Raw genomic sequence first — 131,708 nt, 5'->3', positions numbered from 1 at the left:
CCACAGGAGACAGAGGACATGTCCACCAGTGACTGTCAGAACTTCTCCCACAGGAGACAGAGGACATGTCCACCAGTGACTGTCAGAACTTCTCCCACAGGAGACAGAGGACATGTGTACCAGTGACTGTCAGAACTTCTCCCACAGGAGACAGAGGACATGTCCACCAGTGACTGTCAGAACTTCTCCCACAGGAGACAGAGGACATGTCCACCAGTGACTGTCAGAACTTCTCCCACAGGAGACAGAGGACATGTCCACCAGTTACTGTCAGAACTTCTCCCACAGGAGACAGAGGACATGTGTACCAGTGACTGTCAGAATTTCTCCCACCGTAGACAAAGGACATGTCCATCAGTGACTGTCAGAACTTTTCCCACAGGAGACAGCGGACATGTCCACCAGTGACTGTCAGAACTTCTCCCACAGGAGACAGAGGACATGTCCACCAGTGACTGTCAGAGCTATACCATATTGTCAATGAATATCGGTGGTTTGAAAAAAGAGGTTTGAGCACCATAGCAGGATTACAGAACCAACGGGACATTCTGCCAGTGATGTATGTGGGTAAGTGCGGGTGTATGAGCGTTGTATGTTTGATATGGGTGATTGATGTATGTGGGTAAGTGCAGGTGTATGAGCGTTGTATGTTTGATATGGGTGATTGATGTATGTGGGTAAGTGCAGGTGTATGAGCGTTGTAAGTTTGATATCAGTGATTGATGTATGTGGGTAAGTGCAGGTGTATGAGCGTTGTATGTTTGATATGGGTGATTGATATGTGGGCAAGTGCAGGTGTATGAGCGTTGTATGTTTGATATGGGTGATTGATGTATGTGGGTAAGTGCAGGTGTATGGGCGTTGTATGTTTGATATGGGTGATTGATGTATGTGGGTAAGTGCAGGTGTATGGGCGTTGTATGTTTGATATCAGTGATTGATGTATGTGGGTAAGTGCAGGTGTATGGGCGTTGTATGTTTGATATCAGTGATTGATGTATGTGGGTAAGTGCAGGTGTATGAGCGTTGTATGTTTGATATGTGTGATTGATGTATGTGGGTAAGTGCAGGTGTATGAGCGTTGTATGTTTGATATGTGTGATTGATGTATGTGGGTAAGTGCAGGTGTATGAGCGTTGTATGTTTGATATGTGTGATTGATCGATGTGGGTAAGTGCAGGTGTATGAGCGTTGAATGTTTGATATGTGTGATTGATCGATGTGGGTTAGTGGAGGTGTGAGTTCGTTATGTTTGATAATAGTGGTTGTTGTAAATATATAATATACTCTTCAAAAAAGCAACTTGACACTGACTTTCAAAATGTAATATAATGTGATTGTTTCAAAATAGGCCACAGAAACCATAATTGAAACACTGTTTGAAGATCAATGTACACAATGTTCAAAACATTAATCGTGTCACATAGTCAGGCACACGTACACGATACAGTTAATGTCACAGGGGTACAGAAAATGTCAGTATCGGTTGTGCCCACTACGTGCATCAATCACCGCTTGACACCGACGACCCATAGATACAATCAAGTTGTCAATAACACGCTGTTGGATGTGCTGCCATTCATGCTGAAGTGCATCAAGAAGCGCCGGAAGTGTTTGGGGCGGTGGATTCCTTCTGCGAACGGGTCGATCCAACTCGTCCCACAGATGCTCAATCAAGGACAAATCTGGTGACCGGGATCAAGTCTTTGTAACGCACACCTGTCAATGCACCTGCCACATGCACGAGAGGCGTTCTACCACCGTGATGAATTCCGGCCCATACCATGACACTCCCGCCGCCAAATGGGACAACCTGCTGCACACAGTTGGGGGCGTAACGTTCACCCCGACGTCTGTAGACACGTGCGCGCCCATCAGCACGTGTGAGTAGGAAACGGGACTCGTCCGTAAACTGTATTTCTCCACCTTGCACGTGTCCATCTAACCCTCTGTTGGCACTAAAGCAGACGGTCCGCCAGATGACGTGGGGTCAATACATGACGTCGAACAGGTCTTCGTGCAAAAAGTCCAGCCTCCCTCAGTCTGTTGCGTACCGTTTGATCTGATATTCTGCGTACCCCAGGGATCTGTGTGGTTGTAGACGTGGCTGTGGTAGTGCGGTCTTCGTGAGTTATAGACACATCATCTTTCTGTTTGACTTATTTGGTTCTCATTTAATGTTATTATTTTACATCTATGTCAAGTTTCTTTTTTTGAAGAGTATATATAACATCAACCATTTGAACTCAGTTTCAACTTATAACTGTCAGAACCCTATCCCTAACCCTAACCCTTACTGTGCATGTAATACTTGCAGTTATTAGACATAATGCCTGATGAATTGAAGGTAGACATGTATGCTGTAAGGTTGTGAAATAATGTTTGTATTACATTACGAACTAACGAGAGAAAAATAAAATGTATTTTGTATGGCCCGCAGGTTCCACCTGTCGAGTTATGTAACATATGGGATATTTTATATGTTTAATGTAATGTGTCATCATGTATCATGTACTTCCTAAAGTTACATGTTGTTTTTTCTTTACCATGTTATTTGTATCCATGTATCTTGAGTTGTTGAAATGATACCTTTAACTAAATGGAAGTAATATACCATGTTATTTGTATCCATGTATCTTGAGTTGTTGAAATGATACCTTTAACTAAATGGAAGTAATATACCATGTTATTTGTATCCATGTATCTTGAGTTGTTGAAATGATACCTTTAACTAAATGGAAGTAATATACCATGTTATTTGTATCCATGTATCTTGAGTTGTTGAAATGATACCTTTAACTAAATGGAAGTAATATACCATGTTATTTGTATCCATGTATCTTGAGTTGTTGAAATGATACCTTTAACTAAATGGAAGTGATATACCATGTTATTTGTATCCATGTATCTTGAGTTGTTGAAATGATACCTTTAACTAAATGGAAGTAATATACCATGTTATTTGTATCCATGTATCTTGAGTTGTTGAAATGATACCTTTAACTAAATGGAAGTGATATACCATGTTATTTGTATCCATGTATCTTGAGTTGTTGAAATGATACCTTTAACTAAATGGAAGTAATATACCATGTTATTTGTATCCATGTATCTTGAGTTGTTGAAATGATACCTTTAACTAAATGGAAGTGATATACCATGTTATTTGTATCCATGTATCTTGAGTTGTTGAAATGATACCTTTAACTAAATGGAAGTAATATACCATGTTATTTGTATCCATGTATCTTGAGTTGTTGAAATGATACCTTTAACTAAATGGAAGTGATATACCATGTTATTTGTATCCATGTATCTTGAGTTGTTGAAATGATACCTTTAACTAAATGGAAGTAATATACCATGTTATTTGTATCCATGTATCTTGAGTTGTTGAAATGATACCTTTAACTAAATGGATGTGATATACCATGTTATTTGTATCCATGAATCTTGAGTTGTTGAAATGATACCTTTAACTAAATGGAAGTAATATACCATGTTATTTGTATCCATGTATCTTGAGTTGTTGAAATGATACCTTTAACTAAATGGATGTGATATACCATGTTATTTGTATCCATGTATCTTGAGTTGTTGAAATGATACCTTTATCTAAATGTAAGTGATATACCATGTTATTTGTATCCATGTATCTTGAGTTGTTGAAATGATACCTTTATCTAAATGTAAGTGATATACCATGTTCTTTGTATCCATGTATCTTGAGTTGTTGAAATGATACCTTAATTAAATGGAAGTAATATACCATGTTATTTGTATCCATGTATCTTGAGTTGTTGAAATTATACCTTTAACTAAATGGAAGTAATATACCATGTTATTTGTATCCATGTATCTTGAGTTGTTGAAATGATACCTTAATTAAATGGAAGTAATATACCATGTTATTTGTATCCATGTATCTTGAGTTGTTGAAATGATACCTTTAACTAAATGGAAGTGATATACCATGTTATTTGTATCCATGAATCTTGAGTTGTTGAAATGATACCTTTAATTAAATGGATGTGATATACCTTGTTATTTGTATCCATGTATCTTGAGCTGTTGAAATGATAACTTTTACGTAGTGGAAGTGATATATCATGTTATTTGAATCCATGTATCTTGAGTTGTTGAAATGATACCTTTAACTAATTGGAAGTGATATACCATGTTATTTTTATCAATGTATCTTGAGTTGTTGAAATGATACCTTTAACTAAATGGAAGTGATATACGATGTTCTTTGTATCCATGTATCTTGAGTTCTTGAAATGATACCTTTAACTAAATGGATGTGATATAAAGAGGTTATCACGCGAGTGTGTTTAGGTGGTAAATATCCTGCATTAGGAATAAACATTGTATTAGCGAGTCTTGGTAAATATTTACCATCCCCAAACACACAAGCGTGATGACCTTTTTATCATATAATGCCATTCTTTAATTCTGTGCTTCAAAATCGCTTTCCCTCTCTCACAAACATTACCGAAACATTGCGAGTTTTCCTCGAATGCGCGCATTAATATTTATTACGTCACAGGGTAAGTGATGTGTCAGTCGGACAGTGACAGTAGCCAATGTAGTTCCAACTGAAATATGTTTCTTATACAGTGGCAAAGCAACATATACGCAAGACAACAGTTGTTTTTAATTGCCTTTCGCGGCAATCAATCGGTCTGTCCGCTAGAGTAACTGCCCTTTGTCAAAGGGAAGCTACTCTAACCCTAGTCCAAGAGACGTCACGGCCACGGTCAGACGTTGTTGACAGTCGGTCGGTCCTGTCATAACGTTAAGAAGTGTAGTCAGATGTTCACACAGCGACTAAACGAAACAAGGTAACAATTCAAACATATTTCGGTCAAATCCAACTATTTTGATTTGTGGAGAAGGTTTCAAGCTGCAGAGGTCTACAAGCACAGATATGGCTACTGATCCCGCTTGGCTAGGCCTCGTGCCCTCGCAAAATTGTTTCGAAATTTATATCTCCAAAGTTGCCAAAACTTGTAAAATGCCTTAGCTACGTTACAGTTAGACACAGATTTTCAGTATATTAGACTGTTCTTTTGATAATGATAGCAATTATCCCTGTAGTTTATCCAGATTCCCGATGGTTAATTCTGACTCGATCGCCGAATGACGAGGGCGACGCCATGTTTGTATATAAACAGTGAAAGTAGTCCCTACTTGACCTTTGATATTTGCATCTCTATCCGCATATGACCCCAACGGATATCGTTTTCATCTGTTGGCTTTATCCTGCCGAGAAACCTACCCATTACATGATAAACCATGTTATTTGTATCCATGAATCTTCAGTTGTTGAAATGATACCTTTAACTAAATGGATGTGATATACCATGTTATTTGTATCCATGTATCTTGAGTTGTTGAAATGATACCTTTAACTAAATGGAAGTGATATACCATGTTCTTTGTATCCATGTATCTTGAGTTGTTGAAATGATACCTTTAACTAAATGGAAGTGATATACCTAGTTATTTGTATCCATGTATCTTGAGTTGTTGAAATTATACCTTAAACTAAATGGATGTGATATACCTTGTTATTTGTATCCATGTATCTTGAGTTGTTGAAATGATACCTTTAACTAAATGGAAGTGATATACCATGTTATTTGTATCCATGTATCTTGAGTTGTTGAAATGATAACTTTTACGTAGTGGAAGTGATATATCATGTTATTTGAATCCATGTATCTTGAGTTGTTGAAATGATACCTTTAACTAAATGGAAGTGATATACCATGTTATTTGTATCCATGTATCTTGAGTTGTTGAAATGATACCTTTAACTAAATGGAAGTGATATACCATGTTATTTGTATCCATGGAGCTTGAGTTGTTGAAATGATACCTTCAACTAAATGGATGTGATATACCTTGTTATTTGTATCCATGTATCTTGAGCTGTTGAAATGATAACTTTTACGTAGTGGAAGTGATATATCATGTTATTTGAATCCATGTATCTTGAGTTGTTGAAATGATACCTTTAACTAATTGGAAGTGATATACCATGTTATTTTTATCAATGTATCTTGAGTTGTTGAAATGATACCTTTAACTAAATGGAAGTGATATACCTAGTTATTTGTATCCATGTATCTTGAGTTGTTGAAATGATACCTTTAACTAAATGGAAGTGATATACCATGTTATTTGTATCTATGGAGCTTGAGTTGTTGAAATGATACCTTTAACTAAATGAATGTAATATACCATGTTATTTGTATCCATGTATCTTGAGTTGAGTCATTGGTGTTTGAGATCTACTATTACCGAGTAATGAGTGGCATATCACTTCCAACATGGTATATCACTTCCATTTAGTGAAAGGTGTCATTTCAACAACTCAAGATACAAGGATACAAATAACATGGTATATCACTTCCATTCAGTTAAAGGTATCTTTTCAACAACTCAAGATACATGGATACAAAGAACAAGGTATTTCACATCCATTTAGTTAAAGGTATCATTTCAACAACTCAAGATACATGGATACAAAGAAAATGGTATACCACATCCATTTAGTTAAAGGTATCATTTCAGCAACTCAAGATACATGGATACAAATAACATGGTATATCACATCCATTTAGTTAAAGGTATCATTTCAAGAACTCAAGATACATAGATACTGTTAGATACATACTTGAGCTGTTGAAATGATACCTTTAACTAAATGGATGTGATATACCATGTGATATAAATGAATTTATAACCTGTGTGGAAATTGATGTTGATAAAGCCGCAGAGAAGTTACAGCACATACTACAATACTGTGGAAGGAATATGAAAGTAAAGAGGTCCAAATATATAGGCTTTAAGAAACAACCAGAATGGCTTGATGAAGAGTGTGAACACTTGAAGAGGGAAAAGTATAAACTCTTGAATACATTCAGAAAGGTGTCTTCGGAAAACTATAATATATACAAGAACATTAGAAACAAATTTAAATCTTTATGTAAACAAAAACAGACTCATTTTAAGCAGAGTATTACAAAGGCATTAGTTAATGCTGCGAATGATAGCAACTGTACAACATTTTGGAGACTTGTTAAACGTTATATTACCGCACGCTCGCAGGACTCTAGCATCACACCCGCAACTTGGGTAGATTATTTTAAGGAATTACTTAATCCAGTGTCAATAGGGGATGAGAATTTCTCAACTGAAGTCAGTGAGTTTCTTCAACATCATAACGATAGCTTATGCCCAGACTGTCAAACTCAAGATGATATTTTATCGTGTGATTTTATCGAACAAGATGTTGTAAACGCTCTTCACCATTTAAAGTGTGGAAAATCACCTGGTGATGATGGACTCCCACCAGAATTTTACAAATCTGTTGAAAATGTATTAACTCCATATCTTGTCATTTTGTTTAATGCAGTGTTGACCAGTGGACATTACCCCAAATTATGGTCAACGGGAATAATAATGCCACTGCATAAAAAGGTAGTAAAAGTGATTCTAATAAATTTCATGGTATATCACTTCTCAATATAATGGGTAAAATGTTTTCTTATGTTCTGAATAAAAGACTACAATGTTTCCTAGACTACCAAGGCATAATTGGTGAATATCAAGGGGTGTTTAAGAAAGATCATTCAACTATTGATAACATTTTCATTTTGCAAGCTATTATACAAAAGTATTTCACTCGCAAAAAAGGAAATGTATATTGCGCTTCTATTGATTTTAGAAAAGCATTTGATATGGTTGAAAGGAGTAAGTTAATGTATATTTTATTGCAAAATGGTATTCATGGCAAGTTTTTATGTATTATCCAGAGTATGTATAATCATGTTAAAGCAACTGTAACATACGATTATAGCAAGAAAATTACTGAGAATTTTGATAGTTCATGTGGGGTAAGACAAGGTTGTCCTCTTAGTCCAGTACTGTTTTCTTTGTTTATCAACGAATTAGTTATATGTTTGGAAAATAAATTCCAGGATAGTGTTTTTATCTCAGAGGAAATGTTAAATATAATTGCCCTGTTGTTTGCCGACGATTTAATACTTGTTGCAGACAGTGTATTAAAATTACAAAAGCGTCTTGATGAATTATATTTATACTCGGATAAATGGGGTATGGATATTAATACTGAAAAGAGTAAAATTATTGCGTTTAAAATGGGAGGACCCGTGTCAAAAAATGAGAAATGGTATTATAACGGTGAACGTATGAATACGGTTAACGCCTATAAATATTTGGGACTTGTTTTCACTCCCAAATTAATTTGGACTAAGGGCCTGTAAAACTTTATGTGAGCAAGCAAGTAAAACACTTTGGTCAGTTAAATCGTTAATAAGACGTTATGACATTTCGGTTACGGAAGCATTCTTTATATTTGATAAAAAATTGTTCCGATATTAATGTATGGTGCTGAGATTTGGGGATACCAAAAATGGAATACGATTGAAATTGTTCACCGCAAATTTTGTAAATTTTTACTTCACACGGGCTACAGAACTGCAAATGCAGTAGCCTATGGTGAATGTGGTATTTATCCACTTCATACTATTTATTATGTAAAATGCATTAAATATTGGTTTAAGATTTTGCAAATGAGTTCAAACAGATACCCATACCAGTGTTATAAAATGTTATTATCCATTGCTGTTAGAAAACGTCCTAACTGGGCATCGCATATCAGACTTTTGCTAAGTCATTATGGTTTGGGGGATGTATGGGCTGCACAAGGCGTTGGCAATGCAGAATTATTTGTACATATGTTCAGCGAAAGAGTTAAAGATTGTCCGTTTTAAGATTGGCATGCATCTCTAGGTAGCAAGACCCTCTCATTCTATAAACTCCATGAATCTAATATCGTTTCTGAAAAATATTTATTAAATATTAAGCATTGTGAATATAGAAGGCAAACAACCAAATTTAGATGTGGACAGAATACTCTTGGTATTCAACTTATACGTAGGGGTGTTGCTAATATTGAGGAGGATGCCGTCTTATGTAAACACTGTCATGTAATTGAGGATGAACTTCATGTTATATACAACTGTCCTCTTTATGCAAGTAGGCGGGAAATGTATATCCCAAAGACAGTTAATCATGATTATTTTTGTTTAGAAAGACCCTGTCAAGTATCCAACAACGATGCAATGATAAATTTTACAAAATTTCTAATGTACGTGTTCTCAACACACACACACACACACACACACACACACACACACACACACACAAAAGTATCAATTAGGTAACTCTTAGATAAATAAAATGTAAATGTATTTTGTACAATGGGTCAAATGGCCTTATACAAATAAATCTGTCTGTCTGATATACCATGTTCTTTGTGTATACATGTATCTTGAGTTGTTGAAATGATACCTTTAACTAAATGAATGTGATATACCATTTTCTTTGTATCCATGTATCTTGACTTGTTGAAATGATAACTTTAACTAAATCGAAGTGACATAATTGTTTATAAATCCAACCAGTAACTGTAACTGAACATAATTATTAAGCTATATTTATGTTTCCTTATTTTTCCTTTTCACGCACCACTCATTACTCAGTAATAGTAGATCTCAAACACCAATGACTCGACAGTTATCAATGCAGTTTTTTTTACGAAACTTAGTGTATGCCATCTCTAGGAAGGGACCAAGGTTTGGTTTGCAAAAAGTCAATGTCAGCAGTAAGGTTGTTGTGCAACAAGGCTACATCATTGTCAGTTTACTTGCATACTTGCATGTATGTTACAAATCCTACCAGATCAATGTCATTATTGTGAAACATGGTGGTATCTTTCATTATCAGTTACTGTTAAATTATTTGATGAGCCCAGAGCATATATTTAATACAACTATCACCCACATTCCATTCTCGTTCCCAGCTTGAAGTGCGTGGGTTTGTTAAGATTTTAGCTGTAACTGGCGGTGAAGGGTCTGTTTCTGTTTTAGCAAGTACTTGCAAACACATGTACCTTATGTGCTAGTTCCTCGTTGTTTCGTTGTACTTATGAAATCTTATGTCTAGTTGTTGCTTTCTGTGTGTGTGTGTGTGGGGAGGGGGGGGGGGGGGGGGGGGGGGGGGGGGGAGTATAATCTTTTTGTTTGCTTCATTAGCATAAAGAAGAATGGTGAACTTGATCAGCCATAACATAGTAACTGAGTATATATCAAATATATCACTATATGATAGAAATTACCAATGCAAGAGAATAACCTGTCTAGATTATACACCGAAACAGATACCATTTGGCGTAAAGGGCAAAATAGCTGTGAAAGTTATGTGAATGGACCACTTAAAATCAGCGATGACACCAGGTGTTCGCAAAAGGGTAAGGCATGCCCTGCCCTATGAAGGGATGCTCGGAATGCTTGCTATAACTAATACTGCACACTGAACACAGTTTTTAGTAGAGAAAAATCTGTTTTCAGTAGAAAAAGCCCAACAACTTTGATCTGTGCATGATGAACTATATTTAGGCATTTGAGGCAGTCATATTGTTTCGAACGTTGATGAAATAAGTATGTCTAGATATGACAAGTCCTGGTATTGTACCAAAAATCAATGAAGATTTGTGTTTTAGCTTATGATGTTAATACCAGAACCAAAGTGATCACATGGTGATGTGATGACTCTCAACTATTTCCCACAGCAAACTAAAAGTTTGGTACCTAAGGATCATGAATAGCATCAGAATAGAATCGTGATAATAACAGATAAAATATAAAACAAATATTGAAAAAAACAAAACTTTGTGTGCTGGCGATAAGGTGCCTCTCTCTGGTGCAGCAGGTGCGAATCCCGGACGGGACTCAACCCCCAAAAAGTGCGAAAATCTGTACTTCACAAAGAATGTGTTATCCCAAACATTTGTTACATTTAACCACTTTCTAATATGACATTTGTGTTCACTGCTTTCGGCCGTGCCAATTTACACTTGTCAGAGGGGTATACAAAGTACGTGATCTAGACTACCAGTTGTTCGGACTTTCATTTTTTGTGGAAGCCTTGGTGGCTGAGTGTGTTAGATCGCTGACTTTGTGTGCTGGCGATAAGGTGCCTCACTCTGGCAGTGTGGGTTCAAATCCCGGACGGGACGCAACCCAATAAAGTACGAGAATGTGTTCATGTGAAAATTTGTTGTCTTGAAGTACATTCCCTAGAGATCTCCGCACTCAGAGGATACTTGTATTTAGTACTACAATGAAACATAATATTACTACAGCTGTCTGATAGACCTAGGTTAACATTATTTACTAGAAACTAAACAAGCACGAAAATATGCATCCGGATACCTTCATATTTCTTCAGTTTTCTTGATACAATCAAATATATATTTATGTGTCCTCATTAAACTGAACAAAGGGTGATACCAAATGTTTTACAAAGTTTGGGGAAGGTGTTCGGATTCAAAATGGGAAGGTATCTGGAGTGAGTGGCTTTCTGAAAGACAGTCGTGACACCGTCAGTCAACCGTCTTCATCTTTTGATTGCCTCTGATGACAACAACGGCGATAGCGATGAGAATCCCGACGACGAGGAGTCCAGCACCTCCAGCAGCAGCGACGATGACCACACGATCCTGGGACCAGTAGTTTAGAGTCTGTGGAGCAGGGCACAGAGAACCAAACATAACCGAAGAACATAAACAACAGATAAATAGTTATATTGACAAACGTATTTACATAGAAAATATTGACATGAACAAAGTACAATGTATTGATAAGAAGTATATATATATATATGTATCTCTCTCCATCAATAATGCATATGTTGATTCAGGAGGACAAAACTATTTTCTTTCTGTGAGTATGATACACCTCTTGGGTTTAGTTTGTTTATGCAAGGTTGACGAACCTGAGTCGTTGGCTTGCATGAGTCGACAGGCTTAGTCAGTCCAGGGGCGAGATCAAACACACACTGACCTGTGTTGCTGGCGAGGTCGACAACGGTGATGTAGGTTAGGGCCTTACAACAGTCACTCCTGTCAGAAAACACATTTTGCATCATGACCATTTATGTAAAATATTTATTTTAAAAGCGTCGTGTGACTTTACTGCAGGGAGTGGTTTACATTGACACGTGACATGCAATTACTACTGATAAAAGCGTTGTATTCCTGTGAAGAAATGTGAACAAAAATAGATCATATTGTCCCATATGACATAGACTTGCAATGATTAGGTTGTTGTCATGCTCACGTGATGGCAGCAGATAGGGTGCCGTTGTAACCCAAATTGAACGGGTCGTGTTGGAACGTTCCTGTTGTCTTGACAGAAGCGGTCACTAGGTAGAGTCCGAATCCATCGTCTTGAATCTCAGCAGTCCCTGACCACTTGTACTGGCTGCACACACAAGGGTCAAACATTGTGACGTCACAACTACCTGTCACCGCGGTGATGTTGCAGACAGGGATGGTGTTATCTTCTTCCTGTAAATAAACGTTTACCGTTTAGACAGGCAAAGCAGCTTTCTCTGATAACTGTTTCGACACAAGGTTCATTTATCTAAGTTGGTGCTAACATTGATAAACTAGCTCTGCAGCCCTTAGGTCACTGTTAAGTAAACTTACCCTGACTACACGCTCTTCTGTGGAGACAATCACAATGTCGTATTGGAGGTCGTCGCCAGTTGCGGCGGATGTAGACGCAGAAACCGTCACAGTGCTGTTGAAAATTTAAACAGTTGAAATATTATCTAAAATATCATTTTATATAATCAAACGTCATCTTTGTCTTGGAAGTGCGTAAATACTTCAAGCTGAACTAAAAGATGATTTTCATTTCATATTAATTATGAAACTCAACTAAATCTACAGAGTAAAGTAAATCAGTTCCGTCCGTACACAGTAATGAAACACCCCATGTATCTCCTCCGTTGTCATCTAAATAACAGAACTTTGCTAACGTCTATGAACAGCAAACCTCTGAAGGTCCCTTACTGATCCATTGCTACACCAAAGGTGGAAAGAAGAAAATAAAATAAGCTCCATAAAAAAGGTACTGTTCAAGAACCAAGACGTCGTGACATAGGGCAAGCATCCGGATGCTGTATTGATGTGGTTTGTTGTCAGCAATATTCCAGTTGTCAGATAAACCAGCGGTACATATGATGTGCAACGTCCCTCGCTCTCAAGTTACGATGACACGCAACCAACATTTCTGGCCATTTCATTTGCATCTTACAAGCAGCTGTGCCGGGGACCTATTTTAACCCATCATGGGTTGTCGTATTCTCCATTTGATATTGTCAAGTTATGAGGGAGGCAAGTACCTGGTCAACCCCACTGTCCCCCCAGCTTCCAGTGAAAACTCTCCCGATGCATTCTGGCCAGGCTGTAGCGTGTACTCCAGAGATGTGTTTGTTCTTGCAAAGTTCTGATCGTCGCTGATTGTGACAGTCACAGTGGACCCAGCTTCAGCCTTGTTGATTACCAGAAATGGTACTGCCAACTGCTCGTTGATGTAAAGACTACCTGTAAAAAGACGAAGCATAACGACAGTCACAGACAGTTTTATTCGGTAGCCATTTCCTTCTGAACTAACATAGCTGTAGATTTCACACTGAGGCTAAATAGTAATATTGTAAAGCACTCCCACCGACCTGCAGCATGACAGACACGACACGTGGCACCAGACACGCACCATACTGCCATGTGCTTGTGGCTGCCAAAACCACTACACTTCCAAGTGTCAAGTGTCACTCAATACAAACTGCATGCCTGAAGTAACAATGTGTGTAAACCATGTGCTTATAGGATTTCATGAAGCTAATGTCACTGCACAAACTTCTATCTTCTACTGGACAAGTTGTATTGTCACTAACAACGGCCCGAAGTTATATTAAAGGAATGTAGAAATACACGTGCCTTGCGCTTATGATTGGTAAAAGCGCCGACGAACATACCGTCGAAAGCGTACTTTCCTTTTACCCTTACCATTGAGCGGAAGCAGTTTCAGGTCGATGCTAACAGGCACAATTGCTTTTGGCCGTAGACGCAGAAATTGGTTTCCCCCCTTGTCAGTGCCAGCAGTTGCCATTTGGAATGCCTGTGTCAACACAAAAGAAACAGTACCACTATTTTGAACAAATGAAGCATTGTCGCTTATTTCCCTGAATACACACGCACATATTGCATACCACCAATAGCGCATAGGCCTTTTAACGTAGAAAATATATCCTACCGGTACCAGAAGATATGAAAGAATTTCAATCCAGCAATATTATTTAGGTGATACATATCGTCACTAATATATTTTAACATACTCGTCTGTAAAACAATCAAAATGTTTTATGGTAGACGCGTGGAGGTCACTTCCAAATCTGACAAAAAATATGTCCAGTACAATTCCTTATTTTGATAGAACCATGTTCCCGTGTTTTCGGGTGAACAAATGACTTGCCTTTGCATGTCTTTGTGGCGGGTGCTGACCTATTCGCGAACACCTGGTGTCATCACTATTTAATAGCTATTCAGAATATCTGTCAGGATATCTGTTCGGTATAATTCGATCGACTCTGCTTTAAGCCCAAATGCTTTTGTGGCCGAGGAAAGTGCTTTGTTGCTTTTGTTCCCTTTCAGTAAAGAGTCAAGAACCTCTGTTAGTAATCTCTGTGTTCTAAATGAAAATGCTTGCCTAATACGACTGTATATGATTCTCCTTTCTGAGATTTTTGGGAAAAAAAATCACTGTGATTGATTTGGTTTTGAAACCTTGACCTCATGATGAAGGTAAGCTCTCGTTAAATTGCTACAGTAGTAAATCACACAGTGTATCGTTAGTAAGTTGCAATCACGATTCGTTACAAATGTTATATGTGCAATTTTCTGATAATGTAGACTGAATATACCATTAACAAGACTTTTCAATGAATGACTACAAATACGATGGTACCATACTAGACTGGACTTCTAAGTAATGCCTATCAGACATTAGTTTTAGCTGATCTAGGTTTTTTACCTTCGCGGGAAGGGAGAACGTGATCCTGTAGACAAGTGAATCAGCTCGTGACGCCACCTGTGTCAGTCCGCCGTGTCTTGCCAGCTCAGATCCTTGAGGATCAGTTAAAACAAGGTTGTCTACTGTTCCAACATTATCTGACGAAGGAATGCGTACAATCACTGTGGCATTTTCACCTGTGAATAAGAAGAGTCTTCGACTAAGAATACAGATACAATTTAGCTACACATAAATGAAACAGGAAGACTACTGAAAAATACAAACATGCATGCTGTCAGCTTCTCTCACTGTTATACTTGTTGATCGAACAACATTGAATAATTGAGTGAGTGAGTGAATTAGTATGGTTTTACGCCACTTTTAGCAATATTTCAGCAATATCACGGCGGGGGACACCAGAAATGGGCTTCACACATTTTACCCATGTCGGGAATCGAACCCGGGTCTTCGGTGTGTTGAATAATTGAACATACAAAAGCATTGAATCACTGAATATACAACAGCATTGAATCATTGAATATACAACAGCATTGAATCATTGAACATACAACAGCATTGAATCACTGAATATACAACAGCATTGAATCATTGAATATACAACAGCATTGAATCATTGAATATACAATGTGAAATCGATTAATGACGTGTCATATCAACCTGGCCATGTTTTTATCATTTAATTGGCAGATTAACATTACGTGTTTTCAGATTTGCGGCTAATATTTGAAGTATTTGATGTGATACGTAATATGTATGTGGTATGCGTCAATGCCACACAGTGTGTAGGGGGACATTGGTACAGGGCGTGTGAGGGGACATTGGTACAGGGCGTGTGAGGGGACATTGGTGCAGGGATTGTGAGGGGACATTGGTACAGGGAGGGTGGGAGGACATTGGTACAGGGATTGTGGGGGGACATTGGTACAGGGAGAGTGTGGGGATATTGGTGCAGGGATTGTGAGGGGACATTGGTGCAGGGATTGTGGGGGGACATTGGTACAGGGAGGGTGGGAGGATATTGGTACAGGGAGAGTGTGGGGATATTGGTACAGGGAGAGTGGTGGGACATAGGTACAGGGATTGTGGGGGGACATTGGTACAGGGAGAGTGTGGGGATATTGGTACAGGGAGAGTGGTGGGACATAGGTACAGGGATTGTGGGGGGACATTGGAAAAGGGAGAGTGTGGGGACATTGGTACAGGGAGGGTGGGGGGACATTGGTACAGGGAGAGTGTGGGGATATTGGTGCAGGGATTGTGAGGGGACATTGGTACAGGGAGAGTGTGGGGATATTGGTGCAGGGATTGTGAGGGGACATTGGTGCAGGGATTGTGGGGGGACATTGGTACAGGGAGGGTGGGAGGATATTGGTACAGGGAGAGTGTGGGGATATTGGTACAGGGAGAGTGGTGGGACATAGGTACAGGGAAAGTGGTAGGACATTGGTACAGGGAGAGTGGTGGGACATTGGTACAGGGAGAGTGGTGGGACATTGGTACAGGGTACAGGGAGAGTGGTGGGACATTGGTACAGGGAGAGTGGTGGGACACTGGTAGAGGGAGAGTGGTGGGACATTGGTACAGGGAGAGTGGTGGGACATTGGTACAGGGTACAGGGAGCGTGAGGGGACATTGGTAGAGGGAGTGTGAGGGGACATTGGTAGAGGGAGCGTGAGGGAACATTGGTACAGGGAGTGTGAGGGGACATTGGTACAGGGAGTGTGAGGGGACATTGGTAGAGGGCGTGTGAGGGGACATTGGTGGAGGGAGTGTGAGGGGACATTGGTGGAGGGAGTGTGAGGGGACATTGGTACAGGGAGTGTAGGGGGACCCTTGTACAGGGATTGGTGGGGGGGGGGGGGGGTGTGTATTGGTACAGGGAGCACAGGGGAACATAGGTACAGGGAGTGTCGGGGGACATTGGTACAGGGAGAGTAGGGGAATATTGGTATAGATAGTGTGTGTGTCTGTGTTTGGGGGAGTTGGTACAGGCTGAGTAAAAAGATATTGGTACATGGAGCGTGTGGGGACATTGGTACATGAGAGTGATGGGATATAGGTACAGGGAGAGTAGCAGGACATTGGTACAGGGAGGGTAGGGGGACATTTTCACAGAGAGAGTGGTGTGACATTGGTACAAGGAGAGTGGTGGGACATAGGTACAGGGAGAGTGGTAGGACATTGGTACAGGGAGAGTGGTGGGACATTGGTACAGGGAGAGTGGTGGGACATTGGTACAGGGTACAGGGAGAGTGGTGGGACATTGGGACAGGGAGAGTGGTGGGACACTGGTAGAGGGAGAGTGGTGGGACATTGGTACAGGGAGAGTGGTGGGACACTGGTACAGGGAGAGTGGTGGGACACTGGTACAGGGAGAGTGGTGGGACATTAGTACAGGGTACAGGGAGAGTGGTAGGACATTGGTAGAGGGAGAGTGGTGAGACATTGGTACAGGGAGAGTGGTGGAACATTGGTACAGGGAGAGTGGTGGAACATTGGTACAGGGAGAGTGGTGGAACATTGGTACAGGGAGAGTGGTGGACATTGGTACAATGTACAGGGAGAGTGGTAGGACATTGGTACAGGGAGAGTGGTGGGACATTGGTACAGGGAGAGTGGTGGACATTGGTACAGGGTACAGGGAGAGTGGTGGGACATTGGTACAGGGAGAGTGGTGGGACACTGGTAGAGGGAGAGTGGTGGGACATTGGTACAGGGTACAGGGAGAGTGTGGGGATATTGGTACAGGGAGAGTGGTGGGACATAGGTACAGGGAGAGTGGTAGGACATTGGTACAGGGAGAGTGGTGGGACATTGGTACAGGGAGAGTGGTGGGACATTGGTACAGGGTACAGGGAGAGTGGTGGGACATTGGTACAGGGAGAGTGGTGGGACACTGGTAGAGGGAGAGTGGTGGGACATTGGTACAGGGAGAGTGGTGGGACATTGGTACAGGGTACAGGGAGCGTGAGGGGACATTGGTAGAGGGAGTGTGAGTGGACATTGGTAGAGGGAGCGTGAGGGGACATTGGTGGAGGGAGTGTGAGGGGACGTTGGTACAGGGAGTGTGAGGGGACATTGGTAGAGGGAGTGTGAGGGGACATTGGTGGAGGGAGTGTGAGGGGACATTGGTAGAGGGAGTGTGAGGGGACATTGGTAGAGGGCGTGTGAGGGGACATTGGTAGAGGGAGTGTGAGGGGACATTGGTACAGGGAGTGTAGGGGGACCCTTGTACAGGGATTGGTGGGGGGGGTATTGGTACAGGGAGCACAGGGGAACATAGGTACAGGGAGTGTCGGGGGACATTGGTACAGGGAGAGTAGGGGAATATTGGTATAGATAGTGTGTGTGTCTGTGTTTGGGGGAGTTGGTACAGGCTGAGTAGGGAGATATTGGTACATGGAGCGTGTGGGGACATTGGTACATGAGAGTGATGGGATATAGGTACAGGGAGAGTAGCAGGACATTGGTACAGGGAGGGTAGGGGGACATTTTTACAGAGAGAGTGGTGTGACATTGGTACAAGGAGAGTGGTGGGACATAGGTACAGGGAGAGTGGTAGGACATTGGTACAGGGAGAGTGGTGGGACATTGGTACAGGGAGAGTGGTGGGACATTGGTACAGGGTACAGGGAGAGTGGTGGGACATTGGTACAGGGAGAGTGGTGGGACACTGGTAGAGGGAGAGTGGTGGGACATTGGTACAGGGAGAGTGGTGGGACATTGGTACAGGGTACAGGGGGAGTGGTGGGACATTGGTACAGGGAGAGTGGTGGGACATTGGTACAGGGAGAGTGGTGGGACATTAGTACAGGGTACAGGGAGAGTGGTAGGACATTGGTAGAGGGAGAGTGGTGAGACATTGGTACAGGGAGAGTGGTGGAACATTGGTACAGGGAGAGTGGTGGAACATTGGTACAGGGAGAGTGGTGGAACATTGGTACAGGGAGAGTGGTGGACATTGGTACAATGTACAGGGAGAGTGGTAGGACATTGGTACAGGAAGAGTGGTGGGACATTGGTACAGGGAGAGTGGTGGACATTGGTACAGGGTACCGGGAGAGTGGTGGGACATTGGTAAAGGGAGAGTGGTGGGACATTGGTACAGGGATAGTGGTGGGACATAGGTACAGGGAGAGTGGTGGGACATTGGTATAGGGAGAGTGGTGGGACATTGGTACAGGGAGAGTGGTGGGACACTGGTACAGGGAGAGTGGTGGGACATAGGTACAGGGAAAGTGGTGGAACATAGGTACAGGGAGAGTGGTGGGACATTGGTACAGGGAAAGTGGTAGAACACAGGTACAGGGAGAGTGGTGGGACATTGGTACAGGAAGAGTGGTGGGACATTGGTACAGGGAGAGTGGTGGGACACTGGTACAGGGAGAGTGGTGGGACATAGGTACAGGGAGAGTGGTGGGACATTGGTACAGGGAGAGTGGTGGGACATAGGTACAGGGTACAGGGAGAGTGGTGGGACATAGGTACAGGCAGAGTGCTGGGACATTGGTACAGGGAGAGTTGTGGGACATTGGGCCCGGGAGAGTGGTGGGACATTGGTACAGGAAGAGTATGCCTGCATTGGTACAGAGAAAGTGGTAGGACATTGGTAAAGGGAAAGTGGTAGGACATTGGTACAGGGGGAGTGGTGGGATATTGGTACAGGGAGAGTGGTGGGACATTGGTACAGGGAGAGTGGTGGGACATTGGTACAGGGAGAGTGGTGGGACATTAGTACAGGGTACAGGGAGAGCGGTAGGACATTGGTAGAGGGAGAGTGGTGAGACATTGGTACAGGGAGAATGGTGGAACATTGGTACAGGGAGAGTAGTGGAACCTTGGTACAGGGAGAGTGGTGGAACATTGGTACAGGGAGAGTGGTGGAACATTGGTACAAGGTACAGGGAGAGTGGTAGGACATTGGTACAGGGAGAGTGGTGGGACATTGGTACAGGGAGAGTGGTGGGACATAGGTACAGGGAGACTGGTGGGACATTGGTACAGGGAAAGTGGTGGAACACAGGTACAGGGAGAGTGGTGGGACATTGGTACAGGGAGAGTGGTGGGACACTGGTACCGGGAGAGTGGTGGGACATTGGTACAGGGGGAGTGGTGGGACACTGGTACAGGGAGAGTGGTAGGACATAGGTACAGGGAGAGTGGTAGGACATTGGTACAGGGAGAGTGGTGGGACATTGGTACAGGAAGAGTATGCCTGCATTGGTACAGAGAAAGTGGTAGGACATTGGTAAAGGGAAAGTGGTAGGACATTGGTACAGGGGGAGTGGTGGGACATTGGTACGGGGTGTTTAGGGGGACATTGGTACAGGATGTTAAGGGGAACATTTGTACAGGGTATTTATGGCGACATTGGTACAAGGTGTTTAGGGGGACATTGGTACAAGGAGTTCAATGGGACATTGGTCCAGGGACTGTAGCGGGTCATTGGTACAAGGAGTTTATGGGGACATTGGTACAGGGAGTTTATGGGGACATTGGTACAAGGAGTTTATGGGGACATTGGTACAAGGAGTTTATGGGGACATTGGTACAGTGACCGTAGCGGGTCATTGGTACAGGGAGTTTATGGGAACATTGGTACAGGGAGTTTATGGGGACATTGGCACAGGGAGTTTATGGGGACATTGGTACAAGGAGTTTATGGGGACAATGGCACAGGGACCGTAGTGGGTCATTGGTACAAGGAGTTTATAGGGACATTGGTACAGGGACCGTAGTGGGTCATTGGTACAAGGAGTTTATGGGGACATTGGTACAGGGACCGTAGTGGGTCATTGGTACAAGGAGATTATGGGGACATTGGTACAGGGAGTTTATGGGGACATTGGTACGGGAAGTTTATGGGGACATTGGTACAGGGAGTTAATGGGGACATTGGTACAGGGAGTTTATGGGGACATTGGTGGAGCAACGTGATCAGTAACCATATACCACCTGCAACAGGTCGTCCTTTAATCTCATACTCAAAGCCAGTGTTGGGGTCCAGCTTCACAAAGGTTGTAGATATGTCCAGGGTACTCTGACCTTTCACCTCCACCTCCCAGAAGTTGGAACCCTGGCGGGCTAGTCTCCACACCCCAGGAGCTGGGTTCTGAAAACGTTAGTCTAATGACAGTTTACCTTGCTCAAAATGCACATGAAAAGATTGATTTAAATTCGCAGTTTTCTGTAAATTTAGATGTTTTCGTTTAATACATGTCTTATGATTTCAATTGATATCACAAAGGTTCCAAGAATAGTTTGAAACGCTCAAATAAGCCATTTTTACCTTTGTGTTTCACTCGCTTTCTGTCATATTACCATATGTCCTGGGAGTGTCCTACTGATCCTATAACACTCAACCGGTCCATATAATTTACTAAGACCATCTATCATTGTTTAGTCGTAAATGTGAGTGAGTGAGTGAGTGAGTGAGTGTGTGAGTGAGTGAGTGAGTGAGTGAGTGAGTGAGTGAGCTCAGTTTGACGTCGCTTTTAGCAGTGGTCAAGAATATATATCATACTGCTCACCTGAATCTTGACAAACTGTATTCCATCGCCAAGATCAGACACCGATACGTTTGAAGTTGCCTCGGTATCTGAAATCACATGGGGCGATACATGAACCAGTTCTAGTTCCGATGATGTGTGGTTGTATGCTGATACTGAGTGGGGCTTAATAAAGATTCAGGAGCATAATTTTATTTTTAAAAAGTATCGACGAGTAGACTGGACTATACGTGAATAGGGTGAGTTAACTATACTTACTGTCGGGTGTATACACTTTATATACAGGCGTCGTTCTGTCCAACGTTATAATCCTAAGTGTTGCTTGTAAAATGGTCTGATCCACAGGAAAGGTGACATTCACGTCAGATGATGATACTGATGATTTCACGATAGTGACAGAAGACGTCGTGACCAATTCCTGGAAAAATAGCTGAATTGCTGGAACAAGGTCGTATCGTGCCTCAACTTGACGTCAATTACGATAGACCAAGTCATCTGTGAGTTCTTTTCCAGATAGAGTCAATATTACATAATGCCTGGTATAGTCCATGCGAGTGTGTTATACAGACATTCCATGTTCACATCATTACAAGGGCAAATAAGGGAACTGCCATCGTCTCTGTTTCGCATTTAGATGTTAATGTAGTTACTTCGCCCAATGTATCCTGACGTTGTTTGAGAAACCAGTTTGTGACATGATAGACTTACTAAACAATTTACTTGCCTTTGTATGAGTGATGATAGGTCGCACCGATGGGACAGGTGCTTATGATGTAGTCGGAACAGTGAAATGTACTTTGCCTTCGGCAGATATTTCTTGTGATTATGGAAAGGGTTTAGTAACTTATATTTGTATTTAATTCCACATATTCCGTCCCCACATTCATCCTCAACCATGCTGCTATTTCCTCGTCTGATTGCTAAAGCTGGTAGACAAGACAGTCGGATATCTTAAAGCAGGGGCTTTTACCTTTATTATTTCAGCAACCTTTGCGATGCCTGCCTTGCTAGTGACATATACAGAGCCTCCCGTGGCTGTGGCCAGTTTTCTGTATAACTCCTCACCGTTCGTGGAACGTCTGTTTCGGCGCATGTTGTTGTCACCACCTTCTGTAAGATGCAAGTTTCAGCTTGATATATCCAACCTCATCTCTAGTGCAGTATGCCTCAACATATTGGGAATAGATTGCAATTGAACTGATGCATCGGAGACAAAACATATGTCCGATGCAATTCCCTATTGTGACTTGCCTTTGCATGTGTTTGTGACATGTGCCACCTTTTCGTGAACACCAGGGTCGACTTGCACAGATCAATCTTAGCCAACAATTATTGTCAATCCTTGATATCGCGATCTTAGGCTTCGGCTACAATCGCCATCCACTTGCACAAAGCAATCATTGTGAGCTACAATCGAAACTTACAATTGGTCCGGACCAATCTTAAGAAGCTAAGGTCGTTGTAGTCACTGAAAAACACTTGTCAAAATGGCGTGAAAGACAGGGCTTGTTTCACATAAATAATCTGCTTTACGTGGAACAGGTTCCACCTATGGTATGCGCAGCAAGCTATGCGCGTTTGCCGACAACTGTAGGCAGGAATCGAGTTAAAGATAATCGTACCCCCACCGTTGAAGATTTCGATCTTAGTTAAGATCGCGATCGTAAATTCAAGCCGTTTTACAATCGCGCTAAGATCGGTTTGTCCAAGTGGAACAGGACAATTGTATGGTAATTGTATCTAAGATTGTATGTGCAAGTGGACCCTGGTTGCATCACTATTAGATAGTCATCATGTAGTCAGAATCGTACAATGGCTTTTGGCGGAGATTTCTTATGATTACGGAAGGAGTTTTTCGCTTTTTGTTAAACACACTTTTGTAAAATTTATGTTTAACGTTCAGTATTAAAGTAAAAAGTATCTAACGATAAAATTAAACTTAAACAACTAAGGACACTGAAAAAGATAAATATGGAGTACCTGTCGACCTTTTCCTCCGAGCACAATCACCGGTTAATACAAACCGCAGCTGGACATTTTTCAGTGCCGCCAGTGACAGTACCGTGACGTCTAAAGTTGCGTCTTTAGCCGAGGCATCGGAGAAGAAGAATAGGTCGGAGTTGTAACTACAAACAGCCAGAGCTGAAAACATAATTGACTTGCTTGAAATACCTGGATACGGATTGTGAATGTATGTTGCCTTTGAGTGCCAGGTTGCAGTTTTAAACACAAGTGTTAAATCATGCCGTCAGCATTTATATCTGACAATCTCGCAATAATACAAAATTCAAGTTTAAGGTTAAAAAGGATAAATTAGGTACTTTTGCAGTCCTTGGTTGGAAATACAAGCAACTCTACTAGATGTAGCTCAAAGCAAGTTACAAAATGTGCCAACAGGTGAGATCAGTTCTTCCTCTGACTTGGGGACAGCTACAGAAACAGTCGTGGACACATCGTACATGACATAAGCCTCACACGATGTCCCTGAGTTGCGTTGAGACGCCTGATAGAACTAAAACTATTCAACTCTAAATCTCGACCATTTTGCATCGGGGTGACAGGCATTTATATAAGAAAATATGTTGACAGTGGATGCCAGGGTTTAGAGTGTACAGTTGTCGGCGGAGCGAAACAATGTGGGACAGACACTGACAGACCTTAGAGTGTACAGTTGTCGGCAGAGTGAAACATTGTGAGACAGACACTGACAGACCTAAGAGTGTACAGTTGTCGACAGAGTGAAACATTGTGGGACAGACACTGACAGACCTTAGAGTGTACAGTTGTCGGCAGAGTGAAACACAGTGGGACAGACACTGACATACCTTAGAGTGTACAGTTGTCAGCAGAGTGAAACACTGTGGGACATACACTGACAGACCTCAGAGTGTACAGTTGTCGGCAGAGTGAGACACTGATGAACAAACACTGACAGGCCTAAGAGTGTACAGTTGTCGGCCGAGTGAAACACTGTGGAAGGGACACTGACATACCTTAGAGTGTACAGTTGTCGGCAGAGTGAAACACTGTGAGACAGACACTGGCAGACCTTAGAGTGTACAGTTGTCGGCAGAGTGAAACATTGTGGAACAGACACTGACAGACCTAAGAGTGTACAGTTGTCAGCAGAGTGAAACATTGTGAGAAAGACACTGACAGACCTGAGAGTGTACAGTTTTCGGCAGATTGAAACATTGTTGGAGACACTGACAGACCTTAGAGTGTACAGTTGTCGGTAGAGTGAAACACTGTGACACAGTTACTGACAGACCTAAGAGTGTACAGTTGTCGGCAGAGTGAAACATTGTGGGACATATACTGACAGACCTTAGAGTGTACAGTTGTCCACAGAATAAAACATAGTGGGACAGACACTGACAAACCTAAGAGTGTACAGTTGTCGACAGAGTGAAACATTGTGGGACAGACACTGACAGACCTTAGAGTGTACAGTTGTCGGCAGAGTGAAACACAGTGGGACAGACACTGACATACCTTAGAGTGTACAGTTGTCAGCAGAAAGAAACACTGTGGGACATACACTGACAGACCTTAGAGTGTAAGTTGTCTGCAGAGTGAAACATTGTGGGAGACACTGACAGGCCCTAGCTTGTACAGTTGTCGGCAGAGTGAAACATTGCGGGACAGACACTGACAGACCTAAGAGTGTACAGTTGTTGGCAGAGTGAAACATTGTGGAAGACACACCTATAGACCTTAGGGTGTACAGTTGTTGGCAAAGTGAAACATTGTGGGGCAGACACTGACAGACCTTAGAGTGTAAAGTTGTCGGCAGAGTGAAAGATTGTGGGGCAGACACTGATATACCTAAGAGTGTACAGTTGTTGGCAGAGTGAAACATTGCGGGACAGACACTGACAGACCTGAGAGTGTACAGTTGTTGGCAGAGTGAAACATTGTGGAAGACACACCTATAGACCTTAGGGTGTACAGTTGTTGGCAAAGTGAAACATTGTGGGGCAGACACTGACAGACCTTAGAGTGTAAAGTTGTCGGCAGAGTGAAAGATTGTGGGGCAGACACTGATATACCTTAGAGTGGTCAGTTGTCGGCAAAGTGAAATATTGTTTAAGAGAAACTGACAGACCTTAGAGTGTACATTTGTCAGCAGGGTGAAACATTGTGAGACAGACACTGGCAGACCTTAGAGTGTACAGTTTTCGGCAGAGTGAAACATTGTGGGAGAGACGCTGACAGACCTTAGAGTGTACAGCTGTCGGCAGAGTGAAACACTGTGGGACAGACACTGACAGACCTCAGAGTGTACAGTTGTCGGCAGAGTGAGACACTGATGGACAGACACTGACAGGCCTAAGAGTGTACAGTTGTCGGCCGAGCGAAACACTGTGGAAGGGACACTGACATACCTTAGAGTGTACATTTGTCGGCAGAGTGAAACACTGTGAGACAGACACTGACGGACCTTAGAGTGTACAGTTGTCGGCAGAGTGAAACATTGTGGAACAGACACTGACAGACCTAAGAGTGTACAGTTGTCAGCAGAGTGAAACACTGTGAGACAGACACTGACAGACCTGAGAGTGTACAGTTTTCGGCAGATTGAAACATTGTTGGAGATACTGACAGACCTTAGAGTGTACAGTTGTCGGCAGAGTGAAACACTGTGACACAGTTACTGACAGACCTAAGAGTGTACAGTTGTCGGCAGAGTGAAACATTGTGGGACATATACTGACAGACCTTAGAGTGTACAGTTGTCCACAGAATGAAACACAGTGGGACAGACACTGACAAACCTAAGAGTGTATAGTTGTCGGCAGAGTGAAACACTGTGGGACAGACACTGACAGACCTCAGAGTGTACAGTTGTCTGCAGAGGAAAACCAGAGGGGACAGACACTGATTGACCCTAGAGTGTACAGATGTCCGCAGAATGAAACAATGTGGGACAGACAATGAGTGACCTAAAAGTGTTCAGTTGTCGGCAGAATGAAACATTGTGGGACAGACACTGACAGACCTAAGAGTGTACAGTTGTCGGCAGGGTGAAACATTGTGGGACAGACAAGAACAGACCTTAGAGTGTACAGTTGTCAGCAGAGTGAAACATTGTGGGACACACACTGACAGAGCTTAAAGTGTACAGTTGTCGGCAGAGTGAAACATTGTGGAGCAGACATTTAGAGACCTTAGAGTGTACAGTTGTCGGCCGAGTGAAACACTGTGGGACAGATACTGACAGACCTTAGAGTGTACAGTTGTCGGCAGATTGAAACACTGTGAGACAGACACTGACCGACCTTAGAGTGTACAGTTGTCGGCAGATTGAAACACTGTGGGACAGACACTGACAGACCATAGAGTGTACAATTGTCGGCAGAGTGAAACACTGTGGAACAGACACTGACAGACCTTAGTGTGTACAGTTGTCGTCAGAGTGAATCACAGTGGGAAAGACACTGAATGATCTAAGAGTGTACCGTTGTAGGCAGAGTGAAACATTGTGGGACAGAAACTGACAGACCTTAGAGTGTACAGTTGTCAGCAGAGTGAAACATTGTGGGACAGACACTGACAGACATAAGAGTGTACAGTTGTCGGCAAATTGAAACATTGTGGGACAGACACTGGCAGACCTTAGAGTGTACAGTTGTGGGCAGAGTGAAATATTATGGGACAGACACTGAATGACCTTAGAGTGTACAGTTGTCGGCAGAGTGAAACATTGTGGAACAGACACTGACAGACCTAAGAGCGTACAGTTGTCAGCAGAGTGAAACACTGTGAGACAGACACTGACAGACCTTAGAGTGTACAGTTGTGGGCAGATTGAAACATTGTTGGAGATACTGACAGACCTTAGAGTGTACAGTTGTCGGCAGAGTGAAACATTGTGGAGCAGACATTTAGAGACCTTAGAGTGTACAGTTGTCGGCCGAGTGAAACACTGTGGGACAGATACTGACAGACCTTAGAGTGTACAGTTGTCGGCAGATTGAAATACTGTGGGACAGACACTGACAGACCATAGAGTGTACAATTGTCGGCAGAGTGAAACACTGTAGAACAGACACTGAGAGATTTTAGTGTGTACAGTTGTCGTCAGAGTGAATCACAGTGGGAAAGACACTGAATGACCTAAGAGTGTACAGTTGTAGGCAGAGTGAAACATTGTGGGACAGACACTGACAGACATAAGAGTATACAGTTGTCGGCAAATTGAAACATTGTGGGACAGACACTGGCAGACCTTAGAGTGTACAGTTGTGGGCAGAGTGAAATATTATGGGACAGACACTGAATGACCTTAGAGTGTACAGTTGTCGGCAGAGTGAAACATTGTGGAACAGACACTGACAGACCTAAGAGTGTACAGTTGTCAGCAGAGTGAAACACTGTGAGACAGACACTGACAGACCTGAGAGTGTACAGTTTTCGGCAGATTGAAACATTGTTGGAGATACTGACAGACCTTAGAGTGTACAGTTGTCGGCAGAGTGAAACACTGTGACACAGTTACTGACAGACCTAAGAGTGTACAGTTGTCGGCAGAGTGAAACATTGTGGGACATATACTGACAAACCTTAGAGTGTACAGTTGTCCACAGAATGAAACACAGTGGGACAGACACTGACAAACCTAAGAGTGTATAGTTGTCGGCAGAGTGAAACACTGTGGGACAGACACTGACAGACCTCAGAGTGTACAGTTGTCTGCAGAGGAAAACCAGAGGGGACACACACTGATTGACCCTAGAGTGTACAGATGTCCGCAGAATGAAATAATGTGGGACAGACAATGAATGACCTAAAAGTGTACAGTTGTCGGCAGAATGAAACATTGTGGGACAGACACTGACAGACCTAAGAGTGTACAGTTGTCGGCATAGTGAAACATTGTGAGACAGACAAGAACAGACCTTAGAGTGTACAGTTGTCAGCAGAGTGAAACATTGTGGAGCAGACAAGAACAGACCTTAGAGTGTACAGTTGTCAGCAGAGTGAAACATTGTGGGACACACACTGACAGAGCTTAAAGTGTACAGTTGTCAGCAGAGTGAAACATTGTGGGACACACACTGACAGACCATAGAGTGTACAATTGTCGGCAGAGTGAAACACTGTGGAACAGACACTGACAGAGCTTAAAGTGTACAGTTGTCGGCAGAGTGAAACATTGTGGGACAGACAATGAATGACCTAAGAGTGTACAGTTGTAGGCAGAGCGAAACATTGTGGGACAGAAACTGACAGACCTTAGAGTGTACAGTTGTCAGCAGAGTGAAACATTGTGGGACAGACACTGACAGACATAAGAGTGTACAGTTGTCGGCAAATTGAAACATTGTGGGACAGACACTGGCAGACCTTAGAGTGTACAGTTGTGGGCAGAGTGAAATATTATGGGACAGACACTGAATGACCTAAGAGTGTACAGTTGTTGGCAGAGTGAAACATTGTGGAACAGAAACTGACAGACCTGAGAGTGTACAGTTGTTGGCAAATTGAAACATTGTGGGACAGACACTGGCAGACCTTAGAGTGTACAGTTGTCAGCAGAGTGAAATATTGTGAGACAGACACTAACAGACCTTAGAGTGTACAGTTTTCGGACGAGTAAAGCACTGTGACACAGACACTAACAGACCTTAGAGTGTACAGATTTCGGACGAGTGAAGCACTGTGACATAGACACTGAGAAACCTAAGAGTGTTCAGTTGTCGGCGGAGGAAAACCAGAGGGGACAGACACTGAGAGACCTTAGAGTGTACAGTTGTCGGCAGAGTGAAACATTGTGGGACAGATACTGACAGACCTTATAGTGTACAGTTGTCGGCAGAGTGAAACACAGTAGGACAGTCAATTACAAACCTAAGAGTGTACAGTTTTCGGCAGAGTGAAACATTGTGGGACAGATAATGACAGACCTTAGAGTGTACATTTGTCGGCAGAGTGAAACATTGTGGAAGAGACACTAACAGACCTTAGAGTGTACAGTTGTTGGCAGAGTGAAACATTGTGGAAGAGACCCTGTCATACCTTGGAGTGTACAGTTGTCAGCAGAGTGAAACATTGTGGAAGAGACACTGATAGACCTTAGAATGTACAGACGTCGGCAGAGTGAAACACTGTGAGGACACTGAGAGACCTAAGAGTGTATAGTTGTCGGCAGATTGAAACATTGTGGTACAGACACTGACAGACCTTAGTGTGTACAGTTGTTGGCAGAGTGAAACATTGAGAGACAGACACTGACAGACCTTAGAGCGTACAGTTGTCGGCAGTGTGAAACACTTTGGGAGAGACACTGACAGACCTTGCATCGTACAGTTGTCGTCAGAGTGAAACATTGTGGAAGAGACACTGACAGACCTTAGAGTGTACAGTTGTCGGCCGAGTGAAACATTGTGGAAGAGACACTGACGTACGTTAGAGTGTACAGTTGTGGTCAGAGTGAAACATTGTGGAAGAGACACTGCCATACACTAGAGTGTACAGTTGTCGTCAGAGTGAATCATTGTGGAAGAGACCCTGACAGACATAAGAGTGTACTGTTGTCGGCAGAGTAAAACACTGTGGTGCAGACACTGACAGACCTGAGAGTGTACAGTTGTCGGTAGAGTGAAACATTGTGGAAGAGACACTGAAATACTTGAGAGTGTACAGTTGTGGCATAGTGAAACACTGTGGGACAGACACTCACAGACCTTAGAGTGTATAGTTTTCTGCAGAGTGAAACACTGTGGGACAGACACTGACATACTTTAGAGTGTACAGTTGTCGGCAGAGTGAAACATTGTGGGACAGACACTGACAGACCTTAGAGTGTACAGTTGTCGGTGGAGGAAAACCAGAGGGGACAGACACCGACAGACCTTAGAGTGTACAATTTGTCGGCAGAGTGAAACACTCTAGGGCAGCTAATGACATACCTTAGAGTGTACAATTTTCGTCCGAGTGAAACATTGTGGAAGAGACACTGACATACCTTAGATTGTACAGATGTCGGCAGAGTGAAACACTGTGGGAGAGACACTGACAGACCTTAGAGTGTACAGTTGTTGGCAGAGTGAAACATTGCGAGAGAGAAACTGAAAGACCTTAGAGTGTAGAGTTGTCAGCAGAGTGAAACATTGTGGGACAGACACTGACATACCTTAGAGTGTACAGTTGTCGGCAGATTGAAACATTGTGGGACCGAAACAGAGAGACCTTAGAGTGTACAGTTGTCGGCAGAGTGAAACACTGTGGGACAGACAGTCACAGACCTTAGAGTGTACAGTTGTCGTCAGAGTGAAACATTGTGGGACAGACACTGATAGATCTTAGAGTGTACAGTTGTCGGCAGAGTGAAACACTGTGGGTCAGACAATGACATACCTTAGAGTGTACAGTTGTCGGCAGAGTGAAACACTGTGGGTCAGACACTGACATACCTTAGAGTGTACAGTTGTCGGCAGAGTGAAACACTGTGGGACAGACACTGACAGACCTTAGAGTGTACAGTTATCGGTAGAGTGAAACACTGTGGGACAGACATTGACAGACCTTAGAGTGTACAGTTGTCTGCAGAGTGAAACACTGTGGGACAGACACTGACAGACCTTAGAGTGTACAGTTGTCGGCTGAGTGAAACACTGTGGGACAGACACTGAGAGACCTTAGAGTGTACAGTTGTCGACAGAGTGAAACACTGTGGGACAGACACTGACAGACCTAAGAGTGTACAATTGTCGGCAGCGAGAAACACTGTGGGACAGACACTGACAGACCTTAGAGTGTACAGTTGTCGATCGAGTGAAACACTGTGGGTCAGACACTGACAGACCTTAGAGTGTACAGTTGTCGCCAGAGTTTAAGATTGTGGGACAGACGCTGACAGACCTTAGAGTGTACAGTTGTCGACAGAGTGAAACACTCTGGGACAGACACTAACATAAATTAGAGTGAATAATTGTCGGCCGAGTGAAACACTGTGGGAGACACACTGACAGACCTTAGAGTGTACATTTGTCAGCAGAGTGAAACAGTGTGGGACAGACACTGACAGACCTTAGAGTGTACATTTATCGGCCGAGTGAAACACTTTGGGGCAGACACTGACAGACCTTACAGTGTACATTTGTCGACCGAGTGAAACAGTGTGGGACAGACACTGACAGACCTTATAGTGTACATTTGTCGGCCGAGTGAAACACTGTGGGGCAGACACTGACATAAATTAGAGTGTACATTTGTCGACCGAGTGAAACATTGTGGGACAGACACTGACAGACCTTACAGTGTACATTTGTCGACCGAGTGAAACAGTGTGGGACAGACACTGACAGACCTTAGAGTGTACATTTATCGGCCGAGTGAAACACTTTGGGGCAGACACTGACAGACCTTACAGTGTACATTTGTCGACCGAGTGAAACACTGTAGGGCAGACACTGACAGACCTTATAGTGTACATTTGTCGACCGAGTGAAACAGTGTGGGACAGACACTGACAGACCTTACAGTGTACATTTGTCGACCGAGTGAAACACTGTAGGGCAGACACTGACAGACCTTATAGTGTACATTTGTCGACCGAGTGAAACACTGTAGGGCAGACACTGACAGACCTTATAGTGTACATTTGTCGACCGAGTGAAACACTGTAGGGCAGACACTGACAGACCTTATAGTGTACATTTGTCGGCAGAGTGAAACAGTGTGGGACAGACACTGACAGACCTTAGAGTGTACATTTGTCGACCGAGTGAAACACTGTAGGGCAGACACTGACAGACCTTACAGTGTACATTTGTCGACCGAGTGAAACAGTGTGGGACAGACACTGACAGACCTTATAGTGTACATTTGTCGGCCGAGTGAAACACTGTAGGGCAGACACTGACAGACCTTACAGTGTACATTTGTCGACCGAGTGAAACAGTGTGGGACAGACACTGACAGACCTTACAGTGTACATTTGTCGACCGAGTGAAACACTGTGGGGCAGACACTGACAGACCTTATAGTGTACATTTGTCGGCCGAGTGAAACACTGTGGGGCAGACACTAACATAAATTAGAGTGAATAATTGTCGGCCGAGTGAAACACTGTGGGAGACACACTGACAGACCTTAGAGTGTACATTTGTCAGCAGAGTGAAACATTGTGGGACAGACACTGACAGACCTTAGAGTGTACTGTTGTCAGGAGATTGAAACACTGTGGGACAGACACTGACTGACCTTAGAGTGTACTGTTGTCGGCAGAGTGAAACATTGTGGGACAAACACTGATAGAGCTTAAAGTGTACAGTTGTCGGCAGAGTGAAACATTGTGGGACAAACACTGACAGACCTTAAAGTGTACTGTTGTCGGCAGAGTGAAACATTGTGGGACAAACACTGACAGACCTTAGAGTGTACAGTTGTCAGCAGATTGAAACAGTGTGAGACAGACACTGACAGACCTTAGAGTGTACAGTTGTCGTCAGAGTGAAACATTGTGGGACAGACGCTGACAGACCTTAGAGTGTACAGTTGTCGGCCGAGTGAAACACTGTGGGAGAGACACTGACAGACCTAAGAGTGTACTGTTGTCGGCCGAGTGAAACACTGTGGGAGAGACACTGACAGACCTAAGAGTGTACAGTTGTCGACAGAGTGAAACATTGTGGGACGGACACTGAGAGACCTTAGAGTGTACAGTTGTCAGCAGATTGAAACACTGTGGGACAGACACTGACAGTTCTTAGAGTGTACTGTTGTCGGCAGAGTGAAACATTGTGGGAAAGAAACTGACAGACCTTAGAGTGTACAGTTGTCCACAGAGTGAAACACTGTTTGACAGACGTTTACAGACCTTAGAGTGTACAGTTGTCGGTGTAGGAAAACCAGAGGTGACAGACACTGACAGACCTTATAGTGTACATTTGTCGGCCGAGTGAAACACTGTGGGGCAGACACTAACATAAATTAGAGTGAATAATTGTCGGCCGAGTGAAACACTGTGGGAGACACACTGACAGACCTTAGAGTGTACATTTGTCAGCAGAGTGAAACATTGTGGGACAGACACTGACAGACTTTAGAGGGTACTGTTGTCAGGAGATTGAAACACTGTGGGACAGACACTGACAGACCTTAGAGTGTACTGTTGTCTGCAGAGTGAAACATTGTGGGACAAACACTGACAGACCTTAAAGTGTACTGTTGTCGGCAGAGTGAATCATTGTGGGACAAACACTGACAGACCTTAAAGTGTACTGTTGTCGGCAGAGTGAATCATTGTGGGACAAACACTGACAGACCATAGAGTGTACAGTTGTCAGCAGATTGAAACACTGTGGGACAGACACTGACAGTTCTTAGAGTATACTGTTGTCGGCAGAGTGAAACATTGTGGGAAAGAAACTGGCAGACCTTAGAGTGTACAGTTGTCCACAGAGTGAAACACTGTTTGACAGACGTTTACAGACCTTAGAGTGTACAGTTGTCGGTGGAGAAAATCCAGAGGGGACAGACACTGACAGACCTTAGAGTGTACAATTTGTCGGCAGAGTGAAACACTCTAGGGCAGACACTGACATACCTTAGAGTGTACAATTGTCTTCCGAGTGAAACATTGTGGAAGAGACACTGACATACCTTAGATTGTACAGATGTCGGCAGAGTGAAACATTGTGGGAGAGACATTGACAGACCTTAGAGTGTACAGTTGTTGGCAGAGTGAAACATTGCGAGAGAGATATTGACAGACCTTAGATTGTACAATTGTCGGCAGAGTGAAACATTGTGGGACAGACACTGATAGATCTTAGAGTGTACAGTTGTCTGCAGAGTGAAACACTGTGGGACACACACTGACAGACCTTAGAGTGTACAGTTGTCGGCAGAGTAAAACATTGTGGGACAAACACTGACAGACCTTAAAGTGTACTGTTGTCGGCAGAGTGAAACATTGTGGGACAAACACTGACAGAGCTTAGAGTGTACAGTTGTCAGCAGATTGAAACAGTGTGAGACAGACACTGACAGACCTTAGAGTGTACAGTTGTCGTCAGAGTGAAACATTGTTGGACAGACGCTGACTGACCTTTGAGTGTACAGTTGTCGGCAGAGTGAAACATTGTGGGACAGACACTGACAGACCTTAGAGCGTACAGTTTTCGTCAGATTGAAACATTGTGGGACAGACACTGACAGACCTTAGAGTGTACAGTTGTCTGCAGAGCAAAACACTGTGAAACAGACACTGACAGACCTAAGAATGTACAGTTGTCGGCAGAGTGAAAAATTGTGGGACAGACACTGACAAACCTAAGAGTGTATAGTTGTCGGCAGAGTGAAACACTGTGGGACAGACACTGACAGACCTTAGAGTGTACAGTTGTCTGCAGAGGAAAACCAGAGGGGACAGACACTGATTGACCCTAGAGTGTACAGATGTCCGCAGAATGAAACAATGTGGGACAGACAATGAATGACCTAAAAGTGTACAGTTGTCGGCAGAATGAAACATTGTTTGACAGACACTGACAGACCTAAGAGTGTACAGTTGTCGGCATAGTGAAACATTGTGGGACAGACAAGAACAGACCTTAGAGTGTACAGTTGTCAGCAGAGTGAAACATTGTGGGACACACACTGACAGAGCTTAAAGTGTACAGTTGTCGGCAGAGTGAAACATTGTGGGACAGACAATGAATGACCTAAAAGTCTACAGTTGTCGGCAGAATGAAACATTGTGGGACAGACACTGACAGACCTAAGAGTGTACAGTTGTCGTCAGAGTGAAACATTGTGGAGCAGACATTTAGAGACCTTAGAGTGTACAGTTGTCGGCCGAGTGAAAAACTGTGGGACAGATAATGACAGAACTTAGAGTGTACAGTTGTCGGCAGATTGAAACACTGTGAGACAGACACTGACCGACCTTAGAGTGTACAGTTGTCGGCAGATTGAAACACTGTGGGACAGACACTGACAGACCATAGAGTGTACAATTGTCGGAAGAATGAAACACTGTGGAACAGACACTGACAGACCTTAGTGTGTACAGTTGTCGTCAGAGTGAATCACAGTGGGAAAGACACTGAATGACCTAAGAGTGTAGAGTTGTAGGCAGAGTGAAACATTGTGGGACAGAAACTGACAGACCTTAGAGTGTACAGTTGTCAGCAGAGTGAAACATTGTGGGACAGACACTGACAGACTTTAGAGTGTACTGTTGTCAGGAGATTGAAACACTGTGGGACAGACACTGACAGACCTTAGAGTGTACATTTGTCAGCAGAGTGAAACATTGTGGGACAGACACTGACAGACTTTAGAGTGTACTGTTGTCAGGAGATTGAAACACTGTGGGACAGACACTGACTGACCTTAGAGTGTACTGTTGTCGGCAGAGTGAAACATTGTGGGACAAACACTGATAGACCTTAAAGTGTACAGTTGTCGGCAGAGTGAAACATTGTGGGACAAACACTGACAGACCTTAAAGTGTACTGTTGTCGGCAGAGTGAAACATTGTGGGACAAACACTGACAGACCTTAGAGTGTACAGTTGTCAGCAGATTGAAACAGTGTGAGACAGACACTGACAGACCTTAGAGTGTACAGTTGTCGTCAGAGTGAAACATTGTGGGACAGACGCTGACAGACCTTAGAGTGTACAGTTGTCGGCCGAGTGAAACACTGTGGGAGAGACACTGACAGACCTAAGAGTGTACAGTTGTCGTCAGAGTGAAACATTGTGGGACGGACACTGAGAGACCTTAGAGTGTACAGTTGTCAGCAGATTGAAACACTGTGGGACAGACACTGACAGTTCTTAGAGTGTACTGTTGTCGGCCGAGTGAAACACTGTGGGAGAGACACTGACAGACCTAAGAGTGTACAGTTGTCGACAGAGTGAAACATTGTGGGACGGACACTGAGAGACCTTAGAGTGTACAGTTGTCAGCAGATTGAAACACTGTGGGACAGACACTGACAGTTCTTAGAGTGTACTGTTGTTGGCAGAGTGAAACATTGTGGGAAAGAAACTGACAGACCTTAGAGTGTACAGTTGTCCACAGAGTGAAACACTGTTTGACAGACGTTTACAGACCTTAGAGTGTACAGTTGTCGGTGTAGGAAAACCAGAGGTGACAGACACTGACAGACCTTATAGTGTACATTTGTCGGCCGAGTGAAACACTGTGGGGCAGACACTAACATAAATTAGAGTGAATAATTGTCGGCCGAGTGAAACACTGTGGGAGACACACTGACAGACCTTAGAGTGTACATTTGTCAGCAGAGTGAAACATTGTGGGACAGACACTGACAGACTTTAGAGGGTACTGTTGTCAGGAGATTGAAACACTGTGGGACAGACACTGACAGACCTTAGAGTGTACTGTTGTCGGCAGAGTGAAACATTGTGGGACAAACACTGACAGACCTTAAAGTGTACTGTTGTCGGCAGAGTGAATCATTGTGGGACAAACACTGACAGACCTTAAAGTGTACTGTTGTCGGCAGAGTGAATCATTGTGGGACAAACACTGACAGACCATAGAGTGTACAGTTGTCAGCAGATTGAAACACTGTGGGACAGACACTGACAGTTCTTAGAGTATACTGTTGTCGGCAGAGTGAAACATTGTGGGAAAGAAACTGACAGACCTTAGAGTGTACAGTTGTCCACAGAGTGAAACACTGTTTGACAGACGTTTACAGACCTTAGAGTGTACAGTTGTCGGTGGAGAAAAACCAGAGGGGACAGACACTGACAGACCTTAGAGTGTACAATTTGTCGGCAGAGTGAAACACTCTAGGGCAGACACTGACATACCTTAGAGTGTACAATTGTCTTCCGAGTGAAACATTGTGGAAGAGACACTGACATACCTTAGATTGTACAGATGTCGGCAGAGTGAAACATTGTGGGAGAGACATTGACAGACCTTAGAGTGTACAGTTGTTGGCAGAGTGAAACATTGCGAGAGAGATATTGACAGACCTTAGATTGTACAATTGTCGGCAGAGTGAAACATTGTGGGACAGACACTGATAGATCTTAGAGTGTACAGTTGTCTGCAGAGTGAAACACTGTGGGACACACACTGACAGACCTTAGAGTGTACAGTTGTCGGCAGAGTGAAACATTGTGGGACAAACACTGACAGACCTTAAAGTGTACTGTTGTCGGCAGAGTGAAACATTGTGGGACAAACACTGACAGACCTTAGAGTGTACAGTTGTCAGCAGATTGAAACAGTGTGTGACAGACACTGACAGACCTTAGAGTGTACAGTTGTCGTCAGAGTGAAACATTGTGGGACAGACGCTGACAGACCTTTGAGTGTACAGTTGTCGGCAGAGTGAAACATTGTGGTACAGACACTGACAGACCTTAGAGCGTACAGTTTTCGTCAGATTGAAACATTGTGGGACAGACACTGACAGACCTTAGAGTGTACAGTTGTCTGCAGAGTAAAACACTGTGGGACAGACACTGACAGACCTAAGAATGTACAGTTGTCGGCAGAGTTAAAAATTGTGGGACAGACACTGACAAACCTAAGAGTGTATAGTTGTCGGCAGAGTGAAACACTGTGGGACAGACACTGACAGACCTTAGAGTGTACAGTTGTCTGCAGAGGAAAACCAGAGGGGACAGACACTGATTGACCCTAGAGTGTACAGATGTCCGCAGAATGAAACAATGTGGGACAGACAATGAATGACCTAAAAGTGTACAGTTGTCGGCAGAATGAAACATTGTGGGACAGACACTGACAGACCTAAGAGTGTACAGTTGTCGGCATAGTGAAACATTGTGGGACAGACAAGAACAGACCTTAGAGTGTACAGTTGTCAGCAGAGTGAAACATTGTGGGACACACACTGACAGAGCTTAAAGTGTACAGTTGTCGGCAGAGTGAAACATTGTGGGACAGACAATGAATGACCTAAAAGTCTACAGTTGTCGGCAGAATGAAACATTGTGGGACAGACACTGACAGACCTAAGAGTGTACAGTTGTCGTCAGAGTGAAACATTGTGGAGCAGACATTTAGAGACCTTAGAGTGTACAGTTGTCGGCCGAGTGAAAAACTGTGGGACAGATAATGACAGAACTTAGAGTGTACAGTTGTCGGCAGATTGAAACACTGTGAGACAGACACTGACCGACCTTAGAGTGTACAGTTGTCGGCAGATTGAAACACTGTGGGACAGACACTGACAGACCATAGAGTGTACAATTGTCGGAAGAATGAAACACTGTGGAACAGACACTGACAGACCTTAGTGTGTACAGTTGTCGTCAGAGTGAATCACAGTGGGAAAGACACTGAATGACCTAAGAGTGTAGAGTTGTAGGCAGAGTGAAACATTGTGGGACAGAAACTGACAGACCTTAGAGTGTACAGTTGTCAGCAGAGTGAAACATTGTGGGACAGACACTGACAGACATAAGAGTGTACAGTTGTCGGCAAATTGAAACATTGTGGGACAGACACTGGCAGACCTTAGAGTGTACAGTTGTTGGCAGAGTGAAATATTATGGGACAGACACTGAATGACCTAAGAGTGTACAGTTGTTGCCAGAGTGAAACATTGTGGAACAGAAACTGACAGACCTTAGAGTGTACAGTTGTTGGCAAATTGAAACATTGTGGGACAGACACTGGCAGACCTTAGAGTGTACAGATGTCAGCAGAGTGAAACATTGTGAGACAGACACTAACAGACCTTAGAGTGTACAGTTTTCGGACGAGTAAAGCACTGTGACACAGACACTAACAGACCTTAGAGTGTACAGATTTCGGACGAGTGAAGCACTGTGACATAGACACTGAGAAACCTAAGAGTGTTCAGTTGTCGGCGGAGGAAAACCAGAGGGGACAGACACTGAGAGACCTTAGAGTGTACAGTTGTCGGCAGAGTGAAACATTGTGGGACAGATACTGACAGACCTTATAGTGTACAGTTGTCGGCAGAGTGAAACACAGTAGGACAGTCAATTACAAACCTAAGAGTGTACAGTTTTCGGCAGAGTGAAACATTGTGGGACAGATAATGACAGACCTTAGAGTGTACATTTGTCGGCAGAGTGAAACATTGTGGAAGAGACACTAACAGACCTTAGAGTGTACAGTTGTTGGCAGAGTGAAACATTGTGGAAGAGACCCTGTCATACCTTGGAGTGTACAGTTGTCAGCAGAGTGAAACATTGTGAGGACACTGACAGACCTAAGAGTGTACAAATGTCGGCAGATTGAAACATTGTGGTACAGACACTGACAGACCTTAGAATGTACAGACGTCGGCAGAGTGAAACACTGTGAGGACACTGACAGACCTAAGAGTGTACAAATGTCGGCAGATTGAAACATTGTGGTACAGACACTGACAGACCTTAGTGTGTACAGTTGTCGGCAGAGTGAAACATTGAGGGACAGACACTGACAGACCTTAGAGCGTACAGTTGTCGGCAGTGTGAAACACTGTGGGAGAGACACTGACAGACCTTGGAGCGTACAGTTGTCGTAAGAGTGAAACATTGTGGAAGAGACACTGACAGACCTTAGAGTGTACAGTTGTAGGCCGAGTGAAACATTGTGGAAGAAACACTGACGTACGTTAGAGTGTACAGTTGTGGTCAGAGTGAAACATTGTGGAAGAGACACTGCCATACACTAGAGTGTACAGTTGTCGTCAGAGTGAATCATTGTGGAAGAGACCCTGACAGACATAAGAGTGTACTGTTGTCGGCAGAATAAAACACTGTGGTGCAGACACTGACAGACCTGAGAGTGTACAGTTGTCGGTAGAGTGAAACATTGTGGAAGAGACACTGAAATACTTTAGTGTACAGTTGTCGGCATAGTGAAACACTGTGGGACAGACACTCACAGACCTTAGAGTGTATAGTTTTCTGCAGAGTGAAACACTGTGGGACAGACACTGACATACTTTAGAGTGTACAGTTGTCGGCTGAGTGAAACATTGTGGGACAGACACTGACAGACCTTAGAGTGTACAGTTGTCGGTGGAGGAAAACCAGAGGGGACAGACACCGACAGACCTTAGAGTGTACAATTTGTCGGCAGAGTGAAACACTCTAGGGCAGCTAATGACATACCTTAGAGTGTACAATTGTCGTCCGAGTGAAACATTGTGGAAGAGACACTGACATACCTTAGATTGTACAGATGTCGGCAGAGTGAAACACTGTGGGAGAGACACTGACAGACCTTAGAGTGTACAGTTGTTGGCAGAGTGAAACATTGCGAGAGAGAAACTGATATACCTTAGAGTGTACAGTTTTCGGCAGAGTGAAACATTGTGGGACCGAAACGGAGAGACCTTAGAGTGTACAGTTGTCGGCCGAGTGAAACACTGTGGGACAGACAGTCACAGACCTTAGAGTGTACAGTTGTCGGCAGAGTGAAACATTGTGGGACGGACACTGATAGATCTTAGAGTGTACAGTTGTCGGCAGAGTGAAACACTGTGGGTCAGACAATGACATACCTTAGAGTGTAAAGTTGTCGGCAGAGTGAAACACTGTGGGTCAGACACTGACATACCTTAGAGTGTACAGTTGTCGGCAGAGTGAAACACTGTGGGACACACACTGACAGACCTTAGAGTGTACAGTTATTGGCAGAGTGAAACACTGTGGGACAGACATTGACAGACCTTAGAGTGTACAGTTGTCTGCAGAGTGAAACACTGTGGGACAGACACTGACAGACTTTAGAGTGTACAGTTGTCGGCTGAGTGAAACACTGTGGGACAGACACTGAGAGACCTTAGAGTGTACAGTTGTCGACAGAGTGAAACACTGTGGGACAGACACTGACAGACCTAAGAGTGTACAATTGTCGGCAGCGAGAAACACTGTGGGACAGACACTGACAGACCTTAGAGTGTACAGTTGTCGTCAGAGTTTAAGATTGTGGGACAGACGCTGACAGACCTTAGAGTGTACAGTTGTCGACAGAGTGAAACACTCTGGGACAGACACTAACATAAATTAGAGTGAATAATTGTCGGCCGAGTGAAACACTGTGGGAGACACACTGACAGACCTTAGAGTGTACATTTGTCAGCAGAGTGAAACAGTGTGGGACAGACACTGACAGACCTTAGAGTGGACATTTATCGGCCGAGTGAAACACTGTGGGGCAGACACTGACAGACCTTACAGTGTAGATTTGTCGACCGAGTGAAACAGTGTGGGATAGACACTGACAGACGTTATAGTGTACATTTGTCGGCCGAGTGAAACACTGTGGGGCAGACACTAACATAAATTAGAGTGAATAATTGTCGGCCGAGTGAAACACTGTGGGAGAAACACTGACAGACCTTAGAGTGTACATTTGTCAGCAGAGTGAAACATTGTGGGACAGACACTGACAGACTTTAGAGTGTACTGTTGTCAGGAGATTGAAACACTGTGGGACTGACACTGACAGACCTTAGAGTGTACTGTTGTCGGCAGAGTGAAACATTGTGGGACAAACACTGACAGACCTTAAAGTGTACAGTTGTCGTCAGAGTGAAACATTGTGGGACAGACGCTGACAGACCTTAGAGTGTACAGTTGTCGGCAGAGTGAAACATTGTTGGACAGACACTGACAGACGTTAGAGCGTACAGTTTTCGTCAGATTGAAACATTGTGGGACAGACACTGACAGACCTTAGAGTGTACAGTTGTCTGCAGAGTAAAACACTGTGGGACAGACACTGAATGACCTAAGAATGTACAGTTGTCGGCAGAGTGAAAAATTGTGGGACAGACACTGACAGACCTTAGAGTGTACAGTTGTCGGCCGAGTGAAACACTGTGGGAGAGACACTGACAGACCTAAGAGTGTACAGTTGTCGACAGAGTGAAACATTGTGGGACGGACACTGAGAGACCATAGAGTGTACAGTTGTCAGCAGATTGAAATACTGTGGGACAGACACTGACAGTTCTTAGAGTGTACTGTTGTCGGCAGAGTGAAACATTGTGGGAAAGAAATTGACAGACCTTAGAGTGTACAGTTGTCCATAGAGTGAAACACTGTTTGACAGACGTTTACAGACCTTAGAGTGTACAGTTGTCGGTGTAAGAAAACCAGAGGTGACAGACACTGACAGACCTTATAGTGTACATTTGTCGGCCGAGTGAAACACTGTGGGGCAGACACTAACATAAATTAGAGTGAATAGTTGTCGGCCGAGTGAAACACTGTGGGAGACACACTGACAGACCTTAGAGTGTACATTTGTCAGCAGAGTGAAACATTGTGGGACAGACACTGACAGACTTTAGAGTGTACTGTTGTCAGGAGATTGAAACACTGTGGGATAGACACTGACAGACCTTAGAGTGTACTGTTGTCGGCAGAGTGAAACATTGTGGGACAAACACTGACAGACCTTAAAGTGTACAGTTGTAGGCAGAGTGAAACATTGTGGGACAAACACTGACAGACCTTAAAGTGTACTGTTGTCGGCAGAGTGAATCATTGTGGGACAAACACTGACAGACCATAGAGTGTACAGTTGTCAGCAGATTGAAACACTGTGGGACAGACACTGACAGTTCTTAGAGTATACTGTTGTCGGCAGAGTGAAACATTGTGGGAAAGAAACTGACAGACCTTAGAGTGTACAGTTGTCCACAGAGTGAAACACTGTTTGACAGACGTTTACAGACCTTAGAGTGTACAGTTGTCGGTGGAGGAAAACCAGAGGGGACAGACACTGACAGACCTTAGAGTGTACAATTTGTCGGCAGAGTGAAACACTCTAGGGCAGACGCTGACATACCTTAGAGTGTACAGATGTCGGCAGAGTGAAACATTGTGGGAGAGACACTGACAGACCTTAGAGTGTACAGTTGTTGGCAGAGTGAAACATTGCGAGAGAGATATTGAGAGACCTTAGATTGTACAATTGTCGGCAGAGTGAAACATTGTGGGACAGACACTGATAGATCTTAGAGTGTACAGTTGTCTGCAGAGTGAAACACTGTGGGACACACACTGACAGACCTTAGAGTGTACAGTTGTCGGCAGAGTGAAACATTGTGGGACAAACACTGACAGACCTTAAAGTGTACTGTTGTCGGCAGAGTGAAACATTGTGGGAGAAACACTGACAGACCTTAGAGTGTACAGTTGTCAGCAGATTGAAACAGTGTGAGACAGACACTGACAGACCTTAGAGTGTACAGTTGTCGTCAGAGTGAAACATTGTGGGACAGATGCTGACAGACCTTAGAGCGTACAGTTTTCGTCAAATTGAAACATTGTGGGACAGACACTGACAGACCTTAGAGTGTACAGTTGTCTGCAGAGTAAAACACTGTGGTACAGACACTGACAGACCTAAGAATGTACAGTTGTCGGCAGAGTGAAAAAGTGTGGGACAGACACTGACAAACCTAAGAGTGTATAGTTGTCGGCAGAGTGAAACACTGTGGGACAGACACTGACAGACCTTAGAGTGTACAGTTGTCTGCAGAGGAAAACCAGAGGGGACAGACACTGATTGACCCTAGAGTGTACAGATGTCCGCAGAATGAAACAATGTGGGACAGACCATGAATGACCTAAAAGTGTACAGTTGTCGGCAGAATGAAACATTGTGGGACAGACACTGACAGACCTAAGAGTGTACAGTTGTCGGCATAGTGAAACATTGTGGGACAGACAAGAACAGACCTTAGAGTGTACAGTTGTCAGCAGAGTGAAACATTGTGGGACACACACTGACAGAGCTTAAAGTGTTCAGTTGTCGGCAGAGTGAAACATTGTGGGACAGACAATGAATGACCTAAAAGTCTACAGTTGTCGGCAGAATGAAACATTGTGGGACAGACACTGACAGACCTAAGAGTGTACAGTTGTCGTCAGAGTGAAACATTGTGGGACAGACAAGAACAGACCTTAGAGTGTACAGTTGTCAGCAGAGTGAAACATTGTGGAGCAGACATTTAGAGACCTTAGAGTGTACAGTTGTCGGCCGAGTGAAACACTGTGGGACAGATAATGACAGAACTTAGAGTGTACAGTTGTCGGCAGATTGAAACACTGTGAGACAGACACAGACCGACCTTAGAGTGTACAGTTGTCGGCAGATTGAAACACTGTGGGACAGACACTGACAGACCATAGAGTGTACAATTGTCGGCAGAATGAAACACTGTGGAACAGACACTGACAGACCTTAGAGTGTACATTTGTCGGCAGAGTGAAACACTGTGGGACAGACACTGACAGACCTTAGAGTGTACAGTTGTCAGCAGAGTGAAACACTGTGGGACAGACACTGACAGACCTTAGAGTGTACAGTTGTCGTCAGAGTGAAACATTGTAGGGCAGACACTGACATACCTTAGAGTAAACAGTTGTCGGAAGAGTGAAACAACGTGGGAGAGACACTGACAGACCTTAGAGTTTACAGGTGTCGGCAGAGTGAAACATTGTGGGACAGACACTGACAGACCTTAGAGTGTACTGTTGTCGGCAGAGTGAAACATTGTGGGACAAACACTGATAGACCTTAAAGTGTACAGTTGTCGGCAGAGTGAAACATTGTGGGACAAACACTGACATACCTTAAAGTGTACTGTTGTCGGCAGAGTGAAACATTGTGGGACAAACACTGACAGACCATAGAGTGTACAGTTGTCAGCAGATTCAAACACTGTGGGACAGACACTGACAGTTCTTAGAGTATACTGTTGTCGGCAGAGTGAAACATTGTGGGAAAGAAACTGACAGACCTTAGAGTGTACAGTTGTCCACAGAGTGAAACACTGTTTGACAGACGTTTACAGACCTTAGAGTGTACAGTTGTCGGTGGAGGAAAACCAGAGGGGACAGACACCGACAGACCTTAGAGTGTACAATTTGTCGGCAGAGTGAAACACTCTAGGGCAGACACTGACATACCTTAGAGTGTACAATTGTCTTCCGAGTGAAACATTGTGGAAGAGACACTGACATACCTTAGATTGTACAGATGTCGGCAGAGTGAAACATTGTGGGAGAGACACTGACAGACCTTAGAGTGTACAGTTGTTGGCAGAGTGAAAGATTGCGAGAGAGATATTGACAGACCTTAGATTGTACAATTGTCGGCAGAGTGAAACATTGTGGGACAGACACTGATAGATCTTAGAGTGTACAGTTGTCTGCAGAGTGAAACACTGTGGGACACACACTGACAGACCTTAGAGTGTACAGTTGTCGGCAGAGTGAAACATTGTGGGACAGACACTGACAGACCTTAGAGTGTACAGTTGTCTGCAGAGTGAAACACTTTGGGTCAGACACTGAAATACCTTAGAGTGTACATTTATCGGCAGAGTGAAACACTGTGGGACAGACATTGACAGACCTTAGAGTGTACAGTTGTCTGCAGAGTGAAACAGTGTGAGACGGACACTGACAGACCTTAGAGTGTACAGTTGTCTGCAGAGTGAAACACTGTGGGACAGACACTCACAGACCTTAGAGTGTACAGTTGTCGACAGAGTGAAACACTGTGGGACAGACACTGACAGACCTTAGAGTGTACAGTTGTCGATCGAGTGAAACACTGTGGGCCAGACACTGACAGAACTTAGAGTGTACAGTTGTCTGCAGAGTGAAACACTGTGGGACAGACACTGACAGACCTTAGAGTGTACAGTTGTCGTCAGAGTGAAACATTGTAGGGCAGACACTGACATACCTTAGAGTAAACAGTTGTCGGAAGAGTGAAACAACGTGGGAGAGACACTGACAGACCTTAGAGTGTACAGGTGTCGGCAGAGTGAAACATTGTGGGACAGACACTGACAGACCTTAGAGTGTACTGTTGTCGGCAGAGTGAAACATTGTGGGACAAACACTGATAGACCTTAAAGTGTACAGTTGTCGGCAGAGTGAAACATTGTGGGACAAACACTGACATACCTTAAAGTGTACTGTTGTCGGCAGAGTGAAACATTGTGGGACAAACACTGACAGACCATAGAGTGTACAGTTGTCAGCAGATTCAAACACTGTGGGACAGACACTGACAGTTCTTAGAGTATACTGTTGTCGGCAGAGTGAAACATTGTGGGAAAGAAACTGACAGACCTTAGAGTGTACAGTTGTCCACAGAGTGAAACACTGTTTGACAGACGTTTACAGACCTTAGAGTGTACAGTTGTCGGTGGAGGAAAACCAGAGGGGACAGACACCGACAGACCTTAGAGTGTACAATTTGTCGGCAGAGTGAAACACTCTAGGGCAGACACTGACATACCTTAGAGTGTACAATTGTCTTCCGAGTGAAACATTGTGGAAGAGACACTGACATACCTTAGATTGTACAGATGTCGGCAGAGTGAAACATTGTGGGAGAGACACTGACAGACCTTAGAGTGTACAGTTGTTGGCAGAGTGAAAGATTGCGAGAGAGATATTGACAGACCTTAGATTGTACAATTGTCGGCAGAGTGAAACATTGTGGGACAGACACTGATAGATCTTAGAGTGTACAGTTGTCTGCAGAGTGAAACACTGTGGGACACACACTGACAGACCTTAGAGTGTACAGTTGTCGGCAGAGTGAAACATTGTGGGACAGACACTGACAGACCTTAGAGTGTACAGTTGTCTGCAGAGTGAAACACTTTGGGTCAGACACTGAAATACCTTAGAGTGTACATTTATCGGCAGAGTGAAACACTGTGGGACAGACATTGACAGACCTTAGAGTGTACAGTTGTCTGCAGAGTGAAACAGTGTGAGACGGACACTGACAGACCTTAGAGTGTACAGTTGTCTGCAGAGTGAAACACTGTGGGACAGACACTCACAGACCTTAGAGTGTACAGTTGTCGACAGAGTGAAACACTGTGGGACAGACACTGACAGACCTTAGAGTGTACAGTTGTCGATCGAGTGAAACACTGTGGGCCAGACACTGACAGAACTTAGAGTGTACAGTTGTCGTCAGAGTGAAACATTGTGGGACAGACGCTGACAGACCTTAGAGTGTACAGTTGTCGGCAGAGTGAAACACTCTTGCACAGACACTGACAGACGTTAGAGTGTACTGTTGCCGGCAGAGTAAAACACTGTGGGACAGACACTGACAGACCTAAGAATGTACAGTTGTCGGCAGAGTGAAATATTGTGGGATAGACACTGACAGACCTTAGAGTGTACAGTTGTCGGCCGAGTGAAACACTGTGGGACAGACACTGACAGACCTTATAGTGTACATTTGTCGGCCGAGTGAAACACTGTAGGGCAGACACTGACATACCTTAGAGTAAACAGTTGTCGGAAGAGTGAAACAACGTGGGAGAGACACTGACAGACCTTAGAGTGTACAGGTGTCGGCAGAGTGAAACATTGTGGGACAGACACTGAGAGACGTTAGAGTGTACACTTGTCAGGAGATTGAAATACTGTGGGACAGACACTGACAGACCTTAGAGTGTACATTTGTCGGCAGAGTGAAACATGGTGGGAAAGAAACTTTCAGACCTTAGAGTGTACAGTTGTCCACAGAGTGAAACACTGTGTGACAGACGTTTACAGACCTTAGAGTGTACAGTTGTCGGTGGAGGAAAACCAGAGGGGACAGACACCGACAGACCTTAGAGTTTACAATTTGTCGGCAGAGTGAAACATTGTGGGACAGACACTGATAGATCTTAGAGTGTAGAGTTGTCGGCAGAGTGAAACATTGTGGGACAGACACTGACAGACCTTAGAGTGTACATTTGTCGGCAGAGTGAAACACTGTGGGACAGACACTGACAGACCTTAGAGTGTAAAGTTGTCAGCAGAGTGAAACACTGTGGGACAAACACTGACAGACGTTAGAGTGTACAGTTGTCGTCAGAGTGAAACATTGTTGGACAGACACTGACATACCTTAGAGTGTACAGGTTTCGGCAGAGTGAAACACTGTGGGACAGTCATTTACAGACCTTAGAGTGTAAAGTTATCGGCAGAATGAAACACTGTGGGACAGACGAAGACGGACATTAGAGTGTACAGTTGTCGGCAGAGTGAAACACTGTGGGACAGACACTGAGATACCTTAGAGTGTACAGTTGTCGGCAGAGTAAAACACTGTTGGACAGACACTGACAGACCTTAGAGTGTACAGTTGTCGGCAGAGTGAAACATTGTGGGACAGACACTGACAGACGTTAGAGTGTACACTTGTCAGGAGATTGAAATACTGTGGGACAGACACTGACAGACCTTAGAGTGTACATTTGTCGGCAGAGTGAAACATTGTGGGAAACAAACTGTCAGACCTTAGAGTGTACAGTTGTCCACAGAGTGAAACACTGTGTGACAGACGTTTACAGACATTAGAGTGTACAGTTGTCGGTGGAGGAAAACCAGAGGGGACAGACACCGACAGACCTTAGAGTGTACAATTTGTCGGCAGAGTGAAACACTCTAGGGCAGACACTGACATACCTTAGAGTGTACAATTGTCTTCCGAGTGAAACATTGTGGAAGCGACACTGACAAACCTTAGACTGTACAGATGTCGGCGGAGTGAAACTCTGTGGGAGATACACTGGCAGGCCTTAGAGTGTACAGTTGTCGGCAGAGTGAAACATTGTGAGAGAGACATTGAGAGACCTTAGATTGTACAGTTGTCGGCCGAGTGAAACATTGTGGGACAGACACTGATAGATCTTAGAGTGTACAGTTGTCAGCAGAGTGAAACACTGTGGGACAGACACTGAAAGACCTTAGAGTGTACAGTTGTCGGCCGAGTGAAACACTGTCGGACAGACACTGAGAGACCTAAGAATCTACAGTTGTCTGCAGAGTGAAACACTGTCGAATAGTCAGTTACAGACCTTAGAGTGTACAGTCGTTGGCCGAGTGAAACACTGTGGGAGAGACACCTAGAGACCTTAGAGTGTACAGTTGTTGGCAGAGTGAAACACTGTGGGACAGACATTGACAGACCTTAGAGTGTACAGTTGTCGGCCGAGTGAAACATTGTGGGACAGACACTTATAGATCTTAGAGTGTAGAGTTGTCGGCAGAGTGAAACATTGTGGGACAGACACTGACAGACCTTAGAGTGTACAGTTGTCTGCAGAGTGAAACAGTGTGAGACAGACACTGACAGACCTTAGAGTGTACAGTTGTCTGTAGAGTGAAACACTGTGGGACAGACACTGACAGACCTTAGAGTGTACAGTTGTCAACAGAGTGAAACACTGTGGGACAGACGCTGACAGACCTTAGAGTGTACAGTTGTCTGCAGAGTGAAACACTCTTGGAAAGACACTGACAGACGTTAGAGTGTACTGTTGCCGGCAGAGTGAAACAGTGTGGGACAGACACTGACGGACCTTATAGTGTACATTTGTCGGCCGAGTGAAACACTGTAGGGCAGACACTGACATACCTTAGAGTAAACAGTTGTCGGAAGAGTGAAACAACGTGGGAGAGACACTGACAGACCTTAGAGTGTACAGGTGTCGGCAGAGTGAAACATTGTGGGACAGACACTGACAGTCGTTAGAGTGTACACTTGTCAGGAGATTGAAATACTGTGGGACAGACACTGACAGACCTTAGAGTGTACATTTGTCGGCAGAGTGAAACACTGTGGGAAAGAAACTGTCAGACCTTAGAGTGTACAGTTGTCCACAGAGTGAAACACTGTGTTACAGACGTTTACAGACCTTAGAGTGTACAGTTGTCGGTGGAGGAAAACCAGAGGGGACAGACACCGACAGACCTTAGAGTGTACAATTTGTCGGCAGAGTGAAACACTCTAGGGCAGACACTGACATACCTTAGAGTGTACAATTGTCTTCCGAGTGAAACATTGTGGAAGAGACACTGACAAACCTTAGACTGTACAGATGTCGGCGGAGTGAAACTCTGTGGGAGAGACATTGACAGACCTTTGATTGTACAGTTGTCGGCCGAGTGAAACATTGTGGGACAGACACTGATAGATCTTAGAGTGTAAAGTTGTCGGCAGAGTGAAACATTGTGGGACAGACACTGATAGACCTTAGAGTGTACATTTGTCGGCAGAGTGAAACACTGTGGGACAGACACTGACAGACCTTAGAGTGTACAGTTGTCAGCAGAGTGAAACACTGTGGGACAGACACTGACAGACCTTAGAGTGTACAGTTGTCGTCAGAGTGAAACATTGTAGGGCAGACACTGACATACCTTAGAGTAAACAGTTGTCGGAAGAGTGAAACAACGTGGGAGAGACACTGACAGACCTGAGAGTGTACAGGTGTCGGCAGAGTAAAACATTGTGGGACAGAAACTGACAGACCTTAGAGTGTACAGTTGTCGGCCGAGTGAAACACTGTAGGGCAGACACTGACATACCTTAGAGTAAACAGTTGTCGGAAGAGTGAAACAACGTGGGAGAGACACTGACAGACCTTAGAGTGTACAGGTGTCGGCAGAGTGAAACATTGTGGGACAGACACTGACAGACGTTAGAGTGTACACTTGTCAGGAGATTGAAATACTGTGGGACAGACACTGACAGACCTTAGAGTGTACATTTGTCGGCAGAGTGAAACATTGTGGGAAAGAAACTGTCAGACCTTAGAGTGTACAGTTGTCCACAGAGTGAAACACTGTGTGACAGACGTTTACAGACCTTAGAGTGTACAGTTGTCGGTGGAGGAAAACCAGAGGGGACAGACACCGACAGACCTTAGAGTGTACAATTTGTCGGCAGAGTGAAACACTCTAGGGCAGACACTGACATACCTTAGAGTGTACAATTGTCTTCCGAGTGAAACATTGTGGAAGAGACACTGACAAACCTTAGACTGTACAGATGTCGGCGGAGTGAAACTCTGTGGGAGAGACATTGACAGACCTTAGATTGTACAGTTGTCGGCCGAGTGAAACATTGTGGGACAGACACTGATAGATCTTAGAGTGTAGAGTTGTCGGCAGAGTGAAACACTGTGGGACAGACACTGACAGACCTTAGAGTGTACATTTGTCGGCAGAGTGAAACACTGTGGGACAGACACTGACAGACCTTAGAGTGTACAGTTGTCAGCAGAGTGAAACACTGTGGGACAGACACTGACAGACCTTAGAGTGTACAGTTGTCGTCAGAGTGAAACATTGTTGGACAGACACTGAGATACCTTAGAGTGTACAGGTTTTGGCAGAGTGAAACACTGTGGGACAGTCATTTACAGACCTTAGAGTGTAAAGTTATCGGCAGAGTGAAACACTGTGGGACAGACACTGACAGACATTAGAGTGTACAGTTGTCGGCAGAGTGAAACACTGTGGGACAGACACTGAGATACCTTAGAGTGTACAGTTGTCGGCAGAGTAAAACACTGTTTGACAGACACTGACAGACCTAAGAATGTACAGTTGTCGGCAGAGTGAAACACTGTAGGACACACAGTGACAGTCCTCAGAGTGGACAGTTGTCTGTGGAGGAAAACCAGAGGGGACAGACACTGACAGACCTTAGAGTGCACAGGTGTCGGCTAAGTGAAACACTGTGGGACAGTCACTGACAGACCTTAGAGTCTACAGTTGTCGGCAGAGTGAAACATTGTGGGACAGACATATACAGACCTTAGAGTGTACAGTTGTCGGCAGAGTGAAACACTGTGGGACAGACGCTGACAGACCTTAGAGTGTACAGTTGTCGGCAGTGTGAAACACTGTGGGACAGACACTGACAGACATAAGAGTGTACAGGTGTCGGCAGAGTGAAACATTGTGGGACAGACACTGACAGACCTTAGAGTGTACAGTTGTCGGCCGAGTGAAACACTGTGGGACAGACACTGACAGACCTTAGAGTGTACAGTTGTCGGCAGAGTGAAACATTGTGGGACAGACACTGACAGACGTTAGAGTGTACACTTGTCAGGAGATTGAAATACTGTGGGACAGACACTGACAGACCTTAGAGTGTACATTTGTCGGCAGAGTGAAACATTGTGGGAAAGAAACTGTCAGACCTTAGAGTGTACAGTTGTCCACAGAGTGAAACACTGTGTGACAGACGTTTACAGACCCTAGAGTGTACAGTTGTCGGTGGAGGAAAACCAGAGGGGACAGACACCGACACACCTTAGAGTGTACAATTTGTCGGCAGAGTGAAACACTCTAGGGCAGACACTGACATACCTTAGAGTGTACAATTGTCTTCCGAGTGAAACATTGTGGAAGGGACACTGACAAACCTTAGACTGTACAGATGTCGGCGGAGTGAAACTCTGTGGGAGAGACACTGGCAGGCCTTAGAGTGTACAGTTGTCGGCAGAGTGAAACATTGTGAGAGAGACATTGACAGACCTTCGATTGTACAGTTGTCGGCCGAGTGAAACATTGTGGGACAGACACTGATAGATCTTAGAGTGTAGAGTTGTCGGCAGAGTGAAACATTGTGGGACAGACACTGACAGACCTTAGAGTGTACAGTTGTCGGATGAGTGAAACACTGTGGGACAGACACTGACAGACCTTAGAGTGTACAGTTGTCAGCAGAGTGAAACACTGTGGGACAGACACTGACAGACCTTAGAGTGTACAGTTGTCGTCAGAGTGAAACACTGTAGGGCAGACACTGACATACCTTAGAGTAAACAGTTGTCGGAAGAGTGAAACAACGTGGGAGAGACACTGACACACCTGAGAGTGTACAGGTGTCGGCAGAGTGAAACATTGTGGGACAGAAACTGACAGACCTTAGAGTGTACAGTTGTCGGCCGAGTGAAACACTGTAGGGCAGACACTGACATACCTTAGAGTAAACAGTTGTCGGAAGAGTGAAACAACGTGGGAGAGACACTGACAGACCTTAGAGTGTACAGGTGTCGGTAGAGTGAAACATTGTGGGACAGACACTGACAGACGTTAGAGTGTACACTTGTCAGGAGATTGAAATACTGTGGGACAGACACTGACAGACCTTAGAGTGTACATTTGTCGGCAGAGTGAAACATTGTGGGAAAGAAACTGTCAGACTTTAGAGTGTACAGTTGTCCACAGAGTGAAACACTGTGTGACAGACGTTTACAGACCTTAGAGTGTACAGTTGTCGGTGGAGGAAAACCAGAGGGGACAGACACCGACAGACCTTAGAGTGTACAATTTGTCGGCAGAGTGAAACACTCTAGGGCAGACACTGACATACCTTAGAGTGTACAATTGTCTTCCGAGTGAAACATTGTGGAAGAGACACTGACAAACCTTAGACTGTACAGATGTCGGCGGAGTGAAACTCTGTGGGAGAGACATTGACAGACCTTAGATTGTACAGTTGTCGGCCGAGAGAAACATTGTGGGACAGACACTGATAGATCTTAGAGTGTACAGTTGTCGTCAGAGTGAAACATTGTTGGACAGACACTGACATACCTTAGAGTGTACAGGTTTTGGCAGAGTGAAACACTGTGGGACAGTCATTTACAGACCTTAGAGTGTAAAGTTATCGGCAGAGTGAAACACTGTGGGACAGACGCTGACAGACATTAGAGTGTACAGTTGTCGGCAGAGTGAAACACTGTGGGACAGACACTGAGATACCTTAGAGTGTACAGTTGTCGGCAGAGTAAAACACTGTTTGACAGACACTGACAGACCTAAGAATGTACAGTTGTCGGCAGAGTGAAACACTGTAGGACACACAGTGACAGTCTTCAGAGTGGACAGTTGTCTGTGGAGGAAAACCAGAGGGGACAGACACTGACAGACCTTAGAGTGTACATTTATCGGAAGAGTGAAACATTGTGGGGCAGACACTGACATACCTTAGAGTGTACAGATGTCGGCTAAGTGAAACACTGTGGGACAGTCACTGACAGACCTTAGAGTCTACAGTGTTCGGCAGAGTGAAACATTGTGGGACAGACATATACAGACCTTAGAGTGTACAGTTGTCGGCAGAGTGAAACACTGGGGGACAGACACTGACAGACCTTAGAGTGTACAGTTGTCGGCAGTGTGAAACACTGTGGGACAGACACTGACAGACATAAGAGTGTACAGGTGTCGGCAGAGTGAAACATTGTGGGACAGACACTGACAGACCTTAGAGTGTACAGTTGTCGGCCGAGTGAAACACTGTGGGACAGACACTGACAGACCTTAGAGTGTACAGTTGTCGGCAGAGTGAAACATTGTGGGACAGACACTGACAGACGTTAGAGTGTACACTTGTCAGGAGATTGAAATACTGTGGGACAGACACTGACAGACCTTAGAGTGTACATTTTTCGGCAGAGTGAAACATTGTGGGAAAGAAACTGTCAGACCTTAGAGTGTACAGTTGTCCACAGAGTGAAACACTGTGTGACAGACGTTTACAGACCCTAGAGTGTACAGTTGTCGGTGGAGGAAAACCAGAGGGGACAGACACCGACAGACCTTAGAGTGTACAATTTGTCGGCAGAGTGAAACACTCTAGGGCAGACACTGAGATACCTTAGAGTGTACAATTGTTTTCCGAGTGAAACATTGTGGAAGGGACACTGACAAACCTTAGACTGTACAGATGTCGGCGGAGTGAAACTCTGTGGGAGAGACACTGGCAGGCCTTAGAGTGTACAGTTGTCGGCAGAGTGAAACATTGTGAGAGAGACATTGACAGACCTTAGATTGTACAGTTGTCGGCCGAGTGAAACATTGTGGGACAGACACTGATAGATCTTAGAGTGTAGAGTTGTCGGCAGAGTGAAACATTGTGGGACAGACACTGACAGACCTTAGAGTGTACAGTTGTCGGATGAGTGAAACACTGTGGGACAGACACTGACAGACCTTAGAGTGTACAGTTGTCAGCAGAGTGAAACACTGTGGGACAGACACTGACAGACCTTAGAGTGTACAGTTGTCGTCAGAGTGAAACATTGTAGGGCAGACACTGACATACCTTAGAGTAAACAGTTGTCGGAAGAGTGAAACAACGTGGGAGAGACACTGACAGACCTGAGAGTGTACAGGTGTCGGCAGAGTGAAACATTGTGGGACAGAAACTGACAGACCTTAGAGTGTACAGTTGTCAGCCGAGTGAAACACTGTAGGGCACACACTGACATACCTTAGAGTAAACAGTTGTCGGAAGAGTGAAACAACGTGGGAGAGACACTGACAGACCTTAGAGTGTACAGGTGTCGGTAGAGTGAAACATTGTGGGACAGACACTGACAGCCGTTAGAGTGTACACTTGTCAGGAGATTGAAATACTGTGGGACAGACACTGACAGACCTTAGAGTGTACATTTGTCGGCAGAGTGAAACATTGTGGGAAAGAAACTGTCAGACCTTAGAGTGTACAGTTGTCCACAGAGTGAAACACTGTGTTACAGACGTTTACAGACCTTAGAGTGTACAGTTGTCGGTGGAGGAAAACCAGAGGGGACAGACACCGACAGACCTTAGAGTGTACAATTTGTCGGCAGAGTGAAACACTCTAGGGCAGACACTGACATACCTTAGAGTGTACAATTGTCTTCCGAGTGAAACATTGTGGAAGAGACACTGACAAACCTTAGACTGTACAGATGTCGGCGGAGTGAAACTCTGTGGGAGAGACATTGACAGACCTTAGATTGTACAGTTGTCGGCCGAGAGAAACATTGTGGGACAGACACTGATAGATCTTAGAGTGTAGAGTTGTCGGCAGAGTGAAACACTGTGGGACAGACACTGACAGACCTTAGAGTGTACAGTTGTCGGCAGAGTGAAACACTGTGGGACAGACACTGACAGACCTTAGAGTGTACAGTTGTCGTCAGAATGAAACATTGTTGGACAGACACTGACATACCTTAGAGTGTACAGGTTTTGGCAGAGTGAAACACTGTGGGACAGTCATTTACAGACCTTAGAGTGTAAAGTTATCGGCAGAGTGAAACACTGTGGGACAGACGCTGACAGACATTAGAGTGTACAGTTGTCGGCAGAGTGAAACACTGTGGGACAGACACTGAGATACCTTAGAGTGTACAGTTGTCGGCAGAGTAAAACACTGTTTGACAGACACTGACAGACCTAAGAATGTACAGTTGTCGGCAGAGTGAAACACTGTAGGACACACAGTGACAGTCTTCAGAGTGGACAGTTGTCTGTGGAGGAAAACCAGAGGGGACAGACACTGACAGACCTTAGAGTGTACATTTATCGGAAGAGTGAAACATTGTGGGGCAGACACTGACATACCTTAGAGTGTACAGATGTCGGCTAAGTGAAACACTGTGGGACAGTCACTGACAGACCTTAGAGTCTACAGTTGTCGGCAGAGTGAAACATTGTGGGACAGACATATACAGACCTTAGAGTGTACAGTTGTCGGCAGAGTGAAACACTGTGGGACAGACACTGACAGACCTTAGAGTGTACAGTTGTCGGCAGTGTGAAACACTGTGGGACAGACACTGACAGACATAAGAGTGTACAGGTGTCGGCCGAGTGAAACATTGTGGGACAGACACTGACAGACCTTAGAGTGTACAGTTTTCGGCCGAGTGAAACACTGTGGGACAGACACTGACAGACCTTAGAGTGTACAGTTGTCGGCAGAGTGAAACATTGTGGGACAGACACTGACAGACGTTAGAGTGTACACTTGTCAGGAGATTGAAATACTGTGGCACAGACACTGACAGACCTTAGAGTGTACATTTTTCGGCAGAGTGAAACATTGTGGGAAAGAAACTGTCAGACCTTAGAGTGTACAGTTGTCCACAGAGTGAAACACTGTGTGACAGACGTTTACAGACCTTAGAGTGTACAGTCGTCGGTGGAGGCAAACCAGAGGGGACAGACACCGACAGACCTTAGAGTGTACAATTTGTCGGCAGAGTGAAACACTCTAGGGCAGACACTGACATACCTTAGAGTGTACAATTGTCTTCCGAGTGAAACATTGTGAAAGAGACACTGACAAACCTTAGACTGTACAGATGTCGGCGGAGTGAAACTCTGTGGGAGAGACACTGGCAGGCCTTAGAGTGTACAGTTGTCGGCAGAGAGAAACATTGTGGGACAGACACTGACAGACCTTAGAGTGTACAGTTGTCGGATGAGTGAAACAATGTGGGACACACTGACAGACCTTAGACTGTACAGTTGTCGGCATAGTGAAACATTATGGGACAGAAACTGATAGACCTTAGAGTGTACAGTTATCCGTGAGTGAAACACTGTGTGACAGACATTTACAGACCTAAGAGTGTACAGTTGTCGGCAGAGTGAAACATTGTGGAACAGAAACTGACAGACCTTAGAGTGTACAGTTTTTTCACTGAGTGAAACATTGTGGGACAAACGCTGAGAGGCCTTAAAGTGTACAGTTGTCCGCAGAATGAAACACTGTGGGACAGACAGTGAGAGACCTAAGAGTGTACAGTTGTCAGCAGAGTGAAACACTGCGGGACAGACACTGACAGACCTTAGAGTGTACAGTTGTCGGCCGAGTGAAACACTGTCGGACAGACACTGAGAGACCTAAGAATCTACAGTTGTCGGCAGAGTGAAACACTGTGGAATAGTCAGTTACAGACCTTAGAGTGTACAGTCGTTGGCCGAGTGAAACACTGTGGGAGAGACACCTACAGACCTTAGAGTGTACAGTTGTTGGCAGAGTGAAACACTGTGGGACAGACACTGAGAGACCTTAGAGTGTGCAGTTATCTGCAGAGTGAAACATTGTGGGATGGACATTGACAGAACTTAGAATGTACAATTTTCGGCCGAGTGAAACACTGTTGGACAGACCCTGACAGACATAAGAGTGTACAGTTGTTCGACGAGTGAAACATTGTGGGACAGACAATGAAAGACCTAAGAGTGTACAGTTGTCGGCAGAGTAAAACATTGTGGGACAGACAATAACAGACCTTAGAGTGTAAAGTTGTCGGCAGAATGAAACACTGTGGGACAGACACTGACAGACCTTAGAGTGTACAGTTGTCGTTCGAGCAAAACACTGTGGGACAGACAATAACATACCTAAGAGTGTACAGTTGTCGTTCGAGCAAAACACTGTTGGACAGACAATAACATACCTAAGAGTTTACAGTTGTCGGCTAAGTGAAACATTGTGGAACAGACACTGACAGACCTAAGAGTTTACAGTTGTCGGACGAGTGAAACACTGTGGGACAGACACTGACAGACCTAAGAGTTTACAGTTGTCGGACGAGTGAAACACTGTGGGACAGACATTGACAGACCTTAGAGTGTACAGTTGTCGGCTAAGTGAAACACTGTGGGCAGACACTGACAGACCTAAGAGGGTACAGTTGTCGGCTAAGTGAAACACTGTGGGACAGACACTGACAGACCTAAGAGTGTACAGTTGTCGGCATAGTGAAACATTGTGAAACAGACACTGACAAACCTTAGAGCGTACAATTTTCGGCAGAGTGAAACATTGTGGAAGAGACACTGACAGACCTAAGAGTTTACAGTTGTCGGCAGAGTAGAACATTGTGGAAGAGACACTGACAGACATAAGAGTGTACAGTTGTCGGCAGAGTAAAACATTGTGGAAGAGACACTGACAGACATAAGAGTGTTCAGGTGTCGGCAGAGTGAAACATTGTGGAAGAGACACTGACAGACATAAGAGTGTACAGTTGTCGGACGAGTAAAACATTGTGGAAGAGACACTGACAGACATAAGAGTGTACAGTTGTCGGCAGAGTAAAACATTGTGGGACAGACACTGAGAGACCTAAGAGTGTACAGTTGTCGGCAGAGTAAAACATTGTGGGACAGACAATAACAGACCTTAGAGTATACAGTTGTCGGCAGAGTGAAACATTGTGGGACACACACCTACAGACCTTAGATTGTACAGTTGTCGGCAGAGTGAAACACTGTAGGACAGACACTGATATACCTTTGAGTGTACAGTTGTCCGCAGAGTGAAACATTGTGAGAAAGACACTCACAGACCTTAAAGTGTACAGTTGTCGGCAGAGTGAAACATTGTTGGATAGACACAGACAGACCTTAGAGTGTACAGTTGTCGTTCGAGCAAAACACTGTGGGACAGACACTAACATACCGAAGAGTGTACAGTTGTCAGCAGAGTGAAACATTGTGGAACAGACACTGACAGACATCAAAGTGTTCAGTTGTCGGCGGATGAAAACCAGAGGGGACAGACACTGAGAGAACTTAGATTGTACAGTTGTCGGCAGAGTGAAACACTGTAGGACAGACACTGATATACCTTGGAGTGTACAGTTGTCAGCAGAGTGAAACACTGCGGGACAGACACTGACAGACCTTAGATTGTACAGTTGTCGGCAGAGTGAAACACTGTAGGACAGACACTGATATACCTTGGAGTGTACAGTTGTCGGCTAAGTGAAACATTGTGGAACAGACACTGACAGACCTAAGAGTTTACAGTTGTCAGCAGAGTGAAACACTGCGGGACAGACACTGACAGACCTTAGATTGTACAGTTGTCGGCAGAGTGAAACACTGTAGGACAGACACTGATATACCTTGGAGTGTACAGTTGTCGGCTAAGTGAAACATTGTGGAACAGACACTGACAGACCTTAGAGTGTACAGTTGTCGGCTAAGTGAAACATTGTGAAACAGACACTGACAAACCTTAGAGTGTACAGTTGTCCGGAGAGTAAAACATTGTGGGACAAACACTGACAGACCTTAGAGTGTACAGTTGTCCGCTGAGTGAAACATTGTGGGACAGACACTGACAGACCTAAGACTGTACAGTTGTCGGCAGAGTGAAACACTCTGGTACAGACACTGACAGACCTTAGTGTGTACAGTTGTCGGCAGAGTGAGACATTGAGGGACAGACACTGACAGACATTAGAGTGTACTGTGGGACAGGCACCTGCAGACCTTTGAGTGTACAGTTGTGAGCGGAGTGAAACATTGGGGGACAGACACTGACAGACGTTAGAGTGTACAGTTGTCGGCCATTTGAAACATTGTGGGATAGACACCTACAGGCCTAAGAGTGTACAGTTTTCGCAGGAGTGAAACATTTTAGGACAGACATTGACAGACCTTAGAGTGTACAGTTGTCAGCGGAGTGAAACACTGTGGAACAGACACTGACAGACCTTAGAGTGTACAGTTGTCCGCCAAGTGAAACACTGTGGGACAGACACCTACAGACCTTAGAGTGTACAGTTGTCGCGGGAGTGAAACATTGTGTGACAGACACTTACATACCATGGAGGGTACAGTTTTCGGTGGAGTGAAAAGCTATGGAAGAGACACTGATATACCTTGGAGTGTACAGTTGTCAGGGGAGTGAAACACTCTGGGACAGACAATGATAGACCTTGGAGTGTACAGTTTTCGGCAGAGTGAATCACTGTGGGACAGACTATGACAGACCTAAGAGTGTACAGTTATTTATTTGTTGTATTTTTGCTAATTTTTTCTCTACTTGCTTCTTTTGCTATATTTTTGTTATATTATTGCTTAGCAGTTGCTATGTTTGCTATATTTTTTGCTTAGAGGTTGCTTCATTTGCTAAGCAGTTGCTATATTTTTGCTAGGCAATTGCATAAGCAGCTGGTTGATCGGTTTTTAATACGAGTTTACAATGTTTCGTTTCCGCTAACAGTTTTCTGACTTGATCTCGCTCGAGCTTGGTATAAAAAACATCATTTTCGGGTAAACATTCCTCAAATGAATCTCGGTCTTTGCAATGAAACAGTGCTACCCACTTAGTCTGCTCTCTGAGATCTTTCAGGACAGAGTTGTATTTTTGAGTAGGTACCCAAACGCTATGTTCCATTTGCCGACCGGAGAATGCTAAATATGAAAGCATATCTTTCTTTTTGGTAAGTTCTTTACTCGCACTGCAGTCGTCTATTATGAAAAGGGTTGATTCTCCTTTGTATTTTTCGTGACATACTCGTAAACAGTCTTGTAAAGGATCACCCGAATCAACTCTGTACACCCCGGGATCCTTCATTACCCAATCTATCGATAGGTATGTTTTGTTAACGTTTATAGTCGGGCACAGAATAATAATATGGTAGAAAACATTCTGATAATGACTTTGTAAAATATCTAGAATAAAAGCTGTTTTTCCACAACCCGTTTGCCAGAAGATGATAGCGCAGTGCGGTTCTTTAAGTAAAAGATAATTAATAGATCGCTTGCATGAATCTTCCATTCTGTATATTAAGTATTAATATTAAGTGTATAATCACGTGCAAATATAAGTTTAATTTACCAGCCGCTTCCTGGTGCTTCGTTATCTGTATAGTAATCCTCAATGGCATTTTCTATTTTCCGCCCACTTCCATGGAAGTTGGTCATCGTCCGTGGTTCGAATGTCGAGCCATAGCGCATACTTCGTGGTAAGGTATTCAGCCATCGATACATCCCCGAGAGACAGATCTTTCACGACCGCGTTAACTTCTCGGCTTCGTTTCATAGAAGGGAGTTTTTAATCTCATCCCACTGTTGACTATATAGTTGATTAGGCACTCCCTCGACAATCAATTCTACTGTTGTAATCTTGGGATTGTAGAAATTCTTGGTATCTCTTGCAAATGCATCAGAGGGGTCCTCGAACAACATTAAAATACCTTTCAACGATCTAGCGAGGACGTTTACATTGATATTCCACGTCATATGTTTTTTGTTCCTGGTGATCTTTAGATGTCGAAGCACGTGATCGTACAAAATGGTTAAATTTCCGGTATACTGGGTACGAATTTGTCTGGCTAATTCAGGATCTGTTATCATATCATACTCCAGTGAGATATTGTCAATAGAATAGCTAGTACCATCTTCAGCGGCTTTGATTACTCTGCTGTAGTCATTAAAAGTGAGTTCGTATTCTAACCTATCGCCTAGGGATGCTTCATAGAAGGGCATGTGACTATCTAGTAATTCAAAGTCTAGCAGAATATAGAATCGGTTAACTAATGTATCAGCAACAGTCTTATCTCCTACGACGGTATTATCACCACTATCAGCACACACACGCAGTCTCAATGTGTTCTGATTACACCTTGGTACTGTAAGTTTTCCCGTTCTTTAGCCGTTCTCCAGAGATCCATGTATCAGAAATATACATCGCTGTCGACAAAACTTCATTGCCGCTAATTTTAATCGCGATTTTCTTAACAATCACACGACCTATGTTCTGAACGAGCTCTCTGCTAGCGTCGGTAGAATTCAAACTAATTGTAAATGATAGTCGTGCAGTTCCCGGAACTTACACATCGTGTGCGCTGAGATTAGGAAAGCGAACCAGAAGTGTTTCATTCTGATCAGTTGTACTCGGGTTATTAGTTATAGTTACAGACTGGCGAATTGGCAAAAGTAATTATTGACAGCTTTCTTGATTGTGTTCACGTAAATGTAAACGAGGCTGCTGACAAACTGTGGACTTTATTTCAGATTGTTCGTGCGCACATGGAAAAGACGCCGACACATTTTAAGGCTGCAAATAAACAACCTGGGTGGTTTGATGAGGAATGTTCAGTCAAAAAACGAATTACATATGAAAATCAATACGAAAACAAACCTAGCAGGGTATTCAGAGTAATGCAAAGGAGATTACTTTCAATAAAGAAATGACAGATCGCATTAACTCCGCTGGTCGTGATAGACATCGTTCAGTAATTTGGCACACAGTAAAATTAATGTAATGCGGTAAAGGTGATGGGGAAAGTTTGTCCCCACTTGCATGGTATACATATTTTAAAGTACTCTTAAATCCAAAAACGTCAGCGCAAACGGATTTTGACTTCAAGGTATCTGTGTTTGTTAAAAAACATGATTGTTTGAATTGTGACGATTGCAACAATGCAGATATCCTGTCGGATTTCATATCTGGAGATGAAGTAAGATGGGCCATTAAATCATTAAAACCGGTTTTAAGCTCCAGGATTAGATGGTTTGCCACCGGAGTTTTACAAGAATGCTTTGCAATTCGTTCCATATATATATATCTTTTGTTTAAATCTATTTAGGATACTGGAATTTTCCCCAATTCATGGAATGTTGGAATGATATTGCCGCTTTTCAAGAAGGGAGGGCGACAAGTCTGATCCTAATAATTACAGGGGCATTTCACTGCTAAATGTAATGGGGAAATTGTTTACATCCATTATTGAACGTAGACTACGGCAGTGGTTGGAAGTAAATGAAGTTTTAACAGAAGCCCAAGCTGGTTTCAGACACGATCATTCGACTAGCGACAATATCTTTGTTCTACAGTCTTTAGCGCAAAAATATCTTAGAAAACCTAAGCATCCGTTTTATGCCGCATTTATTGACTTCCGGAAAGCGTTTGATTCTGTTGATAGAACTAAGTAATTATATCTGCTTTTAAGGAAAGGCAAACATGGCAAAACGTTTCAAGTTTTAAAGAATATGTATGAAAATGTTTTTGCTTGTGTTCGTACGGGAAAGTTTAGAACTGACGCATTTCAGAGCTCCAGTGGAGTCTGACAAGGCTGTATGTTAAGCCCTCCGTTATGTACATTTTTTTATAAACCAACCTGCATCAGATTTAGATAATAGTGTAACAAAAGGAACATTTTTGTGAATGAGGTTATTGATGAAATCAAATTGTTGCTGTTTGCAGATGACATTGTCTTAGTAGGGGACTCTGTAATTGAGGTACAGAGAAAATTGGATAAATTGGAATTTGTTTATGATACTTGGAGTCTGGAAGTTAATATGGACAAATCAAATATAATTGTATTCAGAAATGGTGGTGTTATTAAACGAGTTAAAAAATGGTACTATAAAAATACAGAAATGAAAACAGTAACATATTATAAATACTTGGGCATTGTCATCTCATCACACAGGCTAAGAAAGCATGTTTTCCTATTTTTAAGTTGACAAAGCTCTATCCTTACTTGTCATTCAAGGTAACTGTTTCTATATTCGATAGCAAAATAGCTCCGATTGCTTGTTATGGAAGTGAAATTCGGGGATTTACATTTAGAGAAAGTATAGAAAAAGTCCAAAATTCTTTTTTAAAGAGATATTTGTCAATCAGTAATAAAGCATCATCTAATGCGGTTCTTGAAGTTGGCCATTATCATCTAAGTGTTATTTATTTCAGTCGATGTATAAGATATTGGTGTAGAATGATATTCATGAATTCAAATAGACTTCCACATGCTTGTTATAAAATGCTGAAAGTACAAGATGATAATGGTAGTGTTAATTGGGCATCTCATGTTTGTTTGAATCTGGTTTTAGTTATGCGTGGATATCGTAGGACTGTGGACATATACATTGTTTTATGGAATTATTCAAGAGAAGATGTATGACACTGTTGTACAAAACTGGAGTCAAAAGATTAACAATTCTGTGTTCCTGAACCATTATGCGTCATAGAAATCACCATTGGAAACCTAACTCTATTTAACTTCATACTTTGATAAGGATCTAGTTAGAGTTTTGGCGGAATTTCGATGTTTAGCACATGGTTTAAAAGTACAAAAACATCGCTTTAGCAAACAGTTTATAGAACCTGAATCAATGTTATGTGATAATTGTGATTTATTAGAAATAAAAGATGAATATCATTTTTCACTAGTTTGCCCATATTACAAGAAAAGCAGAGAATGTGTAATTCCTCGTTATTTTCATCATTGTCCATCAAGACAGAAATTTGCCTCCCTGATGTTCCCCCAAAATGTTAATGTTATAAGAGGTTTTGCTCTTTATCTAAAGAGAAATGTGTCAATTTACCGTTAAGCAAAAGTGTTAATCTGGATTAAAGATATAGTTTTATTTATAGATATATACTTTTATATTTAGAAATTACGTAATACATCCACATGCCACTATCGTACTCATGTTATATGAAAGAAATTGTACTCTTGGCCAAGAGGCCTTCAATACTGAATAAACTCTCTGACTCTGACTAATCCCACGGTTGGATGGCAGATACCCTTGCCTGTATAGATTACAACCATGATAATATACGAGAAAGCTAGATCAACTCATACGAAACAACATGAGTTTGGGAATAAATGCCGAACGTGTTTCACGTATGTCTTCAAGAAATGACCGCTTAGCTCTTAGCTGTAAACAGTTAAGTGCTACTGCTGATGACTGGTTTGTTCTACCGTCACATGTCACAGCGCCATCTCCCACGGACATAGGTTGCGATTTTTTGGCATCTCTTTAAACGCTCCGTCAAAGTTATTAAACACATTCGAGTGCATGTGCCGTACCAAGATGTGAAGAGTAATGATCAACAATATTCGTGAAGGATCTGGGAACCCAAACCCTACATCACATACTCGAGGTACACGCTTTTGACAATATATGATCTATACCAAAAACGTCGCTTTTTACAGTATTGAAAAAATTGTTATCCATAGAATTGTGTCTACCTTGTCATCCGTCAACTTCTAAGTAATGCCTATCAAACAAGATTCTCGTTACATCAAGGTTGGTTGAGTGTCGAAGAGAGCCCCGATGAATTGGAGTCGTTGAGCAGGTACAAACTTGGACTTGTCGACGTTGATCAACCAGCTGAGCCCTTGTAGAAGACGACGCGTGAAATCGAGCTGTTGACAACTTCGTGTGTTTGAATACAACCGTCGAGATATGCATTGAACACAATCCCATGTAGATGTAAGAATTTTATGATGGGCCGAGTAAAGCATCTAAATGGCCACGGGGCTGAAGAAATTCCAAATGGGAGCACCTATTTGTAGTGGTGGCCTTGGAAAATAACCTGAAGGAAATGGCGGTGCTCCGGTTGGATGGAAATATGCAGATAAGCGTCTTGTTCATTGAAACTGACCATGAAATCGCCGGAGAGAAGAAACGCGATTGATGTCATGCAGAAGTGAACTTTCAAATACTTAGCAGTGGCTTTAGAATGCCTATTTTTGGAAGAAGGAAGATTTATGAATAAAATCCAGGGGTCGTGAGAAACGGGCGAGGGAGTCTATGACAAGGTTTGAAATCAAATCTTAGTTAGTCTGTCTGACTGGGTAGTTTCTCTGTATTTAGGTGGCCATGTAGTGGGAGGAGTGGGGGGAGTGGGAGGAGTGGCAATGACTCATGGAGTAGTTGCGTGACAAAGGATTCTGCAAGGATACCTGAGTTGTTTTCAAACAGTCTCAGTATTCCAGCAACGGGATAGTCTGTAACGGGAACGACTGAAGGCGGAAGTACCCAGTTATGTAGTCACTAATCCAGTGAAGGAGATGTATTGTCTTGTGGAGGGCTGAGACCCCTGCTGTACTCGACGCCCTCTCCAACGCCCGCTAAAGGGAGTAGAACGGGAGGGGATAAGATCTTGATGATGAAGCTTAACCCGCAAAAACTGTGGATGGCTACCTTCCTTCTTCTCTCGATCTCACAGTTGGCGTTTCTGCAGTCGAAGGAGATCACTTCCACTTGGAGACTGGTGTCACAGGCTGTGACAGAACCAATGTGATTGGAGAGCAGGTCTAGGATGTTTGTAAGGTTATCCTGCATAAGAAGTACCACTCCTGAGAGTGATGGGAAAGTGAGGCGGAGAGCACATCTGTTTAAGATTGCAGACACAACTGCAGAGTCGAGATGCGTAACATCATGTACCTCTATGACGTAAGATGAACATGGTCGCTTTTCAGAAAATGTGGAGATGTCACTGTCGATATCGAGCGATTTTACTGTGGCTAAAATCCCATGAGCACTGGAATCTTCCAGGATGAAGCGAGGTCAATGCAGCTTTCTTAAAGGGCGAAAGGAAGAGCAGGTCATATCCAAGTTAGACAAACAGTTAAAACCAAACTGGTCTAGAGGGAGCGTAATTTCTGATGATGTACTACAAATCCTGTTACTCGACCCGCAGCCGAGGCCGTACGTTGTAGCTGTAATTTGTCCACAACCTAATAAAGGACGGGCTCAGGATCGGCGGGTTCGAAACTGTCTGCTGTGTTAGATTGTGACAGGTGCGGATTTAAACCACTAGGTAGGTGTAAGTCTTCCTGTGATGTAACTAGTGGAGTAGGGTCGACTGCTTCCAAAACAAACCCACAGATCCGGAAGTGGCGAGAGGTGGCTGGAGCTAGTTCTGAACAGGAAGTCGGATTGATGGGAGATCTGAACGTTGAAGGATCGCTGTGGAGACAGCCTGAATGAGGGAATCAAAGGGAAGTTCCCCGCACAGCTATTCACGGCAAACCCTGAAGGGTAGGGTATCTGTATATCGGATAGTACGCAGGGTAGTTGTCATAACATGGATACTGGCTGTCATTTTCATGTCGGTGATGGTAATCCATGGCAGAGGATCGGTCTCTATAGTAGGCAGAGTATTCCGGGGGAAACGAGCTGAGGAGCGGTCACCTGAAATCAAACTGGACCTTGATACAGGTGAATAATCCCACGATCCCCCTCGCTCTGGGGAGTGTGAACGATCGTGTTCTTGAAGACATGGTTGATTCAGGAATGGTGAGAAGTACGACTTGATGACGAGCAATGAGTGAGCATGGTTTTACATCACTTTTAGCAATATTCTAGCAATATCACGGCGGGGAACACCAGAAATGGGCTTCACACATTGTGCCCATGTCGGGAATCGAAACCGGGCCTTTGGCGTGACGTTATGATCAAAAGCTTTAACCACTAGGCTACCCGACCGCCCGATGAGCGGTGAGATCGAGACAGGAGACATCGTCTGTTAAGAAACTTTCAGAGAGGGACAGAACGGATCTTGAATAGAGGAACGTTAGGAGCGTTTACCAAACTCGAAGATGTGGTTAATTCAGGAAGGATGTCTTGAAGAGGAGAATGAGATCAGGACAGGAGATATCATCTGTTAAAAAAAGTTTAGCGACAAAGGGTCCCAATCCTTAAACCTGATCGTCGATCCCATGTGGCTTCCTTCTGACATTCCTGAGATAAACAGTTGGGAGCGTCCTCATGAGTAGCCTTGGAAGGAGCGTTCGATTTATCGTTCTTCCCACGATCGTGAAGAAGGAGCGTTAGGAGCGTTCACCGACCTCGTCCTCGGTTGATTCAAGAACGATGAGAAGTACGTCTTGAATGAGCGGTTAGATCAGGACAGGACTGTTAAAAAACTTTTAGAGACAGCGTCGTCTGTAATCGAAAGTACGTCCGAATGAATGCATGACGCGACTTTCGTTTTCCGAGACGATGCATTCCTTGAGTCTTTTAGAACTCCAGTATAGCATCCGTCTGTGGCATCTCTGGACGTAGATCCCAAAAGCAGAATTATCTAAGAAATGACATTCATCGCATCCAGATTCCAAAGTACATTGGCCATGACAATCACAGCACAAATTGTGCGGGTCTGATGTAGAATAAGTAGGTGGACGTATAGCACAGGCCGGGCGATGTTTGTCCTTGTTCCCCATGTTGTAGACAGCCTCAAACCGCAATACGTGTCCAGAAAATATATTCTCAGGGTCCAAGCAATATGTTCACATACGATGGCGATTTGAAAGAGAATGAGTTGTAGAGAGGCGCACGTGGTCAAAGCGTGGAAAGTTACCCTGCATGAGAGGACGAAATTGACCCATTTGTTGGCCGTTACCATAGAGGTGCTGGTCAAATGTTTTTGTTTTAGAAGCTGGAAACAAGGTTCATGCACGTTTCCATATATGATCTAAGAAGAAGGAAGTTACGCATAGTGTGAGATAGCACAAGTTTAAACATATGACAAATATTTGAAAACTTGAGCACCTATTCCTCGGGAGTGGCTTTTGTCTTAGGTATTTAAGTTATCAGCGTTACACAGTGATGACACTAACCGTTCACTAGTCCATTCATAGCATATTCTGGGCAATCGCCGCCACCAGAGACCTCGATCTCGCCCAGGTATCTCAGAGCATCATTCCCATCATCGGTCGTGTAGATCGTGCTAAGGGACACTGTGAAATAAAAACACAAGTTCATAACACAAGTGTATATAAAACCAAAACGTTTCACGTAAAAAGTTCAAATTTGAAACAGTTTTGATTAGGGGTTATGTTCAGATGATGAAGGAATATAGAAACGTGTCATACTTACAGGGGTCATTGAAGAGTGAGAAAATGAAATTAGCTGGTACATCCAAAGTCCCAATCTTACTGAACATGATACTTTGTATCACAGATTTAACTCCGGCAATGTCATCACCCATGGAACCAGAATAGTCTATGGTGAATACAAGGGAGGCTCCAGATTTCAGTTGGAATAAGTCGTTGAACTTGTTGATACCGATTATACGCCTGATTCCGTATTCTGGCCACAAACAAAGTGTCAAAAGAATTATTGAACAATAATAACTGAAATATTGATATATTGTTCAGCATTATGCAAAATTAAGATTATATAAATGCAGCTGATACAAAAGATGTCTGTACATGAACTATATTACCTTCATCATCAAAGAAGTAAGTGGTGTGTTCAATGGCTGCCTGTGCTGCCGCCTGGTGGAGATGGCTGTGGGGGGAGAGGGACACGAGGGTGGAGTCTTTGTTGATCCCCCCCAGGGCCGCCACTGATGAACTTGTGCCGTCCAAAGGACCACCATGACTACATTTGCCGGTTTTTGAGACACTGGGGTTTTCTGAAAAGAAGAATGTCATTTATCGTGTTGACAAAATGTTTTAACAACTATGCAAATAATTCGTATTTCAATGAAGCATCCTGGGGAAGTATTTTTCACACATTATTAAGTAAATATTAACACTGAATGCTGATTGACCGTCTACCTGTAGAATTGATGAACATCGGTCAGTTAGACAAGGATATGATTGATTGTTCAATGCACTCTGATACAAGTGATGATAACTGTTCAGTTTCCAAAAGAACAGAGTGAAATTGTTGATCTAGTAAATTTTAAAGTTACTGTGAGGTTTGACAGCATCTTGTCCGCTTCTGTAACCACTTGTTAGAATCTTGCCATCCACAATCATATTGTCTTCACACGTTTCGTCCAATTCTCCTCTATAAGAAAGACACTTGAACTGTTGATGTGCCATGTTTGATAATAGCGTACATTCAAAGGCGTCTAATACTTTTAGCAATGATTCTAGAATTCTTTCTAAGTCTACATGGTGTTCACAAGGAGAGGAGAATATCTGCCACCTCTGCTTTTCTTAATAGTTTGGAATGATTTGGAACCCAATCTGTTTTCAAATGAATGCAGAGGTGTTATCACAGAAAGTAATAATTATAATGTGATATGTGTTCAATTTCTGTTACTCTTATGTACAGATGACAATTTTTTATTTGGGTACGATAGAATATCATTACAAAATTCATTATATACCTTCAAGTCTTAATGTAGCAAATTGAAACTTGATGTCGACATATGTAAGTACATGTAAGTAAAGTAAAATTCTCATATTTGAAAAAGTTAAAGTTAAGAAAATTATTATGTTTCTTTGGTGATTAAAATGTTGGAGATAGTTAAGATTACGTAAATAACATTTCATAATAATATAAAAGCAATATGTTATAGTATGTTTGTAACCCTGTAAGTACATAGCGGTATTAATTCACAAAAGTATCCGTGGATTAATTTCGTTAAAATTATTCTGAGCCTCTGTGTTTAACTGTGATGTTCCATTTACCGCAATGTTTTGACTGATCAATTGTATCATTGGTTGGGAGAATAATGAAAGATCATTGAGTTCAACCCTGGCGTAATACAATTGTATCAAGCTCTAAAGGATTTTACTGCAAATGTTTCAAGCATATACCACATTTCGAAAAGTACCTTCTTTACCCACATTCAGTATGATGCCAAATTCTTTAAGGTCCCTATTGATACTAGTTGATGGACCAGTACCACGAGAAAAGACCTCTGTTAACTCCACAGATCATTGCACAATTAGTTTTTATAGAACAAAAAATAGCCTATACCTGAGAGTGAACTACAAACAATTCGAATGTGAAACACATCTTGTGTACCTCTGGCTGTAAAACTTTAAGCAACTTACAAGGTAATAGTGATCTATTAAAAATTAATACATTCTAGCTCTCCACTCAAACTGACATATTTTTCGTATTTTATGTATAAAAAATGTATTATTGCTCACGTGCCACCGATGATGGTTATAAGAGTATTAAAGAATCTGAGAAATGACGGTGTAACTGTTGGAAGAAACTTTGTAAGAAAATCATGCAGCTTTGAAATGATCGTTATTGAAGCAAAGGTAACCTGTTTACAACAACACCTCGATCACAATCTTTGGTTTAAAAAAGTGTACTTGAGCGCTCTGTTGGTTTTGATTCTTGCCAAGGCGTGTTGATGTTAATTGTGTTGCACTTTTCCAGTTGTCTCATACCTACCCACATGAAATGCAAGTGTCCATCACCAGCGGTGCTTGAGGAAGCAGTGGTTTGTTTCGTATTCCTAAACAAATAACGAGGATAAGAGTATCCATACAATAAACACAATTATTCCAAAAGTACATATTTTTGCATTGTATATTATGTGATTCGAGCCTAACGTGTCGGGGATTTGAAGAGTGAGGCTGTGAGTTGAATCTTTTCAGAAAAAAATAATTCTCCCGAGGAATTTCAAGACTATCGCAATGCAGCCGCATCTGGTATTGAACTAATCACGAAACCACATGACCACAATGCAATCACTTCATCTTAAGACAACATCCATAAATACACACCCACACAATCCTAATACAACACGATCATAACTCGGAATTTGCCATACCATTAAAGGAATCTCTTCTACACAATACAATAGCCACCTAGTCAACACAACATGATACCTGGACACATTAGCACAATGCAGACACATTCACACAATACAATGACTACAAAACCACACAATAACAACCCTAATAGATGCATGTATAGCTATTACCTTACTACAAGAACAATAAGTGCATTGAATGATTCCGACATAAATGAGTAACGTATTCCAATATATGTACATAGATATGTCGACACATAATACTCGACATAGGAACACCCAAAGGCAGACACACGAACAACCAAGCAAAGACACTCACACAGCCAAGAAGTCTATCTATGAGTTGCTTCTTTGGTTGGTTGAATGAATGGCTCATCAGCTTGGTTGGATGAATTGTTTGTTTGGTTGGTCTATGAATTGTTTCTTTGGTTATGAATTGTTTGTTTGGGTGTTCTATTAGTTGTTTCTTTGGTTAGTTGGATGAACTGCACATCACTTTGGTTTGATTAATTGAACAACCCATGGAACAGCCAAACAAACAATTAATCCAACCACGCTCATGTGCAATTCATCAAACCAACCAAAGAAACAACTCATAGAACAACCAAACTAACAATTCATCCAACCAAGCTGATGTTCAATTCATCCAACCAAACAAACAACTCATAGAACAACCAAACAAACCAGATTAACCAAAAAAAATAAATCCACGGAACAACCAACCAACCAAACAACCTATGAACAACTAAACAAACAGCTCACAGAACTACCAAACAAAGAACTCATAGAACAACCAAACGAAAACTTAATCCAAGCTGGTGTCTAATTCATCCAACCAACCAAACAAAGAACTCATAGAACAACCAAAGAAACGAGACATAGATCAACCAGACAAAGAAATAACTCATAGAACAACCAAAGAAGCAATTCATCAAACCAAGCCGATGTGCAAATTCACCCAACCAACCAACCAAACAACTCATAGAACAACCAAACAAGCAATTCATCCAACGAAGCTGATGTGCAATTCATCCAGCCAACCAACCAAACAACTCATAGAACAACCAACCAAACAACTCATATAACAACCAAACAAACAACTCATAGAACAACCAAACAAACAATTCATTCAACCAACCAAACAAACAACTCATAGAACAACCAAACAAACAACTCATGGAAGAACCAAACAAGCAATTACTCCAACGAAGCCGATGTGCAATTCAGCCAAACAAACGACCCATAGAACAACCAAAGAAACACTTCATCCAAACAAGCAGATGTGCAATTCATCAGACCAACCAAACAAACATCTAAGAGAACAAGCAAAGAAACGAGTCAAAGATTAACCAAACAAACAACTCATGTATTAAACAAACAAACAACTCAAAGAACATCAAAATAAACGATTAATGCCACCATGTTGATGAGTAATTCAAACAAGAAACCAAACAAACAACTCACAGAACAACCAAACAACTCACAGAACAACCAAACAAACGATTAATCCAACCAAGCTGATGATTCATACAACCAAACAAAAAACTCATAGAACAACCAAATGAACAATTCATAGAACCAAAGAAACAATTCATAGAACAACCAAACAAACGATTGATTCAACCAAGCTGATGAACAATTCATCCAACCCGCCAAAAAGAAAGAAAGTAGAACAACCAAACAAACAAATCATAGAACAACCAAACAAACAATTCATCGAACCAAGCAGATGTGTAATTCATCCAACCAACTAAACAACTCACAGAACAATCAAACAAACAACTCATAGATCAACCAAAGAAAGAATTCACCGAACCAATCAGATGCGTAATTCATCCAACCAACCAAACAACTCATAAATAAATAAACACACCAGTCATTGAACAACCAAACAAACAATTCATAGGAAAACCAAACAAAAATTTAATCCAACCAAACTGTTGTGCAATTCGTCCAACCAACCAACCAAACAACTCATAGGAAAACCACACAACATTTTAAAGAACACCCAAACAAACAACTCATAGAACAACTCAAACGAACAAATAATCCAACTAAACTGATGAGCAATTCTTACCAACCAAACAAACAACTCAAAGAACAAGCAAACGAACAAATAATCCAACTAAACTGATGAGCAATTCTACCAACCAAACAAACAACTCATAGAACAAGCAAACGAGCAAATAATCCAACTATACTGATGAGCAATTCTACCAACCAAACAAACAACTCATAGAACAAGCAAACAAACAAATAATCCAACTAAACTGATGAGCAATTCTACCAACCAAACAAACAAACTCAAAGAACAACGAAACGAACAAATAATCCAACTAAACTGATGAGCATTTCTACCAACCAAACAAACAACTCATAGAACAAGCAAACAAACAAATAATCCAACTAAACTGATGAGCATTTCTACCAACCAAACAAACAACTCATAGAACAAGCAAACAAACAAATAATCCAACTAAACTGGTGAGCATTTCTACCAACAAAACAAACAACTCATAGAACAAGCAAACAAACAAATAATCCAACTAAACTGGTGAGCATTTCTACCAACCAAACAAACAACTCATAGAACAAGCAAACGAACAAATAATCCAACTAAACTGATGAGCAATTCTACCAACCCAACAAACAAATCATAGAACAAGCAAACGAACAAATAATCCAACTAAACTGATGAGCAATTCTGCCAACCAAACAAACAACTCATAGAACAAGCAAACAAACAAATAATCCAACTAAACTGATGAGCAATTCTACCAACCAAACAAACAACTCATAGAACAAGCAAACGAACAAATAATCCAACTAACTGATGAGTAATTCTGCCAACCAACCAAACAAACAACTGATAGAACAACCATCCAAACAATGATCTCATGCAACCAAATAATCAAATAACTCATGCAACAATACAAACATCCCATGCAACCAACGTTCCAAGCAACGTGATAATCAACTCATACAACCAACCAAACAGTCCTGGAATGTCAACTCATACATTCAGACCTAGGATGACGATAGGACACAGGCGAACTACAATTCAGGTCAACATGTTCAGGTGTTTAACAGGCCGCTGCCATATACAGATAACAACCAGGTCATGCCTGTTTGAAGAAGCTTTGTGTTCAGGTGTAGACCATAAGGTATATTTAGGTGTGGAGCTAGCTCAAGTCTGGTTAGGTTACATCCTTTTTTCATGCCAAGTCATGCATTACATGAAATGTAAGAGTATAACGACTCCTTTACACTGAGCATCAGCTTCATATTACATCGCGTGTTTATTGCGAAAGATTCACCAGACCTACCGAGGTCATAGTATGGAACCGCTCCGCTGAACTCAATCCAGTTTGTGTTGCTGTAAAACATTTGCATGATGTGCAGAAACTGCCCAATCAAGTTTCTGGCCTGGTCAAAGTTCGTATTGTTTTGTGACAAAACGGCGATGACCTGTTCTCTTAGGTTCACCATCTTCTGGTTTGCTGTAAAATAGAGTAACAAGTGATATAATTTGAGTTAGTATATAGTCCTGGTTTTCAAAATTATCTTTCACTGCTAATGTATTTTGTACTGATCGTACAGAAAAAGGGAACACTATTTTTTCTTTCGTGTCCCTTAAACAGTACAATATGGCAAAACATGTATTATTTCGTAAAAGCCTACGATTTAAAGTGGCTGTGACGTGTATGTGAAGTGACTGTTACTTGTATGTGACGTCAATGTTAAGTGTCTATATCGCGTCTGTAACTGAATGTTAAGTGGCTGTGACATTTATGATATGTGTATGTGAAGTGGCCGTGACGTGTATGTGACGTGTATATGAAGTGGCTGTGACGTGTATTTGACGTGTATATGAAGTGGCTGTGACATTTATGTGACGTGTATATGAAGTGGCTGTGACATTTATGTGACGTGTATATGAAGTGGCTGTGACGTGTATGTGACGTGTATGTGAAGTGGCTGTGACATTTATGTGACTTGTATATGAAGTGGCTGTGATGTTTATGTGACGTGTATGTGAAGTGGCTGTGACATTTATGTGACGTGTATGTGAAGTGGCTGTGACATTTATGTGACGTGTATGTGACGTGTATATGACGAGTGTGTGAAGTGTCTGTGACATTTATGTGACGTGTATGTGACGTGTATATGACGTGTGTGTGAAGTGGCTGTGACATTTATGTGACGTGTATGTGACGTGTATATGACGTGTGTGTGAAGTGTCTGTGACATTTATGTGACGTGTATGTGAAGTGTCTGTGACATTTATGTGACGTGTATGTGAAGTGGCTGTGACATTTATGTGACGTGTATGTGAAGTGGCTGTGACATTTATGTGACGTGTATGTGAAGTGGCTGTGACATTTATGTGACGTGTATGTGAAGTGGCCGTGACGTGTATGTGACGTGTATGTGAAGTGACTGTGACATTTATGTGAGGTGTATGTGAAGTGGCTGTGACATTTATGTGACGTGTATGTGAAGTGGCTGTGACATTTATGTGACGTGTATGTGAAGTGGCTGTGACATTTATGTGACGTGTATGTGACGTGTATGTGAAATGGCTGTGACGTGTATGTGAGGTGTATGTGAAGTGTCTGTGACATTTATGTGACGTGTATGTGAAGTGGCTGTGACATTTATGTGACGTGTATGTGAAGTGGCTGTGACATTTATGTGACGTGTATGTGACGTGTATGAGAAGTGGCTGTGACGTGTATGTGACGTGTATGTGAAGTGGCTGTGACATTTAGGTGACGTGTATGTGAAGTGGCTGTGACATTTATGTGACGTGTATGTGAAGTGGCTGTGACATTTAGGTGACGTGTATGTGAAGTGGCTGTGACATTTATGCGACGTGTATGTGACGTGTATGTGAAATGGCTGTGACGTGTATGTGACGTGTATGTGAAGTGGCTGTGATATGTATGTGACGTGTATGTGGAGTGGCTGTGACATTTATGTGACGTGTATGTGACGTGTATGTGAAGTGGCCGTGACGTGTATGTGACGTGTATGTGAAGTGTATGTGAAGTGGCTGTGACATTTATGTGACGTGTATGTGAAGTGGCTGTGACATTTATGTGACGTGTATGTGAAGTGGCTGTTGTTAAGCTGTACATGTTATTAATAAGATTGTTGACTATAGCTGTTCAACAGATCAGTTGGTGTGTGACCGTAGACAATATTGCAAGTTATTCGAACCCCGATAAGTTGGTCTACTAACTCACACCGTACTTGTTTATAAATATGTCAGATAAAGGTAATCCTAATGGCACAGAAACACTGTCCCAGCTACAAGAGAATAGTTACCAATAATACAGAACCACTTAGCCATGTCTAGGCCATAGATGTACAATGAACCATTAAAGGGATGAGAGCCGTTGTCAGAGAGTGGGATTTTCCCCTAGGCTAAATTCCCCCAAGCAAAAAGGGCTATATAGCCTAATTTCCCCCCGGAAGAAGGGCTATATAGCTAAATTTCCCCCGGGGGAAAATGACTACATAACCATATTTCCGCTTTAGAGTCAGATTTCCTCCCTTAACACAAGGGGGAAGTATGGTTATATAGAAGAATTTCCCCTATATCCCTCAGATTTTTCAATGCAGTATTAAAAAACATAACCTACTGCACCATTTAACAAACATTGATCAAACAGCAATGGAAAAGCGAACTTCTTGCATGCCTTATTTGACAGAGTAATTGGAGTTAAACGTGTCTCAATTGAAAACAAGCTTTTAGGAATCCTGTATAACACGTTTAGTGTTGAAAACATAGACGATTCCGACTTGCCACTTGTTATTCATGCCAGAGAACTTATTTATGAACTGTTGCTGGATACTGGTAAATACTTCACGTCAGTGATTTTCTACAATGCAGTGATGAAGGATGTGTTGGAATCATCAAAATGCAAAACATGGGAAAACAGTTATATTTTAGAATTTCTGGACAAAGTTTTGTCCTGTGTTTCTGGCGCAATAGACCAGCGTGAACTCCAAACCTCATCCGAATTGTATGTTCCCAGAAAATACCTTCAACTGGAACAAATGAAGATTTGGCTCTATTTGATTTGAAACAAGGTACACGATATCTTCTTCCAGATGGTAAAACGTCATAACAAGGGTATAAAAAGTGATTTGGTTGGTCTAAAATTCTATTTGCAAGCTGTAAAACACGTTGATTGTAAAGAGAGTCCAGACTGTTGATTTTGCATCCTGAGATTTTGCTAGCCACTGTAGTTAGTTTAGTTATTTAACCTAAGGGCTAACATTACTACAGGTCCTAAAAGTGTTGTCGCAAGCATAGCCTGCAGTTCACAACCCTGTGCACTAAACAGAATCCGCTCATCAGTTGGTAAATGAACAGATGACGGAAACAGTACTCACGTATATATCTTCCACTGAAACACGAGTTGAAAAACTTGCGGCGTCACCTTTGGCAAGTGATCTTGTTCATGCATGCCTCTGTCCACACACAGTAAATGGGTACCAAGGAGGTAATGTGGTAATGGTAATGTGTATGGGTAATCTTCTAGCGCCTAACAGGCAGTTTTGGTTGCATATTTCACATGTAGCTGGGAAGTTCTGGGATGCAAAATATACGGACCTCTGATCGGGGCAAGAAACGCCATGAGCACGCACAGATATATGCGCTATATACGTTGTAAATATACTTTATGATATACTTTGCAGTGAGAGACATAGGATTCTCGATGACAGAAAAGTGATATGTCACTGCAACCATGATAAGGAGAACGACTGCCGTTCAAGTTTACAGTGCAGATCTGATAGAAATCAACTAGCAAAGTGTGTTTCAACTAGCAATGTGACGTATTGTTACTGAAGACAGTTGGAAGATTTTAGATTCGCTGATTTACCTCAAATACACAACAACAAAATAAAACAAAAAAAACGACACATACCCTTCTAAATAAATATATAATAAATAAATCATTTCATTTCTTCAGTGACAAAAGGCTGATCTGATCTGTCGAGTGACAGAAACGCCATATCTCACTGTCGAAATGATCTATCCTCTATTTATTAAAATTAAGAATGTTTGGCGCAAAAAAACACAAAATTTTAATCATGGTTTCTCTTGTAAATTACTCCATCAGCCAACTGTACATCTAGGTACTTTTAATAATAGACATATATTTAATTCTGGGGGAAATATGACTCCAAAGAGGAAAATTGGCTATATAGTGTATTTTCCGGGTGGGAAATATGGCCATATAGTGTGCTTTTCCGTGGGAAGTATGGCTATATAGCCCCTTTTCCGGGGGAAATTAGGCTAGGGGGGAAATTCCACTCTCTGGCACCGTCACCGAAGTCGCTTATTAAAGTGTCGTGCAAGCTCAGTTTCTACTGAATCCTTGACAACCTAAGTATGTTAAAGGATGTCGTTTACTTCAGAAACCAGGCATGAGTACGGAAGCCTTTTAGGGTCATTTGTTTTTTAACCTTCTCTTACAATTTCAAGACTGTGTGAATTTCGAGACGCTATGTTGACATTTCAAGATATTAACTTCAAACTTCAACATACATACATTTCCAGATAAAATCGTAAATGTCCTCGTCATAATACCCATAAAGGCTTTGGATCATGTAAACCTGGTCAACAGCTTTGGAGCAAGAGTCGTATACACGCATTGAAATCTTCATAGAAAGAGCATGCTCGATTGCACCTTAAACGTTGTGAAATGTCTACACCAAAACACATTTCCACGAAAAACAATGTATAATACCTCTCACAAGTATTCAAACTCGAATTACTGTCATCTTGTCAAAGTCCAATACAACATGGCTTACCTTCCCTGATGCGTTCGCCGTTACAGTGCCAGGCAGCCACATTGAACAGATTCAGATTTACTTGGTTGTTGGCATTGATGATGTTGTTAATGGTGTCCTGAAAACGAGTTTCTGACACCCCTTCTGCAACGACAAACGCATCATCATACTCAAAGAAAAGAGGGTGTGGAACTGATCTTTGCTAGTATGAACTGGTCTTTGATAGTATTACAAACACCAAGAATCAAATCCTTCATTTACTCCAAATCACATGTTTATCATCCCGTTCCATACTATAATATAGATGTATGCACTTTAGTGTATGGATCTGAAGCAATGAGGGTACGTAGGTACATAAATACCAGGAACTCCAATCATGCTGTTAGAGATGAATGAAGAGAGTGTTGTCTTCAATCAAAGAGTTGAAACAAGTGATATTTAGTATCGTACGTTAAATCTATATCTAACGCAGAATCAGTCACAAACTAGGAAATTAGTGGTGTTTAGTCCAACGAAGTAAATATAGTAAACATAGCAAAAGATCTATCAATGACAAGACAATTAAAACATAAGGTTGTGTATTGAGAACAACACAGCATCAGAATGATTACATTAGTGTGTACCCTTTCCCCTCTTTTTGATTAATTACCATAGCATTAATGTTTCTTGCATGTACTTGTAAAGTAGAACAAGATCATGTTGTCTCTTGGATGCAGAGATTATTGGGATAATTGGGAAATAATTCTGGACAGGCCATATGGGAAGCGTCTTCTTTATGTCTATAGGCCAGCTGACCAACGGGCCAAATGGGAAGCGTCTTCTTTATTTCTATAGTCCAGCTGACCCACGGGCCATATGGGAAGCGTCTTCTTTATTTCTGTAGGCCAGCTGACCCACGGGCCATATGGGAAGCGTCTTCTTTATTTCTATAGGCCAACTGATCCAAGGACCATATGGGAAGTGTCTTCTTTATTTCTATAGTCCAGCTGACCCACGGGCCATATGGGAAGCGTCTTCTTTATTTCTATAGTCCAGCTGACCCACGGGCCATATGGGAAGCGTCTTCTTTATTTCTATAGGCCAACTGATCCAAGGACCATATGGGAAGTGTCTTCATTATTGCTATAGGCCAACTGATCCAAGGACCATATGGGAAGCGTCTTCTTTATTTCTATAGTCCAGCTGACCCACGGGCCATATGGGAAGCGTCTTCTTTATTTCTATAGGCCAACTGATCCAAGGACCATATGGGAAGTGTCTTCATTATTGCTATAGTCCGGCTGACCTGCGGGTCATATGAGAAGCGTCTACTTTATTTCTTGAGGCCAGCTGACCCACGGGCAATATGTAAAGCGTCTTCTTTATTGCTATAGGCCAGCTGACCAACGTGCCATATGTGAAGCGTCTATTTATTTCTATAGGCCAGCTGATCCACGGGCCATATGAAAAGCGTCTTCTTTATTTCTATATGCCAGCTGACGCACGGGCCAAATAGGACGCAGACCAATAGGGTATGTACCGTGAAGCAATGTCACTTACATATACATTACAGTTACATGTACATCGTATGTTGAAAATTAACATTCACTGATACTGAATGCGTTGTAATGTAGGTGAGCGTGTTTCTATACAACTTCCTGAATAAAATAATCATTAGCTTATTACAATAAACAAAGTACAAAGTACTCAGTAACCAGCAGCACATATTGCATCACGTTAAATATTGTTAAGATATTAATATTGGACACAAAAACAACAAGGCCTGTCTCCCTTACAGCAAAATATCGCAATGGTTTTATCACTCGACATATGTCTTCATATAAGGCTCCTATTGAAAAACAAGTTGATTCTTAAAACGAGATAAACCCCCAGTTCCATATCCGCAGCAAAGCTTACTTTCATTGTATACAATACTAAACAGTAACTTGACGGCCCCGGGCATCATTGAAGAGAAAATACTTCAAGCATGACAGATTCAAGCATCACTGGGTGTGTCACAGCTTGGTGTTACATATAGGGTGTTTAAACGAAGAAAAACTCGACCTATATAATACTTGTATGTAGTTCATTTTAAACTGAAGCGTAATGAGATAGTTCAGCCATTAGTATGTACGTCACCTCCATAGTAAGCTTGGAACACTTTCCTCGACGTGATGTTTTTCATCTGCGTCAGATCGCTAGCTGCAAGGGTGGTGTTCGGCCTAGGGTTGGCTTCAAAGTAGGACGCTACAGCCTTCAATATCCCTATCTCAGTAATGTCAGCATGCGTCAATGTTCCATCTCCTATGTTGACACCTGACAGTCTGCTTGGGAAAAAGGAGATTACGTCTTGTGGAAGAAGCATCACCCAGAAACATATTACGAGACGCATGTTGGAAGAGCTGCTAGTTGTTAGACGGAGTTCTCTTCTTCATACATTCACCTAGCTTCCTGGTTCGCAAATCATGTGACCACCCAATGGTAGCAGTACGTTCACGTAATTGTCCAACCATGTCACGTGTGCCATTTTTAGGAAGATTGATGTCATGAGATCTTTTCAGATGAATGTTGTCCACCAGTTTTATTGAAGTCGTTCATGATTTCTTTATCTGTATTGGTGTCCCCCACAGTGATATTTCTGGGATATTGCTAAAAGCGGCGTGAAATATAAAACCCACTTACTTTGTTTGTATACTCATAGTGGAATGCACGCACAAGCGAAAAAAAATACTCGACCATGTTCGAATCCTCAAATGGTTTCCTTGTACCAACGCCGTCATAAGTTAGTCACCGCTTGCGATTAATCGCCCCTACAAAATTGTCGTGTACCAGGGTTTCCAAGGGTGTTCTAAACCCATTTCCGACCTGGATCATGTTCGAATCCTCAAGGGGTTTGCTTGTGTACCAACACCGTCAAAAGTAAGGCACCGTAGCAATTAGCAATTGGGAAATGAAAACTTGCATCAACATAGTCAGCGAGCCTGACCATCCGATCTCGTTTGTCGCCTCTTACGACAAGCATGGGTTGCTGAAGACCAACCCCCACCCCTGATCTTCAAGGGCAGTATTATTATATACATAATGCAGAAGCCATTTGCGACAAGACTGGCTATTGCTCTTGAGTCTATGGAAAGCCAGTTATGGTTTATTGCATATAGCGACATTTCGAAGTCAAGCTGGATTGACTTCGAGGAAGTGATGAGAAGTATATATACATGTTGTGACAAGTCGAGATTTCTGCAGTGCATCAATTGTTCCCCGCCATATAATGTCACATGCAGAGGAAGGAAGTGTAAGCTATGGGAGGAGAGGATTGGTGTAAAGTACAAATTGGTTGTTATTAATGTAGTTATCATTGGAAAGCACAATAAAAAAACACTGTCTTTAAATGGTCAGCACAAGGAAAACCAAGGCATGAAAACACATAACTGGGACTGTCAGGCAGAACTTGATAATATCCACTATCAGTGCCAATAATATAACAAATAATGGATTACAAGTCCTATATACATAACACAAAAAAATGTCATTCTTAAACATGCTTTGGCAGCAAATATAAATCTATCTAGTAAAAAAAGTTGGCTGGGTTAAATAAAACAAAATTTTGAAATAGTAAGCACCAAAAGATGTAATGAATCCATTGAAATAAAATTCAGTCCGAATTTCAAAATATGTTCACGAATATTCATTAAGGAATTCCAATTTATCCAACAGCAAGTTAAAAGGTTAGTCAAGTCATCAATAAATATTGAGAATTTTCTTACATATGTCGCCGGCAGCCTTATTTCTATTTTTATCCATCGTAAGGCCGCTCCTCCACTGTCTGCATGTAATGAGTTGTACGTGCTACCCGTAGTAGTTTTACATTGTTGTGTACACATCTGGTTTGTCTTGACATAATTATTGAATACAGTGACACACGCTGTCATTGTTTACATTGTTGTGTGCACATCCGGTTTGTGTTGACATAATTATTGAATACAGTGCCTCACACTGTCATTGTTTACATTGTTGTGTGCACATCCGGTTTGTGTTGACATAGTTATTGAATACAGTGCCTCACACTGTCATTGTTTACATTGTTGTGTGCACATCCGGTTTGTCTTGACATAATTATTGAATACAGTGACACACACTGTCATTGTTTACATTGTTGTGTGCACATCCGGTTTGTGTTGACATAGTTATTGAATACAGTGACACACAGTGTCATTGTTTACATTGTTGTGTGCACATCCGGTTTGTGTTGACATAATTATTGAATACAGTGACACACGCTGTCATTGTTTACATTGTTGTGTGCACATCCGGTTTGTGTTGACATAGTTATTGAATACAGTGACACACACTGTCATTGTTTACATTGTTGTGTGCACATCCGGTTTGTGTTGACATAGTTATTGAATACAGTGCCTCACACTGTCATTGTTTACATTGTTGTGTGCACATCCGGTTTGTCTTGACATAATTATTCAATACAGTGACACACACTGTCATTGTTTACATTGTTGTGTGCACATCCGGTTTGTCTTGACATAATTATTGAATACAGTGCCTCACACTGTCATTGTTTACATTGTTGTGTGCACATCCGGTTTGTGTTGACATAGTTATTGAATACAGTGCCTCACACTGTCATTGTTTACATTGTTGTGTGCACATCCGGTTTGTGTTGACATAGTTATTGAATACAGTGACACACGCTGTCATTGTTTACATTGTTGTGTGCACATCCGGTTTGTGTTGACATAGTTATTGAATACAGTGACACACGCTGTCATTGTTTACATTGTTGTGTGCACATCCGGTTTGTGTTGACATAGTTATTGAATACAGTGCCTCACACTGTCATTGTTTACATTGTTGTGTGCACATCCGGTTTGTGTTGACATAGTTATTGAATACAGTGCCTCACACTGTCATTGTTTACATTGTTGTGTGCACATCCGGTTTGTCTTGACATAATTATTGAATACAGTGACACACACTGTCATTGTTTACATTGTTGTGTGCACATCCGGTTTGTGTTGACATAGTTATTGAATACAGTGACACACAGTGTCATTGTTTACATTGTTGTGTGCACATCCGGTTTGTGTTGACATAATTATTGAATACAGTGACACACGCTGTCATTGTTTACATTGTTGTGTGCACATCCGGTTTGTGTTGACATAGTTATTGAATACAGTGACACACACTGTCATTGTTTACATTGTTGTGTGCACATCCGGTTTGTGTTGACATAGTTATTGAATACAGTGCCTCACACTGTCATTGTTTACATTGTTGTGTGCACATCCGGTTTGTCTTGACATAATTATTCAATACAGTGACACACACTGTCATTGTTTACATTGTTGTGTGCACATCCGGTTTGTCTTGACATAATTATTGAATACAGTGCCTCACACTGTCATTGTTTACATTGTTGTGTGCACATCCGGTTTGTGTTGACATAGTTATTGAATACAGTGCCTCACACTGTCATTGTTTACATTGTTGTGTGCACATCCGGTTTGTGTTGACATAGTTATTGAATACAGTGACACACGCTGTCATTGTTTACATTGTTGTGTGCACATCCGGTTTGTGTTGACATAGTTATTGAATACAGTGACACACGCTGTCATTGTTTACATTGTTGTGTGCACATCCGGTTTGTGTTGACATAGTTATTGAATACAGTGACACACACTGTCATTGTTTACATTGTTGTGTGCACATCCGGTTTGTGTTGACATAGTTATTGAATACAGTGACACACACACTGTCATTGTTTACATTGTTGTGTGCACATCCGGTTTGTGTTGACATAGTTATTGAATACAGTGACACACGCTGTCATTGTTTACATTGTTGTGTGCACATCCGGTTTGTGTTGACATAGTTATTGAATACAGTGACACACACTGTCATTGTTTACATTGTTGTGTGCACATCCGGTTTGTGTTGACATAGTTATTGAATACAGTGACACACGCTGTCATTGTTTACATTGTTGTGTGCACATCCGGTTTGTGTTGACATAGTTATTGAATACAGTGACACACACTGTCATTGTTTACATTGTTGTGTGCACATCCGGTTTGTGTTGACATAGTTATTGAATACAGTGACACACACTGTCATTGGTTACATCGCTGTGTGCACATCCGGTTTGTGTTGACATAGTTGTTTAATACAGTGACACACACTGTCATTGTTTATACTGATATTGTACATTCGGGCTGTGTTGACAAGGTCATGTAATTCAGTGACACATATTGTCATTGTTTACATTCATTGGTATACAACCAGGGTATGTATCGTACATGTACTATAGATATATAAGATATTTTTTCAATATATCATTGGTTGTATTAATCAACATGGCTCAAGGTGATGAAGATTGGGAGTTCAAGTCTGAAGTTTTATCTGATGAAGATGAAATTAAGATGTTAGCCTACTCGAAGAGCACTGGTAAATATAACATTCATCAAGTTACAACCCAACCAAAACAGAAATATCTCTTCACACCCAACCCAAGCCAGGAATCCTTGAATCTGCTCCAGTGTGAGATTTGAAGTGTAAATTGACTGACTTTCTGTAGTGAAATAAGTGACTTACAATAAGTGCATCTTTGACATTTTATTTGTTATTGCTTAAATGTTTCACATTTAAGGGGGCCGGAATGTTACTTCTATTTGACATTTTAAATTTTTCGGTATATTAATGTTTTATTCAAAGAAATTCATTCAGTTCAGCTTTGTACTTGAAATATTTAACTTTTGTTCTATTTACTACATTTTGGGTATTTTTGTTTTTTTTTCCTGGTTAAAAATCCGTGTCAGAATGCTCAGGGTGACTTCCTGATTTTAAAGTTACTTCCTGTCATTCAATACCGCATGTTCTCTCAAGACAGACATGTTGTAGGGGTTCAAAAGGAAATCAAAGAAGATTTAAAAGAGTCCCAAAGAACCAATTATGGGAGTGGAAAATGCACTGTATTTGTAAGTTTTTATTTTGTCATTTATATATTTTAAAATTTATTATTTTATCATAAAATCTCAGTATTTATATATGTCTAATTTAAAGGTGCATTCTCACTATTACATTGATAATTTAAAGGTAAATTTATAGTTTGTTCATTTGATGTTTTTATTATTATTTTGTTTGTTTGTTTACATTTTTACTTATGAGTGTTACTTTTAATTTATTTTAGCTTGTACCGGTTTAACTGTGTACAGAAATAAATTATTTACCACCCACACATGTTCACACCAGGTTATTCTCCTTTCACTCCCGGTCCAGCAGCAAGTGGGAACCCTTGCTTTTATCCACAACCTTTTTCGACTTCTCCTTGGCCTGTATATCAGCAACCACTTAGGATATCTACCTTTTCAGGTGAAGATCCAGGTAGTAAGGGAGATACATCCTTTGAGATGTGGAAGTTCGAGATCCGATGCCTTATTAGAGACGACACTTATCCTTCAGGCACTCTGACTCAGGCAGGTAGGAAGTCACTTAAAAGTGATGCTGCTCGTATTCTCCTTTCCTTGGGTGAAGACGCTACAGTAACTGATATACCAGACAGATACTTCAACTTGGACCTCTCAGTTGTGTCCGGCCCTGACATACCAGACAGATACTTCAAAAGTGACCTGTCAGTTGTGTCCGGCCCTGACATACAAGACAGATACTCCAAATGTGACCTTTTAGTTGTGTCCGGCCCTGACATACCAGACAGATACTTCAACTGGGACCTGTCAGTTGTGTCCGGCCTGACATACCAGACAGATACTTCAACTATAACCTGTCAGTTGTGTCCGGCCTGACATACCAGACAGATACTTCAACTGTAACCTGTCAGTTGTGCCCGGCCCTAACATACTAGACAGATACTTCAATAGCTGTGACCTGTGTCCGACCCTGACTTATCAGAAAGATGTTTCAAGTGTGACCTGACAGCTGTATCCGGCCCTGACCTACCAGAGAGATACTACAACTGTGACCTGTCAATTGTGTCCGGCAATGCAATACCTGACAGATTCTTCAACTGTAACCTGTGTCGGGTCCGAGTATGCCAGAAAGATGCTTCAACTGTGACCTGTCAGTTGTGTCGGGCCCTGACATACCAAAAGGATACTTCAACCATGACCTGTCAATTTGTGTCGGGCACTGACTTACTAGACAGATACTTCAACTTTGACCAAAAAGTTCTGTCCGCCACTGACTTACCCGACAGATACATGTACTTCAATTTTAACGTGTCAGTTGTGTCCAGCCCTGACATACCAGACATATACTTCAACTGTGACCTGTGAATTGTGTCCGGCCTTGACATACCAGAAAGAATGCTTCAACTGCGACTTGTGTCCGGAAATGACATACCAGAAAGATGCTTTAACTGAGACCTGTGTCCGGCCCTGGCTTTCCAGACATATACTGCAACTATGGCCTGTATCCGGCCCTGACATACCAGACAGATGCTTCAACTGTGACCTGTCAGTTGTGTGCGGCCCTGGCATATCAGAAAGATGCTTCGACCGAGACCTGTGTCCGGCCCTGACATACAAGACAGATGCTTCATCTGTGAGCTGTGAGTTGTGTCCGGCGTTGACATACCAGACAGATGCTTCAACTGTGACCTGTGAGTTGTGTCCGGCCTTGACATACCAGGCAGATGCTTCATCTGTGAACTGTGTCCGGCCCTGAGTTACCAGATATTTATTTGAATTTTGACCTGTCACCTGTGTCCTTCCCTGACATACCAGAAAGATGTTTCAACTGTGACCTGTGACCGACCCCGAGTAACCAGGCAGACACTTCAACTGTGACCTGTCAGTTGTGTCCGGCACTGACATACCAGACAGATGCTTTAACTGTGACCTGTGCCCGGAAATGACTTACCAGATAGATACTTTAACAGTGACCTGTGTCTGATCGTGACTTACCTAACAGATGCTTTAACTGTGACCTCTCAGCTGTGTCCGTCCCTGACTTACCAGTCAGATTCTTCAACTGTCCCGGACTGTCTGCAAGCCTTGGCCATTGTTTCAGCACTGCTGGCCGGACAGAACTGACAGGTCACAGTTGAAGTATCTGTCTGTTAACTCAGGGCCGGACACAGGTGACAATTAAAGCATCTGGGCCCGGCTCTTGATGATGACCCTAGGTCTGGTCGTCCCTCAACTTCCATCAATGAAGATTCAATCAAGGAGATAGAAAAAAACTTAAACTGTCAGATAGAGGTATTACCATTGCTGAACTTTAGGAAGAAACAGGTCTAAGCCGACACAGGTCACCATTGTCAGAAACAAAAGGTTAGAGCTTATTGAGGAGGATTTCGTCAAATTTAAAAAGTGATTAGTAACAGTTGATAAAACATGGTTCTACCACTTTGATCCCGAGTCAATTCATGGAATGACACCATTCCACTTCTCTGGCACCAATGAAATCTTGATCTTCAAGATCAGTGAAGAAAGTTATGGCTACTGTATTCTGATATGCAAAAGGTGTGATCCTTGTTGATTACTTAGAAAGTTAAAAGACGATTACCGGTGCCTATTATGCCGATTTGGTTCATCGCCTGAGAGATTCTATCAGCGAGGAATGCTGACTGCTTGAGTTCTAATTTTTTCATGACAATGCCTCTCATCGAAACTCTCGATTTGCAAAGGATGCTGTGCAACAATGTGGGTTCGAAGAGCTTCCCCACCCTGCAAACTCGCCAGACCTGGCACCAAGTGAATACCCGCCTGTTTCCTAAACTGACAGAACGCCTTCGTGTAAACGCTATGACGACAACGATGACCCCTGATCTGCCGTGAATGTGACTTTCAGGGTGGCTTCAGAAAACATCTTCCTGACTGGAATTGAAAAGCTTTGCTATCAATATGAGAATTGTATTAAAAAGCAGGGAGATTATGTTGAAAAATAAAATTAAAACACTTTCACAATTGTTGGCTTTGTTTGTAAGGCTTAGACCGTTTTGACCATCCCTCGTATATTCTAAAACTGTCATCATTCTTTTTAATGCAACAAATATTGTATATCTTTAGACATGCATTTATGACTGTTGCCTTGCGGAGGAGTTCAAGCTGTGAGTGGGAAAGAAAGCAAGAGAATGTTCGGAAGATGTTCATAGAGAAGTGTTAAAACATTTTGTAAAGAATCTTACAGGATCGGCGTAACCAGGCGGAATCATCGGGGTTTCTGAATGAGTGAGAGAGTGAATATGGTTTTAAGCCGCTTTTATCAATATTTCAGCATTTCAGGCGGGAAACACCAGAAATAGGTTTCACACTTCCTACAAATGTCAGGAATCGATCCCGGGTGTTCGGCGTGACGAGCGAACGGTTTAAGCACCGGGCCACCCCATCGACCCTCGGGGTTTGTATATACTACGACGTGTATTATATATTTAGAAACTGTGACAAAGGAACAACTTGGCAACTTCGGATTCGGAACTATTCCTCCACATACTAAAAAGATAACATCGACACAAAACATTTTCATTACGTCTGTTTATGAATATGAATCACAATCAAATAGTAACGATATCACGTGGTAGGGGCGAACTAAACTGGTCTTGCTGCTATTCGGAGGTTGCAAGATGGATCGACACTTTGTCTAACCAGACTGGTCCTTCAACTGTGACGTGCTGCGTGTCCGACCCTGACATCCCGCGATAGTCAAGCCGGCAAAGCTCACTCGCCAAATGGCCAAGCAAATATGTATGGGATGTATTAGTTAAACAAATATGCATGTGATATATCAACATAACAAATATGTATGGGATGTATTAGTTAAACCAATATGTAAGTGATGTATCATCATAACAAATATGTATGGGATGTATTAGTTAAACAAATACGGATGTAATATATCAACATAACAAATATGTATGGGATGTAATAGTTAAACAAATATGTATGTGATATATCAACATAACAAATATGTATGAGATGTATTAGTTAAACAAATATGTATGTGATATATTACCATAACAAATATGGATGTGATATATTAACATAACAAAGGTGTATGTGATATATTAACATAACAAAAATGTATGTGACATATTAACATAACAAAGATGGTTGTGATATATTAAAATAACAAAAATGTATGTGATATATTAGTATAAGAAATATGTATGTGATATATTACCATAACAAATATGTATGTGATATATTAGTATAACAAAGATGTGTGTGATCTATTAACATAACAAATATGTATTGGATGTATTAACATAACAAATATGTATGTGATATATTAACAAAACAAACGTGTATGGGATGTATTAACATAACAAATATGTATGTGATATATTGACATAACAAATATGTATGTGATATATTAACATAACAAAGGTGTTTGTGATATATTAACATAACAAAGGTGTATGTGATATATTAACATAACAAAGGTGTATGTGATATATTAACATAACAAATATGTATGTGATATATTAACATAACAAAGGTGTATGTGATAGAATTACCTCCCCTGGGTGGCTGGGTGCATGCTCGACAGCTCCAAAGAAAAATAGCATAATCCGTAGTATATATGAAGATCGGCTAAATCATACCACTCCACTAAAAATGGGAATACCCCTACAATTATGGAGAGCACGAATCGGAACTTTCGTTCCCCCGAAAGGCTGCAAACAAGTTGAGAAAGTGTTGCCATACTTCCAACACTCACAGTGGACGGGCGGGACAGCAATGGCGTATCGGATTATGCTGTGTACCACACTTCTACTTACATTGTGGACCTTTGGATCAGTCACTGGATCTACGATGGATTACACTCTAACTACGATGGACTACCAACCGCTGTTGTGCTGGCGAGGTGAGATTTGCGTTGATAACTTTGAAAAGGGAACTTTGTTTACACCACGATAACTGAACCACACACACGACCCGTACTAGTCTTGACAGAAAAAAATATTGCGAAAGCAGGAATAAATATAAAGGTTGCTGTCGGAAACACAAATTCGATATGCGTAGACATAGACAAGACAAACTGAAAAAGTCTATCAACGACCCTTCAGCGTTCTGGAAACAAGTACGATCTCTTAAGAATAGATCTTCTGCTACAGATAACATAACAAAGTCGCAGTGGCTTAGTCATTTTAAGAAGGTTTTTTCAAATGATGCAATATTCACTATGGCAACTGATGATATGCAAAATGATTTTAGTGAAAGCTACACGGATGTTGATGAAGTTCTGCTAGATTCACCCATTGTTGAAAACGAAATATTAGATGCGATAAATCACCTCAAGAAGGGAAAAGCAGCTGGTCCTGATGATGTAGTTATCGAAATGTTGAAGTGTTCTAAGTTTGAAGTTATGCCTTTTCTTTGCAAATGTTTTAATAAGCTATTTGAAAATGGTGTTTTCCCAAGCAATTGGTCATGTTCTATAATAATCCCCCTGCATAAAAAAGGAGACAGGAGTGACCCAGATAACTATAGAGGCATTTCATTAATGAGCATTTTAGGAAAAGTATTTACTACAATATTAAACAATAGAATTTCAAAATGGGCGACCATGCGTGATAAGATTCCTGAATTTCAAGCTGGCTTCAGAAAAAGTTATTCCACCGTAGATCATGTATTTACACTATATGCACTTATTCAAAAAACCTTGTCACGGCGTAAGCATAAACTGTATGTAGCATTTGTAGATTTTAAAAAGGCTTTTGATTCTGTCAATCGCTTTAAGCTATGGACATGTCTACGAAAAACTGGTTTACGTGGGAAAATGTTTACTATTCTAAAATCAATGTATTCTAATGTGAGATCATGTGTTCGTTGTGGGGATAGTTTAACAGATTTCTTTGATTGTCCTTTGGGCCTAAGACAAGGCTGTATTTTGAGTCCGATCTTATTTTCATTTTTCATTAATGAATTATATTACGAAATAGCTGCCAGTGGTAAACATGGTATCCAAATGTTCCCAGATTGGATAGAAATACTAATGCTACTTTTCGCAGATGATGTCATTTTAGTGTCAGATACTGTTGTCGGTCTTCAAAGGCAATTAAATATTTTAAGTAAGTACACCAAAGAATGGAAATTATCCGTAAACTTGGAAAAAACTAAAATTGTGATCTTCAGAAAAGGTGGTCCAATAGCGTCGAAAGAGAGATGGTCATTCGATGGTCAGTTAGTCAATATAGTAGATCACTACACTTATTTAGGAATCTGGTTCTCACACACAATGAATTGGAAAAAATGTGCCCTTGACTTGTCCTTGCGTGCAAAGAAAGCTTTAATAAGTGTAATGTCTATTTCTCATAAAGTGGGATCGATGTCACCTAATATCTTCTTTAAGCTTTTCGATACCCAGATACAACCAATTTTATTGTATGGTTCTGAAGTATGGGGATTTCAACGTTATGACTGTTTAGAGAAGGTTCATTTATTAGCATGTAAAAAGTTTCTTTGTGTCGGATCTTCTACACCAAATTGCATGGTTTATGGTGAATGTGGTAGATACCCATTATATATTAATTCTCAGATCAGATGTTTAAAATACTGGTTTAAAATTCTTCATATGCATGAACAACGTCTCCCCAAATCAGCCTATAACATGCTTCTACATTTAGATAACATGGGAAAGAATACTTGGACATCGCATATAAGAAATCTTTTATTTTCGCATGGTTTTGGTTTTATATGGCTATGTCAGTCAGTTGGAAATGTAAATATGTTTCTTAATGAATTTCGGAATCGGTCTATAAATATGTTCTACCAAGAATGGCACTCCACTTTAGAGGATAGTTCGCGTTATGAATATTACAAAACTTTCAAGACTTTACTTCAACCAGAAATATATTTATCAGTACTCACTACGGAAAACTTAAGAAAACAGTTAATTAAATATCGACTTGGTTTGTTAGACCTATTTGTAAATGAAGGAAGAAAACTGTCCATTGAAAAAGTGAAAAGAATTTGTCCATTGTGTAAGCTAGAGATAGAAAATGAAATTCATTTTGTGTTTGTCTGTCCATTTTACAATGATCTCCGAAAGAAATATATAAAAGATTATTTAATAGCAATGTCACCGATAAACGCCTTTGTAGTTATGCTGACGACAAAGAACGAATCAAATATATTAAATCTTTCTCTTTATATTAAGCATGCATTAGCCAAAAGAAATGAATTAATCAAACAACGTGTATATCCCAATGTGTAACAAATGTAATTGTATCTACATGCGTAACTCTTTCTTGTATATGGGCCGGTGGCCTTTTGTACAATAAACATCTTTGACTTTGACCATTGGAGATACCCGGTGGTTAGCCTACTCCTCTTAGCAGGTGACATCGAGCTCAACCCTGGACCCATCGGTGACGACTTATGTGATCTTAAAGCAGCAATCATACAGCAGATTAAAGACTCGGAAAACAATATCAAAAGATATTACCTCCGTGAAAAAGGAAATACAGTCGATTAAAGAAGAAGTACGTGTTATTAAAAACGAGATCGATCACCGGAAAGAAGAACAAGCGATCCTAAGACTTGATATAGATGCTATGAATAATAGAGTAGAAGACATAGAGTGTTATTTGGATGGTATTAGTCAATTGGAGTCTGGAGTCGAACATCAAGAGAGACAAAGTAGAAGGAATAATTTTATCCTCTACGACGTGCCCGAGAGTGGGGATGAGTCCTACAGTACTTGTAGAGTGAAAGCAGTAGACGTAATTAACAGGGCTAGAGTCAAGGACGATAAAGCGCCACTACAACATTTAGACATTGATCGGGCCTACAAAAAGTTACCATAAACCACGCCCACTGATTGTAAAAATGTGTCATTGGGAGGACAAGATGCACACTATCCGATTAAGAGAAACCCTTAGAGACATGGGATATGGCGTAGCAAATGACTTGACATATAATCAAAGACAAGAACTCAATAAATTACGAACTGAAAATCCGACTAAAAGATTTTTTCTAAAAAGGAGGCAAAATCGTAGAGGATATTAGACGCGAAAAAGGAAATAACAACACACAGCAGAGTCAAGGTAGAGACATAAGCATTAGACAAGAGAGTCAAGGTAGAGACATAAGCATTAGACAAGGTGTCAGGAGAGACACGCGGACAACACAGGATGACTCTGGGAGCGGGGAGCGAAGGAGACGTTATCTTAGGTCAACCTCTCGCTCCCAGACCCCTGGTCGGAAGGCTGTGAGATAGGGGTGTGGCCAGGGCCATGACAATTTACGGGTGCTTCAAACAAGTGTACCCCACAGAACTATCAACAAGGATGTACAATTCTTATTTTGGAATGTATCAGGGCTGATGGCTAAAGCACAGGATCGTGACTTTGTAAGCTTTATATGTAAATGCGACATCATTGGATTGACAGAATCCTGGTCCAAAGAGATTGACTTACTACCCATATTTCCAGATTTTAAGAATATAACAAAACATGGAGAAAAATATCTGACTTCGGCCACCTTTCAGTTCTTATTAGAAAAAAGTTTGAGAATTTTGTGAAATGGACAAAAATCCGTAAAAGTGGAATATTTGTGTTATTAGACAAAACCATGTTTAATATAGATAAGGATGTCGTGTACTCATGTGTGTATATTCACCCAGAATCGTCACGCTGGTACAGTACGTTATCACCTGATTGTAGTAACGGTGTGCTATTGTTACAAGAGGAGCTACTAGATATTCTTTCTCACTGCGGCAACTATTATATTAGGTTAGGTGGAGCTTTCAATGCACGCACAGGCACTGAGCCGGATTTTGTTGAAGATGATATTCTTGAATATTTAGAAAATGATAATTCTTCCGTGTATAGTTTTCTACTCGACCATTTTAACATGGTACGAGCGTCAGCAGATAATGTGTTAAACAATTTTGGAAAAAGTTTGATAAATTTATGCAGTGTCTTAAATATACATATCAAGAATGGAAGATGGTGGTCAGACTCAGAAGTTGGAGACTATATGTTTATTGGCATTCAAGGCGCTAGCGTCATAGATTACATAATCTGTTCATCTGGGTTATTTGACGTATGCTGTAATTATAACATTGTATCACGCACGAAATGCTGTCATCTTCATGTCATGGTTAGCTTATATACTTCTGTGCAGACTGAACCCGTGCAAGCTCATGGTAATAAGAAGGCTTCCAAATTCGTTTGGGTCAATGATAAAGCTGACCAATTTATGTATAACTTGTTGAGCAGTGAATGCTTATCTTTATTAGAAAAGTCTGTTGACGAAGTGTTACACAATATAGACGAAAGTGTTAGATATATGTCAGAGGCCTTGTGCACGGCAGCAAGCGACATGAAAAGAGTGTGTACTTCTAACACATCTAGTCAACAGTGGTTTGACCGTGAATGTGAGCTACTCAAAAAAGAAAGATGTCAATATTTAAACAATTTTAGGAGAAAAAAGGATAATAACTCATTATATGAGTATAATTATATTAGAAATAAATATGATAGTGTATGCAGAGAAAAGAAAGAGATTTTTTTCAAAGAGAAACAGGAAAAACTTGAACATTGTATACGCGATTCTAAACAATTTTGGGCCACTCTTAAAGGGCTAAATACTAATCGTTACACACAAAACAATATTCCAATTGATGATTGGTTTAACTATTTCAGGGATCTGTTTTCAACTTCTACAGAGAACGAGGAAAGATGTTTTGATATCGACGAATAGAATGCATTTGATAAATCTTTTTGTCAGTTAACTTCAGATATCCTTGATTCACCTATAACAAGATATGAAATTTCAGAAAGCATTGCAAACTTAAAAAGCAATAAAGCAGCTGGTGAAGATAACTTGATTCCTGATTTTTTAAAATATTCGTCCGATATTCTCCTCCCCTACCTTGAAATCCTTTTTAACGTTATGCTTGAAAAGACTTATTTTCCAGAACAGTGGACCTTGGGGATTGTAATTCCTTTGCACAAACAAGGATCAACAAATGTCACCAACAACTATAGGGGTATAACTCTTTTGAGTGTTTTCAGTTAGATTTTTACCAGTATTGGACACAAACGTTTTGTATTTTGGACAGATTCCTTTAATAAGATATATGAAGCACAAGCCGGTTTCAGGCATGGATACTCTACAACTGATAATGTAATTGTGTTGCAGACACTTGTACAGAGATATTTAGCACGAAAAGGAGAACAAATGTATGCTATATTTGTTGATTTTGCTAAGGCGTTGACTCAATTAACAGAAACATGTTGTGGTCCCTTTGCAAATCTCAAGGTATCAGTACTAAAATTGGTAAATTGCTATGTTGCATATATCACAATGTGAAGGTCTGTGTTCGAAACATTAACACCTTATCTGATTCCTTCTACTGTAATATTGGGGATAGACAAGGATGATTTCTAAGTCCATTCCTGTTTTCGTTTTTCATAAATGAACTTTCGATACAAATATCTGAAAATTGTAACGAGGGTATCCAACTCCATCCAGAAACTATTAAACTTGTTCTACTCCTTTTTGCTGATGATATAGTTATGTTCTCGAGCACAGTACCTGGACTTCAAAAGTTAACTTGAGTATTATTGTAACAAATGGAAATTGAAGGTCAATATCGATAAGACAAAGGTTATAGTTTTCAAAAATGGAGGGAAAAATGGCTATATAAAGGTGAAAAACTTGAGGTTTTAAGAAGTTACAAATATTTGGGGTTACATTTTACAAATCGACTTACTTGGTCACTACATTGCAACAAAGCCGCACTGCAAGCCCAAAATATTTTAATTGGCATTTTACAAAACCTAAAACCCCTTGGAAAAATTAGCTATGAAACATTCTCTAAGATTTTCGACACTAAGATCAGTCCTATTCTACTCTATGGTGCTGAAGACTGGGGCCTAGAGAACTATGATACAATAGAGAAGGTACATCTATTTGCGTATAAAAGATTTGTAGGAGTAAATTCCAACACTCCAAATGTTACAGTTTACGGGGAATGTGGGAGATACCCAATGTATATATTTAGTTACATAAAAGTAATAAAATATTGGATAAAATTGCTTAAAATGCCAAATACCAGTTTCCCAAAGAAATGCTATAACATGATGATTCTTTACGACAGCAGAGGAAAACATAACTGGGCCTCGGGTGTCAAAAAGATACTCCAATCTTGCGGGTATGAGTACATTTGGAGAGAGCAACATTTAACAGTGCCAGATCGTTTCAAATATGAATTTAAGACAAAGGCTAAACGATATGTATTTTCAAAAGTGGTACTCTTCACTAGGTTTCTATAATAAGTTAAAGCATTACACCTGTTTTAAATAATTCATTCTTTTGGATATAAATGTTAAGAAATTCCGAACAGCACTATCCCGTTTCAGATGTAGTTCTCATGACCTTCTAATAGAAAAAGGTAGACATTTAGCGATACCAAGGGAAAACAGATTGTGTAAATATTGTACTTGCCAAGAGATAGAAGATGAATACCATTTTTTGCTAGTCTGTCCATTGTATGCAAATATCAGAAAAAAATACATACATAAATATTTTTGTCTGAATCCTAGAATAGACAAATTTGATATCCTCATGTCACCCCAAAATGAAACAGTCACAAAATATCTTTCAATGTATATATATCATGCAATGAACATCAGATCCTCTGCATTATAGATGTGATATTTTGTTACGATATATGTAATTCCTATTGCACCCATTGCTACTGTATGTATATATGTACTATAGGCCTATGGCCTTTTCAGTACTTGAAATAAAGATTGATTGATTGATTGATTGATTGATTGATTGATTGATTGATTGATTGATATATTAACATAAGAAATATGTATGTGATATATAAACATAAGAAATATATATGGAATACATCAACATAACAAAGATGTATATAATATATTTATATAACAAATATGTATGTGATATATTAACATAACCAAGATGTTTGTGATCTATTAAAATCACAAAGATGTATGTGATCTATTAACATAACAAAGATGTATGTGATATATTATATATGTTAACATAACAAATATGTATGTGATATATTAGAATAACAACGATGTTTGTGATATCTTAACCTAACAAAGATGTATGTGATATATCAACATTACAAAGATGTATATGATATATTTACATAACAAATATGTATGTGATATATTGATATAACAAATATGTATGTGATATATTAACATAACAAAGATGCATGTGATATATTAACATAACAAAGATGATTATGTATATATTAACATAACAGAGATGTATGTGATATATTGACATAACAATGATTTATATGATATATTCACATAACAAATATGTATATGATATATCAACATAACAAATGTGTATGGGATGTATTAACATAACACATTTGTATTCGATATATTAGCATAACAAATGTGTATGTGATATATTAACATAACAAAGATGTATGGGATATATCAACATAACAAAGATGTATATGATATATTTATATAACAAATATGTATGTGATATATTAACATAACAAATATGTATGTGATAAATTAACATAACAAATATGTATGTAATATATCAACATAACAAAGATGATTATGTATATATTAACATAACAGAGATGTATGTGATATATTAATCTAACAAAGATGTATGGGATATATGAACATAACAAAGATGTATATGATATATCTATATAACAAATATGCATGTGATATATTAACATAACCAAGATGTGTGTGATATATTAAAATAACAAAGATGAATGTAATCTATTAACATAAGAAAGATGTATGTGATATAGTAACATAAGAAATATTTATGTGATATATTAGATATATTAACATAACAAATTTGTATGTGATATATTAACATACCAAATATGTATGTGATATATTAACATAACCAAGATGTTTGTGATATATTAACATAACAAATATGCATTTGATATATTAACATAACAAATATGTATATGATATATTAACATAACAAAGTTGTTTGTAATACATCAACATAACAAATATGTATGTGATATATTAACATAACAAAGATGTATGTGATATATCAACATAACAAATGTGTATGTGATATATTAACATAACAAAAAATTGTGTGATATATTAACATAACAAAGATGTATATGATATATTCACATAACTAATATGTATATGATATATCAACATAACAAATGTGTATGGGATGTATTAACATAACTAATATGTATGGGATATATTAGCATAACAAATATGTATGTGATATACTAACATAACAAAGATGTATGGGATATATTTACATAACAAAGATGTATATGATATATTTATATAACAAATATGTATGTGATATATTAGATATATTAACATAACAATTATGTATGTGATATATTAACATAACAAATATGTATGTGATATATTAACAAAACAAATATGTATGTGATATATTAACATAACAGATATGTATGTGATATATCAACATTACAAAGATGTATATGATATATTTACATAACAAATATGTATGTGATATATTAATATAACAAATATGTAGGTGATATATTAACATAACAAAGATGCATGTGATATATTAACATAACAAAGATGATTATGTATATATTAACATAACAGAGATGTATGTGATATATTGACATAACAAAGATTTATATGATATATTCACATAACAAATATGTATATGATATATCAACAAAACAAATGTGCATGTGATATATTAACATAACAAATATGTATGTGATATATTAACATAACAAATGTGTATGTGATATATTAACGTAACAAAAATTTGTGTGATATATTAACATATTAAAGATGTATATGATATATTCACATAACAAATATGTATGTGATATATCAACATAACAAATGTGTATGGGATGCATTAACATAACAAATATGTATGGGATATATTAGCATAACAAAAATGTTTGTGATATATTAACATAACAAAGATGTATGGCATGTATAAGTGAAACAAAGATGTATGGGATGTATCAGTGAAACAAATATGTATGTGATATATTAACATAACAAATATGTAGGTGATATATTAACATAAAATGTATTGGATATATTAGTTAAACAAATATGTCTGGGATGTATTAGTATAACAAATATGTATGGGACGCATTAATGAAACAAATATGTATAGGATGTATTAGTAAAACAAATATGTATGGGATGTATTAGTAAAACAAATATGTACAGGATGTATTAGTAAAACAAATATGTATGGAATGTATTGGTTAAACACGTATGCATGTTATGTATTAGAAAACAAATGTGTATGGGATGGATTAGTAAAACAATTATGTATGGGGCGTTATTAGTAAAAGAAATATGTATGTTATGCATAAGTAAATCAAATATATATGGTATGTATTAATAAAACAAATATGCATGTGGTATATTAGTATAAGAAACAAGTATGTGATACATTAGTACAACAAATTTGCATTTGATATATTATTATAACAAATATGTATGTGATTATTAGAATAACAAATGTGTATATGATACATAAGCATAACAAATATGTTTGTGATCAAGCGCTCTTTTGTCACGCCGAAGACCCGGGTTCAATTCACCGCGTGAGTACAATCTGTGGAGCCCGTTTCTTGTGTCCCCGTCGTTACATTGCTGGAACATTGCTAAAACCGGCGTAAAGTACAACTCACTCACTCTGGAAATAACCCCAATGGAAATTCCATGATGTCACTTGTCAAAGAACATAAGGACGCAATTTGAAGACATAGCCCGTTCTCTGTTAATTCCATATATAAGAAGCACATGTAACATACAAACTATATATACAAGTGGCAGCCTCTGTACTTTGTTAATATAATATCTACAGTATGTCCCGTCTTCTACCCATATGTGTCTATATCATGAGAGCAGATCTAGAAATAGATACTCACGACAAAGCGTTCGTCTTCAGCCACAAGCGTCAGATTAAAAGAGACGTTAATTTCAAAGGAAGGAGGTAATCAGCACCGTTCCTTAGATTAATGCTGAACCTACAAGGAACATGGCATCATCGTGCACGTAGGAGGTGACAATCTACATGTTTCAAGGAGGTGCCAGCGGACCTGCAAGAAGACTCAAGGTAATGGTGGTGCCGTGTTTGCTAATGTGCGGCCTACATATACTCTCAAAGAGGAATTTTAATTATCTTTCATTCCCTAAAACGTTACAACAAATATAATATTATTTCGTCGTCACAATTCAGTTCATTGTAGGAAACAGATGCCATAACGTCGAGTGTGAACAGATATTTTACGTGCGCATCATACTTTGAGAAACTCGCGCATATTCCATTTTCGAATGATTTCCCTTCGGTTTGATTTAGAAACTTATTACTGCTGAAATTGATCTAAACAAACGTTCAAGGAACAGTAACCTTCGCCCTGTTCTCAAGTTATCAACTCAGCGACCGTCACTGAGCCATCAAAAACAAACACTTATCCATCCTTTGGAATGAATCGACATCGTAAGGTTATATAAAGATACGTTTCAACTCGAGTCAGTCAGATGTGTTTAACATTATAGTGAGCATAGCATAGCTTTATGTGGGTGGAAAGCCCCAAGTGGTGTAGGTCTTAGACGTTTACCACTTCGGTGAAACCCACGAGCACGTATGGTGATGACAAACCTAGAAACATAATCGGGGCGAACTGGGATTCGAACCCACAATCATAGGTTTCTGGCGTACCCAAGGGACGCTACACTGCATAGCGAATTGCGACGCCTTAGACGACTGCCCCCCCTCGGCCCCGTTACAACTCGAAATATCGGCTGTGTTTCATGGATAGCGTCACCATAAAAGCTTGCTATGCTCACTTTAATGTCACCATAAGAGCTCGCCATGCTTACAAGTGGCACCTTAAGAGCATGCTATGCTCACTATAATGTTGCCAAAAGGGCTTGATATTCTCACTATAGTGTTGTCACAAGGGCTTGCTATTCCCACTATAGTGTTGTCATAAGGGCTTGCTATGCTCACTATAATGTTGCCATAAGAGCTTGCCATGCTCACTATAGTGTCACTATAAGGTCTTGCTATGCTCACTATAGAATTGCCATAAGGGCTTGCTATGCTCATTATAGTGTCACAATAAGATTTTGCTATGCTCACTTTAGTGTCACCATAAAGGCTAGCAATGCTCACTATAGTGTTGTCATTAGGGCTTGCTATGCTCATTATAGTGTCACCATAAGAGCTTGCTATGCTCGCTACAGTGTCCCAATAGGGGCCTGATATGCTCACTATAACGTTGCCATAAGAGCTTGCTATGCTCACTATAGTGTCACCATAAGGGCTTACTATGCTCCCTTTAGTGTCATCATAAGGGCTTGCTATGCTCATTCTAGTATCAGAGCTTGCTATGGTCACTATAGTGTCACCATAAGGACTTGCTAGGCTTGTTTGCTTGTTATTTAACGCCGCATTCGGCAATATTCCAGCTACGGTTTGACGGTAGTCTGGACCAGTCTATACCAGACAATCTAGTGATTGACATCATGAGCATCAATCCACGCAACTGAGATACTATGAAACCGTTAGTCTCCTTTTACAGCAAGCACAGGTTAGATGCACAACTTCAACGTCATTCCGGCCCCATAATGATATTGACAACTGCATTCTTCTCTTATATTATTTATGTAGCGTCAAGTTTCAATAACTAGATCATGAGAACAGCAATCAAGAATACCCTTGGTAACATTTGGGTTTGCATCATGGCGAGCAGATCTATCTGGTACCGTCGACTCAGCGTCAGACTGATCTTCAATGTCGGGGGATATGAGAGACATTTCTAAAGAGTTGATTTCTGTCCTCGGTTGGTATATTATTTCTTGATGCACGATTTCCTTCAAACTTTAGTATCATATATACTACGTTCTAAACACTGTTGGTTTGATTCATCTCTCTTTGTCTACAGGTACAACTATATTCATTTCTAATGCAATTTTACCCATCTCGAGAATTAGTTTCTAAACTAAACGGCAAAAGAAACGTTTCACATTTGAAAATGAATTGGTTTAAAATTAGTTATCCTGGTTCAAATAGGCACAAAGACATAGCTCTAACGCATCGTTGTTGTACCTCTGATCTTTTGCCGGCGATTGGCATGTGTATTTGAGAAAATGTAAAAAATGTAAAATCACGTGATGTCATTGCTGGAAGAAATGCACGTGCCACAGGGGTATAAAACTACACGGTAGCAAAGTTAAACATCCACATTGTGAAAAAAAACATACATCTGAAATGCCAATACTAACATCAGAACAAGGTGAGCGAGCAATGGGGATGGTCCAGATGGGGGCCACGCGCACCCACGTTGCAAGAACCTTTTGCTGTTTCCGTGATGCCTTTGGACATTTGTTGCAGCGTTTCAGACAAACTGGAAGGACATGGGGCAGGCCGAGGACAGGGAGACCACGGGTCACTACGCCACAGGAAGACCAGTATCTGCGACCGTTGCACCTTCGCAACCCCTTCCTCACAGTGACGTCATCGGTAGTGAATGCTTTGGGTCGGCGGGTGAGCGGACACAGTGGCCAGAAGACTTCGGGCAGGAGGTATCAGGGCCTACCGACAGTTCAGAGTGAGTCAGTGAGTTGGGTTTAACGCCGCTTTTAACAATATTCCAGTTATATCACGGCGTGTCAGCTTAATGTGGGTGGAAAGCCCGAAGTGACGCAGGTCTTTGACGTTAACCAATTTGGTGAAACCCACAAGCGCGGGTATGGTGCTGACAAACCTAGAAATTTAGTCGGGGCGGACCGGGATTTGAACCCACAATCATAGGTTTCTGGCGTGCCAAAGGGACGCAACTCTGCACACCGAATTGCGGCGCCATAGACGACTGGGCCATCTGTGACCGTTCAGAGGACAGGTGGCAGCGTCGGGATTGGCAACGCGTGCGTTAAAGAAGTCGTTGCTTACGGTGGAGTTGACTTTATGGTGTGGGATGGAATATGTGGAGACCAGACAACGCCACTCGTCGTCAACAATGGAAACCTCAATACGAGACGCTATAGAGAGGACATCCTCCGTCAAGTAAAACTGTCCTTCCTCCAGCAACAGCGCTAGCCCTGAGGTGTTCTGCACTAACACGACAACACCAGGCCCCACACAGCTCGTATCGTAGTGGATTTCCTTGCTTGCCAACAACAACAACGTCAACGTCATACCGTGTCCGGCATGTTCTCCTGATTTATGACCCATCGGGGCGCCTTGGACAGGCGAGTTAGAGTCCCACGACACACTCCCAAAGCTCTACGAGATGAATGGAACCGCTTGCCACGTGACCTCATCAGACGTTTGACGTTTTCCGTCCGAAAGTAGAGTCGTTGCATGTATTGGAGGTACGGGGTGGCCACATTCGGAATTAAAGTGACAAATTTTGTGTCTGTGACAACTTTTAGTGTTTGAATGTATTGAAGGGAAAATCTGGACAACTGCATTTTGTTTTTCTAGTGTACAATATTTAACACACAAAATGTCAAGGTTGTTCAATACTTTGTGGAGTTGTTGGTATAATAAATCTACTTTACTTCAAACTTTTGGTATTTTTAGTTTATTAATTCCATATCGCTTCTACAATATATTCTATACTGCCGTTAATATTTGTAAACACTATATTGGCAGATTTATTAAGTAATTCTTGAACACTATCTCAGAAAATCCCACACAAACCCATATTACACTTATTTTCATCTGAGCGAGGGCCACGTAGTTTCAATGTGAGCGGAAGGTGTGCCGATTCTGAATGTGACGATATCATAAAATCATTAGTGATTGCTAACAGAATATGTGCATGTTCGTCCGTTCGTCCGTTCAACATAGTCACAACAGTCACCATAGTCACCACAGTCACCATAGTCACCACAGTCATCATAGTCACCACAGTCACTATAGTCACCACAGTCACCATAGTCACCACAGTCACCACAGTTATCTCAGTCACCATAGTCACCACAGTCACCATAGTCACAATATTCACCACAGTCACCATAGTCACCATAGTCACCACAGTCACCATAGTCATCATAGTCACAACACAGTCACCATAGTCACAATATTCACCACAGTCACCATATTCACCACAGTCACCATAGTCACCGTAGTCACCAGTCAACACAGTCAACATAGTCATAAGTCACCACAGTAACCATATTCACCACACTCACCATACACACTCACCATAGTCACCGTAATCACGAGACACTACAGTAACCATAGTCACCGTAGTCACCAGTCAACACAGTCACCATAGTCATAAGTCACCACAGTAACCACAGTCACCACAGACACCATACTCATCAGTCACCACAGTAACCATATTCACCACACTCACCATAGTCACCGTAATCATCAGACACCACAGTCACCGTAGTCACCACAGTCATAAAAGTAACCACAATCATAATAGACACCACAGTCCTCACAGTCACCATAGTCACCACAATCATAAAAGTAAACACAATCATAAAAGTAACCACAATCATAATAGTCACCACAGTCACCACAGTCACCTCAGTCACTAAAGTCACCGTACTCATCAGACACCACAGTCACCATAGTCACCGTCATCATTAGACACCACACTCACCATAGTCACCACAGTCATAAAAGTAACCACAATCATAATAGCCACCACAGTCAGCACAGTCACAATAGTCAGCACAGTCACCATAGTCAGCACAGTAACCTTAGTCACTATAGTCACCATAGTCATCATAGTCACCACAGTCACCATAGTCACAATATTCACCACAGTCACCATAGTCACAATATTCAACACAGTCACCATAGTCACCGTAGTCACTAGTCAACACAGTCAGCATACTCAACACAGACACCACAGACACAACAGTCATCAGTCACCACAGTAACCATATTCACCACACTCACCATAGTCACCGTAATCATCAGACACCACAGTCACCGTAGTCACCACAGTCATAAAAGTAACCACAATCATAATAGTCACCACAGTCACCACAGTCATCATAGTCACCATAGTCACCTAAGTCACCAAAGTAAGCACAGTCACCACAGTCACCATAGTCAGCACAGTCAGCATAGTCAACACTGTCACCATAGTCACCACAGTCACCACAGTCACCACAGTCACCATAGTCACAATATTCACCACAGTCACCATAGTCATCGTAGTCACCAGTCAACACAGTCACCATAGTCATCACAGTCATAAAAGTAACCACAATCATAATGGCCATCACAGTCACCACAGTAAACATAGTCACAATAGTCACCAAAGTCATCTTAGTCACCACAGTCAGCACAGTCACCATAGTCAGCACAGTAACCTTAGTCACCATAGTCACCATAGTCATCATAGTCACCACTGTCACCAGAGTCAAAATATTCACCACAGTCACCATAGTCACTAAAGTCACAATATTAGCCACAGCCATGAAAGTAACCACACCCAGCACAGTCATAATAGTCACCACAGTCACTAAAGTCACAATTGTCAGTATAGTCGCCATAGTAACCGTAGTCAACAGTCATCACAGTCACTGTAGTCACCATATTCACCACAGTCATCAAAGTAATCACAGTCAACACAGTCATAATAGTCACCATAGTCAGCACAGTCATAATAGTCACCACAGTCATCAAAGTAATCACAGTCATCACATTCATCATAGTCACCACAGTCACTTAAGTCACCATAGTCAGCACAGTCATGATAGTTACCACAGTCATCAAATAAATCACAGTCAGCACAGTCATAATAGTCACCACAGTCACTATTGTCGCCGCAGTCACCATAGTCACCTTAGTCACCATAGTCACCACAGTCATCATAGTCACCACAGTCACCACAGTCACCAAAGTCAGCATAGTCACCACAGTCACCACAGTCACCAAAGTCAGCATAGTCACCACAGTCACCATAGTCACAACAATCACCATAGTCACCTTAGTCACAATATTCACCAGTCACCATAGTCAGCGTAGTCACCAGTCAACACAGTCACCATACTCGCCACAGTCACCACACTCACCACAGTCATAAGTCACCACAGTAACCATAGTCACAACACTCAGCATAGTCACCGTAGTCATTAGTCACCACAGTCACCATAGTCACCACTGTCACAATAGTCCCAATAGACACATTAGACACCATAGTCATCATAGTCACCACAGTCACCATAGTCACTACAGTCACCACAGTCAACATAGTCATCATAGTTACCTAAGTACCCAGTCACCAGAATCACCTCAGTCACCATGGTCACCACAGTAACACAGTCACCACAGGCACAACAGTCACCATAGTCTCCACAGTCACCATAGTCACCACAGTCTCCACAGTCACAGTTATCAGAGTCACCATTGTCACCAGTCACCACAGTCAACAGTTATCATAGTTACCTTAGTCACCCTGGTCACCATAGTCACTACAGTCACCACAGTCACCGCAGTCACCACAGTCATCAAAGTAACCTTAGTCACCACAGTCACAGTAGACTCCACAGTCACCAGAGTCACCACAGTCACAATAGACACCATAGACACAATAGACACCATAGTCAACATAGTCACCATAGTCACCAGTCACCAGAGTCAACTCAGTCACCATAGTCACCACAGTAACACAGTCACTATAGTCAGCATAATCACCACACTCACCATAGTGATCATAGTCTCCATAGTCTCCATAGTCACAATAGACACAATAGACACCATAGTCACTATACACTACAGTAACCATAGTTATCAGAGTCACCATTGTCACCAGTCATCACAGTCACTCAGTGACCATAGTCACCACAGTCGTCATAGTCACTACAGTCACCATAGTCACGACAGTCATCATAGTCACCATAGTCATCATAGTCACCACAGTCATCATAGTCACCATAGTCATCATAGTCACCATAGTCACCATAGTCACCATAGTCACCATAGTCACCACAGTCACCGAAGTCACCTTAGTCATCACAGTCACCACAGTCACCAGTTAACATAGTCTCCACAGTCTCCACACTCACAATAGTCACCATAGTCACAATAGTCACCATAGTCACAACACTCACCATAGTCTAAATAGACACAATAGACACCATAGTCAAAATAGTCACCATAGTCAAAACAGTCACCATAGTCACAATAGACACAATAGATACCATAGTCACTATACTCACCATAGTAACCAGTCACCATAGTCTCCATTGTCACCACAGTCACCACAGTCAAAATAGACAACAGAGTCACCACAGTCACCATAGTCAACATGGTCAATATTGTCACCACAGTCACCATAGTCACCACAGTCACCATAGTCACCATAGTCACCACAGTCACAACAGTCATCATAATCACCATAATCACCATATTCACCATAGTCACCACAGTCACCATAGTCACCACAGTCGACATAGTCACTACGGTCACCATAGTCACCAAAATCACCACAGTCACCATATTCACCACAGTCACCATAGTCACCACAGTCATCATAGTCACCACAGTCACTCAGTCACCATAGTCACCACAGTCGTCATAGTCACTACGGTCACCATAGTCACCAAAATCACGACAGTCACCATAGTCACCATAGTCACTATAGTCACCACAGTCGTCATAGTTCTTATAGTTACCACAGTCACCATAGTCACCACAGTCATCATAGTCACCATAGTCACCATAGTCACCGCAGTCACCATAGTCACCATAGTCACAACAGTCACCACAGTCACCATAGTCACCATAGTCTCCACAGTCACCACAGTCACCATAGTTTCCACAGTCACCATAGTCACCACATTTATCATAGTCTCCATAGTCACCACAGTCAGCACAGTCACCATAGTCTCCATAGTCTCTAAAGTCAGCACAGTCAGCACAGTCACCATAGTCTCCACAGTCACCAAAGTCACCACAGTTACCATAGTCTCCACAGTCACCGAAGTCACCGAAGTCATCACAGTCAGCACAGTCACCAGTTAACATAGTCTCCACAGTCTCCACAGTCACAATAGTCACCATAGTAACAATAGTCACCATAGTCACAACAGTCACCATAGTCACAATAGACACAATAGACACCATAGTCACTATACTCACCATAGTAACCAGTCACCATAGTCACCATAGTCACCACAGTCACCACAGTCAACATAGACAACATAGTCACCACAGTCATCATAGTCAACACAGTCGCCACAGTCATCATAGTCACCATAGTCACCACAGTTACCACAGTCACCATAGTCACCACAGTCATCACAATTACCACAATCACCATAGTCACCACAGTCATAATCGTCACCATAGTCACCATAGTCACCATAGTCACCACAGTCACCATAGTCACAACAGTCACCACAGTCACCATAGTCACAATAGTCACGACAGTCATCATAGTCACCATAGTCACTATAGTCACCACAGTCATCATAGTTGTTATTGTTACCATAGGCACCATAGTCACCACAGTCACCATAGTCACCATAGTCACCACACCATAGTAACTAGTCACCACAGTCACTACAGGCACTTTAGTCACCATAATCATCATAGACAACAGGTAGCAAAGTAACCATAGTAACCATAGTCACTATAGTCATAAAAGTCACCATAGCCATTATAGTCATCATAGACACCAAAGTCACCATAGTCACGACAGTCACCATACATAGTCACCATAGTCACCATAGTCACCATACACAGTTACCATGCATTGTTACCATAGTCATCATAGTTACCATAGTCACCTTACATAGTCACCATAATCATCATAGTTACCATAGTTACGGTAGTCACCATAGTCACCATACATAGTCACCATAGTCACCATAAATAATCACCATTGTCATCATAGTTACCATAGTTACCATACATAGACACCATAGTCACGATAGTCACCATTGTTATCGGACGAGCACACAAGCTAACAAAGCAGCACTTACTGTGACATGACAACTGGGCGTCCCCTCACATTCAGCAGTGTTCCCGGCCTGAAGCCCCAGGGCACAGCGAGAGACACAATCCGGCCCAGGTCCTGCAAGCAACAGACAACTCACCTGTGTTATAACGTTAAGAGCAGTTTTATCTCATTTTAGGCAGTATATATCAGTTACTTTTAGGTATTGTATATTATCTCTGGGTGTTTCAGCGTGTATTCATTATCTCTGAGTATTTTGGGAAGTCTATATTATCTTTGGGTATTTTAGGGAATACGGGATATGACCTCCATGGGCGGCAAGGCAAGGCATCTTCGAATGCGGCGTCGAACTGAGTAGACAAGCGTCCTCACATCGACTGCAGGTATCCGATTCCATTCTTCACGGTGGGCAACGATCAAAGCTTGTCTCGTGAAGGGAGGATGTTGACCCCAGCTGGTCCCAGAGATGTTCTATGGGTGACGTTGTTGGCGTTGAGGAAGTCTCTAGTAATACGGGCTTTATGGGGTGTGGCGTTATCTTGTTGGAACACCGTCCGTTGTTGACGCTGGATGAAAGGAAGAACCACTGACCGTAAGATATTGTCAATGTAGCGTTGTGCTGTCAGATTGCATTTGATGATAACAAGTTACGTCTTTTCTTCCTCGCAAATGCCGCCCCAGACCATCACACTTCCTCCTCCGTAAGGTTCCATCTCCTGGACAAAACAAGGAGCCGTACGTTCACCACGTTGTCGATATACTCGCGTCCGCCCATCAGGTTTGAAGTGTTGGAACCTGCTCTCGTCACTAAACAACACTCGCCGCCATTCCCTTTGTTGCCATCGCTGAGTTTGCCTGCACCACTTCAATCTGGCACGTCGATGTTGACGGGTCAAGGTCATGCCCTTGAAAGGGCGATAAGCCCGGAGACCATAATGTCGTAGTCGTCTGGTCACTGTTTGTCTGCTGACCGGATGTCCTAAGCTGTTGGCTGGGTATTTCAGGTCGTATATTATCTATTGGTAATGTACGGGGATTTCAGAGAGATAAACACAGATTTACGAGTGACGAGAAGTGAAGGATTATCTATTATATAAGTTCCTTGATTTTAGGACCGACAGATAATCCGTCATAGTTTATTTACCCATCGTCAAGTTTTGTAGATGTAGGGGTTACGAATGTACACATTGTACATGTGGTGGATAGGAATGACCACATTGTACATGACGATTGTATAAATGTACACACTGTACATGATGGGGGTAGGAATGAACACAGTAAAGATTTAGGGGATGGTTGAAGGAGATAGGGATGTACACATTGTACATGCTGGGGATAGGAATGAACACATTGTACATGCTGGGGATAAGAATGTACACATTGTACATGCTGGGGATAAGAATGTACACATTGTACATGCTGGGGATAAGAATGTACACATTGTACATGCTGGGGATAGGAATATACACATTGTACATGATGGGGGTAGGAATGGACACACTGTACATGCTGGGGATAAGAATGTACACATTGTACATGCTGGGGATAGGAATGGACACATTGTGCATGCTGGGGATAGGAATGAACACATTGTACATGCTGGGGATAGGAATGGACACATTGTACATGATGGGGATAGGAATGAACACATTGTACTTGATGGGGATAGGAATGAACACACTGTACATGCTGGGGATAGGAATGGACACATTGTACATGCTGAGGATAGGAATGGACACATTGTACATGCTGGGGATAGGAATGTACACATTGTACATGCTGGGGATAGGAATGTACACATTGTACATGCTGGGGATAGGAATGGACACATTGTACATGATGGGGGTAGGAATGGACACACTGTACATGCTGGGGATAAGAATGTACACATTGTACATGCTGGGGATAGGAATGGACACATTGTGCATGCTGGGGATAGGAATGAACACATTGTACATGCTGGGGATAGGAATGGACACATTGTACATGCTGGGGATAGGAATGAACACATTGTACATGCTGGGGATAGGAATGAGCACATTGTACATGCTGGGGATAGGAATGTACACATTGTACATGCTGGGGATAGGAATGAACACATTGTACATGCTGGGGATAGGAATGGACACATTGTACATGTTGGGGATAAAAATGTACACATTGTACATGCTGGGGATAGGAATGGACACATTGTACATTCTGGGGATAGGAATGAACACATTGTACATGCTGGGGATAGGAATGAACACATTGTACATGCTGGGGATAGGAATGTACACATTGTACATGCTGGGGATAGGAATGAACACATTGTACATGCTGGGGATAGGAATGGACACATTGTACATGCTGGGGATAAAAATGTACACATTGTACATGCTGGGGATAGGAATGAACACATTGTACATGCTGGGGATAAGAATGTACACATTGTACATGCTGGGGATAAGAATGTACACATTGTACATGCTGGGGATAAGAATGTACACATTGTACATGCTGGGGATAGGAATATACACATTGTACATGATGGGGGTAGGAATGGACACACTGTACATGCTGGGGATAAGAATGTACACATTGTACATGCTGGGGATAGGAATGGACACATTGTGCATGCTGGGGATAGGAATGAACACATTGTACATGCTGGGGATAGGAATGGACACATTGTACATGATGGGGATAGGAATGAACACATTGTACTTGATGGGGATAGGAATGAACACACTGTACATGCTGGGGATAGGAATGGACACATTGTACATGCTGAGGATAGGAATGGACACATTGTACATGCTGGGGATAGGAATGTACACATTGTACATGCTGGGGATAGGAATGTACACATTGTACATGCTGGGGATAGGAATGGACACATTGTACATGATGGGGGTAGGAATGGACACACTGTACATGCTGGGGATAAGAATGTACACATTGTACATGCTGGGGATAGGAATGGACACATTGTGCATGCTGGGGATAGGAATGAACACATTGTACATGCTGGGGATAGGAATGGACACATTGTACATGCTGGGGATAGGAATGAACACATTGTACATGCTGGGGATAGGAATGAGCACATTGTACATGCTGGGGATAGGAATGTACACATTGTACATGCTGGGGATAGGAATGAACACATTGTACATGCTGGGGATAGGAATGGACACATTGTACATGTTGGGGATAAAAATGTACACATTGTACATGCTGGGGATAGGAATGGACACATTGTACATGCTGGGGATAGGAATGAACACATTGTACATGCTGGGGATAGGAATGAGCACATTGTACATGCTGGGGATAGGAATGTACACATTGTACATGCTGGGGATAGGAATGAACACATTGTACATGCTGGGGATAGGAATGGACACATTGTACATGTTGGGGATAAAAATGTACACATTGTACATGCTGGGGATAGGAATGGACACATTGTACATTCTGGGGATAGGAATGAACACATTGTACATGCTGGGGATAGGAATGAACACATTGTACATGCTGGGGATAGGAATGTACACATTGTACATGCTGGGGATAGGAATGAACACATTGTACATGCTGGGGATAGGAATGGACACATTGTACATGCTGGGGATAAAAATGTACACATTGTGCATGCTGGGGATAGGAATGAACACATTGTACATGCTGCGGATAGGAATGGACACATTGTACATGCTGGAGATAGGAATGTCCACTGTATAGATGAAGGGGGAAGAAATGTAAACAGTGTTTATGCTGGTATAGGAATGTCCATATTGTGAAGGGGATAGGGGAAACATATATTTTAGAATGTTTTTTTTGTAGATTATAACTTACAAGGCTTCACACAAAGAAACAAACTAAAACGTACTTGTATCACGCTTCAGACACAGAATCAGTGAAACATATCATATTCCTTGTATACCCCAAGACATACCGGATCGTCTCGTACTGTGTTCTCCAGATATGGAGATCTCCAGACGTTTTGGCAGCAGCCAGGGGACACCCCGCTCCATGTTGAGTTTGGTAAGCAGTAACTCACGGACACGCCACACGGACGCTCATCGACGTGACACCAGACCTTGTACCTGACCCGGCTGCCCACTGCTTGACCTTCTCCAGAGCCCTCCAGAACGGCTCTTCTTGCACTTGGTGGAGGCAGTGGACAAGTCACCTTGGGGACATAAACTAACTTCATCTATATCGATCCCTAACAAACTTTCTCGCACAGCTACTCGTCATATCGGCTGTCAATATTCGTCCAACTTTTTTATACATATGTTAATCAATATCATACATGTATTAACCAGAGTTAACACCATACTCTATATCCACCAATGTATCCCACGAGCAGTTCACCAAACACATATATATTATCCACCAATGTTTCAAGCAAAACAGCTTCCACAACCCGCTGCGGGTTGTGTGTCTACACTCAATGTCCCTCAGAAATTGTGAAAGGTGTTGCTACACTGAATGTCTATCACCCCTTGCGGGAGTTGTTTCTACATTGAATGTCCTACACTTAATATCTATCAGATATAGGGTTGTCCCTCACCAATTGTGAGGTGTGTTTCTACACTGAATGTCCCTCACCAAATTATGAGAGGTGTGTCTACACTGAATGTGCATCACATTTTTTGGTAAGTGGGTCTACACTGAATCTCCCTCACCTATTTTGGGAGATGTGTGGGAGGTGTTTCTACATTGAATGTCCCTCACCCATTACGGTAGGTGTGTTTACACTGACTGTCCATCAACCATTGTTGGAGGTGTGTCTACACTGATTGTCCCTCACCCAATTATGGGAGGTTTGTCTACACTGAATGTCCATCACCCATTATGGTTGTTGGTTGGTTTTTTGTGTAACGCCGCACTCAGCAATATTCCAGCTATATGACGGCGGTCTGTAAAATAATCGAGTCTGGACCCGACAACCCAGTGATTGACATCATGAGCATCGATCCACGCAATTGGGAACGATGACATATATCAACCAAGTCAGCAAGACTTACCACCCGATCCCGTTACTCGCCTTTTACGACAAGCCTAGTAGCCTTTTACGGCAAGTATGGATTCTACACTGAATGTCCATCACCCATTGTGGGAGGCGTGTCTACACTGAATGTCCATCACCCATTGTGGGAGGTGTGTTTACAGTGGATGTCCATCACCCATTGTGGGAGGCGTGTCTACACTGAATGTCCATCACCCATTGTGGGAGGTGTGTCTACACTGAATGTCCATCACCCATTGTGGGAGGTGTGTTTACAGTGGATGTCCATCACCCATTGTGGGAGGTGTGTCTACACTGAATCTCCCTCACCTATTTTGGGAGATGTGTGGGAGGTGTGTCTACACTGAATGTCCATCACCCATTGTGGGAGGCGTGTCTACACTGAATGTCCATCACCCATTGTGGGGTGTGTGTTTACACTGAATGTCCATCACCCATTGTGGGAGGTGTGTTTACACTGGATGTCCCTCACCCATTGTGGGAGGTGTGTTTACGCTGAATGTCCATCACCCATTGTGGGAGGTGTGTCTACACTGAATGTCCATCACCCGTTGTGAGAGATGTGTCTACACTGAATGTCCAACAACCATTGTGGGAGGTGTGTTTACACTGAATGTCCATCACCCATTGTGGGAGGTGTGTCTACACTGAATCTCCCTCACCTATTTTGGGAGATGTGTGGGAGGTGTTTCTAGACTGAATGTCCATCACCCATTGTGGGAGGTGTGTCTACACTGAATGTCCCTCACCTTTTTTGGTAAGTGTGTCTACACTCAATGCCCCTCACCCATTGTGGGAGGTGTGTCTACAATGAATTACAAAAAAACCTATTGTGGATGGTGTCTACGCAAAATATCCATCACCCATCCTGGGAGGTGTTTCTCCCCTGTATGGTGTTAATCCACCACTGCGGCATGTTTGTTTGCATTGGACGTCGATATTCTCCTGTCACCATGTGGTTTAAAGCTCTTGGCCGTCTTACGGATACGTTTCATAATCTAAATGATCATTATTCACTGGTGTTGGCCATTCTGTTTTATTTTCTTCCTGCATGTATGCACAGGACAACGAATGGAATTTTTAAAAATTATGTTTGCTACATTTCCGCGTTCTTTGAACAGCGTACTAACCTTGAGAGCAGTACGTGACGTGGACACCGCTGCAACTTCGACAAGCTGGTGTCGTTGTTGTGTACAACTGTGCACAGAAGGGCACTCGGACCTCTGTCACAGAGAACCCTCATATTATCTCTCCTTATTACTCCAGGAGCGATGTTGTTGACCGAAATTGTTGGTCCAGTCCAAATTGTCAATATGAAAGCAAAGCACGTGCATGAAAACCAATGTTTCATACTGAATTTATCAGGAAATCTGAAACAATATAGCGGTGTTTGGGCCCTTCCTGCTTTCTTGTGTGCAGCTGTGAAGACCTACTGCTTTACAATGTGCGACTGTGCACACTTACTGCCTTACTGTATGCTGCTGTGAACTCTTCCTGCTTTACTGTCTGTTACCATGAACACTTCCTGCTTTACTATGTGTTACTATGAACACCTCCAACTTTACTGTGTGCTTCTTTGAACATTTTTTACTTTACTGTCTGTTACTATGAACACTTCCTGCTTTACTATGTGTTACTATGAACACTTCCATCTTTACTGTGTGCTTCTGTGAACACTTTATACTTTACTGTTTGTTACTATGAACACTTCCTGCTTTACTGTGTGCTGCTGTGAACACTTCCCACATTACTGTATGCTGCTGTGAAAACTTCTCTCTTTACTGTGTGATGCTGTGAACACTTCCCACATTACTGTATGCTGCTGTGAAAACTTCTCTCTTTACTGTGTGATGCTGTGAACACTTCCCACATTACTGTATGCTGCTGTGAAAACTTCTCTCTTTACTGTGTGATGCTGTGAACACTTCCCACTTTACTGTATGCTGCTGTGAAAACTTCTCTCTTTACTGTGTGATGCTGTGAACACTTCCCACATTACTGTATGCTGCTGTGAAAACTTCTCTCTTTACTGTGTGATGCTGTGAACACTTCCCACTTTACTGTATGCTGCTGTGAAAACTTCTCTCTTTACTGTGTGATGCTGTGAACACTTCCCACATTACTGTATGCTGCTGTGAAAACTTCTCTCTTTACTGTGTGATGCTGTGAACACTTCCCACTTTACTGTATGCTGCTGTGAAAACTTCTCTCTTTACTGTGTGATGCTGTGAACACTTCCCACATTACTGTATGCTGCTGTGAAAACTTCTCTCTTTACTGTGTGATGCTGTGAACACTTCCCACTTTACTGTATGCTGCTGTGAAAACTTCTCTCTTTACTGTGTGATGCTGTGAACACTTCCCACTTTACTGTATGCTGCTGTGAAAACTTCTCTCTTTACTGTGTGATGCTGTGAACACTTCCCACTTTACTGTATGCTGCTGTGAAAACTTCTCCCTTTACTGCGTGCTGCTGTGAACACTTTCCACTTTACTATGTGCTGTTGTGAACATTTCCCTTTTTACTGTATGCTTTTGTGAACACTTCTCCCTTTACTGCGGGCTGCTGTGAACACTTTCGACTTTACTATGTGCTGTTGTGAACACTTCCTGCTGTACTCTGTGCTGCTGTACAGCACCATACAAGGAAAGTTTTGCTGCTAAACCATTTCGTTAAACGTTTTATCTATTTTTTATCTCCCCCAATGATATCTCTGATGATATCTCGTTTCCGTAAGGATATTGTCTAAGTCTCGTGAGGTTTCTTTGTCGTAACGATACTTTCTAAGTCTCGTGAGGTTTCTTTGTCATTTATTCATGTATGGGAGGCCATAGGCCCATGTACATTTCCGTTATATATAGTAACACACAATTGAGGCAATTTACATTGAAAACAATACTAAGGGTACAATATTAGGTCTTTGTACGTAACGATAGAGCTTCCTTCCTTCACATGCTACATTTCTGAGTATACGGTCATTTTGGCTATTTAAGAGATTGCTAAAAGTCTTAATACATGGATTGTTATAGAATCTTACAGGAATATACTTTTGTCTTAATGATACGTAAAACGGGCAGACAAACCCAAAATGGACTTCGTCCTGAATACAACCATTGTTACATAGCCGACAAAAGCGTTGTGAATAAACAATATCCTCTCTTCTGCCCAGATTACTCCGTATAAGCAATTCACTTAATCTCAACAGGCACAGCATACATCTATGGTCTCTATTTCTGAAAGCTGTAACATAATATTCCATATCCAATAATATCTTGTGAATAATACCTTAATTTACAAGAATATTAAATTTTCATCTGTATACTCTGTTTGTTACAATCCAACAAACGCTGTCTAAATAGCTGCAAGAAATACTTAACATCACCAATATTCTGTTCGTGCCACACATAAGCACATCCATAAATGTCGAGTAAATATTTAACATGAGTTGCCCAAGTAATTCTACCACATTCATCCAGCTTCTTCATCATCAAATAACACTGTCGGGGATATCTCTCATTATTCATTCTAATCAGTTTACACCAGTATTTAACACACTTCATATGATAATCCACATGCAAACCATTTCTTCCACATTCAACTAATATTGCTGACCTTCATACATATTTACCAACTTCTAATTTTTTATACAAAACTTAGTATGAAAAGTTTTGACAATTTGACTACCTTTGCAACCCCAGATCTCAGCACCATAAAGAAGAATGGGCTTTATCTTAATATCAAACAATGTAAATAAAATGTTAACTGGCATATTTACAAAGTGAAACTGCAATTGTTTAATAGCAACCAAAGCCTTATTGGTTTTTATCTTGAGGGTATCAATGCATTTGGTCCAAGACAATCTATTTGAAAACAGAACACCAAGATAACTAAAGTAAGTACTAACATTGATACGTTTATCATTCAAAAACCATCGTTTATCATACCTTAAAGTACCACCTCTTCTGAAAACCAAAAGTTCGGTTTTAGATATGTTAATTTCAAGTCCCCCACATTTTACAAAAATTGGATAAAATCTCAATTTTTCTTTGCAGACCTATTACTGTGTCATCGAAAATACACAAATCATCTGCATATAGTAAAAGTAATATGTCTCTAAACTCCTCTCCAATAAAAATCCCTCGCAAATCACTACTTTGTATCATAGACTGTAATTCTAGGATAAACCCCGTGAACAGAAACGGACTCAACACGCAGCCCTGTCGAACACCACTCAGTGTTTCGAAATAATCTAAAAGAGTGTTATTTGATGTCCTGACAGCACACTGAATCTTAGAGTATAGATCCTTCAAAACCACCAATAAACGACCGTGTATTCCATTTTTCATCAATGAATACCACAAGAGCTTTCGGTTCATCGAATCGAACGCTTTACGGAAATCAACAAACAAACAATAAAATCTTCCCCGACGTTTAGAGAGATATTTTGTGCTAAACACTGTAATGAAAATATATCATCAGTTGTACTGTATCCGCTTCGAAATCCTGCCTGAGCTTTAGGAATTGTACCATAAACGTCCGCAAAAGTCTTGAGTCTATAATTTAATACTGTTGTCATCAACTTTCCAAATACATCCATCAGCGTTATTCCTCTATAATTATTGACATCATTTATATTATCTTTCTTAAGCAGGAGCACTACTATACCTTTTGCCCACTCGTAAGGGAATACACCACTATGCATTAGCCTATTAAAAACTATAGTTAGGTATGGTATGATTGAAGTGCTGCAACATTTAACCATATCGGGACGACTTCCATCCGGTCAAGCCGATTTACCCAGCTGATGATACTTCTTCTTCAGTTATATCAGGATTAAGGAGATTATTCATAACATCATCATTACAGTAATTGCACTCATTAATATCATGGCTGTTCATAAAAGTTTCTGCCTCATCTAGATTGTCCCCATCCACAGGTATATCAGTTACACATGCTGGAAATATTCTGTCCGGGGTTCCCTGTAACGGGCAGTGAAGAAATAATATTGTTGACGCGTCCACAAAAGGACTTGCCATTTTTGCTATTATTGACCAAATCATTTATACAATGTTCATCATGCTCCAATCTCTTTTGTCTACACAGCTCTCTATATTTATTCTGAATTACAAAATATTCCTTCAAAAGTACCTTACTTCCTGAAATTCTGAGTTTATTAAACTTTTGTCTTTTTAACTTCATACTCTCATCATCGTACCGATTCTTACAATCCTTAGTCCGGCAAACAGTACTATCCTTTTCTTTAAAAGACCACAAGACCACAAAGCACAAATATGAAATACATCAACTAATCTTTCTACCGCAGACTCGATATTACGTGGAACCTGGTCTCTGTCACTATCTAATACATAAGGTGATAACATATCAGCTACAGACTGCCGCAAAGTTTCAATAACAGCGTCCTTCCAAACATATCTTAGTATATCTGACGATGTATTATTTTCCTCGTTTTCTGTCCTTGCAATGACATAACAATTGGAAAATGATCAGACTCACACCGTGCACGTATAGTCAATATCTCTGGTAAATAAGTGACTTGAACATAAACAGTAATAAACCAAACTAGCTCCGTCTCCTATAAACCAAGTGAAGCTACGCTCTGTATCACCCGAACATCGCCCATTCAACATGTGAATGTTATGAGTGAAACACAAATCTTGGTGTTCCTTTCCATATTCATTGCATATATCATCACGGCTTCGTCTGGGTGTGTCAAAGGAATCAGACACATAGTCCATGTCCTCAAAACACAGTATGTACCGATTCCCATCATGCACAACAAAATCGGACTGATTTCCACACCTGGTGTTAAGATTCCCAAATACTATAAACTTAAAATATTAGCAATCTGCTTCAAAAGAAAAACAGAAACGAAATCAATGAAATGACGCAACCATCTTCTCAAATTATGTCTTGTTGAAGATAAACTGCTGTTAGACACTAAAGGCACAAATTGTATCTGTGAGTCTTGTGGACCTAGTCAGCCCAATATCCAATCTCCAGATGTCTGCCAAGCAGGCTAGGTAAGAGTTGAATATCTTCACGACTGGGATATTTTCTATGAATATCTCTAATTGACCCGGAGGATGACATGCTAAGCATGCTAAACATGGTAGGTCTAAGCAGTCTGAAGGTCGAACGGTGTATAACTTGGAACTGTGACACTGAGCCTCGAAGCTCCAGTAACCATAGACTTGCCCCCCACATCTGACTTTTCTTTCTCTCCTTTGAGAAATACAAGATCACCAACTTAAATTAGTTTCAGCCATGACAGTGCTACCATGAGCTTTAGATTTGCTGTTTTGTGGATGGTTAAATGTTTAGGTGACATTTTGTTCAAGATGAGTTGTCTGTGATAGGCAGCTGTTCTCTAGTCATTTGATCACGTTGGGTAGATTCTGCACGGGCAGACAGGCCACATCAGGGTACAGATGTTAGTTGGGATTTTGTTTACATTCTTTGGTGAGCCAATTTCAAGTTCAATACCATATTGTTTCAACGGTGGATCCGTGTCGAGGGAAATAAAGCCTGTGACAGGGTCAACCCTGATTGCGGTGCCGCTATCACCAAAGATCGCTTATGTCGACGCAAAGCGAAAGGATGGCATTGTGTTGATCATCACGTGTCTCTCTCTCAGTCAGGTATGTCAATGTGAAAGAAGAAACAGTTTCATGAAGGACACATACGAGTTGGTCATAGCGTTTCATGATATTTACACCAATAAGCACAAGTGTACTGTGGGTAGAACTGAGACAACCACTCCCCTCTCACACAGTCTAAGACATCCACACAGTCTGAGAAACCAATTATCCTTACATACATTCTAACACCCACTCTCCTTACACACAGTCTGGGGCACCCACTCTTCTTACATACAGCCTGAGACACCAATTATCCGTACATACATTCTAACACCCACTCTCCTTACACACAGTCTGGGACATCCACTCTTCTTACAAACAGTCTGCGACACCAATTATCCGTACATACATTCTAACACCCACTCTCCTTACACACAGTCTGGGACACCCACTCTTCTTACACACAGCCTGAGAAACCAATTATCCTTACATACATTCTAACACCCACTCTCCTTACACGCAGTCTGGGACACCCACTCTTCTTACATACAGCCTGAGACACCAATTATCCTTCCATACATTCTAACACCCACTCTCTTTACACACAGTCTGGGACACCCACTCTTCTTACACACAGCCTGAGAAACCAATTATCCTTACATACATTCTAACACCCACTCTCCTTACACGCAGTCTGGGACACCCACTCTTCTTACATACAGCCTGAGACACCAATTATCCTTCCATACATTCTAACACCCACTCTCTTTACACACAGTTGGGCTGTATATTCCCTAATGCGTCGGGAGCTGAGAAGTGACGAAGACAGAACATAGAGCCGAGGCCCTTATGACCCTGTCATCTCTCAGTGAACGAGTGATGTATCCAACCTGACACCAGATCAGCCTCGCCCACCTGGTCAAACTCCATCAACACAATCACTCAGTCACATGGTATATGTGTACATTTCCCTTCATTTACATAGCTGACACAAATAACCGGCTCTGTATCAACATACTTAAAGATGAAGGAGTACCATTATCCTGACAAGACATGAAACTGTCAGCAGTATGTTTGTGTTGAAGTTCCCGTACACAGGCCAACTGGGTATGCTTGTGTCGATGTTCCCTTACACAGGCCAACTGGGTATGCTTGTGTCGAAGTTCCCTTACACAGGCCAACTGGGTATGCTTGTGTCGAAGTTCCCGTACACAGGCCAACCGGGTATGCTTGTGTCGAAGTTCCCTTACATAGGCCAACTTGGTATGCTTGTGTCGACGTTCCCTTACACAGGCCAACTGGGTATGCTTATGTCGATGTTCCCTTACACAGGCCAACTGGGTATGCTTGTGTCGATGTTCCCGTACACAGGCCAACTGGGTATGCTTGTGTCGATGTTCCCGTACACAGGCCAACTGGGTATGCTTGTGTCGATGTTCCCTTAGACAGGCCAACTGGGTATGCATGTGTCGTTGTTCGCTTAAACGGGCCAACTGGGTATGCTTGTGTCGACGTTCCTTTAAACATGTCAACTGGGTATCCTTGTGTCGATGTTTGCTTAAACATGTCAACTGGGTATGCTTGTGTCGATGTTCCCTTAAACGTGTCAGCCTGGTATGTTCGTGTTGATATTCGCTTAAACATGTCAGCTGGGTATGATTGTGTCGATGTTCCCTTAAGCAGGTCAACTGGGTATGCTTATGTCGATGTTCCTTTTAACATGTCCGCTGGGTATGCGGAATACTACGATGACACATGCTTGTCGAATTCATACGTACGGAATGCTACGGTACGGTGACAGCTTCTTATCGGGTGCATGTGTATGATTAAGTTGATAATAATTAGCATTCAACACAGAGCATAAAGAACTAGATATTCGTATCATTTAACACTATTGAACTGCGTGGGCTATAACAGACGGAGATACACTAACAGCATGGGCTGTAACAGACGGAGATACACTGATGTTGTGTCGCTGTAATCCTCCTTTATCGGCAGTGGTCGTAATAATGGTGAAAATTATAGAAATTGATCAATGAAAATAAGTGATGACCCCAAGTGTTCGCAAAGAGGGGAAGCATGTCCTGCTCCACTGGTACAAATGTAAAAGATATACATCGTGTGAGTCCTGTCGTGTGGCGATATTCACCATATACTGTAAGTGTTGAGTTTAGTTCGATTCCACCGCTTGCACATCCTGCCGAAATATGAAAACGTCATATATCAAATATCAAGTTGACATGTGTTCCTACTGTCGCTGTGTTTGTCAGTATGGAATATTGGGTTACATCCATGGTTTACGGGCGAAGTAAATGCACTCCTCCCGACATTGTAGTCGTACAGCGAGAACAATACTTTCGCATATTTTCGCCGCTTATTGTTCAAGTGTATCGTCCTCACCCAGCGGCCAAAGTTCAGAGCCCACGCGCTGCTCATATAATCCTATCAAGGGATTGTGTATATGAATTATCTTATGTCATAGGTGACTGATATTGGCTGATATCTCCATCTAAAACTGTTGTTAGAATCATCACGCATGTTAACACAGGGCACATGGTGTCAGCAACAGAAATACTTCCACAGGTATATAGCCAGGTGACTGCTGTGACAGCTCGTCGTGTCTGATTCAGATGTAGTTGAACGGAGAAAACTGAAGTCAAGGTAAGAGTACTCCCACCTGTAACATCTGACCTTTCTCACACACAGAGAACAGGGACTGACTAAACCTTTCTCCACACACAGAACAGGGACTGACTTAACCTTTCTCCACACAGAGAGTAGGGGCTGACTAAACCTTTCTTCACACACAGAGCAGGGACTGACTACACCTTTCTTCACACACAGAACGGGTACTGACTAAACCTTTATCCAAACACACAGAACAGGGACTGACTACACCTTTCTCCACACACAGAACAGGGACTGACTAAACCTTTATCCAAACACACAGAGCAGGGACTGACTACACCTTTCTTCACACACAGAACGGGTACTGACTGCACCTTGCTCCACACACAGAACAGGGACTGACTAAACCTTTATCCAAACACACAGAACAGGGACTGACTACACCTTTCTCCACACACAGAACAGGGACTGACTGCACCTTGCTCCACACACAGAACAGGGACTGACTAAACCTTTATCCAAACACACAGAACAGGGACTGACTACACCTTTCTCCACACACAGAACAGGGACTGACTAAACCTTTATCCAAACACACAGAACAGGGACTGACTACACCTTGCTCCACACACAGAACAGGGACTGACTGCACCTTTCTCCACACAGAGTAGGGACTGACTTCACTTTTCTCCACACACAGAGCAGGGACTGACTAAACCTTTCTCCACACACCCAGAGTAGGGACTGACTTAACCTTTCTCCACACAGAGAGTAGGGGCTGACTAAACCTTTCTTCACACACAGAGCAGGGACTGACTACACCTTTCTTCACACACAGAACGGGTACTGACTGCACCTTGCTCCACACACAGAACAGGGACTGACTAAACCTTTATCCAAACACACAGAACAGGGACTGACTACACCTTTCTCCACACAGAGAGTAGGGACTGACTTCACTTTTCTCCACACACAGAGCAGGGACTGACTAAACCTTTCTCCACACAGAGAGTAGGGGCTGACTACACCTTTCTCCACAGACACAGAGAGTAGGGGCTGACTACACCTTTCTCCACACACAGAGCAGGTACTGACTACACCTTTCTCCACACACCCAGAGTAGGGGCTGACTACACCTTTCTCAACACACAGAGCAGGGACTGACTAAACCTTTCTCAACACACAGAGCAGGGACTGACTACACCTTTCTCCACACACACAGAGCAGGGACTGACTACACCTTTCTCCACACAGAGAGTAGGGGCTGACTACACCTTTCTCAACACACAGAGCAGGTACTGACTACACCTTTCTCCACACACACAGAGCAGGGACTGACTACACCTTTCTCCACACAGAGAGTAGGGGCTAACTACACCTTTCTCCACACACACAGAGAGTAGGGACTGGCAACACCTTTCACCACACAGAGAGTAGGGGCTGACAACACCTTTCTCCACACACACAGAGTAGGGGCTGACAACACCTTTCTCCACACACACAGAGTGGGGGCTGACTACACCTTTCTCAACACACAGAGCAGGGACTGACTACACCTTTCTCCACACACACAGAGCAGGGACTGACTACACCTTTCTCCACACAGAGAGCAGGGGCTAACTACACCTTTCTCCACACACACAGAGAGTAGGGACTGGCAACACCTTTCACCACACAGAGAGTAGGGGCTGACAACACCTTTCTCCACACACACAGAGTAGGGGCTGACAACACCTTTCTCCACACACACAGAGTAGGGGCTGACAACACCTTTCTCCACACAGAGAGAAGGGACTGACTACACCTTTCTCTACACACACACAGCAGGTGCTGACTACACCTTTCTCCACACACAGAGAAGGGACTGACTACACCTTTCTCCACACACACAGAGAGTAGGGACTGGCAACACCTTTCTCCACACAAAGAGTAGGGGCTGACAACACCTTTCTCCACACACGGAGAGTAGGGGCTGACAACACCTTTTTCCACACACACAGAATAGGGGTTGACTACACCTTTCTCCACACAGAGAGAAGGTACTGACTACACCCTTTTCCACACACAGAGAGTAGGGCTGACTACACCTTTCTCCACACACAGAGTAGGGACTGACTACACCTTTCTCCACACACACAGAGTAGGGACTGACTACACCTTTCTCCACACACACAGAGCAGGGGCTGACTACACCTTTCTCCACACACACAGGGTAGGGGCTGGCAACACCTTTCCCCACCGGCCGCTTTCTGGCAAAGGTTTCCTGGGCCAATAACAGCTTGTCAGAAGTAAATGCTGAATAAGACAAGGAACACAATCAGGAACAAGAACAAGACGAAGAACAACCGAGTGTAATCAGTAGGAAGTATGCGGATGCGGTGCATAAACAATATGGATGTATTTGTAAATGCACCCTATCCGGCGACATCCTTCTGTCTAGATGCACCCCAACCGATGATTACTAACTGAATATCCGCCCAACCCTGTGAATACTAATGTATATCCGTCCCAACCGGCAAATACTAACTGTATATCCGCCCCAACCGGCAAATACTGACTGTATATCAACACCAACCGGCAAATACTCTGTGTATATCTGAATTCTGACTGTGCATCTCTGTCTGACACGGCGCTTACTGACTGTGTATATCCGCCCCAACCGGAAAATACTGACTGTGTAAATCCGTCCCAACTGGCAAATATTGATTGTGTATATCCACCCCAACCGGCAAATACTGACTGTACATATCCACCCCAACCGGCAAATACTGACTGTGTATATCCACCCCAACCGGAAAATACTGACTGTGTATATCCGTCCAAACAGACAAATACTGACTGTGTATATCCGCCCCAACCGGCAAATACTGACTGTGTATATCCGTCCCAACCATCAAATACTGACTGTGTAAATCCGCCCGAACCGGCAAATACTGACTGTGTATATCTGCCCCAACCGGCAAATACTGACTGTGTATATCAGCCACAACCGGCAAATACTGACTGTGTTTATCTGCCCCAACCGTCAAATACTGACTGTGTATATCCGTCCCAACCGGCAAATACTGACTGTGTAAATCCGCCCTAACCGGCAAATACTGACTGTGTATATCTGCCCAAACCGGCAAATACTGACTGTGTATATCCGTCCCAACCGGCAAATACTGACTGTGTAAATCCACCCCAACCGGCAAATACTGACTGTGTATATCCGTCCAAACCGGCAAATACTGACTGTGTAAATCCACCCCAACCGGCAAATACTGACTGTGTATATCAGCACCAACCGGCAAATACTGACTTTGTATATCTGCCCCAACCGGCAAATACTGACTTTGTATATCAGCCCCAACCGGCAAATGCTGACTGTGTTTATCTGCCCTAACCGTCAAATATTGACTGTGTATATCCACCCGAACCGGAAAATACTGACTGTGTATATCCGTCCCAACCAGAAAATACTGACTGTGTAAATCCGCCCTAGCCGGAAAATACTGACTGAGTATATCTGCCCCAACCGGCAAATACTGACTTTGTATATCCGCCCTAACCGGCAAATACTGACTGTGTATATCCGCCCCAACCGCCAAATACTGACTGTGTATATCCGTCCCAACCGTCACAAATACTGACTGTGTATATCCGTCCAAACCGGCAAATACTGACTCTGTAAATCCGCCCTAACCGGCAAATACTGAATGTGTATATCTGCCCAAACAGGTAAATACTGACTGTGTATATCTGCCCCAACCGGCAAATATTGTCTGTGTATATCAGCACCAACCGGCAAATACTGACTGTGTATATCTGCCCCAACCGGCAAATACTGACTGTGTTTATCCACCCGAACCGGACAATACTGAATTTGTATATCCACCCCAACCGGCAAATACTGACTGTGTATATCTGCTCAAACAGGCGAATACTGACTGTGCATCTCTCTCTCACACGGCGAATACTGACTGTGTATATCCGTCCAAACTGGCCAATACTGACTGTGTATATCCGCAACAAACTGCAAATACTTACTGTGTATATCTGCCCTAACCGGCAAATACTGACTGTATATATCTGCCCAAACCGGCAAATACTGACTGTGTATATCCATCCAAACTGGCCAATACTGACTGTGTATATCCGCACCAACCGGCAAATACTGACTGTGTATATCTGCCCAAACCGGCAAATACTGACTGTATATATCTGCCCCAACCAGAAAATACTGACTGTGTATATCAGCACCAACTGGCAAATACTGACTGTGTATATCCGTCCAAACCGGCAAATACTGACTTTGTATATCAGCACCAACCGGCAAATACTGACTGTGTATATCCGTCCCAACCGGCAAATACTGACTTTGTATATCCGCCCCAACCGGCAAATACTGACTGTGTATATCCGTCCAAACCGCCAAATACTGACTGTGTATATCCGCCCCAACCGGCAAATACTGACTGTTTATATCCGTCCCAACCGGCAAATACTGACTGTGTATATCCGCCCTAACCGGCAAATACTGACTGTGTATATCCGCCCCAACCGTCAAATACTGACTGTGTATATCTGCCCCAACCGGCAATTACTGACTGTGTGTATCCGCACCAAACGGCAAATACTGACTGTGTTTATCTGCCCTAACCGGAAAATACTGACTGTGTATATCTGCCCCAACCGGCAAATACTGACTGTGTATATCAGCACCAACCGGCAAATACTGACTGTGTATATCCGTCCAAACCGGCAAATACTGACTTTGTATATCCGCCCCAACCGGCAAATACTGACTGTGTATATCCGTCCCAACCGTCAAATACTGACTGTGTATATCCGTCCCAACCGGCAAATACTGACTGTGTATATCCACCCCACCGGCAAATACTGACTGTGTATATCCGTCCCAACCGGCAAATACTGACTTTGTATATCCGCCCTAACCGGCAAATACTGACTGTGTATATCTGCCCCAACCGGCAAATACTGACTGTGTGTATCCGCACCAAAAGGCAAATACTGACTGTGTTTTTCTGCCCCAACCGGAAAATACTGACTGTGTATATCTGCCCCAACCGGCAAATACTGACTGTGTATATCCGCCCCAACCGGCAAATACTGACTGTGTATATCCGCCCCAAACGGTAAATACTGACCGTGTATATCCGCCCCAACTGGCAAATACTGACTGTGTATATCCATCCAAACCGTCAAATACTGACTGTGTATATCCGTCCCAACCGGCAAATACTGACTGTGTATATCCGCCCAAATCTGCGATTACTGACTGTGTATACCCGCCCAACCCGGCGTTTACTGGCTGTCTTAATGTACCATCTGTATGTGCTTCCTATCTCACGACTATGGTTAGTCACTTCGCGGCCTACCAAGACCATTCCGATGAATGCATACCTACCCACAATCATCACAACGACACTTTGGCAATTCATCGCGCTCATCAACAGTGGATGAAGATTGCATCTGCGTTTGCTACAAGATACGTTTGTTCCTGCTGTTGTGTGATAGATGCTGCATTTGCTGACTGCAAGAACGAGTAAATGCATCCTCTATTACCCACACAGCCGGAGAACTGCATCGCCTATTATCCACACAGTCGGAGCAGTGCATCGACTATTACCCACACAGCCTGAGCACTGCATCCTCTATTACCCACACAGAAGGATCATTGCATCCTCTATTATCCACACAGGTGGAACACTGCATCGCCTATTATCCACACAGGTGGAGCACTGCATCCTCTATTACCCACACAGCTGGAGCACTGCATCGCCTATTACCAACACAGCCTGAGCACTGCATCCTCTATTACCCAAAAAGCCTGAGCTCTCCATCGCCTATTACCCACACAGCCTAAGCACTCCATTCTCTATTACCCACTCAGCTGGAGCACTGCATCCTCTATTATCCACACAGGTGGAACACTGCATCGCCTATTATCCACACAGGTGGAGCACTGCATCCTCTATTACCCACACAGCTGGAGCACTGCATCGCCTATTACCAACACAGCCTGAGCACTGCATCCTCTATTACCCAAAAAGCCTGAGCTCTCCATCGCCTATTACCCACACAGCCTAAGCACTCCATTCTCTATTACCCACTCAGCTGGAGCACTGCATCCTCTACTACCCACACAGCTGGAGCACTGTATCATCTATTACCTACACAGCTGGAGCACTGCATCGCCTATTAAACACACAGCCAGAGCACTGCATCCTTTATTACCCACACAGCCTGAGCTCTGCATCGCCTATTACCCACACAGCTGGAGCACTTCATCCTCTATTACCCACACAGCTAGAGCACAGCATCCTCTGTTACCCACATAGCTGGAGTACTGCATCCTCTACTACCCACACAGCTGGAGCACTGCATCATCTATTACCCACACAGCTGGAGCACTGCATCGCCTATTAAACACACAGCCAGAGCACTGCATCATTTATTACCCACACAGCCTGAGCTCTGCATCGCCTATTACCCACACAGCTGGAGCACTCCATCCTCTATTACCCACACAGCTGGAGCACAGCATCCTCTGTTACCCACATAGCTGGAGCACTGCATCCTCTATTACCCACACACCTGGAACACTGCATCCTCTATCACCCACACACCTGGAGCACTGCATTCTCTATTACCCACACACCTGGAGCAC

At 42.1% G+C, this 131,708-nt stretch overlaps 5 protein-coding genes and 1 pseudogene across 5 annotated transcripts; all 6 read right to left on the bottom strand.

Moving 5' to 3' along the window:
• Positions 1-11,152: 11,152 nt before the first annotated feature.
• On the bottom strand, positions 11,153-15,058 carry LOC139459939 (uncharacterized). The gene is made up of 7 exons (XM_071241675.1): positions 14,976-15,058; positions 13,952-14,063; positions 13,288-13,489; positions 12,587-12,680; positions 12,216-12,445; positions 11,872-11,998; positions 11,153-11,617 (listed from the first exon to the last, which is right to left on the bottom strand). The coding sequence occupies exons 2-7, from the start codon at positions 14,052-14,054 to the stop codon at positions 11,480-11,482; spliced, it is 894 nt and encodes a 297-aa protein (XP_071097776.1). The 5' UTR covers positions 14,055-14,063; positions 14,976-15,058; the 3' UTR covers positions 11,153-11,479.
• A 2,305-nt stretch (positions 15,059-17,363) lies between these two features.
• On the bottom strand, positions 17,364-18,281 carry LOC139458721 (uncharacterized). The gene has a single exon (XM_071240129.1). The coding sequence runs from the start codon at positions 18,279-18,281 to the stop codon at positions 17,364-17,366; it is 918 nt and encodes a 305-aa protein (XP_071096230.1).
• Positions 18,282-21,417: 3,136 nt separating this feature from the next.
• LOC139458720 (von Willebrand factor A domain-containing protein 7-like) lies at positions 21,418-82,315 on the bottom strand. Its single transcript, XM_071240128.1, has 12 exons — positions 82,039-82,315; positions 79,942-80,064; positions 75,438-75,611; positions 71,748-71,811; positions 70,300-70,397; positions 69,826-70,017; positions 69,441-69,689; positions 69,218-69,349; positions 23,465-23,626; positions 22,455-22,594; positions 21,743-21,902; positions 21,418-21,573 (listed from the first exon to the last, which is right to left on the bottom strand). Exons 1-12 carry the CDS (start codon positions 82,289-82,291, stop codon positions 21,470-21,472), a joined length of 1,851 nt encoding a protein of 616 aa, XP_071096229.1. The 5' UTR covers positions 82,292-82,315; the 3' UTR covers positions 21,418-21,469.
• A 27,061-nt stretch (positions 82,316-109,376) lies between these two features.
• Positions 109,377-109,952, bottom strand: LOC139458719 (heterogeneous nuclear ribonucleoprotein A3-like). The gene has a single exon (XM_071240126.1). The coding sequence runs from the start codon at positions 109,950-109,952 to the stop codon at positions 109,377-109,379; it is 576 nt and encodes a 191-aa protein (XP_071096227.1).
• Positions 109,953-109,963: 11 nt separating this feature from the next.
• Positions 109,964-114,806, bottom strand: LOC139458718 (uncharacterized). The gene is made up of 4 exons (XM_071240125.1): positions 114,728-114,806; positions 112,041-114,505; positions 110,842-110,904; positions 109,964-110,374 (listed from the first exon to the last, which is right to left on the bottom strand). Exons 1-4 carry the CDS (start codon positions 114,804-114,806, stop codon positions 109,964-109,966), a joined length of 3,018 nt encoding a protein of 1,005 aa, XP_071096226.1.
• Positions 114,807-118,720: 3,914 nt separating this feature from the next.
• Positions 118,721-131,708, bottom strand: part of LOC139458717 (uncharacterized) — a 35,909-nt pseudogene continuing 22,921 nt past the window's right edge.

Source organism: Haliotis cracherodii, unplaced genomic scaffold, assembly GCF_022045235.1.
Source record: "Haliotis cracherodii isolate W230 unplaced genomic scaffold, xgHalCrac1.p SCAF_13, whole genome shotgun sequence".
Lineage (NCBI taxonomy): Eukaryota > Metazoa > Mollusca > Gastropoda > Lepetellida > Haliotidae > Haliotis > Haliotis cracherodii.
Note: the sequence above shows the minus strand (reverse complement) of the source record. Positions and strands in the feature narration are given on the sequence as shown.

Excerpts from the sequence above, each read along its gene's own strand:
- LOC139458721 (XM_071240129.1), bottom strand. The coding sequence starts at position 18,281 with ATGTCCCCCGACACTCCCTGTACCTATGTTCCCCTGTGCTCCCTGTAC.
- LOC139459939 (XM_071241675.1), bottom strand. The coding sequence starts at position 14,054 with ATGGCAACTGCTGGCACTGACAAGGGGGGAAACCAATTTCTGCGTCTA. Across the intron at positions 12,446-12,586 it reads CAGAAGAGCGTGTAGTCAGG|GAAGAAGATAACACCATCCC; the intron begins GTAAGTTTACTT and ends GTTTATTTACAG. Across the intron at positions 11,999-12,215 it reads ACCCTATCTGCTGCCATCAC|GAGTGACTGTTGTAAGGCCC; the intron begins GTGAGCATGACA and ends GTTTTCTGACAG.
- LOC139458718 (XM_071240125.1), bottom strand. The coding sequence starts at position 114,806 with ATGGAGCGGGGTGTCCCCTGGCTGCTGCCAAAACGTCTGGAGATCTCC. Across the intron at positions 114,506-114,727 it reads ACACAGTACGAGACGATCCG|TGGACATTCCTATCTCCAGC; the intron begins GTATGTCTTGGG and ends TCATCTATACAG. Across the intron at positions 110,375-110,841 it reads GGCCGGGAACACTGCTGAAT|TTACTATGGTGTGGTGACTA; the intron begins GTGAGGGGACGC and ends TGTGGTGACTAG.
- LOC139458720 (XM_071240128.1), bottom strand. The coding sequence starts at position 82,291 with ATGCGTCTCGTAATATGTTTCTGGGTGATGCTTCTTCCACAAGACGTA. Across the intron at positions 71,812-75,437 it reads GGTTCCATACTATGACCTCG|GAATACGAAACAAACCACTG; the intron begins GTAGGTCTGGTG and ends TTATTTGTTTAG. Across the intron at positions 22,595-23,464 it reads TCGGAGGAAAAGGTCGACAG|AAGGTGGTGACAACAACATG; the intron begins GTACTCCATATT and ends TGCATCTTACAG.
- LOC139458719 (XM_071240126.1), bottom strand. The coding sequence starts at position 109,952 with ATGGTGTCTATTGTGTCTATTGTGACTATGGTGACTGTTGTGACTATG.